We start from the raw sequence: 144179 nt of genomic DNA on the forward strand, positions 1-144179 counted from the left end.
AGATAATGCCCCTGGGCTGAATTTGAAGAAGGTTTATGTGGATCAGTGATCTACCATACATATATACATACACACACACACACACACACACACACACACACACACACACATATATGTATATATATATATATATATATATATATATATATATATATATATATATATATATTTATTCATACATACACACACATGCACATACACACACACACACACACACAGACACACACACACACACACACACACACACACACACACACACACACACATATACAAACAAGCATAAACACACATGATTAGCTGTGATCACAGTTTAATTTTTTTTACCAAACATAAATTACCATCAGCCTTATATGGTTGGCCCTCAAAAGTCCCTGATCTTGCCTTATATATTTGCCATGCTAAACAAAAGGTGTGATTTTCTGGTACATCAGTGAGGATTACAGCCGGTCAATAGTCCTAAAAATTAGAGCTGAGTACCTCTTTGCTAGTAAAATGAATGTCGATCCAAAATCTATGTTATTTACTTTTTCAATGAATTAATACTACATTTAAAAATATCCATCCATTGTTTACCTTTGTCCAGAATTCTTGAGCAAATAATTTGGGAATTGTGCTTGAAAGTTGGTTTTTCAAAACATTTTTCCTGAGCAATGAACTAATCATGAGGAATTGTCTGTTTCTTAATGTGTTGCACAGAAGTCTGGAGGTTCTTCTAGTGGGACAGCAAAACAGATATCAATGCAGTTCAGAGTAAAATGCACAGCAATGTGAAGCAGAGCAAAGCATCTGACCAGTAGGAAGCTCCTTTTCATAAAATAAGGTTGAAAAATATAAAACTGTTTGTTGTGATTGCTTTACAAGTCTATTTGACTGTGAGAGGACTTGGAGTTTTCTGTTCTACAAACCATTGATTTCAGTGAGTACCAGACCAGCTCTGGGGAATCATTCAGATACTACTTTGAAACAGCAGCACAAATTTAGATTTTACTTTTCCAGTGGTAACTGCCTTTTTTGTTAAATGCAGTTGAAGATGTGCAATCAAAAAAAAAAAAGTTACAGATCTTGACTAGGCATCTTGAACTGCTCCTTGGAGGGAAACAGCTGTATTTAAGGTCAGGAGCACTCCCATGAGCTGTAGCCATGAGAGCAAAATTTGTTATTTTGTGAGTTGCTGTGTAGGTACAGAATGAAGGAATACAGAAAGGATGCTACAGTCATAGGTTCATAGGTTCATAGGTTGATACCAGGCTATCTGCCCTAGGGCATTTATAAGCCTAGCCAGAGAGTGTTTGGCTTTCGGCACCCTTTTAGATTAGTTGATTGTGCCTCTGTATAGTAGGTCACAGAAAATAGCCCTTTTGAGGTTAGTTTACTGTGCCTCTGTCTAGTAGGGACACAGAAGAGATCCCAGGGGTAAACCTACGATCTCCCATCCACTCGTCAAGATTTCTCTTGAAGAGGGTCATTGAGGGACTCTGCCTAACATGGATTGTGATTTTGTTCCAGAGTGAGGGGAGCCTCTGGGATATGAATCTGTCCCTCCAGCATGTCCTATTTATTTCTGCGCTGAGATTTAAGTCCCTGGAGTGTGTAGCTCTAAGGGATTTGGATTTCCTGAGGTGGAGCATGTTCATTAATTCTGGGTTGGACATGGCTTTATATGTCAGGCACAGATCGCCTCTGAGTAGGTGGTAAGCAACTGAGTAGAGCTGGAATTTCTTTAGCCTAACTGCGTAGGGCATCTGTTTGAGTCCCTTGATCCTCTTGGTGAGGTACTTTTGGGGTCTTTCCAGTTGCTGCAGGTGTTGGGTAAGGTACAACCCAAATGGGGCATTGTATTCAATTATGGGCCTGATAAGTGATGAGTAGAGGGGCACAATGACCTCTCTTGATCTAGATGTGAACCCTTTCGTGGTAAGGTGGGCTATATAGAAGGTCTTTCTAACCACTTTGGCAATGTGATATCGAAGGAGAGATTGCTATCTACTTGGGTCCCCAAATCCCTAATTATTTCTTCCATACTTAATGGATTACCACCTATGTGGTAATTTGTGGGCACTTTGTTTTTCCCAAAGGGAATGACTATGCACTTTTTGGCATTTAGCTTTAGGCCATGGCTCTGGCACCAGTTATCCGTCTCTGTGAGACCCTTTTGGAGGATGCTTGTGTCAGTCGGTGAGTCGATTATGGCACCCAGTTTTCAGTCATCTGCGAACTTGGTCAGCCATAGTCCTCTTGTGTTAGCCTGTACCTCAGAGAAATATATACCGAACAAGAGAGGTCCCAGGTCTGAGCCTTGTGGGATACCACTTGTAACTGGTTTAGAGTCTGACATGGCACCTGCAATTCTGACCATGTGGGTTCTATCCCTGAGCCAGTTTGCAACCCATCTTGTGACATAGGGGCTGATATTTAAGCTGGTGAGCTTATTTATGATGCCCGAGTGGAGTATTGTGTCGAAGGCTTTTGCAAGGTCCAGGTAGGCTGTGTGGACTACCTTCCCTTCATCTATGGCCTTGGTGACTGTTTCAAAGACATTGACCAGGTTCAAGAGGCAAGATCTGCCCTTAACAAAGCCGAATTGGGTAGGATCCAGTGTTTGGAGGTTCCCAATGTCTTTGTTTATGAGTTTCATGATGATACACTCCATAGCTTTGCAGACCAGGCTAGTCAGGCTTATAGGGCAATAATTTCTGGGGTCCGTTGTGGCACCACCTTTGTAGAGTGGGACCACTGTTGCTGTACTCCATTCCTTGGGTACATATCCTGTAGTAAGGCTGAGATTGTACAGTGACTTTATGTGGGGATTCAGTTCTTCTTGGAGTTTGTGTAAGACGCAGCCCGGGACACCGTCCAGTCCCATTGATGCTGTGTTTTTTGCTTTGGAGAGGGCAGCTCTCACCTGTGCATCTGTGATGTCAGGGAGGCTACACTCTGTTGGGATAGACATTTGCTCTTTTGGGGGGAGAAGTTTGCACTGAACCTGTCTGCCAGGATGTTGGCAATGTCTGTGGGTTCAGTGTATTTTTTGTCATTTTGAACTAACTCAGAGCATATCTGGGTGTTGCCACTCAGGTTCCTGACATAACTAAAGAAGGCCTTGTGATTATCTTTAGCGTCTTGTGCAATTTTTCTTTCGAAGATGGCCTTAGATGATTTTATGAGGGATCATAGTTTCTTGCTAGTACTGATCAGAGATGCCTTCCCTTTTTGAGATTTTGCTCTATCATGTAGTAGCTTCCTACTCCTGTTGTATAGCTTATTTATGGCTGGGTCCACCAGACAGGTCTCCTGCCTTTGGAGGAGTGAGTCTTGGTTTTATCTGGGATAGCATGATCCATGCATTCCTGTAGGTGTCCATAGAATGCGTTTGTAAAGGATTCTGCTGTTTGGGCCGTATTTTCCACTGGCCCGGGGGCTTTGAAGGATTCCACCTTGGTTTTGAGAAGTGTGAAGTTTCCTTTTGAGAAGTTCTTCCCCGTGGTTTCCTTGGCTGTGGGTGGGGACGGGATATGGATGTCCACTGAGATTAATTTATGGTCAGATTTTACCAATCAGGGGTATACCTCTGGTATGGAACATAGAGTCCTCATGTTGGTGATGATCAGGTCCAATATGTTTTCCCCTCTTGTGGGAGTGGTGACCAGTTGTTCCATAGCATTTGAGTTTATAAATTCTAGGAACCCTTGGGTGACGGTGTTGGGGCTTAAGTAGTGTTCCCAGTCTATGTTTGGGTAGTTGAAGTCACCCAATATAATGGTATTTGGAGAGACCTTCATATTCTCCAGTGTTCTCAGGAAAGCCGAGTGGGGTTCCTGAGTTTGGGAAGGTGGTCTGTAGCAGGCTACAAACTGAAAGGCAGTTTTGCCCACTGTTAGTTGCACATGGATGGTCTTCGATGCTTCCTACAGTGCCACTAACCTGGAGGTGTGGGTATCTTTGATGAATATGGATACCCCCCCCTCCTTTTGTGGTTCGGTCCAAGTTTTGGGGCCAAAAAGCATGGTATGAGGTATAACCTAGTAGTGCTGGGGTGCTCTTGGGAGCCTTGAACCAGGTTTCTGTTACTGCACAGATATCGATATTCTCCATACTAAGGAGAACCTCAAGTGCGTGCATCTTAAGGTTTAGATTTCTGGCATTGAGCAGCCTTACCCTTAGTTTTTTTTTCTTTGTGTTGTCTATTGAGGTGGGTTTGTCTTTTGAGCCTTGCCTAAAAAAGGCACTATGGGGGTGGCAAGAGCCTTAGCCAGTATTTGAAAGCCCAGGGGTGCCAGGTGCAAGCCGTCCCTAGCAAAACAACATGGCTTGTCGAGCATGTCATCCCAGGCTGACAGACACAGGATCCCCTTTGAATGACACCAATATCTTTATACTGTGGCATCATTCTTGGAGAGGGTAAGATGCTACTCAAGGTCAGGGTCATACCGGCCTGGGATACATGATCAGAGAGCTCATCTATGTCTCTTTTCATGTAGTCCAGGGAGGTACGTCTCAGGTCATTCACACCAGCATGGACAATGACGGAGTCATATTTGTACTTGCTTTGGAGTGACCTGAGTGCTTGTGTTATGTGGTGGATCCTGGCACCCGACAGGCAGCTTACAGTGACCTTCTCCTTGTTCAGCCTGGTGAGTAGGATGTCAGTGTGTTTGACAATAGAGTCACCTATTACAAGTGTATTAGGTGTGTTGTTTAGCCTTAAGGGCTGTGACTGTGTGGCACACTGACTTTGTGAACTATGTGATACGTGGGTATTGTTGTGGGGTAGCGGTTGCTTGGATGTCTGCTTTGGAGGTCTCTGCTGCTTGGGAAGAGTTTTATTTAGGGCCTCAGAGTATGTTTGTGTGTTTATGTGTTTGGTTTTCTGTTGCGATAGGTCTATGTGAGACTGGATTTGTGGTGTGTGTGGTTACCTTCTCCTCCTGACTGACTGCGCCAGTACTGGGTTGAGAGAGCTCAGCCTCCAGTTTGGCTATATAGTTGCATCTCTCACATATATTTGAGCTTGTTGGGAGGATGAGAAGGTGGTCTGTGTACATAAGGCAGTTGTAACATTGCCTCAAGATTCCCAGATTCACCAGCTGGACTGGAGAGTAAACCCGAAACTGACTTTTGGATATGCCAGAATAGTATAAGGAACTACTTTTTGACTGATCAAAAAGGACCAATAGGGAGCCAAGTACTTAAAGGGAGTATAAGAGGGTATAGTGCTTTAGTTTATTAGTGCTTACTTATAAAATTACTTATACGAGCAACTGCAGGGCTTTAAAATGAAAATAGAGTGTTTACTTTGAGATTTAGAACACTTCTAAGGGAAAATTGAAGAGGAGACTTTGTGGAGCCGGGAATAGTTTAAACCCGTTTAAGCAGCGCTGCCTGATGCTGCGCTATGCGCAAATTGTGCAAAACCACACAAATGCGGGTTCTAAAGCAGGGAAACTGAAAGAGATAGGAATTGACCCAGAGCAGCCAATAAGCTACTAGTTTCAGGGCTGAGACCACTCCTCCAGGGACAGAAAGGCTGCTCAAACCTTCCCACTCTCACTGGTGAACAGAGAAGCTTCCTCCTATCCAAGTACGGATATGGGCAACACAGGGAACTATACCACAGTCTGGAATTCAGCAAAACCTGAAATCTGGACTAATTTTGTTCAGCAAAGGCAGGAAAAGAGAATATTTTTTTTTCAGGAAACAGCAGAAAAACACACGGAAAACACTGTAAATGCTAATAACAGGCTAGCGCACTTTAATGTGTAGCCTACAACAGTTATACAATACAAAAACAACTTAAATTTATATAAAACAAATGCAAAGACTGTAAAAAGCAGAAGGCAAATGCAATTTAAACTTTTTAAAGCACAGATCAGTTAGAAATTCACTTTTTAGGTGGGAAAAGGCAGTCGGAGCAAAAAAACAGAGAAAAAAACACTTAAATCTGGAAAAGTCTCTCTTGGGTCTCTCTGTTGCCTGTATCACTCTGCAAGACACCACGCGGAGCTGTGCGGAGTTGTATACTGGCGCGAAATCATGCAAATGCGGGTTTTAAAGCAGGGAAACTGAAAGAGATAGGAATTGACCCAAAACGGCAAATAATCTACTAGTTTTAGGGCTGAGACCACTCCTCCAAGGACAGATAGGCTGCTCAAAGCTCCCCACTCTCACTGGTGAACAGAGAAGCTTCCTCCTATCCAAAGTAAGGATATGGGCAACACAGGAAACTGGACCACAATGTGGAATTCAGCTAAACCTGAAATCTGGACTAATCAGCAGCAAAGGTGGGAAAAGAGAATATATATATATATATATATTTTTTTAGGAAACAGCAGAAAAACACACAGAAAAAAACACAGCAGAAAAACACACAGAAAAAAACTGTAAATGCTATTAACAGGCTAGCGCACTTTAGTGTGTAGCTTACAACAGTTATATAGTACAAAAACTACTTAAATTGATATAAAACAAGTGCAAAAACTACAAAAAGCAGAAGGCAAATGAAATTTAAACTTTTTAAAGCACAGATCAGTTAGACATTTGCTTTTTAGGTGGGAAAAGGCAGTCAGAGCAAAAAAACAGAGAAAAAAATAATTTAATCTGGAAAAGTGTCTCTGGGTCTCCCTGTTGCCTGTATCACTCTGCAGGACACCACGAGGAGCTGTGCAGAGTTGTATACAATAACAAACTTTTTAAATCACAGATTTGCTAAAAAAACTGGTGTTTTAGGGGAAATTAGTTCAGACAGCAAGAAAAGCAGAAAAGTGATACTTAATCACTCCAAAGTCACTCTTTTGTCTCTCTGCTGCTGTAGACTCTGCAGAACACCTGGAAGGCACTTGCTGAGTGGAATACAAGCGTAAAAACTGTGCAAATGAGGTTTTTATAGCAGGAAAGTGAAAGAGATAGAAACTAGCCCAAAATAGCCAATAAACTACTAACGTCTGGGCTGAAACCACTCTTCCAGGGACAAATAGGCTGCTCAAAGCTCCCCTCTCTCACAGGTGAACAGAGAAACTTCCTTCTATCCAAGTAATGTAATGGCAACACAGAAACTTGTAACACAGCCCTGGATTCAGCAATAACCTGAAAACTGGACTATACTAGTTCAGAAAGCGGAAACAAGTATATATTTTTTTCAGAAAATAGAGCAGATACAATCAAAAGTAGCCCAAAAAGGCCAATAAACTACTAACTTCTGGGCTGAAACCACTCCTCCAGGGACAAATAGCCTGCTCAAAGCTCCCCTCTCTCACAGGCGAACAGAGAACCTTCCTTCTATCAAGTAAGGTATGGCAACACAGAAACTTGTAGCATAGCCCTGGATTCAGCAATAACATGAAAACTGGACTATACTAGTTCAGAAAGGCGAGAAACAAGTATATATATATATATATATATATATATATATATATATATATTTTTTTTTTTTTTTTTTTTTCCAGAAAATAGAGCAGATACAATCAAAACAATACTTTACCCAATTAACCAGTTAAAAAGCTTAAAACTGAGCCCTGTTCCAGCAGTCTTCAATCAGACAAGTTCTAACTGCACAGTCCTGCCACTAGGGTACAGAGAAACCTTCTCCAAAAAACACGGCCTGGATCAGTGCACAAGTTATACAAACAAAGCTAGATCCAGCCGGCCTGAATCTAGTCTATGCTACAGCAAACAAGGCATACCGATTTCAGAAAGAAACAGTTCAAGTAAGCATGCGCAATAAGCCTTTAACCAGAAATTCCCATCTCAGAAGAGCAGAATCTAGCCTCTCCTCCCACAAGAGTGCAGACCACAAACCTTCTTAATGTAAAATAACTGGCCTGAAGCCCAAGTCCTTAACCCAGAACTAATACACTTTTAGAATAACAGACACTGAGCCTTCAATCAGCAGTTCCCAACTTAGAAGGATGTATGCTATCTGTCCTGCCACAACAGTGCAGACTACAAAACTTCTTAATGTAAAACAACTGGTTTGAAGACCAAGTGCTTAAACCAAGGGCCTTAGAATAACAGTTACAATTTAATCAGGCTACTAACAAGCAGTAATAAAGGCAGCAGAATAAATTCAATTGAGTACTTTTAAAAAGAGGCAAAAGCAAAATAAGGTAATAAAGTAGGAAGAAACACAAATACAGTAAGGCAGATGAAATGCAAATGTTTTTTTTTTTTTGAGATGGAGGAAACAGAGCAAATTAAGATACTATAGGGGAATGCCCTTGCCAAGTGCTCTCTCTGTACACCACAGAGGAGATGGGACTGGTAGGAGTATCCAAAATCAAAATATGATCTCACTGCACTCAGTTGAGTGAGCAAATGAGATGGGTCCAGGAGGAGTGTGCAAAAAGAGATTTACAGCTGGGGCAGGCAATTCCAAAGCCACCAAGATTAACACCACAACAAGAAACAGGGAGGGGGTGGGGAACTAACTGCAGAGAGAGACAGAGACACAATATTTACTGAATCCAAGACACACGATATTTACTCACTCAAATCTTAAATAAGTGCAGAAAATATACTTAAATCAGCTTATGTCCAGTTGATATATGCAGACAAGTCTCAGTAGCCAGCAACTCGATTTAAAATGATTACTAGAAATGTAACCAACACAGATTTTAATGTTAGCAGAAACCCCCAAGCTAACTAACACTAACAAAGGAATTTCAAAGCAGTCTAACAACTTTCAGTGAGCTCAGATGGCTAACTGCAGGGATTCAGAGACACACACAATATTTACTGAATCCAAGACACACAATAATTACTCACTCAAATCTTAAATAAGTGCAGAAAATATACTTAAATCAGCTTATGTCCAGTTGATATATGCAGACAAGTCTCAGTAGCCAGCAACTCAATTTAAAATGATTACTAGAAATGTAACCAACACAGATTTTAATGTTAGCAGAAACCCCCAAGCTAACTAACACTAACAAAGAAATTTCAAAGCAGTCTAACAACTTTCAGTGAGCTCAGATGGCTAACTGCAGAGATTCAGAGACACAATATTTACTGAATCCAAGACACACAATATTTGCTCACTCAAATCTTAAATAAGTGCAGAAAAATATACTTAAATCAGCTTGTGTCCAGTTGATATATGCAGACAGGTCTCAGTAGCCAGCAACTCGATTTAAAATGATTACAAGAAATGTAACCAACACAGATTTTAATGCTAGCAGAAACTCTCAAGCTAACTAACACTAACAAAGGAATTTCAAAGCAGTCTAACATCTTTCAGTGAGCTTAGATGGCTAACTGCAGATATTCAGAGACACACACAATATTTACTGAATCCAAGACACACAATATTTACTCACTCAAATCTTAAATAAGTGCAGAAAATATACTTAAATCAGCTTATGTCCAGTTGATATATGCAGACAAGTCTCAGTAGCCAGCAACTCGATTTAAAATGATTACTAGAAATGTAACCAACACAGATTTTAATGTTACTAACAAAGGAATTTCAAAGCAGTCTAACAACTTTCAGTGAGCTCAGATGGCTAACTGCAGAGATTCAGAGACACAATATTTACTGAATCCAAGACACACAATATTTGCTCACTCAAATCTTAAATAAGTGCAGAAAAATATACTTAAATCAGCTTGTGTCCAGCTGATATATGCAGACAAGTCTCAGTAGCCAGCAACTCGATTTAAAATGATGAATTAAGGTCAGGGGAGGTGCAGTAATAAGTGAATGTTGATATTTCATCACAGAGAGGTTCTAAGTAAATGTTGATAACTGCATATTTGTGGACCTTAAATTCATTGGGGATTACTGCAGGAACATTTGAAATGTTAGAAGAGAAGGTCACTAGTTTACTCTCAGACTTCCCTAGGGAAAGAGTTATCTGAGTAGCAGTGCAAGTGGCAGCCATATTTGTAATAATCAGGTCAAGAAGGCTACATCATCTTGTTGGTTTGTTTGCTAATTGCCCAATGGAATTTTCATTTAAGTCTAAAAATTATGATATATTGGAGGTATAGGTATTCTAATTTATTGAAGTGTTTTTATTTAACCTGTTTATATAAATATACTGGAAACCCATCCAATATGTTAGACCTTATTCATTTTCAAGTCCCTGATAGCCTTCTACTAAATAAACCTAGTACTCCTTTTTTTACATGAATTTCCTTTTGCAGAGCCTTTGGCACACTCAGCTATCTCTCCTTCCTCACTTATCTTGTACAGTTTCACATAAACATCTCATCCAATTCTTTCTTTTCACAAACCCTACTTTGGTCACCATCCCATTCACCCATCTGTTGCATCTTCCCCTCACTATGCAATTCTCCTTTTCCCACCATGACTTCTTCTTCTAGATTAGCTCTACCTCTTATTTACATACTAATAACTCATCAGTCCATATCATTAGACAGTCAGCTACCATTTTGCCACTGGTCAGGACCATAGTAAGCTATCTTCTCCCATTCCACCGAAAAATCTTCTTAGCTTCTTTCCAGACTCTTAGATAAAGTTCTGCCTCTCTCACTTCCATACTCTTCTGCAAACACCTCACTCCCAGTTTCACCCTTCCTCCTGACATCTTGCTCCCCATGTTTAGCAGTCAATCCTTTCATAATTTTCTATAACCTCACCTTCTTCCTCTCACAAAACACAATGGGTTAGGACAACACCTTTACGCTTGATGAAGGTCTTTCTTCCCCTGAAAAAGAACAGCATGGTCACAAAGATATCTCTTCCCAATACCCACCCCTATAGTTCCCCCTGCCAACTCAATCCACATCAGCAGTAGATATAGTCTATTAGTTTGCCAACATTTTTCCCTTGAATAACTACATTCTCTATTGCCCTTCTTCAAGTCCCTATAAACATCTTTCAGACAAAGATACTTTTTTTCCTCCAATAATGTTGCCTGACAGTTGATGTTATATTCTTTCAACTCAAACAAGATTCCCAGGCTGGGCTGCAAAATATCATTAATCTCCTAAAAAAATGTATCCTTCTGTCACCTCCATCTGGGCAGTTTCCCCAAAGCATACTAGCCGCTCACCTGAATTACCCTTACTAGACCAAGAAAATGATCCTAAGATCCACTCTCCTTTCACTGTTCTACACTTATCACCAACCCCAGATTCTCTAGACTCCTACTTTGCTGTTATTATTCCCTTTCCTTATCACCACTACCACCAATGTGACCCCTCTCCACTCCTACTATCGTGGGTTTTATCCCTTTCTTCCTACCATCACTAATATGTTGGCTCAGCAGTTAAGCTCCCTGCTTCATATTGTCACAGTCTGGGGTTCAGTTCTAAACTCCAATTACCTCCTCTGTGGTATTTTCTTGTTCTTCCTATGTCCACATTGAAATTCTCTGAGTCAGACAGTTTGTTGGTCAGTTGGCTAGTCTAAACTGTCCTTATGTGATGCATTTATTCCTGACCATGTGGCATGGGTTTTGCCTGCAAAAGTTCCATAGCAACTAGATATCTTATCCAGTTAACAAATAATTTAAAACAAAACAAGAGTTTCATGAGGAATTACATTTATAAAATATATGTGCACTACCTAAAATCTATTCAGAAGAATCTCATGAATTTAATGTACACACCTGTGGTTAATAGGGATATGACTGTGACATAAAAACACAGAATAGTGGATAAATTGAATATGTTAGAGGCTGGTTAGTGTGGTACAAGAAATATCTTGTAATGAAGGATTAAAGATATTGGTTTGTGACATATGGCTTTGACATTCATCTTTAAACTCACTCAATAAAACTGTAGCACAAACCATTGTACTTCATGTTTGTCACAGAATGTTGCTAGTGTTCTGTTAGCATTACAGAGTTCTAGAATATTTAATAATTATTTTACAGTAATCAGTTTTTGAATTGTCATTGATGCTCATCCATTCACAACACTTTTTCCCACTTTTACCCAGGGGGTCGGGGTGCCACTTTAACAGTGATAATCACCTAGAGCTAAGGTTCACATTACCGGGTTATTAGCCTTGCCATAGTATTTCTTCCATACCACAAACTCACACACATACTCACACCTATGACCAACTTAGAGTGTCCAATCCACCTACTACATGTCTTTGGAATGTGAGAGGAAGCTGAACCATCTAGACGAAACCCACACAACCACAGGGAGAAACTGCAGGATCTGCAAAGAAGACACCCCAGCAAAAAACTGAACCAGCAAACCTCTTGCTGTGAGTCGACAATGCTATCCAATGAACCATTGCACCACCCATTTGACTGTAAAAGTATTTCTTCCATCCATTAGCTTTTTAGATAATATTTTAATATCATGACTTAGCAAATACCATCATATGGAGGAGATCATAGCATTTCAGGGAACTAAATGGAGGGGAGTTGAAGCTTTCAATTATGTTTTCTCTGCAGGTGATTTTTCAGCATACCTTTTACATTACTAATGCTACTGAAATGCTATGAAACATACCGTGATGCAAATACAACTGTTATACCAATTTCTATCAACAGATAGTTCAAAACTAGCCCCTCACAAAGACAGAATAGTATGACAAGTTACTGTAGATATTACCTGCCATACAGTTACAAGCTGAATGCCAGTACAGCATTCACATACCTATTCAGCCAGTATTTTCTTGACTTCACTCTTCAATACAAATGTACCTCATTTACAAAAATAAATAAATTAAATCAAATTAAAAATAGTGTTGTAGTAGTGGAGGTGGTTTGGCCTTTCGCTAAGTTGATATGCAAATATACTACTATTATTGTTATTATTATTATTATTTACTACAGAGGATGTTCCCTGTAAAAATCAGTTTCCAACATTTAAATGCATGGCTGTAACATTATACTTCAGGCAACATTTGCTGAGTACTTTATTTTCTGTGGATACTAGGATAGGTATATTGGTATGTAGCCTCCAGACGTTCAAGTTATGTATGTTTTCAGCTAAGGTTTCTTATACATCTGCTCTTCATGCTGACACATACACACACACACACACACACACACACACACACACACACACACACACACACACACACACACACACACACACACACACACACACACACACACACACACACACACACACACACACACACACACACACACACACACACACATAGAACAGCCAGGTCCTCATCAAGATAGCGAGAACACAACTGATGAAAGATACGAGGAAATAGCATACAATAGGAACCTGAAAATAGATCATGACAGATATTTGTTTAACAGTTCCCTATTGCTCGATGGAGCAGCAGAGTGTAACCTTAAAGACCTGTGAAGCCACATTCAGAATCAGGTAGATTGTCAAATGGGGATAAAAGAACCTGAGAGTCAGCAAATACTCATTCTGATAGCATAGAGGAGAGGCAATAGTTTAAGAAAAGAGACCAACATAAGCCTGTGAAACATTTTCATTAAAGTGCAAAGTATGAACTCATTTTAAATAATGAAATAACCCTTTTTATTCAGTTTACAGCCTCATGAGAATGACTGTCCATACTGAAGTACATCACCTAAGTAGAAATTCTTGTGAAAATCTGTTAATAATTTAGTTATTCTTTACATCATACCTTATGACATCACTGAGTATTTGTCAGTGAGAACTCAGGCATGACTTTTACCAACAATAATATGAATAACCATTCTGAAATAAATAAATTATTTAAAGATGACAAGTAATGTCAGATGAACAGCGACAGTAGGCCATGCAACAAACTGTAGAGCCGAAACATATCACAGCATGCATCAATGTAGTGTTTTTATAACAAAGGAAACACTAAACTGAATGCCATGGTCCATAGTTCTGACCTAGATGCCTCCTGTTTACTGACACAGACATATACTATGCACTAGTCTGCCACATGAGTTCCTTTACTACTTTTGCCACCTGGTCTCCATTAGTCATAGAAGTACTGGAACTGGCAGTTGCAGTGACAGTATTGGTTACTTCAACACGATCGTGTTATACAGAAAGAAACATGCAGTAAACATCCTATGTGAAATATCTGGGTTGTGCTGAAGGGAACACCCAGACTCATCCAGGCATCTAAATCTTCCTTTTAACATTCCAAACAATTGGTTAGTGACAATATGTGTCTGGGACAGGGCTGTATTGATATTACCTTTTTGCAAACCGCAGTTGGATTTCTCACTGGTGTCATGAGCTATGGCTCTAGTGGATATATAACATTAACTGAAAAAAAAGGTACAGAAACAGGGTGGAAAGACAACAAATAAAAAATTTTAGGAATTAAGTAATTAATTTTACAATGAATAACAATTTGAATGATAAAAATAACATTTATTACACTTACCAATAGGATACCTGAGTGAGCTAGTGTGCCAGATATGGGAATCATGTGCACTGCCAAGATGCTGGGCATCCACATGCATCACAAATTACCTCAAAGTTGATGGAATAGTAGCCCTTCTTATTGTGCTGTCTCTCTGCCTTGGACTAGATACAGCTTTGGTTGTGACATGGATGTAATCAGAGGAAACATGCCACCCCATAAAGGCATGCCTAGCCTGGGCTCTGTCCTGAGGTGACACTAAGAAATTGATGTACTAATCCACATGTACCATGAGTATACCCAGGAACTGCTGAAGTATCTCCAGGGCAGAAGCCTGTGAAATACCCATTGTGCCCCATTCTGGTTTTGGAAACTCCCTGTGGGAAGTATGGTGAGGAATATACATACATTAGTATCCACAGGGACAGGAAGCCAACGCATCCCCCACTACCCTTGTCGGGGGTCATACATGCGCACTTAGGCCCTTATAATATCCCTGTTTCTTGGCTGGGGAATACCACTGGGTGCAAGCAGTTTTAGCTCAGCCAAGACAAGCTGATTACTCAGAAAAATAGCTAGGCTACAGGCAAAGAAAAGCATTGTCATGGATTGAAATGTGGATAGAAAAGAACTGATTCCTCCTTAATAATAAATCTGGAGACAGCAGGGAAATGTGTCAGTTTATGATTATGTATCACAAATGGGTGGAAGAAGAACTTATAAGCGCATGTGGATTTACATTATTTCTCATTTACATCTCATTATTTTTGCATTGGCATAAGTACATCTGTGGCCATCATGCTTTGGTGTAAATGATCTCTATGAATCGAACCTTTGTTACACTTGTTTGTAAACTGCAGCGATCACCTTTACACATTTGAGTAATGAGTAGGAATAATACCCATAAATGTATGTTCTGTAAGAGCCTTTGGACATAGCTACTGAATGGAATGGCACCTAATAGCAGAACTGTAGCAGAAACCAAAAGGAACTTTGCCATATTGGATGCTAGGGTGAACCACAAGGTTTGCCAGGGCGAGAGATATTAAATTATTGCTTTAGTTCCAGAATATAAAAAAAAAACTACTAAAGCATAAGCATAAAGCTAGGTTTCATTCAGTAATATAAAAAAAAGGTATGTCATATGAAACAGTGTAATCAGTTAATCTTATATAGCTGCAATAAGGGTCCTGTTTTACGTTTATGCGCTGCCTAATAAGCAGCAATTATATTTCCAAAAGGAGCAGTTGAATCTCATAAAATAAATGAAAGACAGAGTTCTCAGAACTAAAAACTGATTTCAGCAAAATACACTTCTAACATTTCCAGGGTATGCAGAAGTTTAAAAAGTGCATACTAAATTGTGATAGAAGTTACTAAATTATCTCAATATCTCAGTGTAGTACAAGACCAAATGAGAAGCATGAAATGTGAATTGAATACCCTTGTATTCTTTTTCATGTGAAAGAGAAAAATAAATTAGTCAGAACCCTGTCTGACAGATAACACTTATGAAATAAATCATTCTTCTCCTTGCAGTCTCATTCTACTGTAAAAAATATATATATTTATTTACTTTATTTGTTTACTTTGCTCTTTTAAGTCATAGCTATGATCAAAAGCAGCAAGATATTATGCTCAAGAATAGAATCAAAACTGAGTTATACACATGATTAATACACCTGAAACAATAGAGTAGTTGATACTCTAGCAGCACAAAGGGAGAGCTGCAGTCAAAATATAAAAAATGGCATTGCAGCTGATTAAGAGGTATATTTCTGTTCTCCAAGGATATAATCAGTAAGAAAATATGTGCATAATGTATATGGAAGTTATTGTATCACAGGAAATTTTGTTTTAATGGATTGCATTGCTGTTTTCTTTCTTTTAGAGTGGGATGTTGTTATTGTAATTCAAAAGTCTTCTATTTAAAAACAGTTATGGGGTGTCAAGATGCATCGTACCTTTCAACCTGAAGACACTGAAAATAGGTGCAAAGGTTCTCGGAAAGTAGATGCATTGAAACAAGAATCTGGACACCCGATTAGAACACGAAAACTGAATAACATACAGCACATAACTCTTCCTACTTCTAGTAGGATTATTGAATATATATCTCTGACCTCTTAGTGCAAGAAATCTGGGCAAAGCCCAACAAAGTGGGGAGACAAAGGCACAAAAATAGGGACATATTTTAAATATTGCTCTTATAAACTTCAAAAGTTGCTAACATAACAGGATTTGTTTTAACATACATTTTATGAAGGATTTGAAGTCTTAAACGCAAACATATGCAATTATTTAGTGATTTCAATTTTTAGATCTCCCCAGTGATTTACCAGAAAACCACAAATTTTATGAGAAACAGACCAAAAAATCTGGACATTCTGCAAAAATCTAGACAGTTGAGAGGTATTATTACTATTATTTTATATGCTAATCAGAAATACAAGTTTAAAAACTGACAAAAATATAAGCATATTATGACAAATGTAGTGTAAAATCTGAAGATATTAATAAAAAATACTATAAAAACATGCCTCGTAAAGACATTTATTATAGCTTTTGAAAAAAGACATGTAAAATGTGGGTGTTCTTTTTTTATATTATTTGTGCCACTGGTATGTCTGTCATATTGCCTAGCTTCCTACAGACTAAGCAGCTTGAAAATCATATGTGATGTTAACAAGATTGAGAAAATCATGAGAAGGGATACATCAAGCCTGAAAATAGGAACATACCTCCAAGAATAGGCACCACATACAAATGGGTAAATCAAGCCTGAAAATAAGTATGCATTTCCAAAATAGGTACAGTTGAGAGAGATCTGATACACACCAATGGTTACCCAGTCATGCTGTTTTACGTTGATAATAAAGTAGGCACCAGCTTTTAAAGTAAAACTACAGTTTTAATATGTCTCAAAGTGTCATTATTAAAAAACAGCAGTTATCATGTTTCTTAACTTATCAGATGGCACATCAGACTCCAGGCATTATGGCTATTTACATTCTTTAAGGACCAGGGGAATATTATATTTCCATAAATACATATTTGAACATTTAAAGCTGTTTATTCTTTTATCACCATATCGACCCTCACCAACAAGAGATAGAAAGAACTTTCTGTAAAATTGGTGCCATGCTGACTTTCGAATGCAATGCTCACACTGCACAAATGGATTTCAAAATATTACACATATTTGTGACAGGCAGTTATTATTCCAATAAAAGCAACTGAGGCAGTTAAGCAGTCATCAGCAATAATAGACAAACTACCTTTATATGCAGGAGAAGCAATTAGTGACATTTTGCCTCTTGGCTATGGTTACACTCACAGTAGTACTCAGGTAAGTGGGCTTTTCAACCACTGCATATTAGTATCATCATACACAAACCTGTAGAGGAAAAAGGGTTAGACAAACCATTAAATCATTTTAACTTTTGTCCATTGTCTCTTATTAGAAGCACTGGAAATATCTTCATTTAGATTTACAACTTTTGTGTTTCAGACCGTATGTGCATCTTTGCAACATATTTTTGATTTGGGACTTATACCTCAGCCAGCTGGTTCTGGTAGATTCCTAGATGGAATTAGAATATTGTGACTGACCAGGACACTTGTTGTTCTTCATTTTATGTTTTCTTGTACCATAGCTTCATCTGTCTGTTTCCCTTCTCCTCAAGCATTTTGAATAATACTTACAGACTGGTTAGAATAGTACTTCAGATAAAAATGCTTGAAAGAGTCCTTTATTCACATCTCATAATGAATTTGAATAGTATAGTTATTCAATCAAGTTTGGATTCCCACACAAAGTCTTAATTTGTCTTCCAGGCTTAGCTCTGCAGGACCTACTAAACTGGTACTGTGCGGAATATCATTGTAAGACAACAGCTCTGAGAGGATCAGGTTTTCAAATAATCATTTTTAGTAGTTTGGACTGGTATCTCAGCAGCTCCACTGGAATATGAATAGTGCAGACATGATGTAGCATGTTTGTAGCTACAGTCCTCAGTAACTGCTACACACACACTATATTAACAGTGAGGATTATTAGGAGTACAAGTCAGTTACATTAGACAATATAATTTTTCAGGGGACTCAAATAATAGTTATTAGCTCTTATGATATTTTTGGTTCTTTAAGCCATTTGGACTTTTTATAAGATCACTCTTTTTCTAACATTGTAATGTCCATTATTTGGACTGCACATGTGTATGGATATTCTTTGTGATGTATGTATTCTTGGTCTGTACCAAATAATTATATCACCATAATCCCTATCTGATTTTTGGGTGGTAACATTATTAGTGTTTTCCAGCATCTAGGCAACATATGACCTCTCCATTCCTGACTCTATCCTTGTTTATAGAAGCTATTTGGGCCTCCTTCTACCCATCTCTTGTAGTCATTTATACATATTATTTATCAGGATTTTGTTTTTTATTTTGGAGCCACATAGCACCACTTTGGATCTCATCGGGTGGGGGCTATCATAGTACTCCACTGAACAATATTTATTTTTCCAGAACACAGTATTGTCATACTGAAGTATTTTCTTCAGAGTTTTGATGGTTGTTTTATACTAACTGTTCTGGCATACATCTCTGGTGTGACATAGCACCATCACTTATTGAGTTCAGGAGCTGGTGGGGGCTATTATTGTACGCCATTTGGAAGTATTATTATTGGTATTATTTGAATTTTCTTGTTGATAAATTTTCCTTTGGCTCAAATAAATAAAGGGGGTGTGTGCCTCCCATTTGGTGTTGAAACAGGTTTTGTTCTGGTCTACTGATCAGTAATTTTTGGTCCTCACCATGGACCTTAATCAATTGCTTAGAGGTATATCATCTGATCGTGATGATTTAGGCATATTTGGAGTAGGGGCTCAAATGATTGGTTCGTGAGGGGCAGGAATCAGCATCACTGGAGTTGGATTGTCAGGACTTGTTTGGCCAGCTGTCTAGGAGCATGAAAAACTTAAGAGCCATTGTTTGGCACTTGCGTTTATTTAAAGCCTATATGTTGAAAAACATTAGTCTCAGAGGATTATGGGTGAGAATTCAGCCCTTGGTCAATAATATAGATGAGGAATTACAAACAATATGGGAAGGGATACAACAACAGGCATCAATGGGGTTTGTTCAGGCTCTTACTTCATATTATGACCGATGTATAGATGGTGGCATTTTGGAAGTTACAAAGCTGTGTGAACAGTTGAAGAAATTTGTTGGACATAAAAATTATTCCACTCACTTACAACACTTAGCACAGGAACTCTCAACTTTAGAAAAACAGCTGAAGGAACGTAAGGTACATAAATTTAATAGGGATCTTATGGACTATGAAAAGGGTAGACCTTTTGGTCCATATAAGAGTGTCAAATTTTCCAATGCGGGTCCCAAACCTAACAAAAGGAAATGTCCCAGATCAATATTAAGGAAATCCAGCTCTTTTTCTATGGGTACCTCTGGGGAGGAGTCTTCCTTTTATACTGACACTGAGACACCCCCAGGCCCAACCTTACCTACACCAAAAGGTATTAACAATAGCACAGAATTCCCTTTAGGAACCCCAGACATAGGGGGGGTGTAAACAGAAGAAACATACCAAATGTGGAAACTTTACTTCAGATTCTGAGCAACAAATAGAAAATAAGAATGTCCTTAATATCTATTCTCAGATTTTGACTCCTGTGCAACATGACCTCCTTAATAAAGGGTTGAATTTTGTGCAAGCTTTCTTTGTGCCTAAAAATGATTTTGTGACTGATCTGTTGGCTTTTGGTAGAACTTTGAATCTTAAGTTGTTTTTTGATAGGAACAATGACACTAATAGCACTGATAATGTTTTTTATTTCCAAAGATCAAATTTTATGCCACCTATGCACCCAGTGGTTCAATTATTTTTACATAGTGTCCTCAAAGATCTACTCATTTATCATGGTGAGGCCCAGATGAAACCACATAACCTCTCAAAGATTTAACAAGATGCATTAATGGAACTTAAATTTAACACCAATATTGTTATCACACTAGCGGACAAGGGTGGAGCCATTGTGGTGATGGACTTTGACATGTATAACAATGGAGCTTGGAGACAATTGAATAATCACATGTATTATATGTCCATGCCACTGGACCCCACTAGTAATTTCAAACACCAGACTGATGATTTCATCCAAATGGCCGTCGATGAGGAGATTATATCCAACAATACTGCTCAAAACATCTTACTGTAGCAGACCCTAAAAAACAATACTTATATTTGCTACCTAAAATTCATAAATCTTTGTCCAATCTGCCGGGTCAACCTATTGTCTCAGGTATTGGATCATTGATGGTACCTTTGGCAGTGTTTTTGACACAATATCTTAAACCGTTGTTGCCTTTGGTGAGATCTCGTATTTGCGATACTACTGAGTTTTTGCAAATTACATCAGATGCTCAGGTTGAATACCATTGGCTTCTTTGTACATTGGATGTAGTCTCTTTATACACTAACATCCCACATTGGGCAGGCCTTTTGGTGGTGGAACACTGGCTTGGAGTTGCCCAACTATATCCCCCTGGATTTAATACCTTATTAGTGGTCATGACAGAACATGTCCTGACCAAAAATGTTTTTTATTACTAGGGCAAATGTTACTAGCAAACCAAGGGTACAGCCATGGGTGCATCTTTTGCCCCCATTTATGCCGATTTGTTTATGGCCTTTATAGAAGAACAACTTATATATGATCCCTTACACAATCTTTATTTGCCAGAAATGGACATCTGGCGATGTTACCCAGATGACTGTTGGCTCATATGGAGGGGGGGTTTGGAATATTTACAATAATTTGTGGAATAATTTAATGGGAACAAATGGGGTATTGAGTTTACTTGTAGACAAGATCTAAATCATATTACCTTTCTGGATGTTCTCATAACTAAAAACACTGATGGGTCTTTGGAGACACAGGTGTTCTGCAAATTTCCTGAGTACAACTCCCTCCTCTATGCCAGCAGCCATCATTCGCCACATGTCATCCAGAATATTCCAAAGTCTCATTTATGACAGGGTCAACATAATCATCACAAGAGGGATATGATTAGGAGATTTAAGGAACATGGATATAAATCTGGAGTAATCACCATGGCATGTAGGGAGGTGAGTGGTATGGATAGACAGGAGCTCTTACAATATATAGATAAATCCACTTCTGAATCAACTCCTATCAGAATGATTACCACATATGGTCAGAATACTACTGTTTTTTGTGAAGTTGTACAACAGAATTGGAATATCTTACAAGCAGATGAGAGAATCAGGACATTTATTAGGGACAAATAACATTTTGGTTTCAGGAGGGGTAGGTCTTTGGCATCTGATTTTAATCACTATAAGGTGCCATCCCGGATGGTTGCCCCCTCTCAAAAATCTACTTTATCTGGGGATGACCTTCAGGGCTGTTATAGTTGTGGCCATTGTGCACACTGTATTAGACTCAATCAGACAAAAACGTTCAGTAGTCGTAACACCAGTCATGTTTATGACATAAAATTTTTTGCTAACTGTTTGTCTGATTGGGTCATATACCTAGCCACCTGTACATGTTCAGCCTTTTATGTGGGCCAGATGTCCAGGCCTGTGAAGTTTAGGATCAGTCAGCACATGAGTGACATTAAATTAAAAAGGCTTACCAATGCATTATATAAACATGTGGTTGTTCATCCTGCAGCATCATTTAGATTTACGGTTATTGATATTATCAAGGGGGACAGAACTAATAAAATTGGTTGGCACAATATTTTTAATAATAAAGAAAAAAGATGGATAATTAAACTAGGGGAGTTGATTCCCCCTGGATTAAATGATCTTTGTTATACATGGGTGTGTGTATATAAGGAGTGCTGGGTCTTTGGTTTAGTTACACTGAGGAAGGCTTTTTTATGTATGCCGAAACCGGTCTGTATGTGTTAACTTTTTATTAAAATTTGCACATGATACACCTTTGTGCTGGCTTTTTTACTTCTGGATCATTGTCTCTTTAAGCCGTGCACTGCTGTACTTGCAGGGGAACACACTAGACTACTAAGCATATACTGTGGAGCTTTTCTCCCTGGGCCTCTGCTGAAAAAGGTCTTTGCTCAGTTGGAAAATCCTGGTCAACAAATGTCAAATAAATAAATAAATTGTCACAAACTGTTTGCTACAAATGTAGCAAGCAGGTGCTACAGTTTATACCCCGCTCTCTAGTTTTATAGTTATAAAAAATCTTTTTGTTTGTTTTTTTTTTTGCTTTGAAACAATAGCAAACTGCTTGCTGCAGTTTAGACCATACATGGAGCACTACAGCACATTTGACCACAAATGCAATTCCAACTTTTAAAAGCCAGACTGCACTAAAGAGCAACTGGGGTGATGAAACAGATGGATGATCATGCCTCCTAACACTTAATGCCCAAGACAGTTGCCTCCTTCACCCTGACCTTTCTACACTACTGTGCACATATAATAGCTCTATATCTCAACAGTAATATATGAATACTACAAGTTAGCTCCTTCATTCAGACTCACAAAAGTCAGCAGCTATATTCTGCTAAGGACCTGCTAATAAAGCAGTTGGTATGAATAGCTTTGTCATATGGAATGGTTTGCATATGATATAAAACTGGCATTTTAACATAAGCTTTGCCAACTCTATGTTGAAGCTGGGCCACCACACGGATATTTTGGCTCTTTCATAAGAATTAGTTAGGCACTGGTGCCCTTCATTAATTTGTTTTAGTGCTCTGCCATGTTGAAAAGAAGGTACAGTTCTGTCTTGGTAAAGTAGCAAACCAACATATTCAGACAATTGTGTTCTGGCAGTGTAGTGTTTGTACATCAGATTCTTTGTCTGTGTCAACAGTTAGGCTATCCATCCCTTACATATTTTATGACTTTGGTAGCTTGTTTTAGTTTTTATCTTGTATTTTTTATTATTGATTTATTTGACATTATTCTCTGCACATACACAGCAATGTCTTCATCTGTATTAAATTGTGTCTGCTCAGATACTGGGTGTCTGGAAAACATGTTTGCAATGATTAATTGCTTCCCAGGAACATGAATTTCTCTCTCTTTGATACTTTTCAATCTTATAAACAACCTTTGACATCCATGTGGTACTTTGTTTAAATCACAGGAATTAATCAGTGGAAACAGTCTGGAGTTAGAAAGTCTCTAATCTTCAATAGGCATCTTGAGAACTTCTAAAATATCTATACACTTGCAAGGCACTCTTTCTATTTCTGAATATGTTTGTCCTGAATTACTTAGCATTCTGGAGCAATAAAGCTTATCCATCTAACTGGAATAAAGCAATAACTACTCCATAACTACTAGCATTAGCATTCATAACTGCTGGTTTGATGACATCATAGCAGGGAACCAGTGGGAGCAGAGATGGGCATTTATTTAGCTTTGCTGATGACTTGAGGTTGAGCTTCAACATTTCCCCAGGACCAGGGTGCATTTTGGTTAGTAAATGTGTCTCTGAAGATAGCACTGCAGGTAGATCTGGTATAAATTTGCTCAAGACATTCATCATGTCTAGTACTTGACATAGCTCAATATACTTTTTTAACACCAATATTGTGTTGAACTTGCTTGAAAACTGAGTCTGACTATAACAACACTTACTCTGTGACCAAAATATTAGATTTCAAACTTTTCAAGACTGTATTTGTCAGTATTCAGCTTCAAAATTGCTATTTTGCTGTTTTGGAGTCTGCTTTTGGTCTCATGCAATGTACTTCCTTATTGAGATAAGACACTAGGACATTATTCATAATAACGACAGCAGCACGTTCAAGAATTTTCAACAGATTCACATCTCATTGAAAACTTTCTGATGTTAATGTTCTACCAAATTGTACTTTGTTGGGTGGTATTCATAGTCATTATGTGAATGGGTTAAGGCTATCACTACTTACCACAGACGAGAGCAGGAAATCTGTGATTCACAGAGGCCACTTATGGTAACACATAATAGCTGTGAATAAGCAAAGCAAAGTGAATGAACTCATAATGAGATGCAAATGAGGAATGATGTAAAACAGAGTATATTCATGAATCACTCTCTCATCGATTTGCAACTCATAGCAAGATTTTCCCGCATTTCTGTGCTATATGCAGTTACACAGAGGGGAGTCTCACCAATCCTATCTACTTTGCAATCCTTGAAAATGATGTCACTTGCTGCTGGCCTTCCTATTTCCCGTTATGAGTTGCTAGCCTTGGCTGAGACAAAACTGTTTGAGCTCAGCAGTGCTTGCCTGCCAAGAAGGAGGAGATATAAACACTTAGTATAATTTTGATAATGAGGATTATAGTAGATAGGATTGGAGTAGACAGGGATGACAGTTTTATACTGAGTATGTATGACCCCCATAGGGATATTGCAGGGGTGCACAGACTTCCTATTCCTATAGAGACTAAGGTATATATAGCCCTCACTATAATTGCTACAGGGACTTTCTAGAGACAGACTGAGGTCACGCCGGATATCTTACAGGCTTCTACCTTGAGGATGCTTCAGCAGTTCTTGGATGTACCCTTGGCATGAGTGGATTAGTACATCTATTTCCCAGTGTCACCTCAAGATTGAGCCCAGACTATGCATGCCTCTTAAAGGGTGGCATGTTTCCCCTGAAGTAATTGGAGGAACAGAGTCTACCCATGTTGCAGTTAGGGCCCCATTTGGTCAATGGGAAAATAGTACCACAACAGGAAGGTCTGCCATTCCATCAGCTGCCAGGTAGTGCATAGTGTTGCCTCATCAATGTCACTGACCAGGATGCTGGCAATGCATATAATTCATATATCTGACACAACAACAACAATAACACACTCTACCACCTCTTCTTGCATGTTAAGTGATCATCTTGTTGGTAAGCAGAAAAATAATATAATATATATATATATATATAATTTTACATATATATATATATATATATATATATACATATATATATGTGTGTGTATGTATATATTTTTTTCTATTTTATTTAAGTCGTTATTTGTGGTACAATGTATTAAACTACTTTTTTTTTGTTTTTTTTTCTCCCCCTTCCTTTTCTTGCTTTCTCTTTCTCTCTCTCATGCTCTTTTTTTGTTTTTCAGGTGATGCTAGATATCCACTTGAGCCACAACTCATGACACCAGTGAGAAATCAAAGTGGAACTGCAGAGCAGACCTGTAACATATCCCTGTTCCAGACCTGTACTGTCATTGAGAGGCATTTTAGGTGGTTGGATGAGCCTTGGGAGATCCTTCAATATGACCCAGCTACTTTGTGCAGGATATTTACCGCATGTTGTATGCTGCATAACATAATCATATGCTGGACTGGTGGTGAAGTGACTCATGCTGTCACTACAACTCCTAATTCCAGACCCACTATGACTAATGACCAGCCAACAGCAGTAGTAGTAAGGGGCCCCATGTGTCAGGCTGATACGCAACATATGGTTTTGTAGGTAAAGAGAGAGCATCTAGTCCAAAGCTATGAACTATGACATTTAGGTTAGTGTTTCCTTTCCTGTAAAAAATACACAGAGTATAGTTGATGCATGCAGCGATATGTGTGGGCTATGCTGTGTAGCACATGGCCTACTATCACTGCTTATCTGACATCCCTTCTCATCATTAAATATTTTTCTTTTTATTTCAGAACTATTACTCTTGTTATTGTTTGTAAAAGTTATGCCTGAGCTCTCACTAACTCCTGTTCAGAGATGTCATAAGGCATCATATAACTAATGACCCCATACTTAAAGTGAAGTGTTTACCCAAGTAAGTACATACTGAATGTGTTCAAGTTGTTCAAAAAGCAAAACGTGTTGATTCAATATTTAACATGAGTCCATACTTTGCATTTGAATAAAAACATATCATATGTTCATATATTTTTTTATGCAATTTTTCTCAGTTGGAAGTATGTTGTCTGTTGAAGTACTGCACATCACATTATTTTACTTTGTCATACATAATAATTTGTGGTCTCAGAGACAAAGGTGGGAATTCAATAAAGCCTACATGCTTTTTTTTGTGTAGGCATCACGTGGCCGCAAACATTTTTAGATACAGTAAGCATTGCTGAGCAGTGCACATGCACATGCAAACAGGGAAAGTTCCGTGGTATGCAAATCGACTCATAAGCAGATGAATCTCATGCAAATGAGGCAGGTTGAGTGATCGAACAAGCAGAAAGACATCTGTTCAGACTCCTTGTCAGTATCCATAGTGTACACTGAAAAATTCTGTGTACAGGAGTCTAGACAGACAAAAGGAGATGTAAAACTGAAGAAATGTTGACATAAGTCCCCTGAAAATGTTATACTACATACATATATGAAAATAAAAAATATTATTGTGGATGTCAAAAAGAGGAAGGGAATAAGTTAAATAAATATTTTTAAAATAATCTCAGCATGTTTGTGCTACACCCCACTGTGCACAAACATGCTTAATAGAAAAATAAAAGAATAATAAGAAAAAAATGGATTTTATAATATTTGACAAAAATGTATTATAGGACCTTGCACCAGGTCTGTAAAATGGTGCATTACTGCTGTTGCTAAAGTCATAGGGCTATGAAGCTTGTAGTTCCCAGGCTAGCAGCATGGATATGCATACAAATGAGGTTAATTTATTAAATAGCAAAAAGGAGTAATTGTGTCCACATATCCACTTCGTGCAGGCTCTTAGACCATATTGATGTTTACACAGGATGTGGCAGATATCGGGGGGGGGGGGTCCTGTCACTTCTAGGCTTTTTAAAGCTCAGGTGCATGTGTTTGCATGACACACTGCATTGTGCACTAAAATAGGACCATTAACTTTTCTTAATTATATTGTAAGCAGGTGGACTGCATCATAGTTAGCCAATCACACATTCTGTTCCTACAGCAGAGCTGTATAAAGTATGCATGCACCCTACATTCTGATTTTCCCAGAATACTCTGGACCATTGGTGTACAGACTTGGGAATTTTTACTGAAATAATGCTAGAAGCTGCTGTAGGTCTGTTGCACCTGTATGTGCTAGATGCTGAAGTCAGTGCTGCTGGTGCTGCTGACAATAGGCCCAGTCAGAGAAGGAGAAGAGTGTTCAGGCCCAGGGTAACCTTCCAGGGGCTACATGAGCTGGAGATTGTAGAGTGCTGCAGGGTGGACAGGGACATACTACTGGAACTCACTGAGCTCTGCCGCCCTCAACTCAGACCCAGAGCCAACAGAGGGGAATCCATCCTAGTGGAAACAAAGGTATGTATATCTCTTTGTGTACTAGCTACAGGTGCTTTTCAAAGACCAACTGGGGACATGATGGGGGTCTCACAGGCATCCGCATACTGGATACTCCACCATTTCCTGGATGCTGTGCTACAATATGCCAGTGAGCACATATCTTTTTCCCTAACCCCTGAGGTGAGGGTCAGCAATATGCAACACTTCTACCATGTAGCACACTACCCTGAAGTACCGGGTGCCATAGATTGCACTCATGTACACATCAAGGAACCACCTAGTGAGCAGGAAAGAGTCTATGTTAACTGCTAGGGGTACCACTCCATCAAATGCCAGGTCAAGTGCAATGCCCAGGGGACTACCCTGAATGTGTGTGCTGGCAGCCCTATCAGTTATCTTGACTCCCATATCTGCTGCACATCATAGTTGTACCAGATGTTTACTAGGGGAGACATCCCACACAACCATTTACTGGGGGATGCTGGCTATGCCATAGAACCATGGACACCCATCAGAAATGGACACACACCCACAGAAGTATGCCATAATGAGACACACGCACAAACTAGGAACATCATAGAGTGTGTGATTGGGCTTCTGAAGCCATGGCTGCAGTGTCTACATATATCTGGTGGAGCCCTGCAGTACTGTCCAGCCATATGTGCAAATATATTCACAGTATATGCTATGCTACATAATCTGATCCTCTGCAAACAGCTGCAGCAGGATCAGCAAAGGGAAGTGATACACATCCCTCCACCAGTGCTTAGGTCACCACAGCCGTAGCCACAGGAGGACTCAGAAGGGGTACCCCCTGCTGATGTCCCTGTAGGCAGACATAGGCATGCTCAATATGCCATGGCTCTGGCTAAGAGGCAACACATAGCACATTCATTTACAACCTAGGGACCTAGGGACTGACACCTTACTCCTTCTCAAATACAGTAATTAAAATTAATTCCAGGCAACCCACACAACATGTACCTATCCATGTAGTAGCTGTGTGCTGCTTGCATCAGACAGAGTCAACTCTTAACTACAGTTCTGTCAACTGCTGCATTTGCAAGGTAAGTCTCTAACCTGCATAGTACTTGTAAGGATTATTAAGGTATGGCATTGTATGCATGAATCTGTTACATTTATGCAAGTAAATACAGTGGGGTAATTGGACAGATGGGTGGTGCAGTGGTGTAGAGGTTAACATTGTTGCCTGACAGCAAAAGGTTCTCCGGTTCAATTCTCAGTTGAGGTGCCTTCTGTGCAGAGTTTGCATGTTCTCCCTGCATTCTTGTGGGTTTGCTCTGGGTACTCCGGTTTCCTCCCACATTCTAAACACATGCATCTGGAGCCTTTCGTCCCGGGCCTCCACTGAAAATAGACTCTGCCCTAGTAGGACTTTCCCAGTCAATAAATAATAAATAAATAAGTAAAGTAACATCCACATGGGACTAGGCATACCAATTCCACTATCACGTGTCTTTCAATATTCACAGTCTAGGCCTCATGCATGAAATATACAGTACAGCAGTCAAGGGAAATGTTAGACAGTGGGGTTACATGATATTTGGACTACTGTGGATCCCAGCAGAACATGCAGTGCTGTTCCCCCACCACCAAAACAGCAATGTTCCCATATAACTGCTTTAATAGTAACTCAGCAATGGTATATCAGCAGTCCAGGCAGTCTCAGGGCAATAACATAGAAATTGATCATACATTGTATGTCTCACTTAACACAGGAATAGCAACGTACATATTTATACTGTTGATTGTATGATGAATGACCTCTTGTTGTGAGCCTACTTGTGTGGCTCAGTGGACTAAGGAAGCTAGCATATGTGAGGGTGTTGATGGTTCTAAAAGTCTAGAAGTAACCACATCTTTTGTATGTGAGGTATTATTATGTTCTTTTACAGACTGTCAGTCTGTGTGTGGTATAACATTATTAACCTCTGTCACATATGAATTACATCAGACAGCTGAAAAATGCTGTGGACAATTTGAGTGAAGTGCAGTACTGCAGAAACAGGGACAGATGTCATTGTCTGTAACACACAAAATCCCGGACTGGAGTACAGGTAGGTGAGGGCTGGAGTAGTGAGAATCCCACTGGGTATGCTCATACACTTAGTTAAACAGGGCATAATGCTGTTACTCCTTGTTAAAAATGACCTGTTATATACAGATATGTCTATATATACATACATACATACATATATGTATATATATCTGTCTGTCACTAGCTCTCTCTCCCATAGATAGTATAGCTATCTCTATGTGTATACAACTAGATATATCCCTACCTATATCTAGATATATATATATATATATATATATATATATATATATATATATATATATATATATATATATATAAACCATACATCTCAGTCTCTTCCCATATATCTACATAATATATATATATATATATATATATATATATATATATATATACACACACACACACACACACACACACACACACACACACACACACACACACACAGCTACTTCTGTTGTATACATAAATATGTGTGTGGATGTTTGTATTCTCCTACATACCACAACAAACCCATCAAAACAAACCTCAAAAGTTTTGGGAAGCATCGATAAACTTTTACACCCTGGTCATTCTGTCACACCAACCCCATTAGGCATTAACCATGATAATCCCAAACAAATTGCCAATACCTTTAACACATTCTTAACAGAGACCATCCAGTCTCTTGCCAACCAGCTATCTCCTGACAGCTCAAGCCTGACTACTTCTGTATCCAGCTCACTCTCCTCATTTCACTTTCAACCTGTTCCTACATCCCTTGCCTGCACCCTTATTCAGAAACTTAAACCAACCACCCCCCGCAGCTAATCTACTACCAGCAGAATATTTGCAAATAGCTGCAAAAGCCATAGCCTATCCCATATCCATCCTGATTAATAGAACTATAACTGAATGAACCATCCCATCTATATTGAAAATTTCACATATTATCCCCCTACATAAAGGTGGTACCTCCAATGAGTTATCAAACTACAGACCCATAGCTATACTATCACTCCTGGCAAAAAAATATGGAAAAATGTGTACATAAACAACTGCTAAACTACCTTACCCAAAACTACCTACTAGCTAACTGTCAACATGGTTTTAGGCCATTTCACAGCACCACCTCTGCCCTCTTATCCTTCACTGATTGCATTAACAAAAATCGTAATAATAACATTCTTTCCTCAGCCCTATTTATTGATCTCTCTAAAGCCTCCAATATGGTTACCCATCAGCTACTCATAAACATACTTAAAACCCTTTCACTAGACACACTGGCAATACAATGGTTCCAATCCTACTTAAACAATAGACAGCAGGCTGTACTATGGGAAAATAACATACCCACCCACCTTCTCATTGCCCTTAGTGTCTCTCAAGGCTCTATATTAGATCTTTTCCTAGTTTCTATTTTTATTAATGACCTACATTCAGTAATTCCACAAGCTACCTGTATCCAATATGCAGACGATTCCACATTAATCTGCTCAGCCACTTCTCCATCTGAACTCTTACCCAAAAGGTGTTCAATACAGTTGAAAAATGGCTTCTACACCATTGCCTCATCTTGAACCCCAAAAAAACAAAACTCTTACTATTCACTCCAACTCGTAGGGCCTCCCCACTTAACTTTACTGTTATATCAAACAACGGTACTATCATATCTCCTGATCCCACTACCAAACTACTAGGGGGATTAATTGATAACAACTTTAACTTTAATGCTCATATTAACAGTACGATAAAAACAATCAACAAAAAACTCGGCTCCCTTTGTAGGATCAAACCCTTCCTGACTCCATTAGCTAAGACTACTATTGCCCACACCCATTTAATCTCTCCTCTCCTCTATGCCTCGCCTATATTTACTAACTTGTGTAAAAATAACCTTAACAAGCTAGCAATCTCCTATAACAATATTGCCAGATTTGCCACTGGCTCTGCTTTCAGAACCCATCACTGTCATAATCTAGAACAACTAGGATGGCTAGAGCTACCAAATCAACTATGTTATAACCAAATAACAGTTGCACACAAGATCCTGTATCAACCTACTAATACCACAATACTTACTAACCTTATCACCCCCTACAATAATTTTAAGACCCTGCACTCATCAAACAAACTACTTGTACAAATAAGCAAAACAAACAATATGGCTGGTGACTCCTTGTTCTCTAACACTGTTGGCAAAACCTGGAACTCACTCCCTAGTGACCTGACCTTGCTTTCTTCAATAACACATTTTAAAAACAAATGGAAACTATACCTCAAATCACATTGGTTATGCCCTTGTGCTAACCCTAATGCCCTCACTTATTGCTGGGTACATGGTACTCTTTCTGTACCAAGTAGGTGCTCCTCTGTTAACCTATAAAGAGAGTGTGTTTTCATATATTAATCTCATGTCATTACAAACATCTACCTATATTATTACCCAATTCAGTTCATGTATAAAAATTCTTCAACCAGCAATGTAAATAAATGTAAAGAATTGCTAAGAATTTGTGATGCACCTGTATTTTTAAAAGCAGTTATGTAAAATAACTAATAGTTGTGTTCGTTGGAGCTTTTCTCCCCAGGTCTCTGCTGAAAATGGACATATATCTGGATGGACCAGCCCGGTCAACAAATGTAAAATACAAAAATAAATAAATAAAATACCCTGATGATGGTGAGTAAAACTGCAGTATCACACATCTATAATGCCACTGAAAGGATCCAAAGTAAGGGCTCAACAGTACATAATGCACTTACCTACAGACCCCTGTGCCTGCTGGATGTCACCACATATAGAGCAACAGGTAGTGTAATGTATAATATTGTCTATGCATGCATGGACAGGGCACATTGTTCCTGTCCATAGGTTTCCCCATCCAAATGCAAACAGCCACATATGGCCAAACTGGTATCTGTAGCCACATAGCTGGGATAAATAATAGTTATCTGACTGATAGGCTCCTAGATGCAGATAACAGTACAAAGCAACAATGCAATATCACTCTGCAGGCCACAGTTACTGTTCAACAAAAGCCTAGTTTATGTAGTCCACAAGTAGTTTGCCTGCAGTCATGTAAAATACAAATGTCAGCTGTGGTGCATGTGATAAGTACTGTGATCTATAGTGTGTAAGACTAGGTAAGTAGGGATTCTAATCTCACTCCAGAACACTCAGTGCGTATGTGCATACATCCCCCTGCAAAGTGACTGAGAATCCCTCATTAACTACCAAACTGCAATGGTTCTGCACATTTTGGCCCTGTAAGTTGATGTCAGCCTCCAAACTGCCCTCTTTTACAAGGCCTGCAGATGTCATCTACCTTAGGACTACCAGCTGCCATGGTGATGTCAGATGTAAGCTGTGGCATGTATGATAAGTACTATGATCCATTCTGTATAAGACTAGACCAGAAGGGGTTCTAATCTCACTCCAGCCCACTTGGTGTGTGTGTAGCTCCATAGAACATAAATATGATCACTGCAGTGAGTTAGAAAGAAGCATGGTTTTGCAGTATATTGATTGAAGCAGCTGATGTGGGCCTCCAAATGCCTGACCACAGTTAGGCCTGCTGATGTCATCAAGCATAAGATGTCCTAAGGACTGTGTATGTTGTGCAGTATCCTGAAAGCATTAACTGGAAGTGTTGCTGTCCTCAATGCAGCCATCTTTGTGTGGGTGGCTGCTTGAGCATTTTACATCAGCTTATGGAATCATAGGATCTTTGAACTTTAGTAGCATAATGGCCCTAGAGCCCTTACAATCCTAGCCAAGTTTTTACCCTTAGTTACACTATCAGCAGGTATTGCCCTTGTGCACAAGGGACAGAGGTAGAAGCCCTGTGGTGAAATAACAGTCACCCAGCCACTCATACAGATGGCATTTGACAAGGCCAAATAAGGTGCTCTGTTTGGCATTAGGCAGGAGTCTGTTGCAAAGGTTTGTAAAAGTCTGCTAGACAGATCTCACCAGCATGTATTACTAATGTCACATACCAGGTTAATGTCCTGAGAGTGAGTAATCCATGTACCATACCACCTACAAATATTCAGTATTTCCACTCAAGCAGAGTCACGCATTGCCCCCTATGCAAAGCAGAGATTACCTCTGAGTATTCTGTGTGCCACAGGCTACAATGACGGTGATTTCAGATGATACCCATTGGACAGATACTGAATACATGAAGTTGCCTTGTGAGGAACCATTGTGTTATGTGCAATTTCGAGCAGTGCTTGGAAAGGTACATTACAAAATGGCCATTGCACTCAAATATTGGCATGCTGAGGGAAGAGTACATGGAGGTTATGACTACATTTTGGGTGACAGTGCCCTCAGGTATGACATATGATTCCCTTCTTACCACTGGGGAGACATGGTGTTGTACATTATGTGTAAACCTGTATGGCCTGGCCTGTCTGTCATGGTGTATCACCCCTGAGTGTGTAAATCAGGTGTTGCTACTGATATGCTGCTTACCAGGAACATAGGTGTTACCAAATGTTAATGATACTGCAGAGATATTTGCATGGAGTTTATGGCCATTAGTATGTCAAGAGGCATTTTTTCAGCAATACCCTCTTGTAGAGTATTGACATAACTCACAGATTCTATGAACACTCACACTTTGCAGGCATCAGCCATCGTTGTCATTCACAAACATTCAGGTTTTGCTTGTACAGTGGTCAAATGGATTCCAAGCAGTAGAGGACCCAGGACTGAGCCCTGTTGAGCACTGCAGTATACAGATCAGCTATTGGAGGTGGAGTCCCCTATTCTGAGTATGTGTTCCATCAGTGAGCCACTTAGTGACCGATATAATGATATTATCATTGATGCCTAATTGGGTGATTTGTCAATGATGCCTGAGTAGGGGATATAGTCACATGGCTTGGCTAAGTCCACGGGGTTGTATGCCTGATGTCTCCTCATCCATCTCCCTGATGATTGCCTCAGACATGTCCACCAGGTTTAACAGCCATGATCTTCCTTTCAGAAATCCAAACTGTGTATGGTCAACTGTTTGTAGATTACATATTTTTCTTTGCTGATCAGTTCAGTGATGATCTGCTCCACAGGCTGACAGATATGGCTACTCAGGCAAATAGGTCTATAGTTGTGGTGGCCAGTGGATGCACCACCTCTGTGCAAGGGGATAATACTTGCCATTGTCCAGTCAGCTGGTATGCAGCCAGTGGTTACAGTATGATTGCAAGGAGTTTCCAATGGTGTTAGTAATGCTTGCTGGATCCCATATAGGATGCAGCCTGGGATATTAGCATGTCCAATAGAGTCTATGTTTCCTCTGTAGAGAGGCCATTTACAACCTGCTTTGTAGATATAGATGGCATGGGCAGGTTGTAGAGATGTGATGTGACATATGGTGGGGAAAGGGGAGTGAAGTTGTCTGATTACAGACTCATTATATGTGTTATCATTAAATATGAGTTCACCAACAATCTGGGCCTTTCCTCTGAGGTTACGCATGTAGTTACACTGTGGATTGTGGTTGTCCTTTGTGGGGGAGGCTAATTTGGTCACATACTGTTTCTGTACAATGTCACATCAATAGTACATGCTTGTTTTAGCTGAGGAGGGTGTGCCTCCATTTTAGGGGGGCAACCTCACTCAAACTGTCACACAGCAATGTCCACCTCTTATTGTCCCGCCTGCTAATGGCAATTGTGCACCAGGCAGGTTTGCTGTGCCATAAGGAGCTTGTTTCCCCCATCAGGTACAGCCAGGTCTATACAGTTTTACTGATGCTTGCATAAAGCATTGGTGTAGAGCTCTGTATACTTGCTTGTCCCATCTGAGGGGGGAGGTGCATCCAAGCTATGCAAACCATCCCTAGGAGGTAATAAATTGCTTTGTTGATGTTTATTACTATATTTTCTGCAGGAAAGGGTGTACATATGAAACTTAGTTTTAATGAGACTGATCTGTGGTCAGATCTCACCAGGGAGGACCTCACAGTGGAGGGACTGCAGTGGTCACCCATATTGGTAAACACCTAATGCAGTACATTGGCTCCCCTTGTGGGGATGTCACACCACTGGTTCAGGGTAGTGAAGGACATGGACTAACCTTTGGGCAAGTGAGCTTATGCATGACAAACCAACACAGTTGGTGGTTACTTAATGTAACCCCAAACCATGGTGTACTGATGTATCTTGATAGACACAAGTACATTCAAATAAGCACAACAGGTGTCTGGATTCATGGAGCTGCTCCTGTAGCTGACAAAGGCTTGATTAAGTGCCCTTCCAGCCATGAATAGCATCTGCAGTGTCTCTGGGAAATCACAAAGTTCACCATTCTGCATGTGTATCTATCCTTAATGAATATGTACACACTGCCTGTATTACCTTAGACACTGTCAGTTTGGGGTATACACATGTGGAAGGACATTCTAGTCTGGCTGTGATGGTGTCCACTGCCTTGACCCACATTTCTGTGACTGCACAAATGTCTGCATATTCCAAGGTGGAGACAACTTCCACAGAGTGGGGTTAAGTGTTACCATTCCTAACATGTAGCAGTATAACCATGATGTCGTATATAGCTAACATTTTCATTGGAAAGTTTTCCCTCCAAACAGTGCCTATAAGATGCACTGTGGGGTGTCAGCAGCCATGGCCAGTACTCAACATCCCAGGGGTGACAGATGAAGATCATTTCTGGCAGACCATTGAGGTGTGTTGAGCAAGTCATCCCAGCGGGCATGTAGTGAATCCCCTTCTAATGACACCACATGGTAAGGCAATTATTGACATCCATCATTTTCCATGTGTATTGAATCATCACCCTAGGTGAGGGTCAAATGCAGCTGAAACTTATGGGCATACCCCCGAGAGACACAGAGTGCCTAAGCTCAGTCATGTGAATGCATACAGTCCAGTGACGTATGTCCTGAGGTGTACACACCTGCAGGAACCATTATGTCATCAGTATGTTACCTGAGATTCATTGACTTACATCAGTGTGTGGTATGGTGTATTGGGTTAAACAACAGACTGCTAATTGTGGCCTTCCCCATATGTAGCCTGGTGACACAGACATCAATGTGTCTCATGATGTAATCACCTATGAACAATAGGTTTGATTTTGTGGTTTGCCTCAGGTGTTTGACTGGTGAGACAGTGGTGCATAAGCTATTATATGTACTGTGGTCTCCAGGGGTATGATTATGTGTACTGAGCTTGCATATGGTTTTCTGAAGTGCCTGTTGTTTGGGAATGTGTCTGGTGAAGAGCTCCATACCATCAGGTGTGTGTGCTGTGGGTGTGGGTGGAGCAGGAGGTGAGCTGTGCATGTTGACAAAATGCTCATTGCCATATGTACCGACTGGTGTGGGAGACACCATAGAATCAAGGTTTGTAATACAGTCACATGTCTCACACATTGTGTTTGTGTGGCATGGGAGTAGAAGGGTGCGGACACTTTCCACATGTCATCAGCAGTCATTGATAATGATATTAGCAATATAGTCATGCTTTTGTGTACTTCATAACAGGCCATCATGAGGCAGTGTCATGCAGATGGTGAAATGTAACATGTAGGTTCCCTAAGATAACATAGCACCTGACAGTGTGACATAATATGGCTGTGTGATTACATTACTTTGTAAGGCCTGTGCCCTTTGATTAACTATAATCCTGTTAGTAAGCTTGGTTGCAATACCATATCTACAAATGTGACACTGTGCAAGATCAGCAAAGTTATGGTCATGCTGCTACACCCTTAGAGTTGACAGCCTGAAACACAGTGTTTGTAGGCATTCCTTTCAGTGAAGATGTGGATGTATGTGCATGCACAGAGGACTTGTTCAACTTTGCAGACATGACTTTGGCCTGGCAAGTCTACAATGTCTGTCAAGCAACCAGACAGCAATCTGGATGTTGTGTGACATGATGTCGGAACACAAATGTGTTCTGGGTACATAACTGTAAGGTATGACATACGTAGGGCATGTGGCAGGTTGACAAACTTTGTCCAAAGGTGGCCACTCCTCTGCAGTAGGCCTCAGAGCCATGTCATTCAGATATCCACAATTAAGCTTTTGAAGGGTGGAATGCATGAATTGTGGTGAAATTGTCACATAATGTGGATCACCACCACTGCGCAACCTTGGATTTCTATGTCACTGGACATTGCACATTGTATTGTGATGCTACAGCTGTGCTCCCAATTATCATCTGGGCAGTACCCTAGTAAAACACCACCAACCCTGGAGAAGAAGGCATAAGGGATCATACATGCAAAGTCAACCGATTGCTCAGGCTGCTAATCAAGACATCTACCTTGAAAAGGGTATATGAAGCCTACAGTGCCTTGCATGATGTGGGACAACTATGTGGATGAACTAACAGGCTGTGCCCCACTTCTCATCATGAGCTTCATAGTAACGTTTTATTTTTGCTGACAGAAAAAGTACTGGCGCATGTTATCCCAGTACAGAATGGTTGTAGTGAGAGCAGCATTAGCAGTAGCCAGGCACCAGCAATTCAGGGGCCTCCCCTGCTTTCCACATTCTTCACAAGGTAGTTATGTACTTTCAGTACACACTGCTTGAGTAATGTCCAACTGAAGAATATCTATGCAAAACCTCCCACCTTACTTTCACAAGCTGTATGTATTACCTTTCCCCTCCATTGTTTGTCTGTGCTCTGTACAGACACAGACACCTTGGATGACTATTTTCTTGGAGAACATGATGTAAGTACCTGCAATAGATAGTTGCACAGAGGACAACTAGCATGTAGTGTCACGCACTGTCTCCAGATTTCTCAGTCATATATTTAAAGCCATGTCATGAGTTATCATGGAAATGATCAGTAACAATGTCATACACCTACAGACACTGTACCAAACACAGTTTATTTTGATCAAGGACAGAGCATGCCTACCCTAACTGGTGGACCTCATTCACTGTTAAACTATGCCATGGATGAAGGGTATATGACTCACTCCACATACCATGGCCTGACAAGACATTTGACAATATTAGGCCATCAGGTATTGCTGAAAAACTGCATATGTTATTTAAAAAGTAGTATGTCAGCTGGTGGATAGTCAATTATCTGTGAAGATATAATTGGGTAGTCTACTGCTACAATGAGGCCAGTCATCAGAGGATTTCCTCACAAATCATTCATGGAGTACCCCTGCTTCCCATTTTTTTCTCTGCAGTCATGGCCACTGTCAGTGACCTCTGACTGACTACATTTGCAGATGCTTGCAAATTAGGAGATGACACTGAATCCCACACAGAACCAACAGTTATCCAGGATGGGTTGAGACACACATTCAGTTGTTGTCAGAGCCACTGACAAATAGTAAATGCCAAGAAATGCACAATACTATCCTTTTGGAAGTCATCCACCCCTGGAATATATAGTAGTTTCCACACACTGCACACAGTTGAACCATTACTCATGGACTTATGGACACAGAGAGAAATGTAGCCTTTGACTTTCACTGGTGGGTAAGATGTGGGGATCCATTTAATTTTGTATAACCTATACAGAAAGGTATAGCATGTAAATCCCAGACTGTCATTTTTACACTGAATGTGGCACCTTTGCTATGTCACTACACAGTCATATCTTACAACTGTAGCAGACACACAGATTCCTTGATAAAACAATACATATTGTAGACAACATGTCCAGTGCAGTCCATGTCAGGACCATACATGTGTAGTCTGTATCCTACACGCTTTGGAGGGAGGTGTATGGCTGCCATACAGGGAGGTGAAATATTCCACTGTGTACCTCCTGTATATCCAAGACAGGGCTAACACATGTATTAGCTGTTCTACACACCTATACCTTAACTGTGGTATAAATTGTACATGCTAGAGAGAAAGGTATGTAACCCACACACTACACCCTCTATGTAACAGGCTCCCCATGCATGTGCAGCACACTTCTGCTGTAATATACATCATGTGCAAGTTACACAATGGGATGCGGAACAAGACAATCATACCTGGTGTAGGACAAATGTCTGTAATGCACACAGGAAAATTATAGATAGTTCATTTCCATCACTACAGCTTGTAGATGTGTTAGCTCCTGAAATCATGCTGACACTTATCAAGGGTATCAGACCTTGTCATAGATTAAGGATGCAGGAGTAGGCTGAATGAAATCATTGTCCTTGTTAGCCTGTTATACACATATGAGCCTATAGTGCTGTACCTTTCCGAAGACATATTTCTTCAGTTCTGACTTTCCATTGTGTGCTGTGACATTTATGGGTTTATTGTAATTGTGTATCTATAGGTGTCTCATACAGAATTCTGAAACTGAAACATAAGCAGGTCCATGAGACACCTTTCATTGTGTTGGTATACAGCCATTATGACATCATACAATGTAAGGTATACAACAGGATGTGTTTTACTCATTACATATGTCAGCATACACTATATGTCAGTGAGCACTACAAGTGGCATGTCAAAGGCAACAATGGATTACACAAATACACAGAAATTTATATAGTCAGACTGTGCATCAGACGCATAGTTCCATTTCCTTGCATCGATGATGAGGATGACAGGGACTTGGCACAGTTATTATCACATGCACAAAGTATCATATAGGGGTGTAGGAAGCCTAGGCTAACCCAATAGGTTGAATGGATGTACATAGGTGTTGATTCCAAGATGGCTGCCGACTAGACTAGTCCCTATTCTTTGAGCTCCTCACAGATTTGTATCATCTCTCTTTTTTTTACAACTTTGTAATAATCTTTTTCCTCAGTTTTTTTCAAAAAAAGATTTTACAAACCTTTTTCCATACATTTGGAATATTTTTATCTTTGGACATTTTACCTTGGGATATATTTTACCTCAGAACAGTTTTTGTGTCTCATCTGATTTGGTCAACTGCTGCTTAAGAATTTTCCTTGAATCTGACATCCTGTTATCAGCACCTCATCTCTGGGCATGGCTACTAAATCTGACTCCATGGAGACTCAGCCTACGAAGGCCAAATTCTCTTCAATGCTCTCACCTGAAAAAGATACTTCTTCAAAAAGATTGAGAACATCTAAATCATCTCCTGATACTTCTAAAGTAAGTAACAAAGACTTGAATGACTCAAATTTTTATTTAGATGAACTAAAGTTAGCACTAAAACCTATACAAAGTGCTATTCAAAACTTCTCAGAACAATTTGCTGACTTTAGTAAAACTTTAAAGCAAATAAATGACAGAATAGATATAATTGAAAATAGAAATTCAGCTCTAGAGATAAAAACTGATTCACTAGAAAGTGACCTAAAGTCTAAAGATAAAGTTATTTCTGAAATACAAGCTAAAATGATTGACTTAGAAGCCAGGAGTCGTAGAAATAACATCATTATTCGTGGTTTGCCAAAATCTTATGATAATAAAAGTTTGTTATCTGTGACTAAGAACATCTTTGAAACATTGTTAAACTGTGAAACATCCTCAAAAACTATAACTGTAGAAAGAGCTCACAGAGCATTACGTGCAAGTCAAGATTCTTCTTCACCAAGGATTATCTATACTAAATTATTAAACTTTCAAGACACTTTTCAAATTCTGGAAGCAGCTAAAAGTAAAAAACAGTTTCTATGGAAATCTCATAAACTATCATTTTCACAAGATCTTCCTTCTCAAATAAAACTAAACAGACAAAAACTTTCTCCCTATTGTGCAGATTTGATAAAGAGAGGGATAAGATTCCGCATGTCTTATCCTAATACCTTGTCTTTTACATTTAATGATAAAAGGTTTATATGCTCTGATTCTAAGGAAGCAAAAGATATATTTTTTAAAGTATTCAAAAAGCTTCCTGACTCTGTCTCCTAATATTTCACTTCTCAATTGGTTTCAAATGTGATGTTTTTCTGTTAATACTATGTTCCTTTAGGAAATGTCTGCCATTTGTTACTCAGTTTTATTTTAGTTATGGATGTGCAGAAAGTATATATATATATATATATATATATATATATATATATATATATATATATAAATATTGTATTTTTTATTTGGTCCCCCCCCCCCTTTTTCAGGTAGATATTGATTTCATTGTGAACATATATTTTTCAGGAATGTGGTGTTGGCTTCTGATTTTTAATAAGCATTGCAATTACATTTGTATATTGCAAAGTAGTGTGCTTGTTATTTTCCAGGTTTAAAAAGTTCAGTGCCCTGTGTCAGCTGTAAGCATTTTGGAGGGAGAACTTGCGCTTCTCGAGGCTGGCCAGGGTGAAGATTTTTCTGTTTCTTTCAACAGCTGCTGTTTTTACTTAGCCACGCACCTTCTATGGATCTTCCGAGGTTGGCTGTGACGTCATCATTCACCGAGGACATCCGCTGGATTCGTTTTGAATGAAGGCTCTGGTCTACAGCGTTTATTTGTATATATGGTTTAAACTATGTATTTTTCTTTTTTTTACATCTAGCTATTAATAGTGTCTGGTCCAGTTATATCTGTCATTGGTTCGTTAGTCATATCTTAGCATACAGAGAACGCTGCATAATGTTGGTGTTACGTCGACAAATAGAGATATACTGGAACTGAAACACAGCAGCCGAAAGTATATGAAATAATTTGTAAGGTAACTTTATTCATGTCAACCATTATAAGTTATAATACTGTGATTCATACTCTGTCTGCTGCAACTTGTGTTTGTTGTATTTCTGAAATACGAATAGAATCTCCTGTTTAGGCACCACAGCGGACTGATAAGACCTTGTTCCCCAAGTGTTATATTTAATTTTTACAGTCTGAATACTGTTTTAATTAGTTTATGCAAACATCAAAATATATTGCAGTTTACCCTGAGAGTAACCCGTTTGTTTCTTTGCTTTTCTTTGCATGCTGTCATAACAGCACTTGCGGATACATCCCTTGATCTCAGAATCATACAGATCCGTCCGCAGCCTTGCTGTTTGGCTGCTGTGTTAAATGCTCTTCCGATTCCCGACGCCTAAAGCAGTTGCATGTTTTCTGTTTAAATGATATTGGGGGTAGGCGAAGATGTAGCCAGCATGTTAGAATAGCATGCAGTGGTTGTCTTTCCTTTTTACAGAAGACAGTTTAGCTTGAATTGCTCAAGCTCGATTTAAAAAATATGTCGGAGCAATGTTTGTTTAATTAGTCTTTTGCTCTTCAGCTGAGCTTCACATCAGGTGAATGTGTCTAGAAAGCCTAGCGTAACTGATAGAAATAAAATTGAAGGTAGTCATCACAGCAATGAGAGAATTGTGTGAAGATGGGTGAATAGATTTACTTTTGACTACGCATAGGCTTATGTAAAATTTGGTTTATTTAATATCACATGTGGACATTCATTTTTCTTGTTGTGTATTTGCTTAGATAGCTCATTTTCACACTCTAGTCATTGTTATGTATAGGTAGATATAATTTATTTTTGTAGTTTGCAAGGTAAAAGATTAGAAGTTCCTGATTGTTGTGAGTAATTACATGACATAAGGGGGATAGACCTCTAATCACAATGTTCATTTATTTAGCGATAAGAAGTCCACAAGTATCGGCAGTGTTATGTGCCAGTATGTAAGGACTGAAATATAACTGGCAAATTTCAATGAAAAAAGCATTACAAATAGCAATTTTTCGGTCACACATTTGAGTTTCCATTCCCAACAATGCATTTTTCACAATGCTTTATCTGCATTGTGTTCACATGACCTGAGTACATGCTTTCTTTTACACAAATGACTTATAGTGCTGAATTGATTGAATTATTCTCCCCATTCTATCTCAATTACTTTATTTCTATCTTTTTCAGCATTAAATACATTAGAATGAGATAGTGTTTTGAAACATCGAATTTCAGATCATTATTTATGAATAATGACTTTGTTTACTAATTCATGTTAGAATTCATGTTCTGCTTAAGGCAGTAATGTGAATTGTTTTCTGATACACTCATTTGGTCTCATCATATATTCTGATGCTGTCTACCATGGTGTGTTGCTTTAACACTAATAAGAGTCACTGTTACATTTTTGTTGAACTTTGGCTTTAATTTTGGTGGACAAGTTGTCAAATTGCAGTCTTCACAGCAATAAACACAGCATGGGGTTTATATGTATCTGTTGGTTTATACATATGAATATATAGTTAAAACATTAATAGAGCATGTGCAGGGTCATGTGTTTATAATAGGAACATGTTATATATGTTTGTGCACTTAAATGTTTTATTTAAATAATTTAAATGAGAGTATGATGGGGATTTGTAAACTTATTTCCTGCTAATATATGTAGGGTAATGTTAAATTTATTTTCCTTTTATTTTCAAATATGGTAATCTATGTACACTTGATTCATTTTAATGTCTGGAATGTGATGTTGATTGTACTAAACAAAAATGTTTTCTTTTCTCTTTGAGTTATTGAGGAAATTCTTTAAAATTGTTGTATCTTTCACTTAAAATAGGAGCTTGTATTTTAAATATTTGAATAGGGATTTAGTATGTTGGACATCTTGAATTTAGATAGATTTGTATATATGTATGATATTATAATATTGTTTTTATGTTTAGTTAGGCTTTCATATATAGCTTCTTATGATAGTTTGATGCAATTGATATTGATAGTGTTAACCAAAACCACTTGTTTGATTCTCTCATTTACTCCTTCTCTAGTAAGGGGTGGGTGGTTAGGCACCGGGGTATTTGGGAAGGAATATTATAGGATTTTTATAACAATTTTTTTTTGAGAGCCATTAAGTTACAATATAATAATTATAAGGGGCCAATATATATAGTTATTAATACATTTTGTCAAACCTTAGACAAATTTTTTACATTTATTTTTATTTAAGAGAATGACCTTAATTATTGACTCATGGAATGTGAGAGGATTGCAAAATAAAAACAAGAGATCCTTACTGTTTCATCTTCTATTTAAGTCACAGGCTAATATATGCTTTCTACAAGAGACGCATCTAAATAGAGAAGACTTTGATAAAGGAAAAAACAAAAAATGGATTAAGTTGATAGTAGCAGCTGGTAATAGTCCAAAATCAAGAGGGGTGGCCATTATAATTAAAAACAATTTCCAGGGAACCATTTCTGATGTGAAATATGATGTAAATGGAAGATGGTGTTACATTATCTCCTGTTTTCACAATATTGATAAACCAATTATATTTTTTAACCTATATGGTCCTTGTGAACAACAACATATCTTCTTTGTACAGATTTTTAATATTCTTTCTTCTTTTAAAGACCACTATTTTATTTTAGGGGGGGATTGGAATGCTATCATTAATCCTGACACTGACCGCACTAGTAGATCCCTCTCGTATAATTTCCAAGCATCCATTGCTTTGGAAGAAATAATAATGGATCTTAGCCTTACAGACCCTGTCTCTCTTACAAGACAATATGACAGAAAAGACATCTTCACATATTACTCAAAATGCTATAAGACATGGTCAAGATTGGATTTTTTCCTTATTTCTAACTCTCTTACACATAGGAAAATTGATTATTCCCTTGAGCCCAGATTCTTTTCTGACCACTCTAGAATATCTCTTGGGATTAGTCTGACTGCAAATACATTAGATGCATATTCATATAATAGCTGGACATTGAATAACAATTTACTTTCAAACGAAAATATACATAAATTAATAACTGAAACAATAAAGGAAACATATCTTAATTTAGACACATCAGATATTCCATTAGACATACAATGGGCGGCATGTAAGGCTACTCTTAGAGGTATACTAATTAATAAGGCATCATATTTTAAAAAACAATATAGAAACAAAGAACTGCAGTTAAAATTAAAAATTCAAACCTTGGAAAATCAATATAGAGTGAATTCTAATTCCGCTGCATATGAACTATTGTTAAGCTCCCAAAAAGAACTATTGCTTTTACATCAGCATAACCTTACCATATCAGAGCAAAGGCTCTTAGCTACATATTCTGAATGGGCACAAGTTCCTTCTAAAATGCTAGCTAGAATAATTAAGGGTAATCAATATCTTCCCAGAATTTCATCATTACAATATAATAACAAGATTTATAATACTGATCTGGAAATCATGCAATTATTTACATCATTGTTCTCAGAGATATATTCTAAGGAAAATAAACCAAGGGTTAAACAGCATATAGCGAACTTTGCATCCTCTATTAAATTTCCTAGGTTAAATGATCAACAAAAGAATGCACTCTCTGCCCCATTGACTATTAAAGAAATATCGGAAGCCATTGGTAGACTCAAGACTAGTAAATCTCCGGGACCAGATGGTTTCACATCTGAATTTTTTAAAACTTACACATCTGTGCTTACACCCCTTCTTTTGGAAATCTTTAATTACATAATGATTTATGGTATATCGGACTTACACTGGAACACCTCAAAAACTATTTTAATTTTGAAAAAAGATAAAGAAAAATCCGATCCCAACAATTATAGACCTATTTCCTTGATTAACATTGATATTAAAATCTTAGCTTCTTTACTTGCTTTTAGACTGAAAAATGTTTTACCTTTCTTGATTTCTTCGGAACAGGCAGGCTTTATGTCACACAGACATTCATGGGATAATACCTTGACAATTGATTCTCTTATACACTTTGCTAAAAATGACCCAAATCCGATGTATGCACTGATTCTTGACGCTGCTAAGGCTTTTGATAGGGTTAATTGGGATTTTCTTTTTCATATTATGTCTTGCTTCAATATACCATCTACCTATATAGACTTCATTAAAATCTTATATAAAGATTCCTCTACCTTTCTTTATATAAATAGGAAAGTATCCAAAAGCATAAAGATCAGCAATGGTACTAAGCAAGGTTGCCCATTATCTTCTTTTTTATTTAATTTATACATAGAGCCTTTGCTATTATATATATCTCAAAATACCTTTCACAAGATTCCTAGAATTCTTAACACTAAAGTATGTTTCTCGGCTTTTGCAGATGATCTTGTAATATATTTTCAAACACCTTGCTCAGACCTTTCAAAATTAATTGGTTCTATTGAAAGATTTTCAGAGGCCTCAGGATACCAGATTAACACTCAAAAAACATATATTTTCCCCATAAATCCACTAGCCCACAAATCATATTTATTTCCCGACTCTGCTTTCCGGATAGTTCAGAATTTTAAATATTTGGGGATTCTTATAAATCATAATGGTCTCTCCACTTTTCAAAATAATTTAGCTAAAGTATGGTCGTCTATTATACTTGATTTGAATAGATGGAAATTACTAAATTTATCACTTTTATCAAAAGCAGCAATGATTAAAATTAATATACTTCCCAGATTGTTATTTCAATTCAATGCTGTGGACCAGTTAATTCCAAAATCTTTTTTTTCAAAAATTAATAAACTAATGGCTAGTTTCTTATGGTTTCCCAAATCGGTAAGAATTTCTTACATTAAATTGATTTTTCCTAAAAGTAGGGGAGGACTTGGTCTTCTGAATTTTCATCTTTATTATTTGATTATCTCGGCAAATAAACTATTATCCATTTTGAATACTAATACGGAGAGGCATAATCAGTACCCTATTTGGACAAAATTATGGTATCAGCACATTCTAACAAAAAATATTAATCCATTAGCTCTTCCTTTTCTTTCATCAGGTGTCATGAATAATTTAAAAATCCCTAATTCTTTAAAACAAAAAATCAATGCTTTTCAAGAACTGATAAAACTTGTCAAGTTAGAAAATATATTTCAATTAATGCAACCTCTCCATTTAAACCCAAATATTAACTTAGACAACATACCTATTAATCTTTCAAGTTTTCCCCTGATTAAGGATCTTACTGTTTGGGATCTGATACAATACAAAAATGAAACCCTCACCAACTTACGTAAAATTCTTAAGGTTAATGCTAATTATATAACTATTTTACGTCAATTGAGAGATATTATCAATGCTAAGTTTCTTCACACCAAAATAGACAACACAGATCTCACTAATTATAAAGTGGTTATACAAATCCTTACACTTCCAGAGAAAATGTTATCCAAATCTTATAATCTTATAAATCAGATAATTCATAATACAGATTGTCTCTTTTCTAATTATTGGGACAAACACAATTCTCATATATCTACAAAACAGAAACTCTCAGCTATTAAAAATACATTAGAATATTCGCCCTTCAAAAAACTCTACTACACTCAATTAATGATTAATAATAATGCATACTTTACTCCTTCTAAACTTAACAAATTTGATGCCAATAAACCGGCCTCATGTTCTTGTTGTTCTCACCCTAATGCAGATCTTCTACATATTTTTTGGTCTTGTCACCATTCACACAAACTTTGGACTTCCCTAAAAGTCCATTTACAGAAAATGGGATATCACAAATCCACCCTATCCTGGGAGATTGCAATATTACACATACCAAATATTTACCTCTCCAAATTGGATACACAAGTGCTAATCTACATATGTTCACTTATAAAACTCTACATCACCCAAAATTGGCTAGATCGTACTAAAATGAATTGGAATAATTTTAAAATCTTAGCCTGTACATATATTAGTGCGCAGAAAGTGTTAGTGAAAAGTCCCAAGAAGTTGACTAATATCAACAAAGCTATTGAAAAGGTGTTACATATTATTAATAGTGATTAGGTGGCTACTTTCCTTTTGGGATTTATAGACCCCAGTCTCCTTTATATCCCCATATCTGCTTTATTTCAGTCCTATACCTACTTTGATATATTTCTTGGTTGACACTAGTATATGATGTACATAGATATTGTATGTTTTCAGATAGTATTGAGATAAAACAATCTATCATACAAAAGATGTGATATCATAATTATCTCCTAACTTTTCACTTTTTAAATATGTATTTTAATTTAGTTTTGTTGTTGTTGTATTCTTATTTCAATGTTTTAAAATTCAATAAAAAGTTTTTTGAAAAAAAAAAAAGGTTGAATGGATGTGTGTTTGTCAGGAAGGGAAGCAGGCAAGAAGGGCCATGGAAATGTGCTGTGTGTGTCTGTAGGTCACCTGATTGTGAAAGTGGTGTGTGAGTGTGTGGGTAAACACAGACAAGCACAGTGCTAGCCATATATGTCTGTATCTTGGACAACTTTGAACTTTGCATGGTAGAGCCAACAGTTCACTGTCTCCACCACCCTAAAATGGGAACTGGTTCTGCAAGGAGTCGCACTGCCACCTCCATGCCCAGGGGCAGAAGCCATGGTACTACCTGATGGTGAATACTGTCTGCTGGGACCATGTCCTCCATGGGAATGCCCAGTACCATGAGCCCATTGCCTGCTACATCTTGGCGTGAACAGCACACTAACCTCTGGAGCACTTGATGTACTGCCACTAAGGGAGTGTTTTGTGCATGACCACATGGACTTTTAGCAGATGTAGTTGCTGATCTACTTCCACGAGTCTGACACAATGCCAACCAGATATTCCTTCACAGACAATGTGCATTCCAAGACAGATAGTGTGTGATCTGTCTCAGAACAACATCTTTCCATTGCATCAGCGAACCAATCCAGGGTATCACCACAGATTTCAGAGTGTGCTGGATTCATAACCCTGAGCATTCATCTGGAGTTCCTTTCGGAATGTGCCTGTGCCTCCCTGATTGCCCAAAATATACAATGAGTGATCTATAATGAGACACCTGCAACAGGTGGTGGAAGGACAGCAGACCTCCTACAAGCACCCCTATCAGTCTGACTGTGTGGAACCTCACCATTTCTTTGGCTATGGTCAGTATCAACACTCACTGCAGCCATAGTTGCCACACTTCCCAGTTCAATATCCCCCCTCTGACTGTTCAATATTGGTGGCATTTGTGGACTGGGTATGTGTAGGCACATGGAATGTGTACAGTGACAATGAAGGCAGAAGATGAATGTAAACCTCTGGAACAGATTCAGCCCCTGCAACCCCCACCTGTGCCTCACTTTGGCCACCATCATCATTAGAGTCAGAAGAGACATTGGTATCCGGTTGTGAAGGAGACAGAAACCAACCCTATTGGTCACCTGTGATAACAAAAGGGAAAAGCAGTACAGTAATGCGTGCACTATTACACTCTGCAGTACTATGTTGCAATATATGTTAAGCTGTATACATTGTTGTCACTATTACAGACCTGTTTAACTAACAACCTCATCTAGTAGGACACAAGGACATTATGTTCCACCCATTATTTTAGATATAGAGTGGTTGAACAGATAAAAAAGATGTAAGGGTTAGGATTATTGAAGAACATTTATTAGTTATGGAAATTATGTGGCAACTTAGTTTAAATGCACAGGTTACCCCATGTTTAAACAAAGCCTGTTCTGTTACCCCTGTACTTAAGCTTAAGAGTTTGGAATGTTGATTAAAAATATGTATTCTTAAAGTTTTTATATTTATCATATATTTTAAATGGAAGTTTTGTATGGGTGTAATAACTTTTAAATTAAGTTAATAGATCAGCTGTTTTGTCATGTGATTTTTAGAATTATATTTAAGTAAGGTTACTTGTATTTACAGCAGTTCTGAGTAAGTCCCATTGGAGATGAAAGCACTTAACTGCTAGAGCTGAATTTACTAATAGAGTGTGCTCCATCTAGTTTTCTGTGGCATACTTATTTAGTTACTAGTGTATTGGTTGCAGTGGTGTTCCAGTTTGGTGTACATTATTTTCCAACAAACGTCTGTAATTACTTGTAAATAAAAGCTCTTTAAACAACAGTCTCATCAGCAACAATGAGGTACACTGTTGACACTTATCAACACTCTGCACAGTTAACTCATATGGCAATCTGTAATGTCCTGACAATACTGTCACATCTATGAGTGTGGTTACACCTACAAGGCAGAGGTATGACTTTAAAGTGCGTACAGTCAGAAAGCATCTGTACAGTTGACAATCATGCGGACAGTACATCAATCCAGCCAGCAGGCCTGGGATTAAACTTTAGGGAATACATTGCAATAAATCTACACCTGTAACAAAACAGTGTTGTGCTTAGCAGGAGCAGGACCATGGCCCTCTCCGATTCCTGATGGACCTGAGAAAAGTTGAGGGAGAAGTAATGTAAACACCACTGCATGTTGAACAATAACAGGCTAACACATCCATATATCTCACATTTACAGAAACTTTGTTAATTGTTATGTCGGTCAAAATCTGAGCATAAGATTCAAACTGCAATTACCCCCCCAAAAAAAATGAACAAACACCTGACATCCACGTAAAAGTATCTACACCCTGTCATATTGAAAGCTATGGTATTCCAATGCTGATCAAACTAAGCCTACCTGGATGCTTCTCTGGCGTGGAAACTGTGGCACCCACATCCATGATATATGGTGTGATGGATGCCTAGGAGTTGTCATAAGTTCCTAGGTTCACCAGTAATTCCTCATTCGTTGAGAGTGGTTGTTCCACTGCAGGCCCTCCACTGGTGGTACCATGATCCCGGCCACATCTGCTGCTCTTCTACATGCAGCATTTATCAAGTCAGTCTCACAGTGTCAAACCTGCTCATATGTCCTGCTCTGGTGACCGACGGCATTAACATCACATACCAGGTCAGTATGTAATGCTGACTGCTGTTCCCTGTTTTGCCTCCCCCTGGACAGTAATAGTTCATGGTGTTGATGGAGGTCTTCCAGGATTATATCCTTCTCAGCAACCATAAAAGTGCCCTGGCATCTTGCATACATTTTTCCTGAAAGACAGCAAAATGGGAACACATGTCAGGATCACATATGGTGGAGTACACTCTGAAGAGATACAGCAATAACAAAATGGCTGACAGTATCCACTGCTTGATCACTCATCTCATATTCCACATTGTGCAAATCTACTAAGGGTGTGGATCTAACTAAGATAGTAGTAATAGTCAGCTATTGCTGTTTGTGCCAAGACAGATACTACAGTATGCACACCCAACACAGTAGTCCATTGTTGTGTGGCCCCTAGGGGTAAGTCCCCTGATAATATGTCAAAACAACAGTGATAAAAATAGCAGTGTGATATTACAACTACTATAAAGGGACATTCCCAGGAGACCAGTGTGCCACATTGACAAACAACATTCCACCCTTGTTGTACTGTACTCTCTCTGCAGGTGTAACACATCTGGAAATCAATGACATGTAATCATTAAAGTTCTCAAAAAGGCTTATGCTGTAACATCCATTCCACCTAAGTATATTCACACATATGCATCATGTTGTAAACAAAGGGGTCACATACCTGATAGAGTACAATACCCCTGTGTTGATACATGCAGATATATAAAGGTTTTGGCAATGCATTTACTGTGTGAATAAACTCTCATACAGAATGGTTCCCATAGCTAGCTGTGTGCCTTTTTAACATGATTGTCATTACCAGGAAAATTGTTCTTAACTTAGATGTGCTTCTTAAATGCTAATTGCAGCCAACACAGCTGATTTGCAGTATAATCAGCCAATGACAATGACATGCAACCACTGAACTAGAAATAAGGCCTCCATGTAGATTAGAACCCCTTTCTCATATGTTGTGCTGGGAATTACTGGGGTAAAGATATGTCAACACAGAGAGTACATCTGTAGCAGCTACATTTTACATACAGATGTGTGTGCTACTGGCTGAAGCTGGAGCTGAGGCATAGGCAGAGAGTGTGAACACTTTGGAGGGCAACAAGATGTAAGAATAAGTGTAGGAGCTGTGGCAGCCTTGTTGTAGATGCAGAACCAGATTGAAGGTACCCATTCCACTGCAAATCAAGGCATGCATTTAAGGTAAGCATGTTAGCCAACAGTAGCAGTACCATCATCAAAGGCAAAATGATTGGTGCCTCCTAAAGAAAGATAAGGGGGTGGATTATTGTCATGAAGTTGAACAGGTGCCAAGTCATGTGGGCTGCAATGTCATCTTACTGGGCCACAATTGCAATACACACTTCAAAATCCTGTTGGAATTCAAGCTAATGCATGACCTAAATTCTCTGCACTTTCTAGTGTTGTACTAGGAGTAGTTAAGAGTGTTTCTAACTGAAGGCCTTTGTGTTCTATTACTTAGATGCATACATTCAATCTGTACTGCTTTGGGTGGATATATATATATATATATATATATATATATATATATATATATATATATATATATATATACATATATATACATGTGTGATAAGACAGACACATGAAAATATATAATGATGTCCACATACATGCATTTTCATTGGTAGAGGCAGCTGTAGTTGAATCCAGGACTGTGTGTACCAAAAAAGGATTGTTTCCAATGCATTTTATAGACTGAACAACAGTTTCAATGAGATAACAAGTGTATTTTTCCATGTTGTACATGTCATTCCACAGTTATTTGCTGTTACACACTGCACTTACATGCATACCTTTCATCTGTACAGGTTTTTACAGAATGTCCAGAGTTTGCCCTCATATTTTATGCCTGTTTTTCATTACACTGTAGTTTTCTGGCAAATTAGTGTTAAATATTAAACACTGAAGCCAGAAAATAATGACAGACATTTGAGTGTCAGACTTTCATGTACTTCAGAACATTCATGCTAAATCAATACCTGCTAGTCTATCATGCTTCTAAGTTTGTAAGAGCAATATTGAAAAACTGTCCTTATTTTTGGGCCTTTGTCCCAGTTTTATTTATGGTTTTCTCCAGATTGTATAGATTTAGAATGCTATATTTCTGTACTAGAGTCCCAGCTAAAATCCTATTTTTACATTAATGTTTTAGCAAGTGTATTGTTAGATGTTGTGCATATACTTGCATGATTATCTGCTGTTACATACCGAACTTACATTCATTGTTGTGTGTTTGGCTTTAGAATGATGTATTTCCCATAGTCGAGCATTAATTACAGTAGTATTTTTCTATATTTCTTTCAGATGGTTTACATGGTATGGTGCAATGTACAGCATCTCTTAAACATGCTTAATGAAGAAAACGTGAGCATAACTAAGTTTTCATTTGAACACCCATGCTAATTAGCAGCTGTTTGACTTAGTGGGTTGAGCCACTGTCATGCTGGTATGATGGTCCTGGGCCCAAACTAGGTGTATATTTTGAATGTTGATTAACATTTTTACAAAAAGCATATGTCACTGTAGCACATACATAGATAAGAGATGCTGAGCTATATGCTGTGTCATGCAAAAAAATCTTTAAAGAAAAGAAAAATGGGGAGATAGGGCAGTGGCGAAAAGGGGTGCAAGCAGGGGAAACATAGTGAAAGGCAGGTAGGGATGTGCAAAATGCCTATAGGAAAGAATCATAGCTATCCATTTCTTCATTGGCAACAACTGTGCACTGTGACAGAAGTTTTAGCAGAATTTGGACTGTCTCCCCCAGAGAGGGGTGACGACAACCTAACTGCTTTTTCAAGCCATTTGGACCAAATTATAGTGGGCCCACTGGACACATGTGCAAAATAGAGAGCTATGTATGAGCCGGATTTTTTTTGTGGGATAGGTGCCTATTTTTTTTAAGGTGAAAGTGAAATGTTGAATAAGGGACATATGTATGTGCGGTGGATGTAAGTTGGGAAAGTGAGGAAGCATTTGTAGACAGACAAGACGGTAGATAAGGTTGGTGTGTGACACAAGAGGGGGTGAACACCTTGGACAGGGAGGATGTTGTGGAATTGCAGTCCCAGGAGCATCCACATGATAGCAGTGCAACTCAAGTCCTCTTCCATGGGACTGTCAGCACTGCTCGTTCACTGCCCCTGTGGTGGCAGTGGTGGAGGGTGGAGTGCAGGGCAAGGCTACCCCACCAGGTTGGTGAGCATATCCTCCATCTGGTGCAGGTGTACACCAAAAGTTTGTACAACCACCCTGCGCACCATACTTTGCAGTTCTTGACAGGTGACAAAATCACCCCTCCACCTCTGCTCCCAGAGGGAGGCCCAGTCCAAGCCTGTGGGGTGGAACTAATCAATGCCATGGGTAGTGCAGAGGCAGCAGAGAGGACACCACCAGGCTGCAACCCAGATGCTCTGGGTCCCAGTGATACGGGCAGTGGAGGCAAGGTAGGTGGATCACGGGGAACCAGCCTACCATGTCACACTGTAGTAAATTAGACATAAACAAAAGGCTACTATAAGTAATAACCAAACCAATGTTAGTATTAACATAAGGCAAGATAATATTGATTAAGCCAAATACATATTCATTGCAGTTGATATTACTACACAGACTACTAATACATACTTATACAAGTGTGCAGTGTCACTTGTGTATACAGTGACTCTAATGTATAGATGACTCAACCTCTTAGCATGGGACAGTATGGGCCAAGTACTAACAAATGCAGGTACGCAACTACAGGGAACTGTTTTATATAGTGTGCTCATACATTTCTACCAAGGTGTTCTGTAAATGGATTTGCCAATAAATTGCAATCCAAGCAATGTCATTTATCTGCTAATCAATGACCAGACATATGGGGCATTAGTCATTACATTCTGAAAAATCATGACAGTTGAGCACTAATTGAAGTAGACAGCCAGTGATTTCTTAGTTGGCTGCCATGGGATTAGAACCCACACCCAGTGACTCAAGGAAATGTGCACTAAATTAAACACTTGATGACTGTCAGATTATGAAAGACATGGCAGTGCATACAGGAATACTTCACACTTATTGGAAAAGAGTATTTATCAAGGCACAATCTGCTTTACACTTTATTGATACTGCTCCTGAAAATGGGGCACTTATACACATGCATATCTGTCCAGAACTTGAGGTACCTTACCCATATACTGTGTTCCTGAAGTGGGAGGAATAAACAGCATTATTTGGCTAGAAATGTCCATAACGAAGGCTTGAAGCCTACTGTGGGCATTCCATTAAATTTTTCAGACAATATTTTCTGCATTCTTTATTCATTTCCATTTTACAGTTAACTGGTGTCAGATTGGAACACACATGCAGTGAATACAGCTGTACTGCACAGTTATTTGAACAGATTACTTCTCAATGCACAGTCCTGCTTTCCACTTTTAGTGGTAATGTACCTTAGAATCTGGCATTTATACACATGCATATCTAGCCATAAAGTCAGTCACCTTAACCATATACCTTGTTCTTCGAGTGGGTGGAACGTACAGCAGTATATTGCACAAACTGGCCAGAACACAGACCTGCAACTTACTGTAGGTATTGCACTACATTTATCAGACAGTTTTTTTCAGCAGTCTTTATTCATTTCCTTTGTACAGTTGATTGGTGTTAGATTAGAACACACATGCAGTGACTACAAGACTAGCGAGCACTTCTTATTTTAAAGCAGTACATATCACAGCAGCATCACTGTTTATAAACTATTTATTACTGTTGCTTCAAGTATGGCATGCACAGCATGGATAGCTGTGTCAGACCTGTAATTTAAAATTGTCATTACCTGAGTACAATCTACAGCATATTTCACACAATGAGCACAGCAGAATAGTGACTGTTAATCTCAGTAGATCACAACCTCAATTAATGTTTGTAAGCTATACTACATAATAATGCATAGTTACTTGACTTAACTTGGTTTACCGTTTCATGTAGGCACTGACACACTACTAAACATATTACAGTTCCCAAGTATGTTATACCTAAGTGTTAGAACTGCAAATTCTGTAAATATACAAAAAACTGGATGACCAGGCTGAAGGAATGAAACGACTCACGGACATGGTGTATAAAAATCTTAACTAGTGCTTCCCAGTACCTCGGCTCAAAAGCCTTTCAAAGGAATGATTTTTACACCAAATGCAACAACTTTAAATACAAGTTAAGAGGCTAATTATCACATCATTTAATTACAAATTGCTTTGTGTTACTTAAACATATATATTAACACTTTCTTAAAAAACAAACATACAACCCCCAATGTGCAAAATACTAAATATATAAATAATAATTGCAATTGATGAATATAAATATAAATGAAAACACCCAGGATGTATAAAGTCTGTGCACTCATATATAAATTATACACATCCCAATAATACATATCTCTCCAATAAACTTTGTGACCTTATTGATAAATAAAATAAAAAAAAAACATTTATGATGAAATATTGACAATAGTTACATATTGGTAAAGCTAATAAATATTCTTAACACATGCCCTCAAAATACTGAAATAACGAAAACATTCAACTACATACACATCACCCTGAAATGCATTTCATGACTTAATTTGGTACTAGCTAGAATATATTATAATATATATATATATATATATATATATATATATATATATATATATATATATATATATATATATATATATATATATATATATATATATATGTGTGTGTGTGTGTGTATATATATATATATATATATATATATATATATATGTAAATATCTAATAGTTCTTGATTAATAAACATTGATATTAAACTCCTAATTTAAACCCTTAAGAAATAGTGTACCAAAATTAATGATTAACTTTGTCTCTAATTTTGAAAACCCAGTTAGAAAATCCTCACCTTGTTTGTTGGGAGGTTTGACCAAAATGCTGAAAAACAAACTAACATCTGTCCCAGCATGAGCTACCTGAAAATGATGTGCCGCAGGATTTTCAACCCTGCCATGTTTAGTATCACCCAAGTGTTCCATAATACGATTTTTTTTGCCATTCTCTTGTTTGACTTATGTACCACCTTGTGGGTTTACACCCACAACCTATGATATAAACAACTCCAAAGGACCAGCAATCTAACAAATCCATGGCCTTGAACTTTTCACTATTTATGTAAATTCCATCTAAATTTAAAACTCTGCTGCATACCTTACAATGTCCACAGAGATGACAATCTGTTTGTCCCCAGTTTCCACTAACTTCTTTCATATTTAATAACTCCTTCAAATTTGAAAATCTACTGTATGAGAATGTTATTCTTTTGTGGAATAAACCTGCCAGGGTTGGGTCATTATTAGCTACCATAGGCCAAAACCTCTCTACAGCCATCTTTAAATTCTTTGAAAAGGGGAAATACATAGAAACAAAGAATATTTTCTCCTCACTATCTTCACTAATCACAGCTTTAAATTTTACCATAAAACCACCTAGTGTACTATTGGAACTACATGTCATTGATGATAAATTCCAAAATCTCTTTTCAGCTTTGTCAAGAACATATGGAACATAACCTCTTTTCAACAATTTTTGTCTAACTTTCCGAAATTCCTCTTTCACAGTGTATTTGTCACAAGTATTGTTAAAAATATGGTTGTACTCACAATAAGGGAGTGAAGCCAATAAATGAGGGGTATGCATGGTATCAGCTGATAAAAAATTGTTAACATCTGTCTCTTTACTAAAGGACCTGAAAGATATTTCTCCATAATCTGTTACAAAAAACTCCAAATCAAGAAATTAAAATTCTGTAAATACATTTTAATCCTGACAGTACATTATATACTAGGTTATTACTTTTCTTTTTTTCCTACTCACCACACTCATATTTCAGCCTGGCCAGGCATCCTACATAAGACTACACATTGTGAGTTTGCTCATCTGCAGCTGTTGTAAGAGAAAGAAAGCATTATGTATACTACTTTTGCACATATTCAGTTCATATACTTATAAATCACTGGGAAGCAATCTTACATATATGTGGGGTGCACCCATCCCATGCTTCCTGGACCCAGGAGTCCAAAGTTCCCCTCTTCCTTCACTTCAGGTTCTTGTAGTGGTGACGACACTGCTTACCAATGTGGGGGATACCAATAGCACTGCTAAGGTCCCTAACCAGCCAATCCCAGGCTTCAGACTTACATTCTGAGCCCTGGTAATTGCTGTATAGAGCCAGGGTTCATAGTTATGGACCAGGAGTCTAAACACTTTGGACTCCTCCACACCCTATATCTGCACCCAAAAGACTGTTACCTCACCAATATCACAAGGCCTATCAGCAGCCAAGTGACAAGTCCAATGAATGGTGTAAAGTTCCCACCTGTTGGCCTTTATATGGGATGCATTCCTGCTTTACACATCATACTACTACTTTCAAAAATGCTGCGTGTCACTTAGCTTCACGCAAACTCGCACAGACCATTTAAGTGAATATAAGCAAAGCTGAGCAGTGCACAAATGAGGTGGACCATTAACCATGTTTTGGCAGAGCTGCACACTGTGCAACCATGCAGAAACCATTTAAGCAAGGCTGACCATTGCACACCTTTGTTAAATATAAGTATATTTTATTTTACATTACAGAGTTCAGTCAGTTGACTCATTCTCAAAAAAAATTGTAAAGCATATCAGTACTTAAACTCAAGACTTACTACACTATAGCTCATCACTCAACCTGTCTAGCCACTTGGATATTACAGGGAAAGAATATATCTTCACATATACTACTATGACCTCTGTTATGCTGTGTGCAGCAAAGCTGCATGGGGTTGCATGTTGCTAAGCAACAGACAACTAAAACAATTAAATACAGCTGATTTCTATTTTCTATTTTTATGCATATAATAGATGTCAGGTGCATGTGTATAAGAGCTCAGCATCACTAAGCAGTGTACTGCTCCACACAAACAAGGAGGAAACAAAAAATAAAAAAATTAAAAAAATTCAATAGATTACATCTCATTCTTATTTTTACATATATAACAAATGTCAGATGTATATGTAAAAGCACAGCTTAGCATTGCTAAGCACCACAACAGGCAAACGGATATAAACATTTTTAAAAAAATTGCTGTCCTGTGCTTAATACCTGCCCAGACCATTTTCTGGATGGTCCACAAGTACAGGGCAGGTTTTTCTAGATGTAGATGAGTTGTGATATGACTTACATGAAATCTATCATGCTTGTTCCTCCCTACTAATTACAGCACTTTCTTGAGAAGCAGTTGTAGTCTTGTATGATCAGCCCTCATGTCCAGACCGTACTCTATCCTCTTTCCTTTCCAAGAATGACTCTGGCAAGTTCTAACTAGTGTGCAAATGGAGGCAGCCACAGTTGCTTGATGTGCCACCATCCTACACACCAGTGTGATCATGAAATTATCCCTACTCACTTCCATTTCCAAGTAGTGCTGGAAATCATCATGCACACCCTCGAAGACTCTGACGATTGGGGGATGTGCCTAGATGGCCAACTGATAGCAGCATATTTTTAGAGCTCCATAAAACTATACTAGAAAACAGGAACAAATACTTTTGTCAAATAGAAACAGCAAAACTTTATCAAGGAACTTCTAAACTATAACCTTGTCTAATTTCAAGAAATTCTGTTGAGTTTTTCCTGTCAAAATAAATTGGAGATCTTTACAACTGTATGGAAATGGCAAGCTCAAAGAATTCTCACACTGAAACTACTTTGAAGAAGGAGATCCAACTGATGTCTTCCACACTACATGAACTGTCCTTGAAAATGGATATATTTACAGATAATTTAAAAAACCTCAAGCAAAATTGTCAAAAACAAATTGATGTCCTAAAGGAAATATTACAGCAACAACAAAATAAAATCCTCGACATTGTAACTTCACTGAATGACATAGATGGGAGTCTGAAGGAAGATGAAATTCAAACAGAATTCTTACTACATCAAAATAACTGGCTAATTAACAAAATGGATGATTTGGAATACAGGGAAAGAACAAACATAAGAATCTTTGTTCTTCCAGAAAAAAATTGAAGGGGAGGTCATCATAACCTTTCTAAACTCTTGGCTACCTGAAATAATGGACTTAAAGGAAGTACTATCAAATGAAATAGAGAGAGCTCACAGAGCCATAGGAAAGCCACAACCCTCTTCACCTAAAGCACCTCCAAGATCAATTGTGGTAAAATTCCTGTCTTATCTGGATAAAGAACTTACACTAAAATCAGCCTGGAGGAAAAGTCCCTTAACATACAAACAAAGTCAGATTAGATTTGACAATAACTACTCTGCTAGAGTGCTAGAACGAAGGAAAAAAACATGGCCATTGGTGAAACTCCTCAAACAAAATAAAAAAAAGCACAACTGGTCTATCCTGCTAAAATCAGAATTTTCTACTCAAATGATATGAGAACCTTTAATAACTTTGAGGAAGCATCTTCGTTTATCAAAAATAATAACATCATCACAATTCCTGAAGAAATGGACTGGTCTACAACAACCAACTTGAAAAGATCCCCAGAGAAAAACACTTGCCCCCAGATTTACTAATCTTCCGTGTAAGACTAGATTAGTCTTACACGGAAACGCCAGTCTAAGAGTATGATGGCAGCACACCATGCATATTAATGAGGGCACGCTCCCTCAACTCTAAAGCTTACATGGAGAGTGGTCAAGTGTAGGGGGCGTGTCGGATTGCTGAGCAGTCCAAAAATCCTTGCCCCTGCACTGACAAAACCCAAGAAATGTCGTGTTACATGAGCGAGTCTGGTCACATGTGTACATTGTAACACTACACTCCCCCATATGTTAAACCTCGTACAAATTTAAAAATTAAAATAATTTTTTTTTTTTGTTTTATTTCTGATATAGCTGCCTGTATTTGCACGTGTTTGCACGGGATTGCCCATTGCTTAGCTACAGTTAGCAGCTTAGACACCGAAAAGTATAATAAGAAAAAAATATGCAAATTAAGCAAAATAACGATAGCGTAATGGTTAGAGCCTTCACACAAAGAGGAGGCATTCCCAGTTCGAGTCCCACTACTGCACGTTCCATTTTGTGTTGGAAATCTATATAAAAAAAATTTTTTGACATTTATCATGTATAAGTTTTGTAAAAAGCATTAACATTTTATATGTAGTAGTGAACGAATTATATATATATATATATGAAGGTGAAATGGTTATGCATTCTGAGGCATGAGTAATTTATTTTAAATATAAAGCACTGCTAAGCACATTTTAGCAGTATTTAGCATATTTAAAACCAATTGCTCGCAGCTGAGCAGCATGTTAACAAGTGCAATGTATTTGCGTGAAGCTGCGCACCACGCTAACTAGCACAACATCGGGCAACATCAGGCGTCGAGCAATGTCGAGCAACGTTGGGCAACGTCGGGTAAAGTTGAGCAAAGTCAGCTAAACATGGCCACACCTCCTTTACTGTACCTTAACCATTCAGGTCTGGCCAGTAGGAAAATAAAAAGCAGTGACAGGGCTCGAACTCAGGATACTGTGCACTATAGTCACAGTACATAACCACTAAGCCATGCCAGCATTTCATAATCATGCACTTTCAACAGACACATATCTATCAAAGGAATATTAAACATTGTTAACATCAGCTAAGCAGGTGTGCCTACAGCTGAGTTTTTTCAAAACTGGCCAATCACAAATAAGTGCAGGAAATGAGGCATATTTAAGGTCCACAGGTGGGAATACTTGCCATAACTGGTTGTAGCTCCCTTCTGCAGTCAGCATGGCCGGTGTTGGAGAAGGCACTCGATTTCGAGCACAACGCTGGGGTATTGAGGAGACCAAAGTAATGCTTTGGCTCCTTGTCCACAATCATGAGGAAATACTCCTGTGGGGCCAGTACCAGGGCACCCAATATAAAATGGAGGCCTGGAACAGTGTAGCTCGTGATCTCAACAGTGCCACTGGCGTTCCACAGACTGGTGAGCAGGTCAGGCACCATTACTCTGACCTGAAGTGATGTAAGGAGGATCAACTGGACCAGTGGATCCAGGAGTCCCGTGCAATGCCTAATGCCCCAGTACTGAGTAAGTAGCCATTGTATTACGTAGTTAAGAATTGCTATGCTTGTCTATACTATGGATAGATATGTCTCAATATCACTGCATTTACTTCACAGCTGCAGATGTCTGGGCTATGAATCAGCAAGCCCATGAAGATAGGTTGCAAAGGCTGCATCATCAGGCAGGTTAGTAATTATTCTGCATGTACTGTTATATAAAATAAATGAGAGAGCCTTCAAAAAGTGTTTTAACTCAATAAATACGGTGTAATAATCCTTTAATAAAAGTATAATTCCTGGTCTGCATCTGTGTCATTTTCTTTGATATGTTGTTGTATTGTTGCATTTTACAAATAGTACTGTTGTATTAAGCAGTGTTAACCCACACTTGTGTAGGCCCATATAACGTGGATGAAGGGAGTACCAGTAGCTTTTATGCTTATTTACAGCCCACAACTGTTGGTTCATGCCCAGCATGTACAGGTTAATCTGGCACATGAGTAACTTGGTATTTTGTTCCCCAGAAATGTCAGTGTGCTGACAGAAATGTAGGGAGCTGGTAACATATAACTGATACTTTCACCTGAACATATCTAGATAATTATATGAAAGTAGAGCTGTCAGTGTATCATCTTAGCAGTAGTGTGTGTGAACAACTCTCAAAATATGTAGCAGTAACATCTGTATCTTGGACAGTTTGTATGTAAGATACAGCTCATGTATATAATGATCTAGCAAAGTCCAATTGCACAATATAAGGACATTGGGTAGTGTAATAATACATGTAAGGGACATATAACTGCAGTTAATAGGAATGTAGTGAAAACTAGAAGGATATATAAGTTGTTAATTGAGCTATCCTTTTCCACCCTACTGTATGTGCATAAAAAATGCAATTCCACACCTCAATCGGTATGTCTAATCTCAAAACATTTGTTGGGGCATATGTCCTATTGGTTTATAAATAATTGCATTTATTTCTATGCATGTGCCCTGTTAAAATACCACAATATTGGTGGTCTGTTGCCATCAATTCAACCTGCATGCTGTTGTAATGTAATGTCCACTATTGCTCTATATATGCATGTGTTATGCTTGCTTTTCAACTATTGAAAATCTGGTGTGTTGGGTTAATGGGAATACTTCTGCATGCTGTTATAACTAATTGGGAATGTTGTTGACTGTTACTAACCCTTATCTTTATTAAACCCTCCAAAACATAGTTCATATGGGAAGACCGGTCCCAGCGGACCCACCTGTCCCACCTCAGCTGGCCATGGCACCTGGCACCAGCAGGTCCAATGCTCAGCCTGGGACCTCCTCCTCCGTTGGCCCTGTGCCACCTTTGAGTGAAAGTGCTGCAGGGGATGGGGCTCAGCCCCCCTGTGCAAGTGTGGGCGGAGGAGGGCCACCTATCACCCTTCGAATGGTCCGCACTGTGATGCGTAGAGAGATTGAACATTCTGTTGCAGAACCTCTACGCCAGCTTGAGGCACGAGTGATGCAACTCCTGGGTCAGCCTGCCCCTCCTACACAGCCCCCAGCACAGCCACCCTCTGGGCTGTGAAGGTGCAGTGGTGACTGCCCATGGGTGGGGACCTCAGTCCCACTGTTTCCATCTGTGGGCTCATGGGCTTGCAATTTCCAAACATCCCTCCCTGTCAAAGGTGTTCACCCACCACATGTGTCATATACCGCCCTTGTATGCATCTTGTTTGTCTTGTCTGTTTACCTCCTCAACCTACCTCCTCAAATATACCTACTTCCCCTACCACACATTCCACTCTCACCTGAAAAAAAAGGGCAATCTGCTCCCAAAAAAAATTACACCCCATACATAGCTGCCCATTTTGCCACATGTCCACTGGACACATAAAATGCAATTTAATTGGCATTATAACATACCTTGTTGTCCTCATCCCTCTCTCAGGGGTTGAAGGTTTCATATCTACCTCCAAATTTATTCCATATGCACAGGTGTTGCTTTTAAAGAAATGGGCAGCTATGCACCTTCCCTACACCCGTCCTGCACATCCCGAGCTACTTTCCATACTGTCTCTCCCACTTTGCGCCCCTTTTTCACCACTTTCCTAGCTCCCCATTTTTTTTTCTTTCAAAGAAATGAGTGCGGGGGTTAGTGGGAGTAAGCACCATTAAGCAGTAGTTAGCGGGTTTGCACGAGTGTGCGCTTGTTTGCGCTTAGCTAAGCATTGCTAAGCATCACATAAACCCACTTACAACTGCTTAAAAGTGCCTTAGTCACTCTGTATGTGAGGACCCTTGTTCTGCTCAGGAGCAAAATAAAAATACCTCTGTCAGTCTCAAACCCCGGACCTTATACACACTTCACAACATGAAGTACCACTAAGCCACGGTAGATATACAAGCTGGTGCTGAAATAAATATATCATGCATCAGAATGAGTGAATGTAAAGGAAAAATAGGAATGCCATACCACACAACTTGTTCTGTGGATCTTTACCAACAGTTGTTGCGGGATTACATTACATGACTATGATAAGAAAAGCAGCCATTCTAGCAGGAAATAATGTTACACCATGACTTTACAACCCCACACAGTATCACAGCAGGACAAACACTGGCATATCTGTTTAGGGCAGAAGCCATACCTCCCAACTGTCCCTAATTTTCAAGGATGTCCCTGATTTTGACACAAAATTTAGCTCTGTCCCTCTGAATCCCTCCTAAAACTACTGACTTTGGCCAGAAAGGTGGTGAATTACACTTAATGTATAATGACAATAATTAAGAGTTAGACACTTTGTTTACTTCAGAAAAGGTGTATTAATTCATATGCTCTGATTCTCTCAATGTTTCAACTTAATGGCATTAACATTTTAAAGGTGTTCCTGACTTTTTCCTTACTTTTCCCTGAGTCTGTTCAAATATGTACCTGAGTGTTTGAGAGGTCTGGCAGAGGCAGAAACACAGAGGCATATCAGCCTTTCTGCTATTACACACTGTGCAAATAGCTTTGGAAGGAGTTTCGGAAGCATACCATTATGTAGGAATACAACACTGAAATACAAATGGATGTAGCCATGTACTTGTAGCAACCAACTGTAACAATGCCATTGCTCTATTGCTGAAAAGACCTGTGTGGTGCACAGACAGAAATAACAGGCTATTCTCTGGCTACCATGTGGATAGATCCACAGTTGGGAGTTACACAGACAGATTACTTGCCTTGATAAACTAACATGTACACAGCAACCCTGTAAGTCCAGCAAGATAAAATCCACACAATAATACTTACGCTCTCTGTACTTCTGCACCCCTATCCAAATGAAGAATATACCTGTGTGTGCAGGGTCTACCAAGGATGTAGGTAAGCATACTCACAGTACTGAAATGTGTCCAGTATTCCTGAGCAGCTTGTGCTAATGTCAACACTAAAAAAGCACAAAATGTTTAGAACTGAGTAAATGAATATTAACAGTATAGCAGTTGACAAACAATTCTTGTGCCAAAGGAATACATCTCAATAACTAGCTTTGTATGGCAGTTACTTGTAAAAGTTGAAAAGAAAGTACATCTTTCCATGTATCTTCGGGTAGCATTTTGAGGGGTGAGTACATTTCTACACTGACAAGTGGGTACTGGAAGCAGCAACATTAGGTCTGAGTACAAAATGTAAATCTCTGGCTACACCTCTGGATACTGATATAAGAACTATATCAACCTTCTGTCTTAAAAATGATGTCCACAGCAAACAAGGATGATCTCCATCTTGGAAAGCTGAAAGGGCCATGCCTACCTGAGTTAGTAATTTATAGTACTGGGTTGCTATGATAGTGATTACTGCAATTACTACACAGCAGGCTGCATGCAATTAGCAAGTGGTGGCCACTAATTGGTGCAGAGGCCATCACATGCTCATGTGCAAATACTTACAAAAGCAGGCTGCAACCTCTGCCAACAAACTCAATCACTCTATTGCAGAGACTGACAGAGAGAGAGAGAGAGAGAGAGAGAGAGAGAGAGAGAGAGAGAGAGAGATAGAGACAGAGAAAAGGAAAAAGAAAAATAAATATTACCAAATTATACAAAGGAAAGGTAAGTGACACATATGCATTTACTGGCATGTAGTAGATGTTATTGACAAATAGTCTACATTATGTGAACCATTCATATATGGCAGCAGTTCTTAATTATGCATAGATGTTCTGCAAACTACTGCTATGAGCAATACAGTGTGTAACTGTGGGCAGTGGGACATACCTGTAAAATGTGTAGCTCAGCATTAAATGTCAAAGATCTGATCCATATTATCTGTGTTCTGTACAGTAGTGTGGCCAATGGCTGTTGGGGGGATTAGCGCTGACATTATATAAACATGGGTATGACAGAACAACACATGCATGATAGTCATATTAAAGTGTAGCTTAGCATTGGCAACTGCTGTAGCAGTCTAGTATGCTTATCTAGCATTTGTAGCCATATATACCCCCTCAATGTTAGTGCGTGCTCATATGTGACACCTGTTTGTGTTGCAGCAAGGCCCAACAGTTCAGCTGTGAGGTCCAGGGACTTTCAACAGTGTGGACCTTGTGTGTGTGTGTGTGTGTGTATGCCACACACATACAGAGAAATATATATGTGTCATATATATTCACATCTGTATATGTGCATAGAGCAGGGGACATATTGCAACTGTTTGTGAAGGGTGGAGATATATATGTTGGTGAAGGTTAGTATGCACATATTTGTATGTAGGTTTTAGTGTGTGACAAACAAGACAGCATACAGTGCTGGTATATGACATGTGGTGGTTAAACACTGTGGGTGGTTTGTTCAGTTTGCAATGTTGAAGCCAGTGAGGCCTGTTAAAGCTACCTGGGCTGTGAACACCTTCAATGCATTTATCCCAAGACTGTGCAATTGTATTACATTACTGTACACCTCACATCCTTTGTATACTTGATATTCTCACTATGAAAGATGAAATGTATATGTGCCTACATATATATGTATATGTACACCAATGGATGTGTGTATATATATATATATATATATATATATATATATATATATATATATATATATATATATACTCATGCACACCTACATCTACTTGTTGCAATACATTCTCTGTACTGTTAACTGACTGTGATGGTCAATGTGTTTGCAAATAAGTCAAAGATATGTATCTGTGGGATAGCTTAGTGGGAAACTGTTTATGTCATGGTATTATGGGTCCTTGCTTTGATCATAGCAAAAGCTGTGTATTCTGTTGCTAGGCAGAAAAAATGCTATTGCATACAGTGTGATTAAGTCCCTTGGTTTTAACTAGGGTGTGTCATTGGAGGCTAAAGTACTACATCTATGATTATTGATTGGTACTGATGTTGAATCCAAATCCTGTGTGTATTGTAGTACTACATGAAGATCTGGGCCTGTACAGCAAAGTATGGTGTATGTCCACATTGCTTGCATCCACTGTTTTGTGTAGTCCCTGTGTTCATCACAGATTACATTTCTCAAGATTAAGGTTGTGTAAGTACTGACACACAGTACTGTATAGTACACACTGAAAGCTTATCTGGGTTGTCATATCTTTGTGTCCTGTAATTATGTCTCATGTCTGTGTGGGTATGTCTGTAACATGTCCTTTGACATATGTGTGGTAAAACATATAACTGCGTATCTAGCAACATTCATAGTGTACTACAGCAGTATGCGACCTATATTCCCAATTGTTCACATATTTTGGACATGGGTTTCCCATTAACAAGTTGTGTGGTATAATAGTAATACATTTACTGTACCTTACACTCATTGTGATGGATGATATATTTCTTTACACATTAGCTTGATGTATAGCTGCTGTGGCTAGGTGGTGCATCGTGTTGCATACAGTGTGCCAGGTACTCTTGTATAGTCTTATATAGTGATTTTATTTTGTTGCTGTGCAGAACATGGTTCATTAGATTGAAAGTGAGCCAGGCACTTCCAAGCAGTTGTGGGGTGAGCAGTAATAAGTGGCAGTTAAAGTGTTTCACTCTTGGTTAGCTAATAGGTTGCTATACATGGCAGTTCAGTGATATCTGTACTGTATAATGTTAAATGTGCCATATGACTTACTCAGACATATTTTCATATTTATGTCTTCCAGGGATCATGGCACATTGCAGGAACCCCACTTACAGTAGTGCTGAAGATTACATAATTACTACCAGTATGATTCAGCACTACAGTCTCATGTTCTCACGAACCAGCCAGGACCAGCAGGAGCATACTGCAATGTGGCAAGATGTTGTCCAAAGGGTAAATGAAGTAGACCTGCATAACCGGACATATGAGCAGGTACACCACCACTGTAGTGATTTTCTCAGACATGTCAGTCAGCATGCTGCTGATGTGCAAAGACAACAGCTTGCAACAGGAGGTGGTGTTAATATCCATCCCCCCTCACCAGAGTGGAGGAGCTGCTCCTGAGCCTGGTGGCACCTGCCCAACAACAACAGCAGCAGACATACACCATGATGGAGGTTGGAGCCACCCAGCAAGCACACATGGAGCATGCAGGTAACATGGCATATCTGTAGACTACTGTTATCTGTATTGGTAGATCATGCATATGTGAGATGTGGAGTGTGTCGTTAAAAGATGTGGAGCCTGTTGTTGTGCAATACTGATCATTTGGAACATATTCTGTAGCCCTGCGAATGTAAACTGTTGTTGTACTGTAAGATTGCAAACACACAGTAGCAATGCCACAGTTGTGGCCACTGGCAAACTGTCTCATCTCTATGTAGGTCCCTCTGGGGTGACATCAAGGCAGCAGACAGATGCTGGTGAGTGTGTTCTACGTTTATTATTGTAAATAAAAAGTGCATGCCATAGTTAAGGTGTAGGCCATGTACACATGTAACACACCTACCCATAATGCATGTTGTGCATGTTTGGTGTAAGACCATGCACATCTCACTAATGTGATTAGCTGCCTCAAACACATGCAGTACCCAAACCATCTCAAACAAATGTGGCTAGACTGTAGTGATCATTGGATAGGCACAGTTGATACTCAACATGCACATAACATACACATCTATGTCATACACAGAGCATTTTAACATGCTACACATAAAGGATTCCTAAACCCTCTGTAAAGACACACTCCAGTATCCAAAACCTCATCCACACATTACACATAATATACCTGAGGGGTAGAGGCCTATCATGGGGCATTTAAACACTCTTCAACACACTACACGTTCATGTCAGGGAATGCTCCTTATTGGCCTCCTTACAAACTCATGTAACAACTGTTTATGAAATGGTGAATGTAGCCAAGGTAGTACAGTTCCAGCACAACATAAGTAGTGCTGGTTTGGGAAACATTTGTAGCCTTGAGTGACCACATGATGCTTCATGATGATGGCCTATGGTACTATACATTATCCAGTTATTGTAACCACAGTACTACACATAGCTTTCATTGCTATACACATTAATGTTGTGTGTGTGCACACATACGCACCTCTAAACAATATGCATACCAATCACCATTTGCACAACTGACACATATATGTTTTGTGATGCTATTGAGTTTGGAATACCTACACAGCAATGTTGTGTCCATGTATGCATTGTGTTCCAGGGGGAGGCCCATCACCTAATAACAAAACACTTGCATCAAAGCCATGTATACTGTTAGTAACAAGGACTGTCTACACTTGCACTGCATGCTGTTGAGCAACACATGTCCTACATGCTGACATGTGTGATATGACTGTTTTGTTTGTGATACTGTACCCCACCATCACCTGCTATTGTGTATGTTCTGTGATTGCTGTTGTGTGTGTCTGCTTTAGGGAGGAGTGTATTTTTGTGTGTGTGCATGTGTGCATGTGGTCTGACATCATGTTCAGGTCTTAAAGTGTGATTCCTGTTTTCCTCTCACAGGTGCCGAGGTGGGGTTGGTTCAGTACAACACAGAACCTGATGTCACTGAGACAGACAGTGATCATGAGGATAGGTGTGCTGAGGCACAGGCAGGTTTGTCAGGGTCTGTTATTGGGCCACCAATTGACAGTACACAAGTCTCCACCCCATCCATGCACACAGTCATACTGCCTGTACATCCATCATCACCATTGCCCTTATCTGAGGGACAGTGTACAGTTGGCACTGGCCAGGAGAGTGTGGTATCTTTGGCACATGTATCAGGACACAGCAGCCATAGCCAGATGTCTGGAATGGTACCACATAGGTAGATGCCCAGGGGTTCTTGTCAGAGCACTTCTGGTCATCATGCCCCTGGCAGACGTGCCACACCTCTTACTACCACACGCATGTTCCAGGCTGTCATGGAGGCACAGACATGAATGGAGCGGTACACCAGACAGGCACTAAGGGTGCAGAAGGCTCATAACACCTCTGGAAATTACAGTAGCCATGACCTAGCAGGTGCCATATGTAATTACACTGAGGTCATTGACAGACGTTGGGGTGAGACATTGGATGTCCTTCACAATGTCATGTCCATGTGTCAGGACAGTGCGGGACAGATGAGACGTCGACATGGACATATGCCAGCAACATCAGCAGCTGGAGGTCGCCATGGACGTCCAGCAAGTCACAGCCACTCCTGTAGTGCCAGTACCAGCCCCAGCAATGTTGAGGGGGCTGTCCATAGACCATCCTAGAAGACCACGTGCACGTGGCTCTGGCCAGTCCCAGCAGGGACCTGGATCCAGTGGACATATGTCAACCTCTTTGGATAGTACCCAGTCTGGATTAGTACCTGATACTGTCTGTGGCACCCCTGCCAGGCACAGGTTCTGTATCCTTGGCCAGAGATGGTGATCTGTAAAGCCTGCCAGGTACAGTCTTTAGCTGTCTCACAAATCCCTGTACATGGCAGCCACATGGTGGAACTGTGTGCATGCAGACACACACACACAAAAACCAGAAACCTAGGGCAAACACATACCCGCATACATTACATCAACATTGGCCCATAACAGTACTCATAGACCTCACACACACACACTCACACAGACATGTCGATTGTATGGCTCAGTGTAGGCCTCTGACAAACCAACAACACACCCTGTGCATATGATGAAACCTGTGCCACCTCCTGTCATCTGTAACATTGATGCAGGAACAGGCTAACATGGTGCTGATACACAGGGTGACTTTAATAAAGTATAGCAATGGCTGAATGTGTAGCATGTTATCAGCAGTAAAGTGTAATAATATCCTTGAAGGTGTAGCTGAGCAGGCATGATGCATTAAAGCTGTAATTAGCAATGCTGTATTGTTTCCAGCAGTGTTTATTCCAATTGTGTTTTGTTTGCCCATGTGCCACTTGGCTGATGTGTGTAGTTGTGTCAGCATGTGTTATACAGTGGAGAGTAAGTGTGGGGTGTGTGCAGCACAGGTCTGCAGGTGTACATTTGTGAACATGGTGGAGGTGCACTGTCTGCATGTATGTGCATATTGAACACATGCGCAGGGTGACATGCCCTGTATTGGCCAGTGTTAACACTTCATACTTTCTATTGGTGGCCAGTATGCATTGTACTACGCACATTTTGGAACTTGAGTACACATGTGTGTGTATGACATGGGTTGACACTGTGCTGTGGGTGATGCTGTTGTTGCTATTTGTCATTGGTTTGCATTACTAAGGTTAACACTGTCCCAGCTGCATAATCCTTTATTAATGCACATTATTCATCTACAGGGTTGCATAGACTGTGCTATCACAAACACAAGAAATTCTCACTTATACAGTAAAAGTGCATTAGTCTCATGGACGCCTGCCATAAACTAAATATATAATAGAAGGTGTGAAGTTTTACCAAAAGAGTTACATACCAAGAAGGGATAACCTCTCTGGTCAGTATCATTGGGAAAATACAATCCCTCAATAAACATACAAGACAAGCTTCAAAATACCAAATGGCAAGGATTCCAAAGACAACACTATAGCTTTCTTCATTGTTGTTCATAATCTACAGGGGAAATCTCAGATCGGGTCACAGTTAATGTAAATGGTCACTAAGTACACTTATCTGACTGACATTACCAATCCCTTGTCAGACAGTTTGAATGCAGATTTCACCACCTTGTCATTACACAAAGGCCACATTTCCAGACCTGAAGAATGTAAAACCTGATGATTCACAGACACTCTAGTTAAAACATCTCTTTAACACACCACAGTGGCAATGGTACTGGACAGTGTCCCTGGCTGTGTCATAAACAAGCTGACATATGAAGTCACCACTCACCTAAATGCTCTGTCCAGATGCAGCCTCTATACAGGTTACATACTTGTGGAATGACACACGGTAATGGTGTTCACAGTCCACAAGGGTTGAGCTACAATGACTTCTTCTTCTTCTCCTTTTGGATACTCCCATTAGGGGTCGACACAGTACATCATTTCTTCCTGGCCTCTGCATCTTGCACTATCACACCATCCACCTGCATGTCCTCTCTCACCACAGCCATAAACCTCATCTTAGGCATTCCTCTTTTCCTGTTACCTGGCGGCTTCATCCTTAGCATCTATTTCACAATATACTCTCCATACCTCCTCAGCACATGTACAAACCAACTTAATCCTGCCTATCTGGCATGGTCTACTAACCTTCAAAACTGGCCTGACCCTCTAATATACTTATTATTAAACCTGTTCACCCTCATCACACCCAGTGCAAATGTTAACATAAATTGATAAAGGGTAGAACTACAACAGGTCCTGGAAACTCTCAGCCTATAAGCCAGACCAATGTTATCTGGAAGGCTATGGAGCACAGCATTATGGAACTCATTAACAGAGACATTATGAACCTGCAAACACTGCACCATACCCACTTAGGTTCTTTAAAGACCAGATCATGGCTCCTACACCTAGTAGACTTCAAGCCAGTCAACAAGGCTATAGGTGAGGGAGGGTAGGTCAACACAGCCAAGCTATAGCTCACCAGCAATTCATACCCATCCCACATACTGGTATTATACATAACCTCAACAGATTGACCATAAACAATTGTTATATGATGGCTTGACAACTGACACACAGATGTAGGACACACAGTAACATTTGCAGCCTCCATATACTATTCTATGCCAGTAACAAGTGGTATTCACCTACACTCAGTTCTGGGACCACTCCTGTTTGGCATATAGCTTTCTTAGGTACAAGCAAACACAGTAGGGATATGTCTGCCCATGTTTGATGACAATGCATACTGTGGGCTATACTTTATTCTCCAGATGACACACGCATCCTCCAAAAGGGTATCATACAGACAGATACCTGGTGTCAGACTCATGCTGTAAAGCTATAAACCTAAGAAAGCATAGTTATCCACTTTTAGAAAACAAAGTATCCCCAGAGTACCACATAGGTAGTAGCCTCCAAAATGTGGAACAGGTACTAATGTATACATAGAGCCATATGTTAAGTTATCTCTCCTTTGATGATCACATAAGTTATCTCTCCTTTGATGATCACATTACCAAAGGGTTTTGGAAATCCCTCTGTGGAGCACATAAGCAATAAAGGGTTTGCATGCAGATCCACAGAGGTTGTTGCACACCTATAATGATTAGTCATCTTTGCCAGACTTTGCTTGCTTTGGAACAGGTTTCAAATATATCTCAAGCATAAACCATCACTCACACTCTTCAAAAGAACCATGATGAGTGGATGTGGAATGGAAGACGTAGCCCAGGGATCACTGCAGTGGCTAAGCTTGTCACAATCATACAGAAGTGACCTAAGGTCTGGAAAGCACCAGCACGTTCTGGCAAAGATAACACATGCATTCATGGAGAAAGCAGAGTACCCACCTATGAAATACTTGCGGTCACATGTATGTATATGGATTTGCCCCACATACAGTTGTCATTGTGATATGTCATATACTAGAAAAATCAAAACCCACTCCACATTGGCCAACGGTGTCACACACCTGGAGCACAGACACACACACAGTCAGCAAGTGCGAGATTCAAACTCTTTCCTAAATACATTACAATAATGCAGCAGTATGCATTTACATGACGCGCTAAACACATTACTGGGATTTCACTTTTTTACAGCTATATTTGTAGGTTGGTGACATCATCAGACTTGACAAAGATGAGTATACCCCTCTTAAGGGGTGTGAGTAGTCTCCAAAAAGGTCACTCCTTTCCAGGGAGACACACACAGTAAGCAAGTGCAGGATTCAAACCCCTACCTAATTACATTATGATACTACAGCTGTACGCATTTACACAACATGCTATACACATTACTGGGATTTTGCCTTTCCACAGGTATATTTGTAGGATGGTGACATCATCAGACTTGACAAAGATGGGTATACCACTTTTAAGGTGTGTGAGTAGTCTCCAGAAAGGTTGCTCCTCCCCAGGGAGAGAGGGACAGACAGACAGACAGACACACAACACAGTTGGCAATTGCAGTGATCTTAATCCAAACTAAGTACTTCTTTACACTTCAGCAAGCAATATGGAGTTACAAGGTGCAATACAGACATTACTTGCTGACAATCTGCACAAAGTTTTTTTTCACATTTGCTAACCTCAGCAGGCTTATCATACTAGGTGTATTGTGAGTGTATTGTATGCATTGATGCACCACATGCTGGCACACACAGGGGCAAACCTTGAGGAGCATCTTCCCTTCACCTACATGATACTGCAATATAACAGAAAGATGATAAACTTCAACAATTGGCTGAACTTCTGGTGTCATTCAAAGGGGATCCAGTCTCTGCCTGTGATGACATGACAGGCAAGCCTTGTTGCTTCACTGCAGATGGTTTGCATCTGTTGCCCCTATGCTTCTGAATACTGGCCAAGGTGCTTGCTGTCCCCATATTACCTTTTTTAGGCAAGGTTCATAGGTTCATAGGTAGGTACTAGGCTATTAGCCCTGGGGCCTACACAAGCCCAGCCAAAAAGGTACCCTGGCTTTTGCCACCCAAGAAATTTATTTTCCTGTGCCACTGTAGAGCAGAGACACAGAAGTGATCCCCAGGGTGAATTTCCTATTTCCCATCCAATCATCAAGATTTTTCTTAAAGTGCTAATAAGGAGCTTTGTTTGATATAGATGGGTAGTTTATTCTGATGTATGTGAAGTCTCTGGGACCGGAATATATCCTTCCAGCATGTTCTGTTTATTGTGGTGACAAGGTTTAGGTCCCTAGAGCGTGTAGGTTCATAGGTTCATAGGTAGGTACCAGGCTATCTGCCCAAGGGCATTTATAAGCCTAGCCAGAACGTGTTGGCTTTTGCCTCCCTTTTAAATTAGTTTCCTGGGCCGCTGTCTAGCAGGGCCACTGAAGTGATCCCAGGGGTAAATTTACAATTTCCCATCCACTTGTCAAGATTCCTCTTGAAGAGAGTTTGCGAGGGGCTCTGCCTAACATCAACTGGGATTCTGTTCCAGAGTGAGGGAAGTCTCTGGTACAGGAATCTATCCCTCCAGCATGTCCTGTTTATTGCTTTGCTGAGGTTTAATTCACTGGAGTGTGTGTCTCTAAGAGATTTGTTTTTTCTTGAGGTGGAGCATGTCCATTAATCCCGGGTTGGACATGGCCTTATACATCAGGCATAGATCACCTCTGAGTAGGCAGTAAGCAACCAAGTAGAGCTGGAGTTTCTTTAGTCGAGCTGCATAGGGCATCTCTATGAGGCCCATGATCCTCTTGGTGAGGTACTTCTGTGGTCTTACCAGCTGTTGCATGTGCCAATTAAGGTACATGCCAAGTGGGGCATTGTACTCTATTATGGGCCTAATGAGTGATGAGTAGAGGGGCACAATGACCTCTCTTGATCTAGAGGTGAACCCTTTTGTGATTAGGTGGGCTACATAGAAAGAATATGTAACCACTTTGGCAATGTGATTATCAAAGGAGATGTTACTATCTACCTGGGTCCCCAGGTCCCTAATTACATTTTCTGTACCTAGTGGATTACCACTTATGTGGTAATTTGTGGGCACTTTGTTTTTTCCAAAGGGGATGACTATGCATGTTTTGGCATTCAGCTTGAGGCCATGGTTTTGACACCAGGTATCTGTCTCTATAAGACCCTTCTGGAGGATGGCTGTGTCAGCCAGAGAGTCGATTATGGCCCCCAGTTTGCAGTCATCTGTGAATTTGGTCAGCCATAGTCCTCCCATGCTTGCCTGTACCTCAGAGAAGTATATACTGAACAGGAGGGGTCCCAGGACCAAGACCTGTGTAATGCCATTTGTGAGTGGTTTAGAGTCGGACATGGCACCCACAACTCTGACCATGTGTGCTCTATCTGTGAGCCAGTTGGCCACCCATCTCGTGACATAGGGGTTAATGTTCAAGCTGGTAAGCTTTTCTATGATGCCAGAGTGGGGAATGGTCTTGAAAGCCTTAGTGAGGTCCAGGTAGGCTGTGTGTACTACCTTCCCTTCATCTATTGTCTTGGCAACCGTTTCAAAGAAGTCAACTAGGTTTAGGAGGCAGGATCTGCCTTTAACAAAGCTGAATTGGGTAGGGTCCAGTGTCTGGAGCTTCCCAATTTCTCTGTTTATGAGTTCCATGATAATTTGCTCCATAGCTTTGCAGACCAGGCTGGTCAGGCTTATAGGGCGATAGTTCCCAGGTTCTGTTGTGGCACCACCTTTGTGGAGCGGGATGACTGTTGCTGTATGCCATTCTTTGGGTACATAGCCTGTGGTAGGACTGAGTCCAAACAGTGAATTTAGGTGAGGGTTTAGTTCCTTTTAGAGCTTGTGTAAGACGCAGCCTAGTACACCATCCGGTCCTATTGATGCTGTGTTCTTAGCTTTGGAGAGGGCTGTTTTTACCTGCATGTCCATGATGTCTGGGGTTCTGCATTCTTCTGGGATGGACACAGGCCCTTTTGGGGGTGAGGGGGGGTGAAGTTTGCACTAAACTTGTCTGCCAGGATGTTGGCAATGTCAGTTGGTTCAGTGTATTTTTTGCCATTTTGCAGTAGCTCAAAGCATATCTGAGAGTTGCCACCTAAATGTTTGATATAGCTAAAGAAGGCTTTGTGGTTATCTTTAGATTCCTTGTCAATTTTTCTTGATCAGTGATGCCTTTTTGGAATTTTGCTCTATCATGTAGTAGTTTCCTCCTTCTGTTGTATAGCTTATTTAAAGCCAAGGACCACCAGACTGGTTTCCTCTTTTTGGAGGAGTGAGTCTTGGTTTTACTTGGGATGGCTCGATCCATGCATCCCTGTAGATGCTCATATAATGCACTTGTAAAGGATTCTGTGTACTGGATAGCATTATCCTGTAGCAAGGGGGCTTTGAAACTTTCCACTTCGGTCTTGAGTGTGAAGTTTTCTTTTGAAAAGTTTTTCTCAGTGGTTTCCTTGACTGGGGGTGAGGTCAGGATGTGGATGTCCAGTGTGATTACTTTATGATATGATCTTACCAGCGAGGGGTTTACCTCTGGTGTGGAACACCGATCCCCCATGTTGGTGATGATCAGGTCCAGTATGTTGTCAACTCTAGTGGGCATGGTGACCAGCTGTTCCAGTGCATTTATAAACTCTAGGAAGCATTGGGCAAAGGAGTTTGTACTTGAGTAATTCTCCCAGTCAATGTTTGGGTAGTTGAAATCTCCTAATATCATGGTGTTTGGTAAGACCTTTATATTTTCCAGTGTTCTCAGGAATGCTGAGTGAGGGTCCTGAGACAAAGTAGGTGATCTGTAGCAAACTACAAACTGATAAGCAGCTTTGCCCACTGTTAGCTGCACTTGGATGGTCTCCGAGGCCTCGTGCTGTGCCATTAACCTGGAGGTGTGGGTATCCTTTATGAAAATGGATACACCCCCTCCTTTTGTATTTTAGTCCGGGTTCTGGGGCCGAAGCTCAGAGAGATTGGGATTTCTTTAAGTGGAGCATGTCCAACAGCTCTGTGTTTGACATAGCTTTGTATGTTAGGCAGAGATCACCTCTGAGTAGGCGATATGCGACAGAGTAAAGCTGGAGTGTTTTGAGATGGTCTGTATAGAGCATGTATTTGAGGCCTCTTTGTGAGGTATTTCTGCGGGCTTTCCAGTTGTTGGAGATGTCTTGTGAGGTACATACCAAAAGGGGCATTGTACTCTATAATGGATCTAATGAGTGATGAGTAGAGGGGAACAATGACCTCTTTTTTCTGCATGAGAAACCTTTTGTGATGAGGTGTGCCACATTGAAGGATTTCCTGACTACTGTGGCAATGTGATTATCAAAGGAGAGTCTACTGACCACCTGTGTCCCAAGGTCTCTTATTACACTTTCAGTGTTAAGTATATTACTGCCTATGTTGTAGTTCATGGGTACAGAGTTTTTTACCAAAGGGGATGACAATGCACTTTTTGGCATTGAGCTTGAGGCCATGGCTTTGACACCAGGCATCTGTCTCAGTGAGGCCCTTTTGTAGGATGTCCACATTGTTAGTAGTTTCGATTATGGCTCCTAGTTTGCAGTCATCTGGGAACTTCATTAGCCAAAGACCTTCTGTGTTAGCCTGTACTTCAGGGAAGTAGATACCAAACAGGACAGGACATAGGACTGAACCCTGTGGTACTCCACTTGTCACTGGTCTGAAGTCGGACTTGGAGTCTGCTACTTTCACAGTGTGGGTTCTGTCAGTGAGCCAGCTGGCAACCCATCTTGTGACATTGGGATTTATACCTAGTTTAGTGAGTTTATCTATAAATCCAGAGTGGGGGATGGTGTTGAAAGCCTTGGCAAGATCTAGATAGGCTGTGTGAACCACCTTACCCTTGCCTACAGCTTTGGTGACTGCTTTGAAGAAGTCTATCAGGTTTAGGAGACATGATCTGCCTTTTACAAACCCAAAATGGTTGTGGTCCAGAGTTTGGAAATTGCCAATGTCTTTGTTTATAAGTTCCATGATGATATGTTTCATGGCCTTGCAGACCAGGCTCATCAGGCTAATGGGGCGCTAGTTCCCGGGGTCCGTGGTGGCTCCCCCCTTGTGTAGTGGGATAACTGTCTCTGTGCGCCATTCAGTAGGCACAAAGCCTGAGGTGAGGCAATGATTGAACATGGTACTTAGGTGTGGTGCCAGTTCATTCTGTAGTTCATGTAGAACACAGCCTGGGATGTTATCTGGTCCCATGGATGCTGTGTTCCTGGCTTTGGAGAGTGGTTTTCACCTGTGCAGCCATGATGACAGCAACTTTGCATTCTTCCGATATAGAGATGGGCTCTTTCATGGGTGAGAGGGGGTAAAGTTAGCAGTGATCCTATCTTCCAGGATGTTGGCAATATCAGTTGGGTCTGTATATTTAGTGCCATTGTGCTGTAAATCAGAGCAGATCTGAGTGCTGCCATTGTGATTCTTGACATAGCTATAGAATGCTTTGTGGTTGTCTTTAGAATCAGTGGTGATTTTGTTTTCATAACTAACTTTGGAGGATTTTATCAGGGATCGCAGCTTTTTACTGAGGCTGACCAGAGAGCTCCTCCACACATGGGTTTTACCCACTTTTGCAACAGTTTCTTCCTTCCGTTCTGCAGTTTGTTTATGGCAGGGGACCACCAGATTGGCTTCCTTTTCTTGGAGGATAGCATCTTGGTTCTGTTTGGGATAGCATGATCCATGCACTCATGTAAGTGCTTATAAAGTGCAATTTTGTAGGATACAGTAGTAGTAACTATATTGTCCATCTGCATGGGTGTCCTGAAGTTCACCACTTCTGTCTTAAGAATCATGAAGTTGTCTTTGGAGATATTTTTTAGCATGTTTTCCTTAATGGGGGGTGGGGGCAGAATGTAGATATGTAGGGTAATTAGCTTATGGTAAGATCAGACCAATGAGGCATTGACTTCAGGTGTGGAACACCGGTCACCCAGGACAAACCAAACCCTGTAACCAACACAAATAACCACAAAGTGAGCTAAATGCTACTCATTGCCAGAAGTCTCAGCCTCCAGATGCACACACTCGAGGCACTCCTCAGTATGGAGAATATTGATATCTGTGCAGTAACAGAAACCTAGTTCAAGGCTCCAGAGAGCACACCAGCACTACCAGGATACTACTCATTCCATACCTTCCAGCATCAGAACCTAGATCATAGCACATAGGGTGGGGATGTATCCATATTCATCAAGGATACTTAATCCTCTCTCTACATGCTCTCTACAGGATATGTACCCATAGAATGTTGCACAGCAATGTTCTTCCCACTCCACAGGGGTGGGGCCACAAAAGACCCTTGGCATTCATGCTCTATGAACCTGATGGGTCTGATCTGCAAGGCAATGGAGCCAATCATAATGGAAGTCAACAATAAAGATATTGGAAACCTTCACATAGTTGAGCACACCCAGTTTGGCTTCGTCAAATGCAGATCACGCCTCCTGAACTGGGTGGATTTCTTTGAGACAGCTACCCAGGCTACAGATGATTGAAATGAGCTCCACACAGCCTACCTATACCTCGCTAAGGCCTTTGACACCATTCCCCAGTCAGGTATCATAGATGAAATCACCAACCTGGGCATGAATCCATACATCACAAGATGGATTGCAAACTGGCTCACAGATAGCTCCCACAAATTAAGAGTTGCTGGCTACATGTCAGACTCTACACCGGTAACAACTGGTGTCCCCCAGGGTTCAGTCCTGGGGTCCCTCCTGTTTGGTATAGACTTCTCAAAAGTACATGCCAACACAGGAGGGTTGTGGTTGACTACGTTTGCTGGGAACTGTAAAGTGTTTGCCATAACAGATTCCCTGGATGACACAAATATTCTCCAGAAGGGACTCTATGAGACAGATGTGTGGTGTCAGAATCATGGCCTTAAGCTCAATGTGGAAGAATGCATAGTAATCCCCTTTGGTGAAAACAAAGTACCCACAAACTACCACATAGGTGTTACGCCCTTAAAACTGACAAGATAATAAGGGATCTGGGGACACAAGTAGATAGTCATCTTTCCTTTGACAACCATGTTGCCAAAGTGATTAGGAAATCCTATGTGGCCCACCTACTCAACAAAGGGTTTGCATCAGGATCAAAATAGGTAGTGGTGGCCCTCTACTCTTAAGTCATCAGATCCATCATTCAGTACAATGCACCAGTTTGGATGTACTTGACTAAGCATATCCATCAGCTGTAGAGACCACAGAGGTACCTCACCAAGCGGATTACTGGCCTCAAACAGTTGTGTTATGCAACACAACTGGTAAAACTACATCTGTTCTCTGTTGTGTACCGCCTACTCAGAGGCACACTCTGCCTAACATACAGAGCCATGTCCAACACATAACTGTTGAACATGATCCATCTACGGATAACAAAACTGAGTCACACTACACACTCCAGGGATATGAACCTCATCACAACAATGAATACAACATGCTGGTGGGATAGAGTACCATCCCGGACACTTGCCTTACTGTGGAACAGAGTCCCAATGTACATCAGACAGAGCCCCTCACTGACACTCTTCAATAGGAACCTTAATGAGTGGATGGGAAACAGACAATTCATGTCAGGCATCACATCAGCAGCCCCACTAGAAAGGGGCTTAGGGTACTAACTATTATAACTAGGGCTTGGTAGACTACCCAATGGGGTGGTGAAAGCTGCACAACTTGCCTAAGCTAATATATGCCTTCGTGAAGATAGTCTACTACATACCTATGAACCTATGTGACAGGTACATGTCTACAGATAGTAGATGTGTACTTCATTGTACAGTCATGTTGTACAGCAGGCACATGGACCACATACACTGTAATGCTTACAGATACTGATGGCTGTTATGTACAGTGGGTGAGATGTGCACCTCATGTCTTTTGTGTTATTGGGATGTGTGCTGGGTGGGACAGTCCTGGATGGCTCCCTGTCATGGTCACTCTCTTACACACATCTCTGCCCATCCATCTTTGGCTTATTATACTGTGTTCCCCCTATATATATATATATATATATATATATATATATATATATATATGTATAGGTACATAGGTAGGTAATAGGCTATCTGCCTGAAGTCATATATTAGTATGGCCAGAGTGTGCAGCTATCACCACACATGGGGTTAGTTCCCTAGGCCTCTGTGTAGTATAGCTGATGAAGTGATCCATGGTGTGACAGTTCAGTTTCACATACACTCATCAAGGCTCCTCTGGAAGAGTGTCAGTTAGGGACTCAGCTTAATGTAGGTTGGGAGCCTGTTCCAAAGCAAGGGAAGTCTGTGAGTTAGTAATATATCCCTCCAGCATGTTCTATTTATTGTTGTGATGATGATAGCCCTAGAGCATGTGGCACAGTGAGCTTGGGTTTACTTCAGATAGCGCATGTACATCAGTTCTGCATTGGACATGGACCTGTTTGTTGGGCAGAGATCACATGAGTAGACAGTATGCAACAGAGTACAGATTGAGTTAAATTCTGTCTTGTTGCATGGGGCAACTGTTTGGGGCCAGTAATCTTCTTGTTGAAGTCATTCAGTGGTCTTTCCAGCTGCTGAAGGTGCCTAGTCAGATTCATCGCAAGTGTGCCGTGATACTCTCTGATGTGTCTGATGACTGATGAGTAGAGGGAACCTCCTTTGACCTACATGCAATGACCTTGGCAACTTGTGGGAACACATAGCATGATTTTCTAACCACTTTGTGAATGTGTTTCTGGAAGTAGAGATGTCTATCCACATGTGTCCATAGAGCCCTTATTATTACCTCCATATTTAGGGTGTTGGCACCTATGTGGTATTTGTATGACTGTAGCGGGAGGCCATAATTTTGACATCACATCTGTCTGACTGAGACCCCTTTTCAGGATGTCTCTGTTGTCCCAAACATTGATTATGACAACTTTTTTGCAGTCATCCACAAACTTTGCTAAACATAGCCCTCATGTGTTTGACTGTATTTCTGAAAAGTATAGACCAGCCATGGGGGACAGCAGTTGTTACCAGCTTGAACAGGAGACCACAATTCTTACCTTGTAGGATCTATCTGTGCCCCAGTTGGCAATCCATCAGATGACATACGTGTTTATGCACAGGTTGTTGATTTTGTGGATACAACATGTCTGTGGGATGTTGGAAAAGGGCTTTTCAAGGTCTATGTAGGCCGTGTGGAGCTCATTTCATTGATGTATGTCCTGGGTGGCTGCCTTGAAAACTGTCTAGCAGGTTTAGGAACCATGATCTGCCCCTGGCCAAACCACAATGGGTAGGGTTGGGTGTTTGTAGGCTCCCAGAAGCTCTGTTTATGAGTTCCATAATGATGGACTCCATGGCCTTGCAGATCAGGCTTATTAGGCTTATAAGACTATAGTTTCCATGGTCTGTTGTGCACCGACACTTGTGGAGTGTGCCAAACGTTGCTGTAACCCATTCAACAGTTTCATATCCTGTACAGAGGGTGAGTCTCAACAGACTGTTCAGGTGCAGGGTCTGTTTGTTTTGGAGTTCACATATGACACAGCCAGGAAAACCATGTCATCCCATAGATGCCATGTTTTTAGGTTTGGATAGAGCTGTTTAACCATTGTATATGTGCTTTTTGGGTTTTCACAATCTCTGGGTATGGTAATGGGCCCTTTTGTCAGTGAGAGGGGGATAAATATGTATGAACCTGTTTGGCAAGATGTTGGCAATGTCAGTCATGTACATGTATTCATTTACACTTTGCACTGACTCAGAACATATATGAGTTTACATTGATATTTATGACATATCGAAAGAAAGCTTCATGGTTCTCTATGGACTCTGGCAATATTTTTGCCAGAACATGGCTTGGATAATGTTAGAAGTGCTCATTGTTTCTTGATGATACTGAGCGGAGATTTATTGATCTTCTTTGCATTTTCACTTTCATTGAACAACTTAAGTACCTGTAGTACATAGTTTGATTATGACAGGAGTCCAATATATTATATGGGTCTGTTTTCATATCACTGTGTGTGCAAGACAGGATTGGTGAATAGTGACAAGTGTCTGGAGTAAGAACTGCAACTGCCAGATATGTGTGGCCCACTGCTGTACTCAGACATGGCCTAAGTGTGTGAGCATGCCCAGTATGACCCTTTAGTATGCAGCTGACTGAAATTTGCTAAATTTGTTTAAGTGTGTGAGCATGCCCACTATGGGCATATATACTATATGTGTGTGAAAAATCAAGTTGGTTTTTACTTCAGGGCTCACCTTTGTGTTGTACATTGACAGGAAGCACGCTGTGCCTGCAGGGCTTCCATGAGTCAATTTGCATAGACTTATCAACATTTCTACATAAAGGGGGGGCAGCTATTATTTGTACATTTCTACCCAGGGGGGGCACACCTGATTGTTACTGTGGGTGTACATAACATGAGGGGTACACCTGACACTTACACATTTGTTAGGCCTGCACTGCTATGTCAGGTACTCCATTTCAGTCTGTACTGTTGCCTATCATACTGGCTTGAGACATACCACTGTACTACAGACCTTAGCTTCCAATTACATGCATATTAGTTTGTGACTTCATAGCCTACCCAACCCACATCACACTGTCTGGCCTGCTATCTGTCTGCATAGGCCTGGGGGGACATTACTCATATGCCTCTTCAGAGGGCAAGATACAGCATTTGTTTGTGTTTGTGTTTGTCTACAATTGTCCTGCTGGCTGTGACTGTTAGGTATGTGACCCCCCCAACTGGTATGTGTGAGTGACTTAAGTTGTGTCTGTGCCAGTGAAATGCTGTCATGGCTTAGTGGTTCAGTACTGTGACTATAGTGCACAGTATCCTGAGTTTGAGCCCTATCACTGCTTTTTATTTTCCTGCTGGGTAGACCTGACTGGTTAAGGAACAGTAAAGCAGGTGTGAGCATGTTTACCCGACTTTGCTCGACTTTGCCAGACTTTGCCCAACATTGCCCAACTTTGCCCAACATTTCCCATCTTTGCCCAACATTGCCCTGGATCGCGCAGTGTGCAGCTACACACAATTTTATTTAAATATGCTCAATACTGGTAAATTTTGCTTAGCAGTGCTTTATATTGCTTAAAATAGGGACTCATGCCTCAGGTGGTGCTGCAGGGCTGCCTATGTCGAATGCACATATTACACTCCCTATGTATGTTTGAAAACAGGTAGTGTTAAGTTAGGCATCCCTTTTACTGTATGTGCGAGTCAGAGAGAGGTGTCATTTCCAGGGTTCCTACTGAGTCAGTGTATGTGCTATGCGTTGCCTCTTTGCCAAGGCCAGGGCATACTGGGCACACCTCCTTTTGCCTACTGGGGCAGGCTCAGGTTGTTCCTCCTCTGAGTCATGCTGTGCCTGTGCAGGCCTTGGCAATGGTGGGGGACTGTTTGGCCCTGCCCCATGTTGTTCCTGCTGCAGCTGTTTCCACAGGATCATATTGTGCAGCATGGCACATGCCATTACAATTTGGGTACATGTAGTTGGTGAGTACTGCAAGGCTCCACCAGATGTGTCCAGGCACCGGAACCGTGACTTGAGCATCCCAAACACACGCTCAATTATGTTTCTTGTTTGTGCGTGTGCCTCATTATGGAGTTCTTGTTCGGGTGTATGTGCATTTCTGATGGGTGTCATCAGCCACGGCTCCAGTGGGTATCCAGCATCCCCCACTAGGTGACCATCAGGGATGACCCCTTTGGCAAATCTCTGGTACAGCTGTGTCAGATGCCAGATGTGGGAATCGTGATAACTTCCAGGGCAGCCAGCACACACATTCATTATTATGCCCTGGGCATCACACATAACCTGGCAGTTGATGGAGGGGAAGCCCTTGTGGTTGATGTAGACCCTACCCCGCTCACCAGCTGGTGCTTTGATGAGTATGTGTGTGCAGTCTATTGCACCCACTACCTCAGGGTATTCTGCTATTTGGTGGAAAAGATGCATATTGCTGGCCAATGCCTCACAGGAATTGGGGAAATATACGTGCTCACTGACATGTGCTGACATGGCATCCAGGAACTAGTGCAGTACCCTGGATGCTGATGCCTGTGAAATCCCCATCATATCACCAGTTAATCTCTGGAAGGTACTTGTAGCTAGTATTTTTAGGCCAACACATACCTTGGTATCCACTGGGATGGGTTCCCCTCTGATGGTTCTGTGTGTGAGGCATGGCCGGCACAGCTCAACAATTCGCTGCAGGAGGACTCTATCCACCCTATAGCACTCCACTATCTCCAGCTCATGTAGCCCCTGGTAGGTTACCCTGGGTCTGTACAATCTTCTCCGTCTTCTCACTGTGGGTTGCTCAGCAGCATTCACAACATCACTACCCTCAGCACCCTGCACATGTTGGTTTATGATAGCAAGAGCAGCCCCTAACATTTTGTCTGACTTTAAAGTTTTTAAGCTTTCCCTCTTTGTATGCTGCAGTGTTGCAGAGTTCTTTAGAAAAAACAGGGAAGAATGCTGTTTGCAGAGTTTATTTTATTTTATTTTATTTAACATTTGTTGACCAGGAAAGTCCAACTAGGTTCCACAGATCCTGTTTTCAGCGGAGGAGGAGAAAGGTCCCAGAAGCATGTTTTGTTTTTAAATGGAGGAAACCGAGGGAGGGAGAGGAAACAAACGCAGGCACGGAGAACAAACACACTCAACAGAAGGCACCCCAGCAAAGAATCGTCAGACAGAAGTCTTCAGCGTGCCTGCAAGAAGTGCTGGGCTGGGCTGGGCTAGGCTGCTACCTGTGTAATTGGCTGATTCTGATATATTTCACCTGGCAGCTCTGCTAGTTCTCCTTAGTTAACTTCCTACTACTTCTTTTTCTTCCTTTTCCCTTTCTGTTTCAGCTCAGGGCAGCGCCGTGCAAACAAGCGCACATGTGCACACACGAGCGCACATGCGTACACATGCTGTGTGCATGTTTGCAAGAAATTTCAGATATATTCACAGTGTATGCCTTTGGTTTCTGGTTTTCAAAAAGGACAACTGTAGACACGCCTCTTGCAATCCTGAGCAACTCAGGGCAAACACAAGACACTGTGCTCCAATAGGCATACAGTCTTTCTGACACACCCCCTCATGATGTTACCTATATTCTACTCTACTACTCACCTACTCCTACACTTACACTCTTGGGACGTCGCTCACATGCTGGGGAAAATTGGGATTCACTATCCTTATCTTCATTTGCATAGGATTGCCTACTAATGCATGATTACATCTCTCACACTGAGCTTCCCCCCTCAGCAACCACTACTCAGTGGTGATGTTGTCTTCAGCCTGTCATTCACCTGCATGGCAGGATAAGCTTTTTATTGAAAATGGCTATTTTTGGCTATTTTTAAATTATTTTCTTGCTTTTTAAAGCGCCGCACGTTTACGCGGTGCTGCGCTATGCTTAAACATCGGAGATCAGGGGAAAAAAGTTAGATTTTAATAATTTTAAACATTTATAAATGCAAATGGCCTTATATTTGGCCATTGGCATGCTTCCTCAACTGTATGCATCCTTTATTTGGAGCTGTCATAGCTCAGTTTAGCTATTTGCAGAATGGTACTCTGTTACCAACGAAGAATATTTCTGCAGATAACACTAATCTTCCACGGACAGGTTAGTGTTTCTTGGATTGCAAATTTATCTCATTTGCATAGCTTTCAGCAGCAAATGAGACAATTTGCATACCATTACGCAGTCCATGCAAGAGTAGCTTTAGCAGCCCTAGTGCATGCCCCTGCTGACTGTTCCTATATCGCATGGCAGACATATTGCCTCCGTGAGCTCCTACACTCTTCTTGCAATCCATGCAAGCTTTCGTAAATCTGGCCCTTGGTCTGATGTAAGGAAAAAGAAACAAAGAACTGAACTTAAAACCAAACTCTCAAATTTCTCAAAGACTCAACAAAGATATAGACATCTGGTTCTTACAACAAAAATTAACTTATTTCATTGTCTACAATATACTGTGGTATTCTTGCTTTTTACTGATCTATATATGTTTATTTAATACAAGCTCAGACTCTACATCTGTTAATAAATGATGCTTCTGAAATCAAATTAAAAACTAGACATTTAATACAACATTAGCACTATAACAAATAGAAAATAGAAAGCTTAACTGTCACTATGCAGTTTATTTAGTAACAAGTAAATGGTATACATGATTGACTGCATCTTCATAAAACCCTTTTTATTAGCCAGTAAATTGACTAATACATTTGTTTGCTGGGTGACAAACAGCAGAATTGATTTATACATAAGTGGCTTTGTTGGGTTTTTTAATATAAAATAAAATCATTTATAATAGTTAGAATCAATGGCTTCCATAGGGCGGCCATGGTGGTGCAGAGATTAGCGTTGTTGCCTCACAGCAAGATGTTTCCGGTTCAATCCTTGGCTGGGGTGCCTTCTGTGTGGAGCCTGCATGTCCTCCCTGTGGTCGTGTGGGTTTCTTCCAGGTGCTCTGGTTTCCTCCCACATCCCAAAGACATGCTGTAGGTGGATTGGACACATTAAATTAGCCCTAGGCATGAGTGCGTGCGCGCGCGTGTATGTGTGTGTGTGTGTGTGTGTGTGTGTGTGTGTGTGTGTGTGTGTGTGTGTGTGTGTGTGTGTGTGTGTGTGTGTGGAAGGTTGGGTGCCGGGCTGGCAACTCGACACCGTAAAACTCCACTACCAATCATGAGCGGACAGTGATCCGCTGTGGCGACCCCTAACCGGGAAAAGCCAAAAGAAGAAGAAGAAGAAGAGAATTAATGGCTTCCAGGCTTTAAAATAAAAAAAGTATTGTGCCAGACTGAATAGATTTGCATAGCTGCACTTTGATTACTTTCTGACTGAAATATCCTCGTGCATACATAAACATTTCCTTAAAAAAAAAAAATTAAAACATGAACATCTTTCATACACTTGACCTCAAAGTATTCAATTTAGAATGTGCTGCTTAGTGGCTAGTTTGAGGTTTACATAGTGACAAGAAAAAAAAAAAGACAGCATCAACTAATTGTAAGTTGCTTACATTGCATCTTCGCTAGGTACTCCATTGAGCTACAAACCTTAGGGGACGTGAATTGCAATGTGTTTTTTCTTTTTTGATTAATTGCATTTCCCTGATTAGGTTATAACAGAAATTGGGTTTCAGTGCTATATAAGTAGCAAGTGAAACAGTGCAATGGCATTGGAAAGCATACTAACATATACACGTACTTTCCCCTTCCTTTTCATAATTCCTAGATAGAAGAGAAGAATTTAAGGTGGCAACTGTCTGTAATAAAAGTATACTGTTAGACAGATAAAAATAGTGATAACAGAGAATTACAAAACTACCCTCAGAATCCAGAATTCCTTAAGAATATCTACTCATTATTTAGCATTTCCATATGCGGAAAATGTAAACAGATAACATCACCTTACTGTTACAAGTCTTCATATCTACTCTCCTGCACCCTGCAAGTTGTAATGAAAGCATTTTGACTGCTAGGCCATCATAAAAATAGGATGTGAAGAGCAGCAGTAGATAAGGCTGAAATAGATTGTTTTCTGTAATACTTATTACGGTCTGTATATTATTTAGCATACAAAAGTATTATAAACTAACAAAGGACATTTCTGTTTCTTAGATTTAGACTAAGCAAAAGTTATTAGGACAAGGCAGAACATCTGTACAGCCAAATTATGTTCATTAGCTTCCCAGCAGCGAGACTTGACCATATGTGTATGCAGCATTCTAGAGATTTAATGATCAAGTCTGAACAGCTAGGAAGGAAAAGAATCTTAGTAATACATAATCCATTGAATATGTGATATAAAGGAATAGAGGCTAATTAAATTATCTTCTTTATTAAAAGGAATTTTAGGGCTTATCTATTAAAAAAAGAAGGGGGGTGTGACTATAAAACTTAATGCTATAACTCCAGAATCTTTATAAAGCAGATATTGTTTGATCTATGAGGGTATTAAAGTATATAAAAAAACACACAAGTATAAGAAAACTGAATGAAGGTTTGTACACTAATAGACAAAACACTGATGGTGATCTGTACCATAATAGATCCTATTGTTTAATGTCTGTGCAGTTTGATTTGGTAACTGGTCATGCCCATGATTAGAGCAACAGACTAAGTAATATTTCAGAAACTACATTCATCAGAAATTAATATATGCATAAAACTACTATCTTATCATTCATGCTTAAAGTGTTTAAAAGTAAGCATACAAAGAGTTGTGTAGAATATGTCTAGCATACTGTTTAATAATTGTATTCATTATAAGAAGTTTAAAGATCTAAAAGGGAATTGCATTTCTCTTACAATCTACAAACAATTTTCTGATTCATCATTCTGAACAAAACTGTTTGAACATTGTAATACTGTAGAAGTTTTTTTTTAATTAAGATGCATAGTTAAAGTTACAGTAGGTACAATGAAGTTGGTAAAAATATTGAGAAACTTGGGTGTTCATTTTATGGAGACTTTTATGAATATAAAAGTATACTTATAAATATGAACATTGCCTTAACTACAGATTGTTAGAAGAAGACTCTTTCAGTAAATCTATTACAGTAAGTAACCTATAGTTCCCTAACAGAAGAGGAACGTACTAAGAAATTAATATAAAAGTCATGGTATTCTGTTTATATTTAACTTGTTAAAAGGGAAACAACTAGATATATAGAAATTGAGGCTCAGACAGAGATGAGCTCTCTTTTCATAACCAAATACTTATTAATAAAGTGAAAACTGACATGATATTAAGGGCTATTAAGATGTTATAACATTGATTTAAAGTTTTGTTATGCATAATTCAATAAAAAATGAAAGTTGGAAATAAGAAAAACAAATGAAATAGATAACAAGCTGTTAGTTCATGCATTGCCTTGACTCAATTTTGTGTTATTTAAAACTTCTCACTGGTCCATTATGGATATTTAATAGTAACAAATGAATTGCTTCTCTTGTTTATATTTGACTGGTATAATTTTATATTAGAATTGACAATATTTCATACACTAGATACAAGAAATACTAGATAAATGACTTTCAGATAATCTCATAGAGTGGTTACATTTGTACATAGCACAAGTTTCATTAAGATATGATTAAAATTTGATCTTATGAATATTTAACTGCTCATAAAAATACTGTTACATGCTGAAAGAAAGCCTAATCTAAATTGAAAGCTACTTTACAAAAGTAATAGTATATATTAAAAACTATTTTTAGAAGATAATTTCCATACTTTGTGTACATTTAACTTTAGATAATATGTTTCATAAATAATTGAATTTTGTTTCTCTTATTTGAATCCAACAAATCTCCAATTGAAAAAAGGTAAAATCTTACATTGTAGCTTGAATAGGACAAATTCTTCTTTTTACTTGTTGGTAGATATGAAAGTCAATTAGATGGATTTTCTTTTCATTTATTGGATTGGAAGTATATATCACTTTTTTCGCCCATTACAAAAGATATTTGGACGACATATGTATTTTATGGAACGGACCGTTATAACAGTTTCATGAATTCTTCAATTACCTCAATTCTACTACCACTTTTTTATCTTTCACCTGTAATATTAGTGAAAGAGAGCTGCACTACTTAGATGTCTCTTTATACAAAGACGATTCCAAAAAGGTGTTTTCTTCTAAACTTTTTAAAAAACCAAGTTTTTCCAACTCTTACCTGCATTTCCAAAGTGGACATCCTTTTCACCAAAAGAAGGGGATTGTGAAGGGACAATTTATTTGTGCCGCCAGAATGTGTAGTGACAGTGATGATTTCATTAATGAGGTAGAATTTATGAAGAAGTTATTTTTGGAAAGGGGATACCCTGAATCTTTATTAACAAGGTTGGCTGATGAGATTATTGCTAATAGAGACACCAAATACCCCCCGTTATTAGGCACTGGACTTTCGTTAGCCCAGTTCCTTTAACAGATAGTGGTCTAAAGCAGCACAATAGTTTCATTTATACTTATTCATTTAATGCTCCTGAGATCGAGAATGTTATTTGGAAGCACTGGCCTATACTCACGCTGCATGATGAACTTAATGAGCTAGTACAGACACAACCTAGTTTCGTTAGGAAAAGGGACACAAATCTTAAACAACTATTTGAGAAGAAAGACAGTTTGATTTTCACAACAAACAGACGTAAATTAGGCACCTTCAAATGTGGTGCCTGTAAACAATGTGACGCTATAATTAATGATTGTAAGTTATACATTCCATCTAGGAAATTTATTTTTAAATCTAGTTGTTATTCCAACTGTTCAACAAAAGGGGTAGTCTATTTAGGAGTATGCACAGTATGTACAAGTTTCTATGTTGGAAAGACAGAGAGACCCATTAGAAGGCGTATTTATGAACATTTATACGACATCTCTAAACAAAAAGAAATGAACGCCTTTTTCAAGCACAGAGTTTCCTGTCCTAATATGAGCCTTAAATTTATGGTGTTAGAACAAGTTTTGCCTGAGGCTAGAGGTGGTGACTGGGAGACCACACTTGAGTACCGGGAACTTTTGTGGCAATTGAGACAGGATGCAGGTAAACCACCAGGGCTCAATGATAGTATAAACGTCAGTAGTGTTCTGAAGTTAAGGACTGCCCGACTATAGCCTTTAAGTCATCCTGGTTTACTATAGATTTGTTTAATTGTATTTTACATGATGAGACCAATGTAGACCTTCATGCAACATATTATTACATGCACTAGTTATTAAATATATTTGAATTCATCTATTTATATATATATATATATATATATATATATATATATATATATATATATATATATTTATTTACATTTTTTTACATACGTATAGTTTTTGTTTAAGCTTTGGTACAAGCCACTATTTAATATTTAATATTTTATTTTTAATATTTATTATTTTTAAACATTCATTATTTTTAATAACAACTTAAACTACAATAGTAATTGTGTAATATTTAGTTTTTGAACAACACAAGATTGTTTAAGTTGGTTGATGAACTTTTCACCAAATTCAATTGTGGTTGAACTACGTTTTTTAATTGATGAAGTGTTTTACAAGTTGTGATTCACACATATTTATGTATTTATTCAATGGTTTTTAGGCTTCACATTTATTGCATTTTATTCTTTATGTTATATGGGAATCAGTATTCTAATTTCATGCTTTGGTGTTTAACTCATGAATATCCCTTTAACATCTTAATGAATTAATGACTTAATTAATTAATTATGCATATTATGTGACCCAGGTTTGGTATATAACACTTGAATATTTTGCATTTTCATTGAACTTGAAAAAGCTCGGTATTGCACCGAGCAAAAGCACTTGTTTTTAAGTGTGGTGGCTTTCCAATAAAGGATTTGTTTACAGCTCTGGTTGGCATTTCGTCCTTGGGTCGTGAAGTGCTCTTTTTTTGGTATATATCACTTCATGTTTACCAAAAGGCTTATCAAAATGTTTGTTTATTTGCTACTACACATTTAATCTTGAAATATCTATTTTTTATTGGTCTGAACTAAGTTATAATTTATGTCTTTCATCTAAAAATGATAATCTGATCACAATGAGCAATATCAACCGAGAAGTTACACAATCTATATATAGGTAAAAACACCAGACCGAAGACCACCACGATGCTATAAAACCTTCTGTTATTGTTAAAACAGAACAAGATCTTCTTTTATTGTTAAAACAGAACAAGATAAGCGCTTTTGCGTACCAGACCCAGTACGCTTCCTCAGATCTATATATACAATCTATATATAATAAGGTATTGCAAATATATTTCACACCACAAATATCACATAACGTTACTTAATAGGAATGGACTTAACAATACTATCCTTAAACACCAATGGTTTAAATAATACAAGGAAAAAACTCAAACTTATTAAGATACATGAAATGAAACAAAGCACAAGTGGTATTCTTTCAAGAAACCCACTTTAAAACAAATGATACTTACACATGGAACTCTAATGAATTTATAATATTATCTTACTCGTCATATAAGAAAAAGACTAGGGGAGCATTAATCTTATGGAAAAAATGTCACCATGCCTCAAATCACTTATACATATGAAGACAAGGAAGGACTTTTGGCTATTGTAATAGTAAAATATAAGAACAGAGTCTGTACATTAGCAAATGTATACTGGTTTCCAGCTATCGGGGTTGGGACAGTTAGAAAACATATAGACTTAATTACTAAGTCTATAAGGGAAATTTGATATTAGGAGTGGATTTCAGTTGCATTTTGGACAATTTAGAGAACACTAACAAAAGAAGCTTACATATTAATTCTACAGGGAAAGCTCATAAAAATGGTGAAAGTCTAAATCTAATTGACACATACAGATATAAAGAGAGTAATCCATTATTATTTCCTCATCAAGATCATAGATTTGGAACCCGAAAAAGAATAGATAAAATATTCATATTTCAAGAACTAAACACAAAAATAAATTTCTCCTTAACTCCATGCCCCTTTTCACATCATAACTCACTAATCCTTAGAATACATGCAAATTATAAGAAGTTAATCTTTATGACAAGAATTCCGGCTTATATAACAAAATTAAAATAATTTAAATCTTGACTAGATTCAGAAATACATCTCTTCTTAGATATAAATTATACTAATGAAACAAATATAATAAACTTATGGGATACCTTGAAAGCTTACTTAAATGGAAAAATCCTTTCATGGTATAAAAATAAAACAAAGGGATGAGAATCAGAATTACACAAATCCAAAAACAAAAAAACAGAACTCAGTATCAATGAATCTATAAACCCACAAAAATAACAAAAAAGTAGAGTAACTAAACAAAAGATATAATGAAATTCTAACTCATAAAACTAATCTAGCAGTAGAAAAATTAAAACTCAGCTCATACACTGTATTGCCCAAACACATGCACAATTTAGCAGTTAGAATTAAAATAATCTATTGAAAATAATATCACAAATATCATACATGAAGGGAAAACAAAAAACACAAAAGTTTCAGATATAAGTGATTTATTAGATGCCCTTACATACCACTTCACAGATCATTACAATGATGACTCACATCAACCTAATCTATCAAACTTAAAGCTAAATCTAGCAAAATTAAAAGTAATACCAGAAAGATTACAATTGGATAGTCAAAAACAAATATCTTTAAAAGAAAGCACTGAAAAAATCAAGGAAAGCAAAATAAATAAGGCAGCAGGAATTGATGGAATAATTCATGAATTGTATACAACATTTCCATTTTCAGTAATATCATTATTTCATAAAACTTTAAATGAAATACAATCTCAAAACACAATACTACCCTCATGGAGGTACTCCCTAATTATACCCATCATAAAAAAAATAAAGATCCTTTACTATGTAACTCTTATAGGCCAGTTTCATTACTCAACAATAACTATAAAATCTTTATGTCAATATTAGTTAGTAGAATTAAAAAAATCTCTGATACATATTATAAATGAGGACCACACAGTAGTCATATATAACAGACATACACATGACAACATACAGAGAATATTACCACTTACAGATTTCTTAAATAGAGATAGCCAGGAAGCCCTTATAGTAGCTTTGGACCTAGGAAAAAGCCTTTGACACCCTCAGATGGGACAATCTTTTTAAGGCTTTAGAATTATTTTAATTTCCCCTCAATTTCATTACACTAATAAAGAATATATATATATATATATATATATATATATATATATATATATATAAAGATAACCTTGCTTATGTAAAACTTGGGCCATTCACTTCAGAAGCCATTGAAGTAACTAAATGCACAAAATAAGGTTGCCCGATGTCACCTATTCTATCTGCATTGGCAATAGAATTATTTGCATCTTCAATACTCAGCAATCCCAGAATAATAAGAATTGACGTATATGGTCAACTTAATTCAAAATTATGTTATTTGTTGATGGTGCAATTTATGTTATTTGTTGATGGTGTTCTACTCACCTTATCTGTTTCAGAGAAATCTTTACAAGAGCTAGATGAGATAGTAGAAATATTCTATCTTATTTCTGGACTCTCTTTTAACAAAACAAAATCTAATTACATGTTCTTAAATTAAAAGAAGGATTTCCCATCAAATACAACACACATTATAGGTAAACAAGTTTCCACAATAAAATACCTAGGAATAACACTACGTGAAAATCTGCAATCAACATTAGCCATAAACTACAATATAACAAATAACATAAAATGCTAATAGCAAAATGGAATAAAATGTATTTGAAATTTGAAGACAGACTGCAAATAATAAACATGATATTACTTCCAAAAATAAATTACATTACACAAGCTATTCCTATGATACCAAACAAAAAAAAATTAAAGCGAATAAAATCCTATTGAATTTCCTGTGGTTTCCAAAAATAAATAGGATAGCTTACACACATCACATCACATTAGATCATGGGAAATGGGTGGAATCAACTTTCCAGATATAGAGACATACATAAAAGTTTCCATTTTCAGAACTATTACTAATTGGATGGACCCTAATTATTCTTCTATTTGGAAAACATTGCATACTATTATTTTCCTAAATGAAAACAAAATAACTAAAAATCTTATGTTAAATGAACAAAATAATAGGCTGTGGCATGTATTGATTGTCAACATTCAATATAATATTACAAAACCAATTAACCTAAACTACATAAATCAAATATCTATAATTTATTTAGAAGATTCATATCCACCAACACAGACATTAAGATATGGATGGACTCATTAATACCCTTTAGTTCCACAAAAAAATTTAAACAAAATTCATAAAAATACTCTAACTGGGACATGAAAAACTTTACTTGTTGGCAACATTGTATAAAGAATCAAGAAGTACAAAACATTAAACAAATCCAAAATATATTTGATATATCAAATGCAGATTGGTTGGTACTTCAAAGCATACTATCACATGCTCAAGATCTAAATAGAAACATCATTAATTCTTCCTATAAGACTAGTCCTATTCTTATAAGTTTTATGCTTGAAGGTATATACAACAACTATAATTGGACAAACCTAATCTCAAAATTATACAAAATTTTGATAACTATAAAACTAGCCCCAATTTAAAATTTTGGAAATTCATAACAAAAGGATATCAAACTAATCTATCAGCTGAAAGTAAATCTAATCTCCTGTGCTCTATTAATTCAACATTCAATTTACAAGTGTGAAAAATATATACTTGGAAATTTATACACAGAGTATTTAGCACACCTGATAAATTACCTAAATTCAACTCACTCGAAAACATCACTTGCTGGAGATGCTCACTAATATGTAAAGCAGATTGGATACGTTTTTATGAATATATTAATATTGCAAAATTTGGGGAAGAAATCACTAAATTTCTTCAAGCTATCTTCATGGATTCTTTGGTTTTAACCAAATCTATAATTTTGCTGTATGTTAATAACACTATAGAAATTAGTAAAAAAGACATACCTTCTTTGGTTCATACTAGCTGTGGCAAGGAAATGTATAACAAGAAAATGGAAGTCATCACAAGAACCCACTTTGGAAGAATTCTTGAGACTAATGGAAGAAACAGTATTACTAGAAATCAAAGTTAAAGAACTGAGAATTTCCGCTAAAACCTGGATTATCAATCCTTGCAAAATAAATCGTGCTCTTATTGAGACACTAAAAATGGACCCAGACTGACTTTAATGTGTAACTTATACATTTTTATTAATTAAATATTACATTTTCTTTTTTTTCTACATTGTTACTTGTTCAGGCTAATTGTACATAGTGTATATAAAAGGTTATAACATTTGTTTACTCTGACTGTAATGTTATATATTACTATATATGGAAAATAATAAAAATAATTTTGAGAAAAAAGTCTCTGACCATTTCCAGCTGACTCTCTGTAGCAGTGCTTTGAGCCATAACAATGTCAATGCATATTTGCTACAGGGCCAATGCTTTACATTTTTCAGGGGGTAGCTGTAACAAAGTCCTGTACCTGGCTCCTCTTTTCAAAGGTGTCACTGTGGACACTGCTACCTCACAATGGCTGACATCATCCTGAAGTGTTCATCTAGGTTTGTAGAAATTGGAGTAGAAGTACATGGGTTTTCTTCCTGTACAAGTTTGATTGTAATGTCAGCATGTGCTTGACTTTGTAATGAACTGTCACTTCCTGCTGAGTTACTTACATGTTGTGGGGTGTGACATCCTGACACTAAACTCTGGGATCGCATGCCTCTTTCCTCAGATTATTATTATTATTATTATTATTATTATTATTTATTATTTCTTTATTTTTACAATTTGTTTACTGGGAAAGTCCATTGGGTCAAAAAGAGCCCATTTTCAATGGAGGACAGTGGAGAAAAGCTCCACTATACATTTAAACAATTGTACAATTAATATGTAAACAATTTATTACATAGCTTCAAATAAATAGCATGCAAGAAAGGTATAACTTATAATAAACAGTAAATCTTTGGTAAACAAAACATGCCCTATCAGAGCCTTTAAAGGCAGTATCAACTATAATAAGTTTTAAGCATAAAATAAAACATTTAAGGTCTGTTGCTGCCTAAACTGAGGTATACTGGGTTAGTAGTTTAAAGTATATGGTAAGCATGAAATATTTGGGAATGTATAAAATAGGAAAGAGACAGGAAGATAAGAATAGTGGAGATATAGTATTGGAATGAGATGAGAGGATAGAGTAGGGAATTAGGGGTAAAATAGAGGTCACCTCATAAATATAACTATGCCAGCATCACCATCATCATTATCATCATCTTCAACAGCAATTCTGCTGTCAATATCTAAATATATTGCCGTAGTTGAACTACTTGTTTCTGCTGTTGACCCTGTAAAAAATATTTGAAAACATTACTAATAAATTAATAGATCCCTATCAGCTGATCAAGTTTTCAGAAACTTGAAATTCATATAGTCGAGACCCTATGATCGAGTTTTTTGAAAACTCAAAGGTTTTGAATGGAGATGGCAGTACAGTGGGGATCAGGAAATTTTCCCTTTTCTTTATTGTAGTATGATCTTGGAGTTGGTATATATATATATATATATATATATATATATATATATATATATATATATATATATATATATATAGATTCACTTCATAATCTATAAAGTCAAACCATTCACAGAACCAAAACCCACAATCCCAAATCACACAATCACGAACATACATACACCATACAAAACATAAGACACACACCATTCCACCCACAGCACACAAACCACACAACCCTACACTATAGATAAGCTGTGCCCCCCACACACCCCTACTTATATACACCAACTGCAAGGTCACACATAACATAAAAAAATAATCCTCTCACCATGCCATCCTCCACTCGCTCACACACGAATACACATCACACATACACAAACACCAACAAATCCAACACTCACACTTACACCTCCCTACCATTACCCACACATACAATGTACAAAACACACACAAACACTCACTCACCTGCAATGTCAGGCATTATAACACTACACACGATGCACTGGAAATGCATAAGTGCAGATTCGAGATATTCAAATTCGCTCTTATGCACTTTCGGCATTTTGGTTTTAGACTTCATGGTCTCGAATTACTGAAATTTGAGATTTCAGTAATTTGAGATTCTGAAGTGTAACCATACATATATATATATATTATATATATATATATATATATATATATATATATATAGATGTGTGTGCGTGAATGAATATATATATATATATATATATATATATATATATATATATATATATATATATATGTATATATAATTTGCAGGGGGTGTTGGAGGTGTAGTGGGGCTTGCCCCCTGCAAAAATGTTAAAAACTATGAATTTTTGTGTGTTTTTATTTTTATTTTTTTTTTTTTTTTGATGTTTGAGTTTTTGGAAACTCGATCATATGGTGTAATCCATATGAATTTCAAGTTTCTAAAAATTCAGTCATGTGACATAGATCCAAATTAATAACATACACTAGTGTGTACTTAGTAAAGAGGTTTGGTGGGCATTTATCATGCATACTGCCTTTATTAACATTCTGTGTAGATGTGGAAGGTTCATCTACTAGTGGTAATTATCATGTATTAATGTAATCTTTCCTTGTCAGTGTTCAATTCACTATATAAATAGAGGTTACTGTTTTTAAACCAAGCTTCCTGATCAGTCTAGAGTTACTGCTGCAGATGTATGTAATAACCAGTGTCCACACCACTTTTGATTAGTCAAGTGCCATCATTTTCTGTGTCACAGTCAAGCGCACAGATGGAAAGGAGTTATTCCTCTTCTGGTGTTAATGGGGTAATCGTTGTAAGTTCCCCTCAGTACTGATGCAGGCAACTGAATACTGCCTCACCTTGCTTTTAGCATGTCCTACCAAATCATTTGCCCTCTTCATGAATTGTGTTAATGTGCAATTTCATCCTTATAAAAAAGTAGGTGACACAAACAAATAATTATACACACATATGCAAATCTCAGTCCTGCCAAGTAAAGTTGTGCAATAGTAATGTCTGTACTATAATAAATGCATTCACAACAGTAAATTAATCAACTTAACAGATTCATCCTTCCCCTAGACTCCACTACTATCTTGTATTCATAATAGTGTCAATTTTCATTCCTTAGTGACACTTAGAAATCTCCAAGTAAACGCATGTATACTGTTCAGCTAACAATACATCCTTATCACCTCAATACCTAACAGCAAAAACACCGAATTTCTGCAGTATATGCACAATCAGTACACAAGACCAAATTAAACAATATTCTTAGTGGTCACTACTCATTACTACTGCTGCTGTCATGGTTTTCCATTTACAAATGACCGCTTTACATTTTTCATTAATTTTTCATTAAAACTATCATACTATGCCTTTCATATGATTAAAGCAAAACATTTTTTGAAGTAAATTTGCTGATTTTGCATTGTTTTGAAATGCTTCATCTTAAATTGCATATATTTAATATTTTTCTTACTTTAAAAAGTCTGCACCTTCCTAAGACATTTGCCACTTAACTCCAGTAGTCCCAAGATAATATGGTGGCATAAAACCATTTCACTGGGACAGTGGTAGGGACTACAACAGTCCTCAGCAGGCCCCAACATGTGGAGGAAATACACAGATAGTCTCAGATATCCTCAAACCAAAATTTATTTAGAAAAAACAAAATTAAGTCATATACGTGATGGTTTGCACAACCTTGAAGTGTAATGTCTACCCATCTGGCACACATTATCAACTCAGAGTGTTCAACATTTAATAAAATTAATACTCACACAGAGGAATAATTATTTCTGTAAAAAGAACCCCTGTTGTCCCTAAAATATAATAGTTCTGCTGCACTCCATGAGGCATGTATAAATGACATTAAAGTGTAATACTCCAACAAACGTAGCAATTGTTAGTTATATAAACAAAAATTATGACTGAACACTGTTTTTATCCACCATAGAAATCCAATATGGATGTATTCCTTTAAGAAAAAATGTATTTTTGGTTAAAACAAACTTGCTAATAATACAAGTACCTGCTCTAATGGTTAGATGGGTTTGTTTAAAATGCTATCACTCCCCACAGGAAGTGGTTCTAAACCTGTGAACTACTGCCCTGATAATGCTCTTTTCATTCTGTTTCTGGCATTTTGAACTATGGCTGCACCTGTGAAGGCACTAGGCCACACTCCATGGTTGTCAGTTAAGGAGACCTTGATAATTGTCTACCTTCCTAGGAAGTCATATTTGGATAAGATCTAGATGTGCACCCATTGTTCCAAAAAGAAAAACTATAGATATCTGACAAGAGCTGGCTCAATAGCTGTCATCCCTGACAGGGATGATTTGCTCTAGACTAAAGTGCTTCCACAAATACAATAAACTGCAGTACCGTAGGCCTGACCAGCTGGCTGAGTGGGTTGACCAGGAAGTGGTGAGAAGGCCAGAGTACTATAGTAAATAATAATAATAATAATAATAATAATAATAATAATAATAATAATTATTATTATTATTATTATTATTATTTATTGGTCATATTAAACATAGGTTTAACAAACATAATAGTTTATAAATATAAATTATAAGAAGGATGCATAACTGAAAGTATTTGCTAGAAGAAATATGTGTAACTGCTGATATGTATCTGTAATGGTATAATAATAATGGAAAAACAAACATTTGTACACAGAACTGCATCTGTATACAAATATATAGAATGCCTGTGTGGTAACAATTGTCTGTATCTATCTGCATAACAGAGTACATTAATAGAGTACAACACTCCCTTCTCTATGTACCTCACCAGTGTTAAAGTCCACAAATAAATTACACATTGTTTTACCTTTTTAATCTCGAATCAAGAATAACTCTTTAGGATGTGCAAAGTACTGGTTTATTCCATACAAACAGTGCTGGGAGACTGCCTACTCAAAATTTCATATCAGTCTCAAAACAAAGAATAATAGTACAATGTTTATACTTTTTCTTATCAGTTTCATGCATGCAGACCTTTGAGATAACATAGCTTTTAACAAATCATACAGTTTTAAAATAATTTGTGCCATTGCGCTTCTTGCTTAGAACTTCACGTGAACACTTCCGAAATATGTTTTTTAAAACACAGACCACCTGACCTAACAATCTGTCTTCTGACCTTGTATCATTCAGTACCAGTATACACTATTTTTACAGACATCCTTGCAATGATTCCCATACCTCTCAACTGTACAGATTTTTGTAGAATGTCCAGATTTATGCTTCATATTTTTGGTCTGTAGAATGTCCAGATTTATGCTTCATATTTTTGGTCTGTTCCTCATAAAACTTTGGTTTTCTGGCAAATCACTGACAAAGCATTGAGAATTTATGTCAGAAAATAATGAGAACAATGAGAGGGATATGGATTTCAGACTTCATGCCCTTCAAAAAATGCTAATGCAAAATCTGCTATTCTATCAACTTTCTATGTTTGTAATAGCAATATTAAAAACGTGTCCCTAGTTTTGGGCCTTTGTCCCCCATTATTCATGGCTTTGTCCAGTTTCTTGCTCTAAGATGTTGAGAGATTCATTCTCCAGCCTGAGAAGGCCAGAGCTCACAAAAAGTTCTTGGCACATTGTTTTCTTTCCTCTCTCCATTACATTGTGAGACCAGACTTTTTTAAGCATAGTAACTTCCCTTAACTCCTTTAGCACATACTTTGCCTTCAGTTTTCTGTCAGTACACTATAATGTGATAAGTAAAGAGATTGCAGTTGTAAGGCATTTTAAATATAAAGCTAGAACTTATGTGAAACTGTATTTTGCATAATCATGCATCTATATTACATTAAATTTTCAACATAAACATTTTATTTGGTTCATTTATGAAGAAACAGCAAGTTAATATGGATTGTGTGAAGAATAATTTATTTATTTATTCATATGACATTTGTTAACAGGGTTAGTCAAGCTGGGACAGAGCCTTTTTTCAGTGGAGGCCCGGGGAGAAAAGCTCCACAGTAAATACATACAATAAAGTAAACTTAGTGTACAGATTAATAAGACAAGAAACATACATAGAATAACAAAGCAGGAAAAGCATGCATGGCAATTAATAATTAAATTATTAATTAATTAATTAATTAATTAATTAATTAATTATCATGACACAATATATTTTTCTGTAACAGATATTCCTCATTTGACACTACCAGTGTCACACAACATACATGATTACATTTTAATTATTAACTTGATAAAATACGCTTTGGCATCATAGTATTCATCATCTACAGTGATTGAATTTTCATTTACTTTAAGTTCATTATCAAATACTTTTATAAGTGGCATTTCACATGCAGGTGAGATCAAACATTTTGTGATCGCAGCCTTTAAAAGAACTAAAATAATAATACCAATTACTGTAATACCACCTTGTAATATACTAGTCCCAAGGTTACCAACTACATTGCCCAACCAGCCAAAAAGTGTCCACTGTTTAGATGTGCTGTCCAGGTCCTTGCCCCTCTGCTCCATGAAATTGGACAACTTTTCTTGTTCATCATGATAGTCACTAATATTATAACAACAATGACTTCCTATGAGGGTACATAACCCCTCTTGGGCAGCAAGCATTATATCGAGTGCCAGTCGATTTTGTAACACCACAATTCAAATTTTAGTAATTTCTCAATTTGCCATCCTGATGTGATGTGAAATATGGTTTGCTACCTCCTGAAGATTTTGATGGTGATTTTGAGCATTGTCTTTTGCACTTCAAACCCAGGACTAAATACTGAAAATACTTGCTCTCCCCAGTGAATTGCCCATTTATTTCTCAGTCTGCATGCTGGAGGGCTCCTGAAATGTTGAATAGCAGGAGTACTACAGCCCACAAAACACCATTTAGACCAGTTTGTAGGCAACAAGGAGTAGGCATGATCATCACAAATGTAGTAACTGTCTTCTATCATGCCCATGCCATGCCCCTAGTCATGTGATTTTAAGTGTAAAGAGTTTAGTACACTTTCATATCTAGTTCCATTGCATTTACTGGTTCCCACTGGTACTGTTCCATTTTTGCCATATCATGCATCTCCACGATTTGTGATCGCAAGTTGAAGAGACACAGCCTTTGAAAAGTCAGTCACATTATGTCAAGTTAGTCTAGTGTCTCTAAGATCCTTTTCAAATGTCACCTGTGATGCAGGGATTGGAATCATGGGAATCCATGCCCTACATTGATGAGTTACAAGGGAACACACCCAACAGTTTGACACATTTAAGTTTACAGCATATTGTCAAAGAACCAACAGGAAAAAAAATTCTCTTGACCAGTCTATAAAAGGAAACAACAAAAACAATGCAAAAGTACCTGTTGTCACAGGATTCATCATGAAGTGCTGTTTGAACTGGTTTTCTCTTAATCCTTCACTACTTCAGAAGATTTGTCTCTTGCACTTCAGTCTTCCTCACTGACAAAGATGATTCATCTGGAGCTTTCACAGAACAAGTCTTATTTGGACTCAAACATTTCTTTCTTTGGAAAGTTTTAACACAAACCCAGTCACTGGGCCTCAGGTGGTGACAGGGCTGGTCAGGAGGTTGAGGAAGAGCTTTTGTTACAGTTTTGTGGTATAGCTGCAAGAAATTAATACTTTTTTATGTTAAGATAATATAACATCATCTGTTAAGAGTTAATTCTTCATTTGACACAAGGAGAATAGCTGGAAGGGCCCTGGGTCTCCCCATTAATATCTCATAGGGACTCGATCTCCTTGTATTTAATGTACTTTTCATATTCATTAATGCTAAAGGAAGTGACTTTGGTAATTTAAAGTATGTTTCAGCACAAATCTTTGAAATCTTTTTTAAAGGTCCTATTACCCCTCTTTACTAATCCAAATAACTGAAGATGGTTGGGACAGTGTAAGGCTCAACTTAGAAAAAAATATCTTGCATAGCTCTCTAGTCAGGGAATTAAAATGAGTTCCCTGGTGACAATTGATAGTACAAGGTACACCAAATCTAGGTATGAAATCAAATAGCATTTTTTAACAACTATTACAGAATCTGCTTTGTGGTATGAGTAGGCTTTCACCCACCTATGCAGAAAACATACAAACCACTATCAGTAAATATTGTAAATTATGAACTTTTGGCATCTGGACTTAACAAAAGATCCCCAAAGTGGTGGTAAGGATGCAGCCCCAATGTCTGCATTTTTGCTAGCGTTATACTCTAAATATATTGCATAGTTATTAACATACTGAAGTATCAAAGTGGAGACATGAGTGGCATCCCATCTTTGGGTAATTTGATTAAATAAAGCTGTCTTACCTGCATGGGCTGGTAAATGATATGCCCTTACCAGGTAAGGTAGCAAGGAGGCAGATACCACCTGTCAGCTGTCTGGATTTCTCCATAACCCATCAGAGGATTTACAGCATATGTCCTTAAGCCATGTCTGAGCTTCTCCCTGTGATGCTTCATTTTGGAAAGCCGCTACTCTTAAAATCAAACACATCATCACTGTTAGAGTCTTGCAATAACATCACATGAACATTTGCATAAAGTCATTTTACAACTTGCTTAGCAGTTTGATCTGCCAAATTATATTTCTTTGAAACAGTATCTATAGCCCTTTGATGGGCACTGCATTAAACTACTGCTAATTAATATTTGTTTAGGCAACAAAAGGGACTGTAATTAATATTACTACTTGTGCATATGGATATTCTTGTGACCAAATGTTTGTTTTGATCTCTTCCACAGACACCATCCACAAATAGATTTAATTCAGCATTGTGTCTAGGAGTGTCTTTTAGGTCCTGCCTAGGAGAAAGCAGATAATTAATCACACACACAATCATGCTCTTCACCATCCTCAGCAGTAGGTAACAGAGATGTAGGATTTAGAACAGAACAGCAGATTAGAGAACTAGATGGGTCAGAAAGAAGTGTACATTTATATTTAGTTAGATGTGTAGTCAAGAGTTCTCATTTCAAGTAAGAGAAATGATACAGAATCAGGGGTGGCTAATGTAAGATCATGCCCAAGCACCAGTGATTATGCAAGATTGACTAGAATGGTGGAAATCCCTTTGCAACAGAATCTAGTGCTGTACTATAATAAGCTAGTGGTCAGTAGTTGTCCCCATGTTTTTGTGCAAGTGCTCCCTGAGCAAATCCGTTTCTTTCATGACAAAATGAAATGAAAGGCTTTCCATAATCTGGTGACCCTAAAGCTGGGGCAGTAGGTAAAGCTTGCTTTAAATTCTGAAATGAATTTTCCTCTTCAGTATTCAAGGGAGTGTGTCTGTGTATCTTGTTTAAAAAAATTGTTAAAAGTTTAGCAATTTCTGCATAGTTAGAAATCCACTGTCTACAATATCCTGTCATACCTAAGAAATATCTAAGCTGACTTTGAGTAGCTAGACGTGGGGCTTTAGCTGTTGCCTCAATACGAGACAGTAACATCTGGCTGCTACTCTGAAATATTATATGACCAAGATAACATACCTGAGATGACCATAGCTGTAATTTTTCACTTCTTGACACTTTGTGTCCTTTTTCTGCAAGGATAGTTAAAAGGTGTAGAGTATCCTGTTGACACTGCTGAAAAGAATTAGATGCTATTAGTAAATCATTTCCATATTACACTAACACTGATCCACTTGGAAATGTCACATCTTCCACGTCTTTTTTTGTTTGTTTAGAATTTGAGTAAATAATGAAGGAGATTCAGTGTATCCTTGTGGCAAACCTATCCAACAATACTGCTGTCAATTTACAGAAACTGACTTTCAGGGTGGATAGGTATAGAAAAGAATGCTGAGCATGGATCTATTACACAAAAAATAGGTACTTATGTATTATCGTAACCACAGCTTTTCTGCATTGACAGCATTCTCAGCAGCATGATGTTTCACATTAGAATGGAATGTTGCCGAGAATGCTGTCCGTGCAGAAAAACTGTGTTTGCGATAAAACATTCATAGTGTAGTGTTATTAAGTGTAATATTGAAACTACTTTAAAAAAAAAAATCCACGCAGTTCCTCTTCACGTTTAGCGGAATTGCATGGATTTTTTAAAAAGTAGTATCGCAACCACACGTTGGTTGGCTGTTATGCAACTGCACTTTACTAAGCTTTTGTCAGCTGACTGCGCTTCGTTTAGGAAAGGTATTTTCGATAGAGAACTAATAAGGCATTAAAAAAACAGTACACAAGTGTAACAGTTTTATATCATTTTAATGAATTGTAAACATTAAATAACAGAAATAAAATGTCTCGTAATGCATTTCTTACACAAAAAAAAATATTTTGCTGTAGGTTGTATGCAACTCAGTATTGTTGCTGGATTTGGAACCACAGGAAAAGTTGGCAATACTGCACTGTTTACAGCCTTGACACCTTGCAAAAACCTGTAAGTATTTTTTTCCTGTCTTTTTCACTGGGAGAAATAGGAGTATTACAAGGACTTTTATATAGCTTTACTATTTTTGTTGTATCAAGACTGAATTAGAAGTTTGATTTCCTGCTCTGCTTCTGGTTTCCGTGGATACTGTAGAACTCTAGTGAAAGGTTTAGATAGATTTAATTTTATCTTTGCTGGTTTTGTAGATTTTACTATACCTACTTTATTAGTGTTTAGCCCATAAGTTAGCAGGTACCTGCTGCAGTAGGTTTTCATTTGCCTGTATTCCTTCAAAATGCTGTTACTCAGCATTTGCTAAGACTGCTAATACTTTCCAATCTAATTCTGTTGGACCACCCAAATACACCCCTTCTGGTGTGCAGTAAACAGTACAACCCAGTTTGCATAACAGGAATCTCTCTAGCAAATTTATCGATGCAGTAGTACTCAAGAGAAAATAATGGCTTTTTTTAATTGTTTTTAGGAAATGGGTATAGGTCTTGAAATAGGATATGCAGCAGTAGCATTTGTTTTTCCAACTGGCATTACTTTATGGTTTGATACTGGTGTTTGACTATCTGAGGTAACTTTTAATACAGACCTAGTGGCTCCAGAGTCCACCAGGAAAGGAAACATTTTCTTTGCATTTATTTTCACCTTAATACGGGGTCCTTTTTGATCTATTGGCAGCAAAGGAAAAAGATTTAATTTTGTTGCATTACCCTGACATAGTCAGTCCAGTGATTTGCAGCACTTAATAAGGACTCTAAGTCCTTTTCCTGCCAGTCTGTAAGCACTTGCTTTATTTGACTTTGTACAGGAGCTTGCATACCCTGCACAAAAGCAGCTGCAATAACTGGCTTAACTTCTTCTTTTGGGTCTGGTATTTCTGAATGTCCAGCAAACACTGCTTTAAGATGACACAAATAATCTGCAGGGGCTTTCCATTTATTTTTCTTGCACGACTGCATCTTAGACCAATCTATTCTAGCTTGACACACTTTTGTAATTTTAACAGTGCTATCCTTTTGTCTATTAATGCATTTCCTGTGAGATTAAAACTGCTATTTAAGTCTTCTCAAGTAACTCTTTTTTTTTTATTTCATTTGAAGTAACTATCCAAGCAGCCAGTTTAAATTTGTCAAAGTAGGGTTGTAACATTCAATTATAGTTTTTAATTCCTCCTTAAATCTTAATGGATCTTTTTTAATATTTAGAAAACGTTTAGACATAGTATGCAAATTGGCATTAGCCTCCAAAATATTTCTAAGAGGCGCCAAAAGATCATCTCCAGAGGCAAAAGCCTCTTGTCCTACCCTATCAAGTGAACACGTATGATGAGCCACAGGAGTAGCAAACACTAGTGTTCCTTTTGGAAAGGTAGATGCTTGTTGAGAATGAGAGGAAGAAGAAGAAAAAAAACTTTCTGACTGCAGATGCCTGCTCTGAAGATGAGGGTTGAACAGGGGAATGAGTTTGAGATGTAACAGTACCACACTGACCTGATGTCCAATGGACAGTTGTCCAAAATGTAGGGTCTGAGAAACAGCAGAATTTTGTACAGGAGCCACCCATACTGCTACATATGGGGTGGGGGTGCAGTACCTACTGGAGGATTATTATCCTCTTCTGAAGTCTCTGCCTTTTTGGCCATTCCCAGTTTCTTCCAAACCTGCCAAGACAGGATAAAGGGATCCATTTTTACTGGTCTATACTGCCTTCTTAACTTCTTTTTCTTGTTGTAGAAAGATTTTATTAGTATTTTCCCTTTCAAAAGCTTTTGTATAACAAGAATACAATGCTACTGTTTGTTCTCCACTTACTTTTTTTTTTTTTTTGCAAAATACCCTTCAAATTCTCTAATTTATTCTTACCATAGGTTTCATTTAATGGAAATACTTCACCAGAGCAATTTTTAGTAAACTGAAACCACTCATTTAAATACTTACAACTTTCTTTACCATAATTGTGATACATAAAATAAGCAGGTGTTCCCTTTTCAGAAAATTGATCCTGCTTACTTATCTTTGCTAGTATTTTTCCCTGTTAAGACTTACCTTGTAGATCCTTGATCCTGGATCAAAGAAAAGGAAAAAGAAAAAAGAAGTAAAAATACTATATCAATTCACACACCATTCAGTGAGGGAAAGCTAGAACTTAAATGAAACTGTATTTTGCATAATCATTCATCTATATTACATTATATTTTCAACATAAACATATTATAAACATTTTATTTGACTCATTTGTGAAAAACAGCAAGTCAATATGCATTTTGTGAAGAATAATCATGACACAGCATATTTTTTCTGTAACACCAGACACCTGCAGCTGCTGGAGAGACCTCAGAGGTTTCTTACCAAGAAAATAATTCAGGGCCTTCAACACATGACCTACATGGACAGACTGAATGCTCTGTCATTGTACTCTGTATCTTATAGACTGCTGAGAGGCGACTGGTACCTGGCCTACAGAGCAGTCTCGGACCCTACCCTAATGGAAATGCTGCACATCTGCAAGTCAAATGGGACAAGATTCATTCACTCTAGGGATCCTAACCTAGCCTGCGACATTTACAGGACATGCTGGAGAGACAAATATGTCTCCCAGAGATTGCCACTCCTCTGGAATAAATTCCCAATTCACATATAACAGAGCTCCTCAATGACCCTATTTAATTGTAACATAGACAACTGGTTGTGAGACAATACATTTAACCCAGAGGTGTCACCTATATCCCTCTTGGATAAGGGTAGTTGGTGCTGATCATAGATTCATGCTGCACATGTAGACCATACAACTTGGTAAATTAGGGCCAATAGCCTAGTTACCGCTTAGGAACCTATAAAATATGTCTGTAAGTCACAGATATATCATTATGTATACAGCAAGCAAAAAAAATAAAATAAAATTGCATTTCCACCACATAGTAATTTAATTTATGAATGCGATAACTTAATTAGTAGCTAAATCACAAGCAGGATTTTTTTATTTATTTATTTTTTTATTTTATAGAAAGGCTTTTGTTTTTGCAGGCCAGAAAAAATGTTCAATATTAACTGCATAGACAAGATAGCTAAAAATGAATCTCACTATAATTTTTACACTTACATTGTTTACTTTATTTACTGTGATATTTAATTGTTTTTCTGCACTTTTTCAAAGTTTAAGCCGTGTTTCAAACTGCTGTAAGGGCTGCTGTTTTGTACTAATTACAGTGTATCTAGTAGAGGTGTAGCCAGGATTTTCAAATTTGTACTCACATCTCCCAGACTGTGCCCCCTCAACAAGCCACACCCACATTAACACTGCTGACCAAGCCATGCCCCTTCATATTGCTGGCAAGTATATGCCAGATTAGTAATTACTTACATGATGCATGAACATTTCATTCCAAAGGTGCATCTTCCATTAGACAAAAAACAAAACACCTTTCCATTTACACTAGAACAGATCAGTTTGCCCCTCCAAAATTATTATTTTTCCTCTTGCAGCTCCTAACCCCTGTGGTGGTTCTTCAGAGCTCCAGTAGTGCTGATGACTAAAGGACTGACAGCCTCTAGGCAGCATCTGCTCCGAAGTGTTGTGGTCTGTAGGTACAACATATAGTGCTCTCTCTAGGTAACACCTAAGCTATGAGTCACAACTACGTCCCTTCCACCTGCACGGGTCACATGTCAATGGCTGTTCACTTCTACTGCCTACACTCACACTAAGCCTTTTGGAATAGTAAACTTACATTCCCAACAACAAATACATTTTAGCTGGGCTCAGTCACACTTCCACTGACAATAAATGAAGATGTGTAAGCATGGGAGTCAATCAAGCAAAAACTAAAGCAGTGGAAAGTTACATCCTTACTACCCTACTTACATTTTGTGAATCTCAAGCCTTTACTGAAATGAAATTGACTCAAGCAAGAAAATTACCCTAGGCCCCAGAACCAGTGGGACTGTACATGCTCTAAGGCTCTTTTTTGGATTTTTTCTAGTCTTATGATCCAGTGATAGTTTGAACAAAATTATTGGAAAGAAATGAAAAGAAATTCAAGGAAGAAATAAGTTTTGCCCAAGGCCTAATGTTCAAAGCTGACATGATACCACCCAATATGCTGACAAGGCAACTGCTTGCAAAGACAAAAAGCATACCTGCAAATGTAGGCTACCTTCCTACATTCCCACAAAATGAAAACAGTCACTTTATGCATAGCCCTATGCTGTTACATGCTGAAAGAACAAATGAAGACACTTGAAAAATGTCGAAGAAAATTACCACACCATTCTCAGAAAGTGTAAGTGATCTTGTGTCCATATATCTGAGCAGTGCTGGTTAATGACTATGCGGGGTACAGGGCATTAGTTGGGGTTGGTGTCCTTCTACTAAGCTTTTTTCAGACTTCCACTGTACAGAATAATTTACTGCCAAGCTCTATGCATATTTAAATAGTTCCATAGACACAAATTCCCCCCTTAGAAATAAATACAACACCAAATTCAAAAATAAAGCCCTATGGGAAGCATAAAAATACTTATTAAATGCAGAAATAAATGCAACTGTCAGAAAGCCAAAAACACTCTTGCTAAACTAAACAAGGAATGCAGGACTGTAACTAAATCAACCAAAGCCTGATATGAGGTAAAAATGTAGACCCAGGTGAAAGATAACCATAAAGTATTTTTCAGCTGTGCTAGAAATCTTAAAAACAATGACTGGCACTACAGTGAGCTAATAACACATGATATCAAATACTTGGACCAGAGGATATAGCCAATCCACTGGACAACTAATTCAGATTGAACTTTACCCCCCCCCCCAATCTTCCAATATTCTCACATCAAATACCCGTATCTATAATCCCCTTCAAATCTCTCAACAATTTCTTAAGTCACTACCTAAGGCCAAGAGAGGAGTTGAGGTATTGTATGAGGAAGTCGGGAGTGTCAGAGAAGTATGTAAGAGTGTTACAGGATATGTACAAGGGTAGTGTGACAGTGGTGAGATCTGCGATAGGAATGACGGATGTGTTTAAGGTGGAAGTGGGATTACATCAAGGATCAGCTCTGAGCCCTTTCTTATTTTCAATGGTGATGGACAGGTTGACAGACGAGATCAGACAAGAGTCCCCGTGGACTATGATGTTTGCAGATGACATTGTGATCTGTAGTGAGAGTAGGGAACAGGTGGAGGAGATCCTGGAGAGATGGATATATGCTCTAGAGAGAAGAGGAATGAAGGTCAGCAGGACTAAGACGGAATATATGTGTGTAAATGAGAGGGAGGATAGAGGAATGGTGAGGATGCAAGGAGTAGAGGTGACGAAGGTGGATGAGTTTAAATACTTGGGATCAATTGTTCAGAGTAATGGTGAGTGTGGAAGAGAGGTGAAGAAGAGAGTACAAGCAGAATGGAGTGGGTGGAGAAGAGTGTCAGGAGTGATTTGTAACCGACGAGTACCAGTAAGAGTGAAAGGGAAGGTCTACAAGAGGGTAATGAGACCAGCTATGTTATATGGGTTGGAGACAGTGGCATTGACAAAAAGGCAGGAGTCAGAGCTGGACTTGGCAGAGTTAAAGATGTTAAGATTTGCACTGGGTGTGACGAAGGTGGACAGGATTAGGAATAAGTATATTAGAGGGTCAGCCCAGGTTGGAAGGTTTGAAGACAAAGCCAGAGAGGCAAGATTACGTTGGTTTGGACATGTGCTGAGGAGGGATGCTGAGTATATTGGGAAAAAGCTGCTAAGGATGAAGCTACCAGGTAACAGGAAAAGAGGAATGCCTAAGATAAGGTTTATGAATGTGGTGAGAGAGGACATGTAGGTGGTTGGTGTGACTGAGCAAGATGCAGAGGACAGGAAGAAATGGAAACAGATGATCCACTGTGGCAACCCTAACAGGAACAGCCAAAAGAAGATGATGACTACCTAAGGCCAAGAACATAATGTCTGTTGTGACTGGATAACATATAGACTGCTTGCCAGTTAGTCTTAAACCTGATATGTCAAACTCCCTACAAAGGCTATTCAATACTAAGCTCAAAACAGGTTTTGTGCTGGACAAATGAAAGACTGCAACGTACATTCCCTTGCATGAGGGTGGGACTTCAATGGGCCTAACATATTCACTATTGTAAGGAAATCCTTTTTCATTGTGCAGCTTATATCTAAAGGTATAGCACCCAGACCTTGGCACATAATTGTTCCCCTCTACTTGACACTAATTAGGCCAATCATTGAGTGTAATGCCTTTTTTGGTATGTACCTGTCCCAACACTAATCACAAGTGGATGCCATCTAAACCTCAAACATTTAGGAATTATTCCAAAGCAAACCTTGTACTAATGACTTCTACCATGCTAAAATATCCATCCCCAAAAAACATGTGAACACTGCTACCAGTATGCAAATTGTTTATAGAAACCCTATACCATCATGCTACACTGAAGTAACTGTACCCACATGGAATAAGCAGAAAAGTAACTCAAATAACAATCCACCCTGGTGGAATCCCAATATCAACAAGTTATATAACAAAAAAAAAGGAAAACCATGGCCAAAACTAGAAGTGCAATACCCAGAAAGGTGAGAAACCCCTCAAACTAAATAAGCAACTTAGACATCTTATTAAGCTCACCAAGGCCAAATTTGAGGCAGTAATATCCTCAAAGACAAAAGATAAGCACAAGACCTCCATCAGCTTTGTTTGCAACCTCAAAGGTAACAAACACAATAGTGTGCTGAACAAATATTAAATGGAACCACCTAAAAGGAATCAGAGAATATAGCAAACCTACTGACTGATACATTTAATTCCAGTTTCACCCTTCTTCCCTTCAATATCCCTCAGGAGACACCCTTGACCTTAACTCATCTGGCTATCGCTAGCAAATAAGTCTTCAATGCACTCACCAAAGCAAAGAATACTACCTCAATGGACCCTGCTAATATCCTGGGACACCTCTTGGATAGCATGAAACATGAGCTATCAAGCCCTCTAAAATCACTGTTCAACATTAGCTTTCTAACTGGCTTCATGCTTAGTGAATGGAGGACTGCAGCAGTTAATCCTCAGCATAAGGGTTGTCCTTCTACTAACCTGGACAACTACAGACCATAAGTATGACTAGTCTTGTATGTAAAGCCATGGAAATATTTATCATGGATATTTTAAATAAAGACACAGGGAACCTGTTTTCTAATTTACTTCTACAATGACTACAGATACTGAAATAAAATAGCACAAACATTGATATCCATTTGTTAAAAAATGCAGTCTCTCAATGAAAACAGACTTAGCATGAGCAATAAAATTTTCTGCCCTTGAAACTCACATTCATTGAAACAACATGAAAACCCACATTAAAAGAAAATGTATCTGGTAGTGGAAGATTACGTTTACCTCAGAGATGTTTTCAAACCATAGGCTCCTTGTACACAGTTGTAGGGACATGCACACATGTATTTGTTCTTTGATTCACCCTCCTGAATTATTAAATTATATTCCATGTATAATACAGCACCATTTGTTAGAATGGTGTTTTAAATTTATAGTTAGGAACATTCTTCTAGAAAGCAATGAAACAAGATGTATGAAACAAGAATGATAAACTACCCATTTCAGTAAATTTCAACCATAAAAGGCCACTCAAACTTCTGTCATTACAATCCACCAATATTACTCAAAAAGTACAATCTCTGCAGAAGTAAAAGTCATCCAAATAATTACACATTAAAGAGATCTGTAACTAATGAAGAGGTTGCTACTGGCAAACAACTTTGCATTTCAATGTTTCATCTACAAATTCAGTGCTTGCTGCCTTTGAAGAATTAATTGCCTATGTTAAATTAAAAAATGGTAAGCTGGTAATATTGCAATAGGGAATGACTGACAAATCAACAGCAAGTTCATAGTTGCTAGGCATTTTATACAAAGGAGGGCACACTCAGCAGTGTAGAACTCATATACCCCCTTAGAATGCACCAAATAATCAGCAGTCAAAATGACACTGCAATGGGGGCGTGGCCAAGGATGAACACAGGATAGCAGCAGATTTCTTCAGCTCCACCAATTTCATTACATTGACAGGAATTAATTACTTAAAAAAATTTTTTTGAAGTAATTTTCTTTCTAAATATGTTTGTTTTATATAGTTCTTGAACTATATCTAAAAAAGAAAGGAAATCTTAATAATATTCCTGTCAGAAATTACTTTGGAAATTTTCCTGTCAGTTTATCAGTCTGAAATGAGTTCCAGTAAGACAAATTCTCAAGACTCCAGCATCAAGAAAGAACTTCAGTCTCTGATAATTATAGTCCAGCAACTTACTGCTAAGATGGATAAAATGGATACTAAAATAGACACTTTCATAGAAAAAACTACAAAACAAATAGACTTGTTACATATGGACCTGCAACAACAGAAGATCCAGACGACAGGCATAGAAGAAGCTGTGAATGACATGGAAAATAGAATACAAGAAGAGGAAATCAACATTGAGTTTCTGCTGAAACAAAATACACATTTACAAACAAAGCTGGATGTCCTGGAAAATAGATCTAGGCAATAACATTAGGATTTTTGGACTGCCAGAAAATATTGAAGGTAACAATATTACTTCTTTTTAACAACATGGCTCCCTAAAACTTTAGATTTACCAGAAGCATTCTCTTTGGTATCGAAGAGCACATAGATCTATAGCTAATACTAACTCAAACAAAACTATCCTAGATCAGTTATAGTTAGATTTCTATCATCTTTTGATAAAGAGATGGTTCTTAAATCTGCTTGGGCTAAAGCTCCTGTTAAGATTAATGAAACAACTGTGCGTTTTGACAATGACTATTCTTCCATGGTATTAGCTAAAAGAAAAGTTTTTCTGCCACTAATAAGGGAGCTTAAAAAGCACAGTTTAAAACATACCTTCTGTTTCCTGCCAAGCTTAAAATCTTCCTTCCTGATGGTCCTAAAATTTTCGATGACTTAGACTCTGCTTTACTGTTTATCAAAAAAAATAAGATTTTGGAAAAAATAGAAGAAATGGAATGGGTTAGTCCTTCATTAAAGAGACTGGCAACTGAAACTTCATGGAAGACTTCAGAGAAGAAGAAGAGACTAAAAAACAAATGATTTGTACTATGTTTTTTTTCTCTCTCATCATTTTATTTTATTATTAATCTTTTAAATATAGTTCCTGCATTTCCAAGAAGCAACAAATATTTTGAAAAGATTTAATCAAAGTTATTCTCTGTGTGCAAAGAAATGTTTTGTTTCATAACTAGTCAAAATATCTGGAGATTTAATGGCAAGCTGTGATTTAACTTGTTTCTCTTTCTGAAGAGGAAAAATAAGGTCAGTAATTTGATACATTTTTTTTCCTTTAAAAGTTTATATGTTCTTCAAATGCTATTCCTAATTATACTTTCTTGATTACACTGCTTATGCTTGTTTGTAAATAATCTGTCATGCTTTAACTAATAATAATTAGAACTAAATAATAGTAAATAATATGTTTTATTTTTAACTCTATTAATATAAACAGTAAGTAACATTCTATTGTATATACTTCTTATAGCTTTCTCTTACATTTTTTTTATTTCTGCCTTACACCCTTTTACTTTCTACTCTCTTTTCTTTTCTTTATTAATATATAGAAATGCTTTTGATCATATAGACACAGTAAATAATAAGATTTGCATAGGAGTTGAGTTGGGACAAAATGTTGAGTTTTGTTACTTATTAATAATTTTGGGCTTGATTTCACTTACATAGAGTCTGTAATAACCTGTAGAATGCATTGTGAAGGTTTTGTCATGTTTAGATGCATTTACACTGCTAAATGAATGGTTGTCACTAGTTTTTAATAAGTTTCCCGCCAAAATGTTAAGAGAGACAATCTGGGATGTGGGTTGTCTCATGCACAGTGTCCATGAGCTACTTCAAAAGCTTCAACTCTCAGAATTCTCACAGAGAAGCTGAAAGCAGCTAGTCTCACCTTTGACCTAGATATCACACTGACACATCACCGATACAGGAATGACACTACCTAATTATACTTTCTTGATTACACTGCTTATGCTTGTTTGTAAATAATCTGTCATGCTTTAACTAATAATAATTAGAACTAAATAATAGTAAATAATATGTTTTATTTTAACTCTATTAATATAAACAGTAAGTAATATTCTATTGTATATACTTCTTATAACTTTCTCTTACATTTTTTATTTCTGCCTTACACCCTTTTACTTTCTACTCTCTTTTTCTTTTCTTTATTAATATATAGAAATACTTTTGATTATATAGACACAGTAAATAATAAGATTCGCATAGGAGTTGAGTTGGGACAAAAATGTTGAGTTTTGTTACTTATTAATAATTTTGGGCTTGATTTCATTTACATAGAGTCTGTAATAACCTGTAGAATGCATTGTGAAGGTTTTGTCATGTTTAGATGCATTTACACTGCTAAATGAATGTTTGTCACTAGTTTTTAATAAGTTTCCCGCCAAAATGTTAAGAGAGACAATCTGGGATGTGGGCTGTCTCATGTACAGTGTCCATGAGCTACTTCAAAAGCTTCAACTCTCAGAATTCTCACAGAGAAACTGAAAGCAGCTGGTCTCACGTTTGACCTAGATATCACACTGACACATCACAGATACAGGAATAGCAGATTAATAATATGTGTTAAAAACCTATGTCCCAAACATATACATTACTATAACTCATTTAATTCATCTGATTGACAAGCATAAATAATTTTATAACTCTATACTGGAAGAAATTGTCATGTGATATATTTTAAAGCAGTAGTATAGCATGTTTGTAAAATCTGGTTACTAAAATGTGTTTGCTGTGCATTATTTTGTATAAAGCAGACAGATTTATTGAAGGGACAGCAATGTAAGATGGTGCTCAGTAAAGATACAACTCAGTGAGATCATATATATATATATGTATGTGTGTGTGTGTGTGTGTGTGTATGTGTGTGTGTGTGTTTGTGCGTATGTGTGTGTGTGTGTGTGTGTGTGTGTGTGTGTGTGTGTGTGTGTGTGTGTGTGTGTGTGTGTGTGTGTGTGTGTGTGTGTGTGTGTGTGTGTGTGTGTGTGTGTGTGTGTGTGTGTGTATGTGTGTGTGTGTGTGTGTGTGTGTATGTGTGTGTGTGTATGCATGTGTATATATATATATATATATATATGTATATGTGTATATGTGCATGTATGTGTGTATGTATGTATGTATATATATATATATATATGTGTGTGTGTGTGTGTGTGTGTGTGTGTGTGTGTGTATGTGTGTGTATGTAGATATGTATATAAATATTTCTGAGAATCTGCTTAACTATGAAGTATGATTTATAACAATTTCTATGAATACAATATTTTATTCTATTGGCAATAATGAGTTTGAGTAAATGCTCATATACAAGCAATTCAAGGTTTTTTTTGGAAGCTGTTAACTGTATTTACATGACAGAAAATAGATGCATCCTAATATATGTAATGTCTGAATCATATTAGCCAAAGTTTTTGATTTAAATGAATGTTAGAACTTATTTTTCTCTCCTCTTGATTTCTAACATCAAAATTATTTGAATGCTATTTGAATACAAGTGTTTTATATTACATGGATGTATATAGTAGTATGAACAGTTTTTAAAAAAAAAAAAAAGGTTTATTTTAGTTTATATGATGCTGTTTTACCAAATGTGTAGTCTTGTCTTGCTAGATAATTGAATTGAAAACTGTTAACTTCAGTTAAATATAACTAGTATTAAAGTTCAAACAGCCTCAACGTCCCAACCCGGAGAATGAGTATTCCTGCTAAAGTATAAAACAGTGATAAACCTTTAACAATGTCGCAGGAACACAACGGCTTGACGCATCAAATATAAAAATGATCCACTCGTCCGGAAAGAACAATAGCTCCACATAAAATAAAATAGGAACGTTCTTTATTTCACGATCAGTGAGCGCTTTCACCCATAGAGGGCTTCATCAGACTGTACAAAGCTGGTTGTAAAGCACAGCCCTTAAATAGTCAAGACAATTAAAAAATATATTCAAGACAATTAAAAAATATACGCTCAATTAAAAAATTCTTAAAAGGTGACGATGCATTTAACAAAATGTTAATAAAACAGCTATTGTTCTTTCCGGACGAGTGGATCATTTTTATATTTGATGCGTCAAGCCGTTGTGTTCCTGCGACATTGTTAAAGGTTTATAACTAGTATTAAATTGATAAGGTGGTAGCTGACGTACTGCTGCTTAGGGTAGGGGGTTAACTTGAGTGGTAAATACTACTCTAAGTTGGAGTTTACAACTCCAGGCTGGATGCAAGGTTTAATCCTTACATTATTTTCACTTGTTCATTGTTATTTGTATATAGTTTTGACATCCACAATATATTTTGTACATTCATTGTCACTACAAACAAAATTGAATCCTATACGAAATCCCATAAGAGATTCAATAAATACAGCTATATTTAAAGGTACAATAAAGGAGGAGATGTAACATTACTTATCTTGTTATTTGTTATTTTGATCATAAGATTCTTAAGTTTTAAAAATGCCAAATGACATATTTAAAAAGAATTTCTTTAAACATTAATGGATTGAATAATCCATGTAAAAGGGCAAGCCTAATAAGATACATTAACTTACATAAGGCCAACTTAGTCTTCCTACAAGAAACCTATCTCTTGAAAAAAGATATTGATAAACTAGCCACAAACAAATATACAGTATTGGTTAGTTCAGAGCACACTCAGAAAAAAAGAGGAGTGGCTATTTTATGGAATAAAAGTATGCCCATTCCTAAAACCATTAAGTCTTATCAGGATGACAAATGAATGTTTTGTATGGTTACAATACAAATTAATGGGAAGACTTACACTTTAATTAATGTATATTGGATACCTGGAATTGGTATTAATACAGTGAAATATCATCTTGATAAGATCATATCATTCTCTATAGGAGATATTATTTTAGCTGGTGACTTTAATTGTATACTACATGAAAGTGATACTACCACTATAGGAAAGAGAAGAATTACATCTAATGCAAAACATTTAAAGGATTTTGCTAATTCTTATCATTTGAATGATATTAATAATCAGATAGATTCAAAATCATTACCATACACCTTTTTTTATAACAGATACAAAACTTATTCAAAAATAGATAGGGTCTTTAGTTCTAACCAGATGGTAACAGATTTAATTAATTCCAAAATCATTTCATGTCCTATATCTGATCATAATTCAATTGTCTTTGTATTCATGCTAAAAATTACTCAGAATGTTCAGATCAAAAGGATACCAGCATACTTAACTCAACTAAAAGACTATAAAGAATATATACTTTCAGAAGTAAAACATTTTTTAGACATAAATAACACTCCTGAAATCTCTATTGTTTATGTTTGGGATGCCTTAAAATCATATCTATATGGACAAAGTATCAGATGGTATAATAATAAAAGGAAATCTTGGGATAAGGAATTGTTAGATATTCAAAGTAAATTAGACTCTTATTAACATAATAATAAAGAAAATATTATGGACAAGAAAGTTATTGAAGAAATAAACAAACTAAATGAGAAATACAAAGAAATTTTAACTCATAAAGTTAAAATAACTTTAGAGAATACAAGTTTTGTCTTATTCAATAAGCCCCAAATACTTACATAGACTTAAAAATAAAACAAAAAGGTTGAATAAACAAAACCATATCAAAGAAATCTTTTCTCTAAGGAAAAAGAAGAATGTTTCTAGTATACCAGAAATACTAGATGAATTTAGAAATCACTTTCACAAAATTAACCATAATAATATTAACATGGAACCTAAAGATAAAATAAAGGAGTTTATAACCACAAATATGAATAAAAAGCTTAATAAACAACAGATTAAACTATTGGACAAGAGTATTTCATATACAGAAGTTATTACACAAATAAATAAGCTTAAATCAAACAAAGCACCGGGTAATGATGGTATTATACCAGAGATATATAAAATCCTTTCTAAAAATATTCATTAATGCATAAGGTTTTTATTTTGGCCCAAACTGAGTTAATAACCCCCCCCCCCCATCTTGGCAATATACATTTATTTCGCCAATTTTAAAACCTAATAAAGATCCAACTAGATGTTCTTCATATCGGCCCATCTCATTACTTAATGTTGATTATAAAATGTTTATGAATATCTTTGCTGATAGATTGAAGACAATCATTCCCGGCATTATAGATATAGATCAGACAGGCTTCATTGTAAATAGAAATACTTTTGATAATATAAGAAGAACTTTAACATTAATAGATTTTGCAAATAGGAAAAGAAAGATTTAACACTTATTAGTCTTGATATAAGACTGATATAACAGCAAGTTGTTTATTAATATTTATATTACAATAAGATGTGTAGGTTGGTTTTGCACAATAGTATGTTAGTAGAGTACATTTTTTATGGAATTTTTATGTTATTGTTTATTTTAATACTTGTTTGCTACCTTATTTAAGGTGAACTTTTTTATGAAAATGTTTATTAGAAGAAAGTAACTTGTTCACCATTTGTTAGAAGAATTGTTAATTGATAGATAATTTAATTAATTAATTTAATTGATTAATTAATTGAAGCATAGTGGTATTTAAGTAAGTCAACTGGGTGTGTTTATCATTGACTCTGATGAAGCCAGTGTTACTGGAGAAAGTGCTCAGTCAGTGTGTCTTACTGGATTAAATTCTCTCTTTTTTTTTTTTTTTTTCTACTTCTGGTCTGTGCCTTATTGTCGGATTTGCCAGTCCTGTGGTTTGATTCCAACTACATTACGTTTTTTTTTTTTTTTTTTTTTTTTGTGAGTTCCTGGGTTGGAGCCTTTTGTTTCTTTGGAGGTTATTCAATAAGCCCCAAATACTTGCATAGACTTAAAAATAAAACAAAAAGGTTGAATAAACAAAACCATATCAAAGAAATCTTTTCTAAGGAAAAGAAGAATGTTTCTAGTATACCAGAAATACTAGATGAATTTAGAAATCACTTTCACAAAATTAACCATAATAATATTAACATGGAACCTAAAGATAAAATAAAGGAGTTTATAACCACAAATATGAATAAAAAGCTTAATAAACAACAGATTAAACTATTGGACAAGAGTATTTCATATACAGAAGTTATTACACAAATAAATAAGCTTAAATCAAACAAAGCACTGGGTAATGATGGTATTATACCAGAGACATATAAAATCCTTTCTAAAAATACATATTCATTAATGCATAAGGTTTTTATTTTGGACCAAACTGAGTTAATAACCCCCCCATCTTGGCAATATACATTTATTTCGCCAATTTTAAAACCTAATAAAGATCCAACTAGATGTTCTTCATATCGGCCCATCTCATTACTTAATGTTGATTATAAAATGTTTATGAATATCTTTGCTGATAGATTGAAGACAATCATTCCCGGCATTATAGATATAGATCAGACAGGCTTCATTGTAAATAGAAATACTTTTGATAATATAAGAAGAACTTTAACATTAATAGATTTTGCAAATAGGAAAAAGAAAGATTTAACACTTATTAGTCTTGATATAAGACTGATATAACAGCAAGTTGTTTATTAATATTTATATTACAATAAGATGTGTAGGTTGGTTTTGCACAATAGTATGTTAGTAGAGTACATTTTTTATGGAATTTTTATGTTATTGTTTATTTTAATACTTGTTTGCTACCTTATTTAAGGTGAACTTTTTTATGAAAATGTTTATTAGAAGAAAGTAACTTGTTCACCATTTGTTAGAAGAATTGTTAATTGATAGATAATTTAATTAATTAATTTAATTGATTAATTAATTGAAGCATAGTGGTATTTAAGTAAGTCAACTGGGTGTGTTTATCATTGACTCTGATGAAGCCAGTGTTACTGGAGAAAGTGCTCAGTCAGTGTGTCTTACTGGATTAAATTCTCTCTTTTTTTTTTTTTTTTTCTACTTCTGGTCTGTGCCTTATTGTCGGATTTGCCAGTCCTGTGGTTTGATTCCAACTACATTACGTTTTTTTGTGAGTTCCTGGGTTGGAGCCTTTTGTTTCTTTGGAGGTTATTCAATAAGCCCCAAATACTTGCATAGACTTAAAAATAAAACAAAAAGGTTGAATAAACAAAACCATATCAAAGAAATCTTTTCTCTAAGGAAAAAGAAGAATGTTTCTAGTATACCAGAAATACTAGATGAATTTAGAAATCACTTTCACAAAATTAACCATAATAATATTAACATGGAACCTAAAGATAAAATAAAGGAGTTTATAACCACAAATATGAATAAAAAGCTTAATAAACAACAGATTAAACTATTGGACAAGAGTATTTCATATACAGAAGTTATTACACAAATAAATAAGCTTAAATCAAACAAAGCACTGGGTAATGATGGTATTATACCAGAGATATATAAAATCCTTTCTAAAAATACATATTCATTAATGCATAAGGTTTTTATTTTGGACCAAACTGAGTTAATAACCCCCACATCTTGGCAATATACATTTATTTCGCCAATTTTAAAACCTAATAAAGATCCAACTAGATGTTCTTCATATCGGCCCATCTCATTACTTAATGTTGATTATAAAATATTTATGAATATCTTTGCTGATAGATTGAAGACAATCATTCCGCATTATAGATATAGATCAGACAGGCTTCATTGTAAATAGAAATACTTTTGATAATATAAGAAGAACTTTAACATTAATAGATTTTGCAAATAGGAAAAAGAAAGATTTAACACTTAGTCTTGATATAAGTTCAGCATTTGATTCAGTAAGTTGGGACTATCTGTTTACCTTAATGAAGTGCACAAACTTCTCGGATGCATTTGTAAATCTAATTGAACATTTATACAAAGGAACGTTGGCTTATATTAAGGTAGGAACATATGTTTCACAAAAAATACCCATTCTTAAAGGTACAAAACAAGGATGTCCACTTTCTCCACTATTATTCACTTTAGTAATGGAGCCTTGGGCTAATTTGATCAGAAACAGTACTGACATAGAGGGTTTTGAAATAGATGAAAATACAACATCCAAAATTCAACTTTTTGCAGATGATGTTCTAATTACATCAGCAGGATCTAATTCTTCTATACAGTCTCTATTTGACATCATGATGAATTTTAAAAGTATTTCTGGTTTAATATTCAATGAAGAAAAAACTAAAATACTACCTATATATACACGAAAAATATTCTCATTAGTGATTTTACTAAATATGTACCCAATTCAGGTCAGATAACTTATTTAGGTATAATACTATCTAAAGATATTAAATCTATTATATATAATAATTATAATACCTGTTTTCTTAATATACAAAATCTTTTTAATACCTGGAATAATATGTTTTTTACTATGGAGGAGAGACTTACAATTATTAAAATGATAATATTCCCCAAGATTATATACTTAATACAATCAATAATACTTCCACCTACAAAAATAATTATCAAGAAACTGAACACACTAATGTTAAATTTCTTATGGGCACCTAATAGACCTAGGATTGCATTAAAGAAACATACTAATAGCTGGTCTCAAGGGGTATTTCTTTTCCAGACTTTAATTTATATACTATCTCTTCTATTGTAAAAGTTATTACTTTATTAATAGATCAGTCATATGTCACAAAATGGAAAGATTATTGGGAGCTAATTAGTATACACTTCATGAAAATCTCCTTAACACATAAAAATATGATTGTAAAGAACTCCATGTTATGGTTACTAAAGGAATTTTGTACTTCACCTATTACACCTAAACATATGGTTTGTTACCCATTAAATATTATTATTAGTTATCGTAACTTTATATTCCTGCACCCTAAGTATAGGGAATGGAATTTTATTGTATTTCCTATAATGTATACTCAGGGTATGCTTTTGTCATCTACTTCTGAAGGAACTCATTTAGCTATAGATAATGATCTAAAGTACTGGTATCAGTTGATATCTGATAATAAAGTTAAAAATCTAGATTTCTTAAAACAAGAATTTGATCTAAGAGAAACTTGCTGGTTAGAGGTTCAGACCTTTAGACAACATTTCATTAATAAAATAGATTTAATGTCTATAACTGTTAAAGAATCTATTCCAACACTGATTGATTACTTGATATTAAATTTACAACATAAAGTTTCTGATAAAGGTAAACTTTCATACATACATAAAGTTATCAGACAAGAAACTTTTTACAGTGTAGATTCATACTGGAATTATTTCACTTCTATTAATGGGGACCCACCAAATCAACAAGATAAACAATATATATTGAATCTGCTTATAGAACTACGTCTTCCATTGTCTGGAGACTTTATACATGGAAATTTTACATAGATCTTTAATAAACCTTTGATGATGAATAAAATAAATAATAAAGATAACCTATGTAAGAGATGTAATGTAGAAATTAATGCTGACTGGGCTCATATGTTTTATGACTGTATAAAATTGAAAGAATACTGGAAGTCAATTAATGAATTTTTGCAGGCTCTTTTACAGATAATTTCATTATTTCTAAATCTCTTATATTATTCAACACACCTGTACCTCAAAGTGTTAAAAGGTTAAGCTTCCCTTGTTATGGTCTATTCTAGCAGTGGCTAGGAAAATAATAACTAGAAATTGGATTTCAGATACACCTCCTTCATTCAATGAATTTAAAATGTTATGAATATAGTGTGCCATATGGAAATAAACACAATTAGGACTAGAACAAATAGAAAAACATCTTATTTTATTGTATGGGATAATTTACAAAATTTGTTAAAAAAAATTTAATTTCAATAGCATGGTATTTTAGTTTAATTAATTGATCTGATTGTAGTGGATGTCTTTGTAAATACTTTAGTTGTTTTGTTGAATATTATAATAATACCTATTTTTAATTACTTGTATAAAATTGTTATGATATTTCTCTTATATGTTAAAACAATAAACCTGTTTTGAAAAAAAGGAATGACACTGCAAAAGCAGCACTCCATCTACATGGTGTGGGAGTAGAATCCACAGCCTTCTGCATCAAAGGCAATTATGCTACTAACACTGCTTTCAAATTCTATAACACAAACAGTGACTGCCATTTGATAAACAAAACAGTTAGCTGCACATTGAAAACAGACTTAGCATGAGCAACAGTAAACTTATCATCCCTTGAAACTCACAATTCCATGAAAATGAAATGAATCTCAGTCCATAGAAAATGCACTGAAACTCATAATTACCTGAAACTGTACTGAAACTCAAGCTCACAATTCCTTCAGTATTAGGATTCAGGCTCTTGTCTCCTGTAACCAAGTTACAGGGTCAAGCCTGATCAAGTCAATTGACTAACCTGCCCTTCCCCTTAACAAGCGCATTATACACCATACCTCTATACCTCTCAACCTCTTAGCATCAGAAAGCTGGACAAAGCCTAAAATAGGGACAGATTTTAAATATTGCTCTTACAGACTTAGAAAGTTGCCGGAATAACATCATTTGTCTTGGCATGCATTTTCTAAAGGAAATAAAGTTAAACTCAAATGCATGACATTAATTTATTTCAATCCTCAGTGATTTTCCAGAAAACCACAAATATTAAGGAATAGGCCAAAAAATATGAGGCAAAATAAAGGCATTCTGCAAAAATCTGGATAGTTGAGCAGTACACATATCTCTCAATCTGTTAGTTCAAGAAATGTGGACAAAGCCTGAAAAAATGGAGACACAATGGCCCAAAATGGGATCATGCCTCTCAACCTCTTCAAGCAAGAAATCTCAACAAAGCCAGTAGTAATGGTAGGACAAATGCCCAAAATAGAAAGTTTTTAAATATTGCCATTACAGACAGAGCATTGATATAATTGCAATATAATTGCAGGTTTTGCATTTGCATGAATTTTCTGAAGCTTATTGTGTTTGAAACTCAAATGTCTGCCATTATTTTCTCACTTCAGTCCTCAATGGTTAACCAGTAATTTGCCAGAAAACCACCAATTTTAGGAGAAATGGAACAAAAATTTGAGGCAGATATCTGGGTATTCTGTGAACATCTGGACAGTTGAGAGGTATGACTGGGATAGATTTTAAATATTGCTCTTTTATTTATTTATTTTTTATTTATTTCAGACCCTCCTTATAGCAGAAGACTCCGCTTTAGCTTTTTCTCCTGGATCCTAGTACCTGCCTTGTGCTACCCCATTCACACAAACACTGTACTGAAATGCATACAGTGAGCATGCCTCCTGATGTCCCTGGTGTAACAAATGCCATCAGCACAGATACCTCAAGTGCTGGACAAAGGATTTCTTTTCTACAGCTGGTATGACTTATTTGTAAACTAGGTAGTCCCACTAAGCCCCTTACCCCTTTCCAAAGGAGACCACTGTTGTTCTGCACTATACAGGATAACACTTAAATGCACAATCTATACAAATAGACTACCTGTACAGATAACAAATAAATTAACTTGTGCACTGGTTTCTCAGAATACTTTATAAAAAGCCCAGCTGCAAACTTCATTTAAGTCTCAATTTAGCAACAGTTCAAGGCAGTTAGCAATATGGACAGCTATGACAAGGCAGTAAATGCCTGTGGGTAGTATTTCCTGAAGATAGCTTGGTGGTAGCACACTTATATCTTTAGGTAATGTGTTTCGTATTCAAGGAACATAATTACAAATGCCCTATCCCCAGCCTTTTCAGTTGTAGGAAAGGTGACTACTGATCCTATTTACTCCACCCATTATTTACTCCATTACAGTGTTGGTGTTAAGCTGCTCCATCCCCAGTACTTATTGACTTTGCAAATCAATCCCCTGGTATGCAAGAATACAGAAAGCTTTCCAGAAACCTAGCTACATTATATCCAGGGGCACTTTTGTTCATAGTGTTGAATATCTGAACAATTAACAGGCTTTCTTCTCACTGTACTTTGTAGTATGCATATTAAAAAAAAAATCATACCTATTATACAATACTGATGACCCATTATAACACTCATGCAGTATATAAATTCAAGCACATGTATATCTCTGTATGATACATAAACACACACACATACACACACACACACACACACACACACACACACACACACACACACACACACACACACACACACACACACACACACACACACACACACACACACACACACACACACACACACACACACACACACACACACATACACACACACACACACACACACACACACACACACACACACACACACACACACACACACACACACCATTCATTTACTTATTTACCTTCTCTCTCAAAGGAACGGCTATTTTAAAGTGCGCAAGCAAGTGCAAAATAGGTTTACACCCATGTTAGCATGATCTTCCTTAAAGAAGACACCGCTTTAGCTTTTTCTCCTGAATCCTAGTGCCTGCCTTGTACTACCCCTCCACGCAAACACTGTACTGAAATGCATACAGTGAGTATGCCTCCGATGTCCCTGTTATCTAGAGAATTGTTACGTTAGTTTGAGGCATCTATTTGTTGTTCCTCAACACTTGAGCTCCAAACCAGTCATTTTATATTAAGGGAATCTAAGTCTGTACTTTTGTGGCAAAAAAAGAGCTTATTTCACTCACCTGAGCTGGGAATTTCTGGTAAAAAGCTCATTGTGTGCTTATCTGGTTGGCCTTAGAGCATAGTTAGTGTTATTTTTTTTTTTTGTGAGCATATTCAAACCTTGCATTTGTTTGAAGCTGCTCCTTGTACAGCAGCAACTTATGGTGCCTTATATGTACACAAACACCAGAAGGTGAAATTTCCCCATAAAACTCCCTAGGAACTTTACATCAGCTCCGCAGACTCACCAAGCAACTAGTTTGTGTGATGAGCAGCACTTACACATTTAGTTAGGACTTTTTAAGTCTGCATTACATTATCGTAGCACCAAGGACTATCACTGCTCAGTGAGCATCTGGTTTGGGTGCTTGGCAACACTACAGGCTAGGTTAGCAGATGACATGAAGTAAGCACTTTCCTGTGCTGTCTGATTATAAACACCCTTTGCTCCTACCCCTTGAAAGTACGGTAATACTGGCAGCTAAGGATGGGCACATTCCTACCATCTCTGTTTCCAGCTTGGTGTACATGGGCATGCTGAGGCAATGCAGCAATTGCCTCATGTACACTGATAACCACTTAATTTTCCAACAAATAAGTATGTGAATGATGTACTTGCACATTATCAGTGGAGGCTATATAAACACAAAATGCAACAAACAACTTCCGATATGGCTCAGTGCAAGTAAAATGCTAAAAGCCGGACCAGCACTGGAGCATAATAATTAATAGTTTTAGAAAGACCTTCTGGTGTGGTGATGCCCCCCCTTGATGCTTTGCCAATGGCAGGAAGAGGTCTTCTGATGAAGAAAAAGTCATTCAGGAGGAGCAAAACCAAAAAGTTAATAGATGAAAAGATACCAATGATGGTGGGCAAAAATGATTTACAGGAAGGGAAAGTCAGCATTGAAACAATATGGCCTAAATTAGGAATGTTAAAAGGACTTTTATAGAAACTGTTGCAGTGCAACAAAAGAGCATGGCAGAAGTGGTAGATAGCCTAAATAAGCATGCTACAGTCATTTGTGACATTGTAGCAGAGAATGAAGAGCTTGATGTTTGAGTTGAAGCAGCAGAAGGAAGGGTCAACTGCCTGCAAGCAAGGTCCCTGGATCTTGAGGACCATGCCAGAAGAAAAAAATGTAAAATAAGTGGAATTCCTGAAAAATCAGAGAGTTTGGACTGTATACAATTAATGAAACATTTATTGTTGAGGTGGGCCAACATCCTCAAAGAAGAAATAAAAACAGAAAGAGCTCGTAGGACTGCATGTCAATCAGAAGGTGGGAGGCGCAGTAAGCCCAGGCCAATAATCCTTAAACTGCAGATGTTTAACCAGAAGAAAAGATTGTTGAAAGGGTTGTGGTAGCCAGGAAAGACGTTGAGTGTGGAGGATGTGATAGCATATACTGATCATGATTATTCCTGTGAGGCCAGGACTAAACTGAACACAATGTGGCCAGTCATCATGGCATGTCAAGAGAAGAGGCTGAGATGGAAAATGATATATCCAGCTACATTGAGAATCCATGCTCATTGTATAAGATCATTTACTGGTCCTAAAGAGGCAAATGAATTTGTTAAGATGCCAGTAAAGTTGGGAATTAGTGAAGAAACAATAGCAGCAGCAGAGCGAGATCTGAGTAACGAGGGTGAGAAGCAAAAGGATTTATCGCATTTTGAAGGCAAGAGACTATTTTCACTATTCCAAAGGCAAAAGAGATTAAGGGAATGGGTAGAAAAGATGAAAGTAGAAAGAAGGAAACAATAGGTGGAAGAAAAGTAAAGGAGATGACAGTGTGCACTGTTAAGTATGAAGGGTAAAAGAAGAACCGGTTATGTGCTTGGACCACACATATTTTACTTGACTGGTATTGAAAATTTTGGGAAGTTAACAATGGTCATATTGGAAGAAAAGATGGATATTATCAGGAGAAAAGACGGACATGAACTGTAAGAGACTGTAATAAAGGAGGGAAATGTAAGCAGTTTTAATGACAGTTTCAATAATGAGAATGGAACAGCAGGTCACAGGAGTATATGGTTTCTTTTTTTTTTTTACCAAGTCTTTTAGGTTTCAAATACCATGATGGGAATGGACCCCATTCCCAAGTCAAAGTACGATTAAAGTTCATGAAATTGGTATTGTTTCAGTCTCTGATGTCAGACAGAAGTGCTCTTCACGCCACCCATAATGTACCCAGTAATGATTCCTTCTGCAATTTGTATAGGATTACATATATTGCAAACATATCTAAATACAATTATAGATGATTTTTATATGACCCATTGCTCCTACTACTTTTGGAACTGTCTGGGTATCTTTATTCCACATTGATCTCATTTCTGCCTGCAATTCTTGATATTTTATGACTTTGTGTCTTTCTCTGTACACTGGGTGTGGCATCCGTTTTTCTAGCATCTCTCTTTTAAACTGTTGGTAATGGGTGATCCCATGTGATCTAGACTTCCTCATTATCTCTGATGCTTTGTAACTCATGTTTCCAGTGTTTTTCAGCTACTTCAGTACTATAATGTTTGCACAATCCCCAGTGCAACAGTCTTCCCACATTATTATGCCTTTCAGTATACAGTCCTTCTGCCATTAGTATGTCACAACTAACAACAAGGTGTGCAACTGTTTCCAATTCTGTTTTACAAAATCTACATTTGTTTGTTTCTCCCACATGTTCAATGGACTTTGTAAACCAATGTGTACATAGCCCAATCTCTTAGGTCGCCAATATTATCTTCTGAAGAAGTCCCTCTTAGGGGAAGAAAGTGCTTAACCTGATTTTGTGCAATAAATTCATTTTCTGGGCCTTTTCTACTGGTGCGGTGGATTGTGTTGGTATAATTAACCTTTCTTTTCTTGGTTTGAATTCACCTCTCCTTAACTATTCCTGTGTTCGATCCTGATCAACATGAAGTTCTTCCAGAAGTTTTCTGTACTTGCAACTATATTTATGCATTTTCTGCATTTCCACTTATGGTCAATGAGGAATTGTTGATATATATATATATATATATATATATATATATATATATATATATATATATATATATATATGAACTGCATGGACCTTTGCTGTGCCTCTATTTTGTATTTACTTAACATATTTTTATATTTTTACTTTTTATTTGTTTTGTGTTGAGGAACTGCTCACTTTATAGAGATTTACCTTGCTCTTGGGACAGTCGCTGATGTGTGGGTGGTATTGAAAGATTGGCATGTGGAGATGCAGTTAGTATTAATACATGATAGCCAAAGAAACCAGCTTGGTGGTGGAATGAGGTAAGATAATGTAAAGTGAGGGACAGTTATCAAGATGGCTAAAATGCTCTAAATATATGGTTAAGGAAGTTTGTAAGATGCAGCTAAAGAGCATAATATTAAGTAGCAACAGATGAATCCATTGTGATTACAGAGTAGAAACTGATATCTTGAGTTTAGAAAGTAAAAATGAAAATTTTTGGACCAAGCTTAAGTTAATATAGGACAGATATGCACACGTTATATTTAAGCAACTACTAGGGGACAGTTTTAGACACCCAACAATGCCTATTTACATGTTATTATAATTTTATACAGGAAACTGAGCATTCTCAGAGGGGAGGATGAAGAAGAAGAAGAAAGATTACAAAGATGGAAGGGAGGGCCGGTATATCCCAACTGCATTTACACACTATCATAGTTATGATAGAATGGGAGTCAGATGCTGATGGTAGACCACACAGAGAAGTTGTTGTAATGTGTATAATTTTTAATGGGAGTAGGGAAGGGCTGTGATATTTAAAAAAGAAAAGTATAAATCAGTGTCATAATACAGATAAGAAAAGCGAAGGATGATAGGAAAGAGAATGAGGAAAGAAAAATAGAAGTCCTGCACAGGGGTAATACTATCTGAGAGGAAAAATCATACCAAATGTAATGCAAGATAAAAAAAAAATAATAGAAATTAAATCTTGAAATGTCAATGATCTAGGAAACAAAAGCAAGAGGGAAAGGCTCTAAATTATTTAAAAGATTTTAAAGATCAAGTAATTGCCTTGCAAGAAGCTCACTTGAGTAATCAGGATGATAAAATTTTAAGGGAAAGAGGTTTTAACCTGGTGGCTAGTTCTAGCTGGTGGAATAATAAAAGGAGAGGAATGGTAATTTTATTTGAAAGAATTTACCCATTAAAGATAATGGAAAAATTGGAAGACAAGAAAGGTAGAGCAGTAGGGATACAAGGGATAGTTGAAGGAATAAAGTTAACAATAGTTTCAATATACCTTATTCTGGATACTACGGTAAAAGAAATAAAGAAGATATTATTAGAAATCAACCAATTTCAAGAAGGGACAGTAGTGTATATATATATATATATATATATATATATATATATATATATATATATATATATATATATAGGAGACTGGAATATCGTGGACAGGCTAGATCAAGTAGACAAAGGGCCAAGTAGGAGGAAAAGGTTGTTGAAGGAAGGAAGATTTTTAGATGACTGTATGAGGAAGATAGGGATGGACGATACATGGTGTTGTGCAAGAGAACTGGAAGAAAAGGGGAAATATACCTTCTTCTCACATATATTTATCACATGGTTAAGGATAGATAGAAGTTATATTTCAACAGAGCATATTGAAAATGTGCACGACAGAAGTATTGAGCTGATAATTCATTCAGATCATGCAGCAACAGGATTAAAGCTTTTTTAAGAAGTAATACCAAACTAGATAGGTTATAGGAGTTCCAGTGGATTGGTTAGGAAACATAAGGAGAGGGATTGGTTAAAGATGGTGATAGAACAGAAAGTAGAAGGAGAAAAGACAGTAGATGCTTTAGGATGGGATAGGGTAAAAGAGAGTGTAAGGCTAAGGATGATGGCAGAAGAGAGAAACAGATATGGGTGGATGGATGAAAGAAAGATAGAATGGAGTAAAAAATTGCTGCACACTCAAAAAGAAAGACATAAATAAAATAAAGATACACAACCATCCATTCTTTTTGATGGCTAGGATCAGTGGTGCACATCATTCCAGCAGTTCAGTTACCCCTTCATTCTTACCAAATGCTTGCATACATTTGAGCTCTGCCTCCACTGTGGTGAATAGTAGAACTATTACTCTTCTGGCTGTGGTCAAGTCATATCGGCAGCATTTTCCATTAATGTTATCATGCAGACCGGCTTTATTTATTATTTTTATTTATTTATTTTCATTTTGCCTTTGTTTACCAGAAAAATTCAAACAAGTTTAACTAAACCCCTTTTCATCTAAGGCTTGGGGAGAAACTCTCCTCAGATTTGTTTTTTTTTTACAAAAGTGTCAAGATTCCACATAGAATGACAGTATGCAAACAATATACAGGTATTTACAGAATTTACAAGTGTGCATAATTTTTTAGAGTACATGAATATTTAAGTTGTGAAGGCTGCCAGCCCAGCTAGATAAAATTTTGTAAATAATTCTATGTCATTGTAAATATTAATATTATCCACAGGCTTGTTTTACAAATGTAAGAAAACTGTGTTATGTGCTGAGCTTCAAGATTGCAACCAAAGTGCACCCTGCTAGAAGAACGCAGAAGTGTGTATAAACTTTATGCCAATGCAAATGTATGTTTTCATGGTACAAATTGAGACATACAGAGTTAACCTGCAAACTCTAAGAAAATAAGCTGATAAGTATAGTTTTACGATGTGTGTATAAAGTTAGTTTACCTCAGCTAAAGAGACAGAATGTCTGCAGCTGGAGTTTCATTCTATTGTTTGAAACAGAGGTAATTACAGGTTTCCAAAGTAACTGTTTTACAAATTCCAGTTTCTGGCAAGCTTCTAAGGGATAATTGTCAACTTCTAAGAGATAAGTATTTTGCACAGAGACATGTTAAATTCTGTTTGGATGTGTTCAGCTTGGGAAAGAGATGCAAGTGTTAAATAGTGATGTCATCTAGCTAACCCAGCAGTAATGTGTATTATTAATGTAATAACTATCTCAGAGAGAAAGAGAGTGAATTATATATTTTGTTCTGTATCTGACAACAACTCACCAGCACTTGCCTTGATCTGTAAGACTTAGATCTTAGTATTTCTCTTAGAGATAGATAGGAATATAGTAAGATTAGTATAGATGTTTTCAATATTTATGTGAGACTGTCCTACTGTTATTTTAAAGTATTTTCTTTGAATTGTGGACTCTCTATTGTCACTGTGTTGAGTTAATAAGTATTGTCCTGTGTTTTTTTTATTTATTGTTAAATATATTTAAACTTTTTAATTGTGGCTGATTTTGAGTACAGATAATTTAAGGTCTTAAAGTATTTGGATTATAAATCCTTTTTTACGAATGTTAGGGAACCAAGGAAGAACACACAAAATTGCTCTAAACTTGTTTAAAATGGCACCTCCCACTTGGACCAAACAGATGCTGCCAATATACTAGAAAATATATTCAGTGCCAACTTTAACCTCTGCACTTCTATTCAAAGTCCACAAATATCTAAATATCTTACACACCCCATACAAGCTAAGACCAAAAATACATTTTTCTATTGGGCCCCTGACAATATACCTGGTTGTTTAATAAATAGTACTAAGCATGTCCTCAGAGAGTCATTCCTCAAACTGTATAACCTAAATTTATATATAGGTTTTGTCCCTGTCATTTGACTTGCTACAGTGGTGATACCTCTCCTTAAGGATGGCCCTTCCACTGACTTCAGGAATTATAGAGCCATCAGACAGATGAGACCACAGGACTAGCTAGGTCATTTGGAGCCCAGAGTGAGACCATCATTCAGTGACCCTCACAGACACACAGCTACAAAGCAAAAAACTATTTTTTTGTGGGGGGATCAGGGGTGGGAAAATACTTTGACATCAAATTTTCAGAAAAAATATAAGAGACCAAGAGGCTCAAAAAGCATGTCAAAACAGGAAGTTTTGTTGAAAGACTAATGCATTTTGAGAGATCACCATTTAACTGTCATGTGATGTATAAACAAAGTACACAGCTTTAGCACTTTAAAGAAACCACACTGATATTAGAAAAGCAGAATTTGGTACAATCCATATCTCTTTGCAGGTACAGTCCAAATACCAGCAGCAGCACAACAATTTTACTATTAATAGTTTGGTAAATATGAACTGCAACATGGAAAAACATGAATTAAGTGTGGCTGTGGCACAGACAGAAAAATCATGACCCAAGGGAGAGGCAGCTAAAATATACATCCTGACCCTTCTTTTGCATATTGCACAAAAAAGTTTAGTGTGCATTGCAACTCAATTTGTACCCGAAGTTTGCATCATATTGACAGCTCCTTGTAACAATGTTTTAACAGTTAGTGCTAGTTCAGTGAACACTGGATCATCTTTACAGCAATGTGTGGTGCATTGTCTGCTAACACCATACTCCAGTGGTATAATTAAGCAATAACCCATGGTTGGTGTGGTTTAATCATAAGGGGGAAGCCCGAGTGATTAAATAAAGCCAACCATGGGTAAATCTTAATATACCACACCACGGAGTCAGTTATTGCTATTATACAATAATAAGAAGTTATGTACCTACCATAACGTTCCATGTTAGTTGTCTTCTTCTCGCCTTCTTTCTTGCTGGTTGGGTTCGGAGCCGACCTTCGGCTCCGACTCGGTCATTTTCTAAAGCTCGAGAGCTACTTACTGGCTCAAGGCCTCCCTGTATCCCACAATGCCTGGCGCCAGACCCCCAGATCTCGTTTGGAAGACCTAGCACCATAATAATACAAGAGGACAACTGTCCCAATAGCAAGACTTCATCTACAGGGCTGAAGAAAAAGGTAGAGGACATAAATTGGTAAAGACTCAGCCAGTGACAAGACTTGAAGGAGGACTCTTCTTGGTCCATCTAGGCTAGGGGGATGGAGGGTGGGACGCAAGAAAGAAGGCGAGAAGAAGACAACTAACATGGAACGTTATGGTAGGTACATAACTTCTTAATGTTAAGTTGTCTCTCTCACCTTCATTCTTGTTGGTTGGGACAGCGTCCCTAGCACCTTAGTCCTGGGTGGTTCATTGGAACAGACTCTTGAGCACAGTGGAACCAAAATCAGCTCTGCTCCTAGAGGCCATATCCAATTTATAATGTGAAATGAAGGTATGAGGGGTGGCCCATGTGGCCGCCGCAGAAATGGCTTCCATAGGTAGTCTTGATTGAAAAGCTACCGACGTAGCTGAAGCCCTAGTAGAGTGGCCTTTAGGTTTAGCAGGGAGTTCTTTATTCCTCAACTGATAAACAAGGGTAATAATAGAGGACAACCACCTGGATAAGGTTACTTTAGACACTGGTCGACCCTGCTTACCCTCCGCATAGGACAGGAAGAGTTGGTCTGATTTCCTTATTTGCTCAGTCCTATGCAAATAGAAACGTAATTGCCTATGAATGTCCAACTGGTGTAATTTGTATTCAGCTTTGTTAGAATAATTTGGAAAAAAGACTGGCAGATCGATGGATTGATTCAAATTATTTTTGGAGGTGACCTTAGGAAGGAATGAAGGATTAGTCCTGAGTGAAACTCTATCCATATGGAAAACTAGGTAAGGAGGATGAACACAAAGGGCTTGAAGTTCAGAAACTCTCCTGGCTGAAGTAATGGCCACCAAAAAAAGAGTTTTCCAAGTAAGCAATTTCAAGGAACAGGAAGTTGCCGGTTCAAAGGGAGGCAGTATCAAGAAAGCTAGGATCAAATTTAAGTCCCACAGAGGCGGGGGATCTCTCACTGGAGGCCTGAGCCAGATTGTTCCTTTCAGAAAGGCTTTGCAAAGCATATGGGACATGATGCTGGTTTCTGACAGGCCCATATGGAAATTAGAGATTGCCGCTAATTGAACTCTAATGGTGGCCGAAGAGGAGCCTGTTTGAAAGTTCTGCTAAAAAGTCCAGAACGTTATGGACAGGGGCCATGAAGGGATCTATATTTCTAGCCTCTGCCCAGAAAGAGAAACGTTTCCACTTACTAGCATAAGTCTTCCTGGTTGTAGGTTTGTGCAAAGAAAGGATAATCTCACTCACTGAATTGGAAATACTGGGAAGCCTGGCTAAGGTTGGAAGTGGAGCAACCAAGCAGTGAATTTGAGAGACAGAAGAGACGTATGCAGCCTGCCCGACTGATGGATCAGGAGGTCCAGAACTGGGTCCAGATTCCAAGGCTGCTCTAGAAGGTGACAAAGGGAACCAGATTTGTGAGGCCAGTAGGGGACAATGAGGATCATCCTGCAACCCAGCATGGTAGCTTTCTGAATTAGTTTGGGAATTAGTGGAAAGGGTTGGAATGCATACAGTATTCCCTGGGGCCAATCGTGAACTAGACCATCTCTGGGGGAGTGTCCGGGAAGAGGAAAGAGAGTGAAGAAACTGTCGCACTTGCTGTTGAGAGGAGTTGTGAAAAGGTCGCAGCAAAGCTGACCCCATTTGCAGAAGATTTTGTCCGCTACTGTCCAGTTGAGAGACCACTCGTGAGCCATGAGAATAGCTCTGCTTAGCCTGTCCGCTATGACATTGGACTTCCCAGGGATGTGCGTTGCTGTCAGAAACCGTTGAGAGGAGATCGCCCACTGCCATTGTCTGAGTGCTTCTCAACATAAGGGATATGACTTGGTTCCACCTTGCTTGTTGATGTACTACACTACAGACATATTGTTTGTCTGAATTGCAATAGTCCCAGTGGGTAGAGAGTTCTGAAGAGCTTGCAATGCTAAAAGCACCGCCCTCCTCTCCAAGACGTTTATGTGCAAATGGTAGTCGTGGGGTTGCCAGGTGCCCTGGACAGTCCTGCCCTGAAAATGCCCCCCCCCCACCTGATCAGGGAGGCATCCGTGGTCACCGTGGCAACTGGAGAACTGGAGGAGGAAGGACAAATGGTCTGCCCTGGGGTACTGATTGAGAGACCATCCACCAAGTCAATTAGTCTTTGCATGACTGTGTGATTATTATTTTGTGAGACAAAGAAAGTTGTTGAAAGGACCATTGGGTGAAAAGCATCCACTGGAGAATCCTCATGTGAAAACGAGCCAGGGGAATTAATAAGATTGCTGCTGCCATGAGACCCAAGGTTTTTAGTACAAATCTGGCCTGAATCTTTCTGCATCTTAATAATACCTGTACATGTCGATGAATGTCTGCCACTCTGTCTACTAGAAGTCTTGTGGACTGATCTTTCATATTTAATCTTGCGCCTATAAAGGTTAAAGACTGACAAGACAACAATGCAGACTTTTTGAAATTTATTGAGATACCTAGGTTGGAGCATGTTTGGATGGTATAATCCCTGGCTCTCAGTAATTGATGTCTGGTGATAGCAGTAAGGAGCCAGTCGTCTAGATATGACAACACCTGGAATCCTTGCCATCTCAGGTGAGCGGTAACCACTGCCATGCATTTGGTGAACACCCTGGAGGCTGTGGTGAGACAAAAGGGCAGGGTTCTGAACTGGTAATGACTGGCTCCCAGCCGGAAGCAGAGAAACCTTCTGGAATGCCTGCCCATTTTGATGTGGTAGTACGCATCCTGAAGATCTATGGAGCACATCCAATTGTCCTGACCCCAAAAAGGGTAGAATGGACTGAAGCATGACCATCCAGAACTTCATTCTTTGAACAGACTTGTTTAGTCTGCTGAGATCCAAAATGGGTCTCCAGTTCCCTGTCTTTTTTGGTACCAAAAAGAACTTTGAGTAAATTCTGGATCCTTGCTGGTCTGCTGGGACTTGTTGGAAGGCCCGTTTTTTAGCAGTCTTGCAATTTCTTGTACTGCTTGTTCCCTTAGACTGGGTGGAACATCTGGGATGGGCTTGTTTGATCTTAAGGGGGTGTGGACAAACGGGATTTTGTAACCTCTGGATATGATAGACTGTACCCATCTGTCTTGAGTGATGAGACGCCAGGCTTCTGGGTACAGAGACAACTTTCCCCAACTGCCTCCAAAGGCACACAGCCAGGCAGCCCCTTAGGGGTGCTGGAAGGGCTTGTCAGAGAAAGATTCTCTGCTGCCCTGATTCTGCAGACCCCCTCTGCCCCGCTGGCAGTGTCTATTGTCATTCCCTCCTCTGCCTCTGGAGGGAAACTCGCCATGTGAGTCAGGCACGGCTCCCTGGGGTTTCCGGAACCACAACTTTCCACTCTTCTGACCCTTAGGGTATGGTCTAGAGGGAGTGGAAAAATGGACTCCCACGGCAGAGAGAGTCTTGCCTTCCTGCTCACACCTGGTAAGTGTATCTTTCACCTGAGGTCCAAACAAAGCTGAACCATCAAAAGGGGTGTTGGTGAAAGACACCTTGAAGGGAACAGCGAAGTTAATAACCACATCCAGGCGTGTCTTCTCAAAGCCACGCCTGTGCCTGTGGCTCTACTCACTCCATCAGCCGCATACGAAATGAGCCGCATGGAGGAGTTAATGACAGAATTAAGAGTCGCCAGCTGGGAGTTTATCTTGTCTTAAGCCCCCGCAGCTGATGGATCTTGCAGGGTATCTCCTAGCTCCTTGAGGAGATCCCCCTGAAGACAGGTGAAGTGGCACAAATAAGTCAGTGGCCACATGGAGAAGGTCGCTGAGGAAAACATCCGCTTCCCGTATCTATCCATAGCCTAGACTCTTTATTAGGGGGATGGACAGGTACAGAAGTGTCAGCCAACTCCTTTTTCGTGGCAGCTGCTACCACCATGGCATCAATGGGGACACCCTTTGTCATAAACTGTTTATCTTAAGGGGCCGTAACAAACTTAGGGGTGTTGGTTCCAGTGTGTCTGGAGCTGACCACACCTTTCGAGCCACCACATACATTAATGGATCGAAAGGCGGAGACACCCAGGAGGTGGAGGGGTGAGAACCAAACACATCCAAGTATATCGACTCATCCTCAGAAGGGTTAAGTGCAGACCATTTCCCCCTCTGCTTAAGGATTTCAAGGATGTCTGAGAAAGAGACATCTTCAGAGGGGGATCTTGGGGACCCTTCTGAATCCTCCAAGTCAGTATATGACGTGACAGACTCTGGGGAGTCAACATGTTTCCTCTTACATTTCCTCTTTCGAGGGGGCTCCTCTGAAATCTCAGGGGAGGCCTCAGAAGAGGATGATACACCCAGTGGGGTGACCTGGAGCATTTGATCCCTTCGCTTGGGGTCTGGAGGAGGGGCAGAGATTGAAGCAGGCACCCTGGGGGGAGGAGCTGAAGGGGCTGATCGAGGTGCAGACTCAGAAGTCAGCACGCTCCTCATGACCTCGAAGGTGCCCCTGTCCAGCAGAGAAGAGGGCCCCCACTTCAAAGAGACAGGAATCCTCTCCGGCACCGAAAGGGACGGGTCCAAGACCGATGTAGTAGCCGACCTTACCTGCACCGAGGCTCCGAGAGGGAGAACAGGGTTGGACAAGGGTCCGATGCCACTTGCCCCCTCAGAGCCGACGAGGGAGTCTTGGCACCCACATACCTCCAAGGACGGCACCACTGAAGAAATCGGAGCCGACGAAGGAGCTGAAAGGGGAAGTATCAGCACTGACGTTTCCAGGATCCGAGCCCCAACAAGCTCTGGCTCCGAACTGACAGGAGGAGTCGGAGGAGGAACTACTTCAGAAACAGGAACAGCCACAGCCTGATGAGGAGGGCTAGTTAACATTTGGGCCAGGGCCTGCGATTTGAGGAGTCTACTAACCACTCTTTCCAAGTCATGATCGGATAGCCTCGAGGACCGAGAAGAGTGGGACCAATGGCTCCTTTCAGACTGTAACAAAGGCAATCTCATAGCTGAGTGAATCAACTCTAGGGATGGTGACCTGGATCACTTACGGCTCCCTGATGGCTCTGACATCAAGGTCGGAGCTGAGAGAGATTTAGATACTTCGGCTCCGGCCGGAACCGAAATTGAAGTAGACGCTCCACCTGGCGACGGCTCCGTACTGTGGGCTTAGGGGTTTTCGCTGGCTGAGGGCTTAGGGGTTTTCGCTGGCTGAGACTTCGCCGGAGATGCCTCAGGTTTTAGTAACACCCTGAGAATTAACTTGTTTCTATGCTCCTGCAGGAATCTCGGATTAAAGGCATGATATACCGAGCAAGAGTCCTGCAAGTGTAGGGCACCCAAACAATAAACACAAGAAGTGTGACCGTCTGTCAGAGACATTTTCTGACAGCACGAGTCACACTTCTTGAACCCTGATACCTTTGTATCCTTTGACATGTTAAAGAAAAAAAAAAAAGGAATACCGATGGATGAATGTTAGACTAGTGCAAAAACACACACTCACACACACACACACTAGTCCCACACCTTCACAAAAAAAAAAAAAAAAAAAAATTTAAAGGAAACAGTACTAACAAAACTAAGATACTATGACTTAGACTACAAAGGCTAAACACTACTTCCTACTGGAACAATTTAAAAGGGAAGGGGATAGCCTCTAACTTAAATGGCCTACTTAGGGAGATGGGGGGGGGGAGAAACTCTCTAAGTAAAAACGAGTTTCCTAAGGGTAGAAACATAGGGAAACTAAGACTAATCTACAGTACTACTCTGATTTAACAAAAAAAAAAAATAGAAAAATATACACTAAAGTTTAACTACTAATATTACAAAAGATGAATACGACCTTAGCCAGTAAAGCGCAACCTCATAGCTGAAGCAGCAAATGAGATCTGGGGGTCTGGCACCAGGCATTGTGGGATATAGGGAGGCCTTGAGCCAGTAAGTAGCTCTCGAGCTTTAGAAAATGGCCGAGTCAGAGCTGAGGGTTGGCTCCGAACCCAACCAGCAAGAATGAAGGCGAGAGAGACAACTTAATATTATTATTTAAGAAAAAAATACTTGCTTTTCTTAAATAATATCTTTGTATAACAGTGCCATGCTGTCCTTCCATGGCTGGTGTACATCCTGTTGCATTTTTTTGATGTACTGTGCAAGCATATGGGACTTGAATTCCCATGCATACCCAGTACATCAGTGCTTTGGAAAGGAAGCAATGCTGAAAAGAAAGTCTTCATTGCTCCATTTTGAAATATTAATGACCAGTCATTATATAATAAGACATTAGACACTCAGACAGAATGTGTTTACTGTTTAGCAACTGGGGTGTGCCCTAATAGACAATATTGGCTCTACCTCCAAGTTTTCAGTTATAAATGATTCCCAGACATAACAAATAAATAAAGATAAATGCAAAGTGCAAGAAAGTACGCAACAGAACTATCAAAAATTATTGGAAAAATAGAAAAAAAGTCCTCAGGATTAAATTGCTTGTGACAGTATAAGTCATTGATTCTGCTTTTGGGATGGGAAATTTGGCTAGGCCTTAAAATGGCCAACAAGGGCAGATAGCCCAGTACTAACCTATGAACTTACACACACACACA

This window comes from Protopterus annectens, chromosome 1.part0 (assembly GCF_019279795.1).
Source record: "Protopterus annectens isolate FY-2018-M chromosome 1.part0, PAN1.0, whole genome shotgun sequence".
Taxonomy (NCBI): Eukaryota; Metazoa; Chordata; order Ceratodontiformes; family Protopteridae; genus Protopterus; species Protopterus annectens.